A 144,179-nucleotide genomic window follows, 5' to 3' on the forward strand; every position below is an offset into this window, starting at 1 on the left:
CTTCATGATATTTTCGAGACTGCCTCAACCTGTATGCTGTAATGCCAGGTACAGCACCTTTCGCCTTTCCACCTCTTTTCCGTTGTGTGAGATGGAATGACTGTGTGAGTCAACCCGAGTGAGATGCGAATGAGTGATTGTCATTTTATAGCTTTACTTCTCACCATGCGACAACATTTATAGTTCTTTTGTCCACATTTATTTCTTTTAATATTTGTAAGGGCGTTTAAAACGTCGTAGTTGAGTGCCGTAACTATAAACACACACACTCTTTTCAGCAAGCCCTCCTATATATAATTTCATCTATACTGGTCGACAGAATGAAAATATTCGTTTAATTTTGAGTAGAATACATCTATTCACATGACAGAAATATAAATTGCTAGAGTATATTACACAATTTTTCATATTGTGCAGAGTAAGTGCAAATTTTCTGGGTACTCAAGATGAATTTCTAGAATATAGCTCACATTTTATTTGTCAGATTGAGTCATTACATCAAAACCCTCGACTATCATTCATGTAAACGCAGAGTGTGATGGGTTTTGTATCATGGCCTAGCTGCACTGACCATTAACATTGAGGTATATAAGACTCATCCTCATTTTTATCATAGTCAGCCATGAACAAGTTGTTTGCTCCTTATTTCCTATGTTGAGCCAATACAGTTTGTTTAGTGCTGCATCAGAGATGGTATTGTTCATTGCTCACACGGAAATGCTGTTGCTTGGAGTAGGTATATGGCTGATTAAGATGAAAATCACGATGTGTCGTATATTATATACTTTCAAGCGTTATCTCTCTAAAACTGTGCTGAGTGTGGAGCAAATGGAACTGCAGATTTACTTCTAAAGTGAGGCGAAGTACAAGTAAAGCCAATAGAGTATAAGGCAAAGGGCTTTCAAATACGGCAATTAAATGTCATGTGTAAATGTACAATCGACCTCAACCTCTTCTAAAAACGAAGAAGAAGGCAGTGGTTGTAGAATGTGTGAACAAAAGGCAGATACACCAATAACCACAGTAGATAACTTTGAAAATAGAAGCTAAACGCATGTTGTGTAAAATTCTCTTTAATTAATTGCAGTGAGTTTAAGACGGCCAAAGTACTAATAACTGATGATAGGAGTGGGCGAGCGGTTCTAGGCGCTACAGTCTGGAACTGCGCGAGCACTACGGTCACAGGTTCGAATTCTGCCTCCGGCATGGATGTGTGTGATGTCCTTAGGTTAGTTAGGTTTAAGTAGTTCTAAGTTCTAGGAGACTGATGACCTCAGCAGTTAAGTCCCATAGTGCTCAGAGCCATTTGAACCATCTGAACTGATGATAAATAAAATTATTTTCATATTTTGAACCACTTATAGGGGACGCGGTGAAGTAGAGAGAGGAGTGGGAGTTAAGGTTGGTGCAGTTAAAATAAGGTACAGGAATGTGCATGCATACTCCTAGTCTTTTAGGTAATGCGACAATATATGAGGATACAAACCACCAGTTTAGTATTGGGTAGAAGTGTGTGTGTGTGCGTGGGAGAGAGGGGAGGGGGATGTAAAATATCGTAGAGGGAGACCAAGAGATGGATACTGTAAGCAGATTCAGAAGGATGTAGGTTGCTATAGTTACTCGGAGACGAAGAGCCTTGCACAGGATGGGGTAGCCTGGAAAGCTGCATCAATCCAGTGTACATCTACACAGATCCTCCGCAGGCCTTCATAAGGTGCGTGGTGGAGGGTACCCTGCACCACTTGTAGTCGTTTCCTTTCCTGCTGCACTCTCAAACAAAGCGAGAGAAAAACGACTGTCTGTATGCCTCCGTACGAGTCCCAATTTCTCGAATCTTTTCTTCGTGGTCCTCACGCGGAATGTATGTTGGCGGCAGTGGAATCGTTCGGCAGTCAGCTTCAAATATGTTAATGGGAATTTTCTCAACTGGATTTCTCGAAAAGAACTTCGCCTTCCCTGCACTGATTCCCATTTGAGTTCCCGAAGTGCCTCTGTAACACACTCATTTTTCGAGACAATTGGTAAGAAATCTAGCAGCCCGCCTCTGAATTGCTTCGACATCTTCCTTCAATCCGACCTGTTACGGATCCCAAACACTCAAGGAGTACTCAAAAATAGATCGCACCACTGTCCTAAATGTCATCTCCTTTACAGGTGAACCACTCCTTCCTAAAATTCTCCCTATAAACCGAAGTCGACCATTCGCCTTCCCTACCACAGTTCTCACGTGGTGGTTCCAATTCATATCGCTTTGGAACGTTACGTCCAGATATGTAAACGATTTGACTGTGTCACGAAGGACACTAGTAACACTATAACCGAAAATTACAGGCTTGTTCTTCCAACTCATCAGCATTAACTTTTTTTTTTCATTTTTCCATATTTAGAGCCAGCTGCCGTTCATCACAGCAGCTAGAAATTTTGTGTAAGTCGTCTTGTATCTTCCTACAGTCAATCAACTTCGACACCTAACCGTACACCACAGTGTCGTCAGCTAACAAACGTAGATTGATGCCCACACTGTCTGACAAATCGTTTATTTGTATAGAGACCAACAGCAGTCCTATCTCATTGCCCTGGGGCACTCCAGACGATACTCACGTCTCTGATGAACAATTGCCGTCGAGGACAACATTCTGGGTTCTATTACTTAAGACGTCTTCGAGCTAGTCACATATCTGTGAACGTATATCATATGCTCGTACCTTCGTTAACAGCCTGACCACAACAACAACATAAAGATCCACGAGCATGGGCCAACTGTATGTTTATTTTAATGTACACTTTGTCGAGTAGAAAGCTTACTTTTTTTAAATTTCGGGATTTTGTTTTTGTTATTATGTTTTCCTCTGTATTTTCTGAAGATCCAGTCGTAAATAAATAGAGAGTGTTTACAATGGAATATAGGGGTTTTAACGCTTTATAATATTTACTACATTAAACTTACAGGAATAAATGATATGTCAAATGAAAGAGCAACCCAAACAGTTGCGCCAAGAACCTTATAAATGTTCAATGTGAACACCATTTATCACACGGCACACTCAAGTCATCACTGCACCCAAGCTCTGGATAGGCCGCAAGGGACCCAATGACAGGGCTTGCTTTGCATGGCCTCCACGTCCACCCGACCTAACGCCGTGCGATTTTTTCCCTTGGGGCTTCGTCAAGGATCGTCTGTACGTGCCTCCGTTACCAGCAGACCTCCCTGAATTAAGAAACCGGATTGAAGCAGCTGTTGCTACAATCACTGAAGGCACACTTATCGACGTTTGGGACGAACTCGGCTATAGACTTGATGTGTGCCGAGTGACAAATGGTGCTCACATTGAACATTTATAAGGTTTTTGGTAAAACTATTTGAGTTGCTCTTTCATTTGACATATCACTTATAACAGTAAGTTTAATATAACAGATATTATAAACCGCAAAAACTTCAATATTCATTTAAAAACACCCTATATTGTGTAACTGCACCAGGTGGAAATAAAACATCACTTCTTACGGCAGAAAAAAATAGGGCATTTCAGTTCTTTTTTGAGTCATCTTCTGTCCCCTTCATCGACACCAAGTAAGAGCGGTCGGCTCTCCATTCTTCTGGGCTGGGCAAGTTGGAGAGTTCGTACGGGGAGAGGGGGGGGGGGGGGGAGCAGGATTAGTAGATTTTTTCTTGACCTTCTCTGGACGCTCATTTCGCTGGACGGAGTCTAAAGGACACCGTCCTTATCACCAACAGAATTTGACTGCGCAGTTCACTGGGACGCTCGCCGTTCCGGTGAAACCGTCTGCCGGATGAAGACCTGAAACAAAAAGTGTAGTGGCGGAGGCGCTTCTGCCAGCTGAGAACGCGGAATTCGAAACGTGACGGAGGAGTTTGCGAGCGTGAATTTCTTTTCGTGAAGAGTGGAACTTGCCACGGTAGTGGCATCAATTTACTGTGATGACGCTGCACCGAAATGCAGACTCCGTGTCTGACAGAGCGGGGCAACTCCAGCAGTTACCACACACAACTGACTGCACCGCTGCTCATGTATGCGGAAATCAGGGCTGAATAGAAAGTCCTCTTCGTTTCCGCCTATTCTCTCACCGTCTGGCACATCACAGTTCACTACGGATGGCTCCTCGTGATCCCAATTGAGTGGTGCCTCACAATTTTGTTACGCGTGTTTCATATCATGTCGACCCCTTGAACATTCAAAGTTAATGAAGGAACCTACAGGAGATAAGGAAAATATTGTGAAGATTGGTACTAATGGGATGGTTGTGTTTGACAGTCAACAACACAGGTAAGGCACGTATAACTCTGGACTGTGCATGTTCAGTAGGGACTAGGCATCAGTGCAGGTTGTTTACGAATAATGCAAACTTCGTACTTGCATTCAGAGGCCGAGGTCGACGAGCAGTAAAAGACCTAATTGAGTTCCAAAGAGGGCAGATTGTGGGGGTCCGATTAGCTGGAGCATCAGTAACCAAGACAGATAACTTATTTAATGTTTCCCCAGAGCAACTGTTTCAACTGTCATGACAGCCTACAAAAAACATGGAAAGACACCGTCATGTAAACGTAGTCGTAGGCGCAAATCAAAATTGAATGACAGAGATCGTCTTACGCTAACACGAATTGTGTCAAAACAACACTATGGCGGCTAAAGTGACAGCAGAGCTGAATAGCCATCTTCGAGATCTGGCTATCGACACTGTCCACCGAGAACTCCATAGAGCAAATATTCATGGTAGAGCTGCTATACTGAAACTATTAGTGATGACAACCATCGCAAATAAATGTAAAACATGCTGCCAGGAGCAGCCTGGATGGCTGATCAATGGAACCACGTTATATGGTTGACGAGTCAACGTTTTCGTTATTTCCATCATTGGGCCGAGTTTACGTCTGGAGAATGCCAAAAGAAGTCTGCACTCCTGATTGCTTGATTCCAGCGGTTAAGCATGGAGGTGGAAGTGTGATGGTGTGAGCAGCCTTATCATGGTATTCTGCTGGTCCCATCATTACTCTCAAAGGCCGTGTTAAAGTCAATGACTATGTGAACATTTTAGGTGATTCAGGTGCAACCGATGATTCAGATGTTGTTGCCCAACGATCATGCCATATTTAAGGACAATAATGCACCCATTCACACAGCCAGGACAGCACAATCGTGGTATAAGGAGCGTGCAAGTGAATTGCAGTATCTTCCCTGGCCAGCAGAGTCCCAAACTTGAACATTATCGAACCTTTGTGGGCGGTATTGGAGCGCAGACTCGAAGGCAAATCTACGTCTCCCTCGTCACAACAGGAGTTATAAAATGGTTCAAATAGCTCTGAGCACTATGGGACTTAACATCTAAGGTCATCGGTCCCCTAGAACTTAGAACTACTTAAACCTAACTAACCTAAGGACATCACTCACATCCATGTCCGAGGCAGGATGCGAACCTGCGACCGTAGCAGCAGCGCAGTTCCGGAGTAAAGCGCCCAGAACCGCTCAGCCACAACGGCCGGCACAGGAGTTATAAGAGGTTCTGATTGAAGAGCGGCATAACATTCCACCAGAGATTATATAATCGTTATATTTAAGTATTTCAAGAAGAACCACAGTGAGCCGTGCATGGCTCATGTTCCCGCCATCATGTATTTTACATCCTGTTTTTAACTTACTTCCACCTCGTTAATTTAAATTACTACTGTCACTGAGTTGCTGCTTTGCCTGACCGGGAGCGGTGTTAGCAGCGCGTATCGACATATCCGCTCTTAGTTTTTTTGAATGACTGATTTTACTTCCCGGTTGTTGTCTGTCGTAGGGGAGTTCGTCGTCAGTTCACGTCGGGAGTACGTGGTGATTAGGTCGCAGTTCGGGTTACGAGTTCGTGTCTGCCAGTCAGTTGGAACGCGTCTGGAGCTCAGTCCCGACCTGCCTGTCGGGGAGTTGCAATTCGGCACTTGGGCAGTCGGGTTGCAGCAGCAGTGAGGTCTGCGTTGACACGGCTCGCCCGACCATTGCCGCCATGCATCACTTGAGCCGAGCCACGGTCTTGGTGGAACGTCGGTCGGTCGTCCTATCGGACTATGCGTTTTGGATCGCCGATCGTTCTTGAGTCGGCTGTGTGTGTGCATCGACTCCCGAAATGCTTTGTGCATGCTTTGTTACTGTTAGGTATCGTTCAGGTCTTCGTGTAAGTGTTTGTCAGGTTGTGTGTGTAGTTGGCGTGATTTCCTTGACAAGTTATTTTAAATGTTGTCGGCGTACTGCCTCTGAGAGATCTGTTGTCTCTTCGGGCGACGTGTAACTGGTTCTCTGAGCGCTACTGGGCCCCTTAGCATCTTGTGGACTTGGGTCGGTCCTCTCCTTGCGCAGGGATGTCGTTTAGCCAGTGGCCGTGTTTCCCCTGCATGGCTGGGTCCGAGCCAGTATTTCCGCCGTTGTGTGTCTGGAAGTGAGTCGGAGACGCACCAGCAGTGCAGTCACGACGGAGCAACAGTCGTTGACGGATCAGCAGGCAGTCGGTCGGTTGGTGCGGACGATCGCTGCGAGCTTCGTGGCTCACCGACCCAGGACGTCTAAATTGAATATAGTTTTGACAGCTAATACATCATTGTGGATTATCACATTTGTAACACTGCCGGTTTGAGTTCTCATGTGCTGATTGATGGCAAGTAAGTCGTTGTGTCGGTCGGTCCGTGGCTGTCCCCTGGTCGGGTTCCGACGGATCAAGTGTAGTTGGGCTCACCACCTGTCTCCCGCCGGCCGGAGTGGCCGTGCGGTTCTAGGCGCTGCAGTCTGGAGCCGAGCTACCGCTACGGTCTCAGGTTCGAATCCTGCCTCGGACATGGATGTGTGTGATGTCCGTAGGTTAGTTAGGTTTAATTAGTTCTAAGTTCTAGGCGACTGATGACCTCAGAAGTTAAGTCGCATAGTGCTCAGAGCTATTTGAACCGTTTTTGAACCTGTCTCACCTAAGTGAACGAGGGTAGACCTACCTCCCTGGAGGCCTTCTGAGTGCCACCGGTGTTTTATTATCTGTTGTCAGCTATTTAAATTTTAGGCTTATGGTTATTCGTTTGTTTTCTTAAAATTTTGCAAAATAAATGTTTAAATTTATCTTTCAAGCTTAAACACTGCGACCTTCATCCTTTAAAAGATTATGGTAATATATTTTGAAATTTTGAATTTTAATTGTGGCCCTCAGCCATTGTTATTGCACCTTGCATACGCTGCTTCTTTAATTTATTTTATTGCTATCTTAATTGGATTTTTATCTTGTTGGTTTTAAGATTTCTTCTTGTTAAATATGCTGACCTTCTGCCTTTAAACGTCTATGGTGATATATACTATAATATTTTGGAAATTAATCGTGGTCCTCAGCCATTTGTATTGCACCTTGTGTATGTTGTTTTTGAATTATTTTATTGCTATCTTAATTGGATTTTTATCTTGTTAAGATTTCTTATTGGAGGCCTTCAACCGTGAAAGTGTTGGTAAATTACTATAAAAGACAATTAGAAAAGGAAACTGCGCAGAAGGATTACAGATTATGGACTGAGAGTAAACCAAGGAAAGGCGAAAATAATGGGGCGTAGCAAAAATGGCATTAGCGATAAACTTAACATCAAAATTTAGAACCACGATATAGACGAAGTTAAGGAACTCTACTGCCTTGGCAGCAAAATAACACTTGACGGATGAACCAAGGAGGGCATAAAAAGCGGGTCAGAACAAGTAAGGAGGCCATTCCTGGCCGAGAGAAAGCTACTGTTATCAAACATCGCTCTTAAAGCCCGGTTGTTATTCAAAACGGTGCACAATTAGATTTTTTTGCAAGTGAGTTTTTTTAAAGGTGTATGTGTCTAGAATGTTTGGACGAACATGTTTTTTAATCCATGTTACGAAAGTTTCTACAGCCCATTGTCCTAGGCAATGTCACGACCAACGTGGGACGCTCTCAGCCGTGAGACGTGAGGCTGAAGTAGAAAACTTGTCGTGCTGCGACCGACGCTCACAAAATTGATTTACATTGCAGTATGCTCGCAAAAATATTCGGCGTAAAATCTGACGAGCAACGTGTGCAGGCTGCCGAACGTAGAATGTCAAGCTCACCCATATCAGCTTTTCTCGCCAAGAAGAACGAAAGAACAAGGGAATTGCTCTCCAGGAACAATTTGAGATAGAGAGAGAGTTGATATACGGTTCTGGAATCGTAGGCTAAACATAAGTAACGAATTTTTTTTTTTCTGGGTTAAATTTTTGTCAAAATTAGTCAAAACATGGTTCGCCATGTTGGATTAGCCACTTTGAATTGTGAAAATCTAACTCCGCATTCGTATTCAGCGACACTGAAAATATAAAACAAAACGTAATTTACGCAAATTGATCTAATAATACATATAAAAGTTTTCGCTAGGTAAACAAGTTTCTATCGAGAAACGACTTTTAAAAACTGCATACAGAATAAAATAAACTTCCACTTTTAGCCTCGGGAAGCAAACATTTTTCTTGGGAGTTTATACCTATTCTATTTGAAATTTGTTACTAATAACTATTTTTTGTAAACAGTCAAACGAACCCCCAAAAATCAAACTCGAAATTCGAGTTAGCACTATATCGTTTAATTTAAGGTTATTTCGTCGTCGTTAGGCATAAGTTCCCACAAATTTAACGTAGTATCGACCGATGTTACCCATTTTTTATTTCAGACATCTTCTTGATAGGCTAATACTGCACGCAGCCTGAGTAATTGAAACTCACCGTTCCTTGATAAATCATAATTACGGGTGCCATTTTGTTTTTTCTTTTCGTGTTGAAAAGTATGATCAATCATAATCCCCAAACAGCTTCAAAAAAAATTCCAAACTTTGCTTATTTATCGCTTATTTAAATGAGAACCTGGCCTGAATTTGAGGACAAGAATACTCAGAATGTACATTTGGGGCACAGCACTGGTTGGAAGTGAATCGTGGACTGCGGTAAAATCTGAAAAGAGGAGATATCAAGCTGAAGCAGGATGTTGAAAACTAGATGGACTGATAGGGAATTAGGAGGTTTTCCGCAGAAACGGTGAATAAAGCTACATAAGGAAAACACAAGAATGGACGTGATGGAAGACATGTGTTAAGACATAGGAAATAACTTTCATGGTACGAGAAAGAGCTTTAAATGGTAAAAAATGGAGGGGAAGGCAGAGTGGAATACATCAGCAAATGATTGAGGACGTAGAGGGCAAGTGCTACTCTGAGGTGAAGAGGATTACACAAGAGAGGAATTCATGACGAGCGATATAGAACCTGTCACAAGATCGATAAAGCAAAAAAAGTCTTACATATGGAAAAGATCAGTTTATGGAACCTTCGGATGCTCATACTGTCTATTAACAAGTTTCGCCGTATTTTACGAAGTAGCATTTTTTTCTTCGAAAAATGGCCTTCAAAATTCAGGCGTCTCCTGTGCTCGAAATGAATATCAAAATATCCAGTGTTTGATTTAAAATTTCCGCCAGTCTTAAAAATGTCCATATATTCGATGCCACGGGAAACCTGTCTCTATCTGGAAACATTGGATTCAACTGGCAGCAGCATTACATCGATGCAACGAACGTGAGTTGCAGGGATTCACACGCTTGCCATCACAAACTCAGAACACAGTCTAGCCTACGATGTTTCATTGCAGTCTACGGTGTCAGTAAACTTGAAATAAAAGCGGTTTGTGTTCTCGGTAACAGTACAGTATTATCATTAGTGGCTAATTTCGTAACAGAAAACAATAAAAGATATTCACAAGATGCGAGCTATAAATCGAAAGTAACAACATGTGCAAAAGAACAAGGAAACAGAGCAGGTGAGCAGTATTTCGGCCCTCCACCAACAGAAAAGACTATTCACGACTTGTGAGCTAGTAAAGAAGAACTGAAAAAAAAGAGGAAGAGTAAATGTGCAAAAAGCTGACTGAATGCAAAATGGCCAAAACCAGACGATGACGTACTAAAAAGTATTCAAGGACACCGTCAAAAGGCATTGGGATTAACACAAAAAATGATTCACGTAAACCCTGCAATGGAATTTAATCCACTTTAAGAGTGGAATCGTTTGGTGCTACAGATCATGCGAACCAAAATCAAAGTATGTCAGAAAATTCCACAAGAATATGAAGAGAATGTATGATCTTTCCGTCGCTTTATTATTCAATATCGAAAAAAAAAACAGTGTGGAACTAAGCCAGATATGAATGTGGACGAAACCAATCTTTCATTTGAGGTGCCGTGTAACAAAACTGTTGGCATGAAAGGCGCTAAAACTGTAACTACACTGTTGTCCTTTCATGTTGTACTGACGGTACTAAACTTAATCCAATGATCATTTTCAAGCGCAAAATAGTTCCAAAATCTTCTGAAATACAGCCAGGTGTCGTTGCTCACATACATGACAAGTGTTGGATGGACGAGGCTGGTATGAAGTTATAGATTAACAGGGTGTGGAAGACAAGAGAAAGTATTTTATTGAAGAAGAGTTCTCTTCTTGTACTGGACTAGTTTAGCACTCCTTTGAAAAAATCTTTCAAAGAGAAATTGAGGCAGGGAAATACAGAGCTTGCTGTTCTGCTGGGAGGACTTACTTCACAATTGCAACCTCTTTATGTCTCGATAAACAAATCATTTAAAGTGTAATGAGAGAGGAATGGAACAAATGGATGATGGATGAAAGGCAAAAAGGAATCTGCGCCGAATAAAACAGTCGTGGTCTAGAGTGAGAGAAGACATTACTGTTAAATCTTTCAAAAATTGCGGCATCAGTAACGCTATCGACGGCTTGAAGGCCTATCTTAAATATGAAGAGGACAATGATGACGATCAAGAGAAAGAAAAAGAAGAAATTTCAGATGATGATTTTCGGGGATTTTAAAGGTCAGTTCGGTTTTATAAAGTAGAATTTTCTTTTTGGTCTGACTTTGCAGACTAATAATAAAAATGGTAAAAATGTTATTTCTTTCAAAACATTGCTGAAAAATTAAGCTACGTCTTACTGCCCTTAAAATACGGTATTATCTGTAATTAGTCTGTCTTCAGAAATAGACTAGGGGGACGCGGACTCCACCGACAAATTTCGTAGATTGTAGAGAGACATTCGATCTTTCTGAGTATTTTAGTGTAAAGAGCATAGTCTCTGGAAACCTATTCCAGAGTAATTGCATTTCTTATTATTTCTTACCCCACTTTATCATTTTATCTTGTATCACACAACATTTCATATATCGACGGCATGTGAAGTGTGTCTTGTGCCTTGTCTGGAAACAAATCTGCTCCATCCTCTCGCATCACTTGCCGTTTGCAAGGGTAATGTCTACTTTAGTCTTCGCTCTCAAGCTTGTGTTCAGTAATACCTGGTTCAGCTTCGGGTTTGGTTCTCTGAGATTGTTAATTGTACGTTAACGGTGACACAAAGCAGTACTGATACGTTTAATGACGAATCATTCACGATGTGGACCTCGCGTGTGGTTTTACTGAATGCAGTTCTAGAACGGAAGAACAAGGTTATGGTGAGCACTTCTCGCAGCGATGGCAACCATATGACACTTCGTTTTCAACAGTAGATAGGTCTTTGAAGTTGTACTTTTCAGTGATAGCACATTACAGGCGTTTTCACTGGTTTAAAGGTATTTTGAAACAAAAAGTAACTGGGTTAAGAAACCAAGTAAATCATAATTTACACTACAAGTAACGAACTAATTTAGTACGATCATAAAACAATTTTAAACGGTCTGAAGATATATGTAATATGCCTGGTACAAATTGTCATCTAATTATTCATTATAGGCTGCACTTTCTGATATGTTAAACCACCTTACGAATGGTAAACTGGGAGTATGGGTGTTCTGCTGTATTATACTTTCGGTGCAGAAATGTTTCTTCCTCTCCGAAATTACGATGGTAGGCCAGAAAAACAACTACATTTACGTTTTATTATTTTGATTCTTTCAAACTTGTAGTAGCATTTAGTTCCATTTCGTAGTTACCTGATAGTCAACTCCATGCGTTCTAATGTTTGAATACTCTTTCACTAATATATTTAGCATGTTACTTAAAAACCGTCTTGATTGCAAATTTTTATTTTTTATTCATATGACCGGTTTCGGTTCATTCAGAACCATCTTCAGATCTGATATTTCAGTTACAGGAGTAACCCATCCAAATCCAGCAGTTTTCACATGCTACGTAGCCTGTGAAAACTGCTGGATTTGGATGGGTTACTCCTGTAACTGAAATATCAGATCTGAAGATGGTTCTGAATGAACCGAAACCGGTCATATGAATAAAAAATACAAAATAAAAAAAACTGCAATCAAGACGGTTTTTAAGTAACATTATAAAATCACGGATTGCTGTTGTCCCATAACACATTATGTCTGTTTTTGCAAAATATATTTAGCGACACATTAAATGACTTTAAAATTATATTGAAAACAAGAATGTGTAACGTTCTATGTACACTTGCATATCAAAAAGTTGAAAATAAATATTTTCAAAAAATTGTTATTCAGAGTTTTTCTGGGTTTCTTCGAGCTCATTATTTGGCAGAATACTAGAAACTAATTAAAGAAGTGCGACTGGTACAACAGGGTAAGTACTTACTTATACAAGGGCAGCAACAAAGCTCATTGACCGATATTTGTCCTAACCGATCAGAAAAGAGGGCAGATGATGCGCAGATTTTGGTACAGTTTTTAGTTCATGTATTTAGGTGATGAACAGTGCGTTAGAGGACAGTAGAAAGCGAACATTATTCTCTGACTTCTACAACTTTTGATGAGTGTTTTGCTAAGAGAATACGGAAAGAAAAAAAGGAATAAAAGTGAGATAGTGTTAATACTTTCATCCTTCTTCACCTCCTCTGCGTTACTGCAGATGACGTGTTACTGAACACGTTTGCACTGTGCATGCAGTACACGTGAGGTGCCTAGTTGTTTCCACTGCCCTGTGTGGAATACATAAGTTCTTGTACACTTCACTAACCTGCTGTCTTCATGATGATGATGTCCACAGCGCAGAAAACAGCACGCACGTCGTGGAATCTTTTTCTTGAGGCTGAAATTAAGTTCGCAAGGAACTGCTGCTAGGAATAAACTATAACTCATTTGGGATGCCACTCGCGTTTTTATGGATATAGACACGAGAAACTATTCTTGATCACAACGTATTGAACATATCTTTCCACAGTCATTATATCTGCCTAAAATAACATGAAATACATACTGCCACAGACAACATGTCTTTTTACTGGAACCGTCAGAACTGGAGGATAAAATTCCATGAATCAAATACTACTATTGCAGACAACATGTCTATACCTAGAGACGGTCGGAACTGTAGTAAATAAAATTGCATGAAACAAATACTGCTATAACAGACAACATGTCTGTCTCCTGGAACGGTCAGAACTGGAGAGCCGGACTGCCTAAGACACTTCGCGTGCCAAGCCAGAAAGGCGTGACCCGAACCCCACCGAAGTGCATAGGCAGTGATATCGTCAGTCTTTTGTTTTAGTAATACTTTGATTTTAATAATTTTGAAATGACTGATTGATAGCTGGCTGTTGAGAGATGTGTATTTTTAAAAATTAAGTAATTTGGATGACAGATTTAATTAATAATAGCAACTAAAGTTTAACGTTTTGGCGCCTACCGCCGAACACAGCAGCCAATCACAGAGCAGCAGCATCATGCAGGCGGTCTTTCTCACGGGAATGGTAGCGAAACTAACATCTGTCTCCGATACCTCATCCCACATTGCGTCATCTTTGTGCTTCTTTCATCTCCACTGCCCTGGGAATAGCTTCCTGGAGCCTAATATGATGCCTGAATAAGCCAGAAATATTACAAGCATTGGAAATTATCCTGATACACATTTAAGGAACTCGAAATAAAAATAATCAGTAAATCCGTCAAACACTGCCCTGCTAAACAGTCATTGTTCATAGGAGTCAATAATCACTGCGTTGTCTAATAAGTTCTCACTCGGAATTAACTAATAATTACTGTCACAAAAGTCACGAATTAAACCCGCGAGTAAAGAAAACGAACTGCGTAAAATACAAGCAAATATTTCAGAATGTTAGTTATCGGACTGTGGCACACTGCTCACGAGAAGAGAGACAGGTGTTGCTCCCTTTGCTCTCAGCTGAAGACTGCCTCAACTCAGATGTGCTACATCAGTACGTAGTTTCGCCTATGTTTTACATTATCGATTATTGTCGGCAATCAACTCCAACAATATATTTCATAAACCTCAAAATTTCGAACTTTTTAATTAGTGAGTTAACAAATGCTGCAACTCAAATCGAACATAAAAAGCATATCAACAAAGTATAATGCCAATGTTCAGAATATGACAGCAACTTTTACATATTTTGTGACTGAAGTGAGCAATGGTGTAAAGCTTTAACAATAATTACTTCGGAAGATAATTAGTTTCAGACAATTTAGGTACCTTACGGAACAACTGTAGATACGTACTTTCAAAATGATAGGCGTAACGTGCCAAAATATGTTTCGTACCTCGTACTAATTATGTAAGGTCGTAGTTTATGAATCTTTTCAGTTATCGATATTTACTAATTTAAAAAAAATCCAAGTTAACAAATTAGATCACTGCAACTATATGAGCAAGTAGTATGTAATGAGCAATGAAATGTAATGGGACTAAGCTTATTTATGAAACTGAAATTACTATGCATTCATTTAGAAAAAGAGTATACTGGAAGTCAGAAAAACAGAACAGATGAGATTGGATACTCAACTTGCTTCATCCCAAGCTCCATAGAGTCTTCAATGATGGACAAAGTATTAGCAGCAGTGGAAGGGTTAAAGATACAGACGAAAGTTCTCATCCCTAATTTTGACAACGAATAGCTAATTAATACCGATCAAACAGGCTGCCAGTACCAATCGACGCACAGTAGATCCCTTGCGGAACAAGGATCCTAAACCGATTTGAACAAGATTAGTCACTATACAGTACACTACAACTGCGTCAGCAAAGACACCACGTGTTCTTATGTATGCAAAACCACCCGTGAAATTTGGTCCGGTTATTAAAAAAAGAGTTGCCGGCTTGATTCATAAATTAAAGAAGGTAATTGCGTCCTGCACGAAATCAGGAATGTGCACAAAAGTGCTACAAGAAGAATTTTTAAAACCTGTCATTCTACTGTCCGTGGGATAATAAAAATTTCTTTACGTTATTGATTAGTGGGGACGGTAGATTGATAACTTAAAGGTCATATCTATGCATATAAAAGCAACGACGTATCTGCACGTTAAAAACTATCCCACCCAAATGTAGACCACTTCGCCAATTCTGTGATCATTACTTTTACAGGCAGGTTAAAATTTTCACGAAAACGTTTTAAGTGCCACCGACTTGCTAAAGACTAATAGAGAAATTTTTTCGAGTATAGATCCCATAAAAATACGTTATTTAAGCCTGGATAATTTAGTGAACCTGTCTGTTACAGGAATGATCAAAATGTGTGGTTCGAGTCGGTTTCAGTTTTAACGCTTCTGAAAAATCCGTGTGTCTGCAGTGCAGTAACTTTCACTAAATGTGCGTGGCCCTCTAATAATTAATGTTTCGGTTTATTATATGACTAATACTATCCGGATTTCTGTTCTAGCATTACAAGCGATGCAAGCTGTAGCGAGTGAGACGATACTGTGATCTATTGTGTAACACATGTAGCACATATTTGAAGAGAGTTTGCTGTAGTGATTGATTTATTAATGAAATTACTACTGCGAAAAGGAGTATGTCTGATAATTTTGCATGACTGTTATACTATTTAATGAAATACTGTACGATGAGATTAAAAAAATAGAAAATAGGTACGCAGGCAGCTTTGAACCCTTGCAGCCAGCAGGGTAGTTCTGAGCCTTAGCCCGTGCACTACACTTGCTCGTTCGACAGACATAGGAGGTATTCATGAAATTCCGACATCGATTTTCTCGGTACGTAGGCGTCATCGAATGAAAAGCAGCTAGCGACGTACTCGGCACAGGTTCCCCAAAAATATACCTAAGGCTCATCCATGATTAGCAGATAGATCCCCTTATAAGTTTAGCAGTGGTATCTACCCAACGGTGGTAACATTAAGAGTGCAACGGGAATTCCACTGTTAAATGCAGAGGAGAGAGCAGATAGGTGGAAAGAATACATTGAAAGCCTTTGTGGGGGCGAAGATTTGTCTGATGTGATAGAAGAAGAAACAGGAGTCGATTTAGAAGAGATAGGGGATCCAGTATTAGAATCGGAATTTAAAAGAGCTTTGGAGGACTTACGGTCAAATAAGGTAGAAGGGATAGATAACATTCCATCAGAATTTTTAAAATCATTAGGGGAAGTGGCAACAAAACGACTATTCACGTTGGTGTGTAGAATATATTAGTCTGGCGACATACCATCTGACTTTCGGAAAAGCATCATCCACACCATTCCGAAGACGGCAAGAGCTGACAAGTGCGAGAATTATCGCACAATAAGCTTAACAGCTCATGCATCGAAGCTACTTACAAGAATAATATACAGAAGAATGGAAAAGAAAATTGAGAATGCGATAGGTGACGATCAGTTTGGCTTTAGGAAAAGTAAAGGCACGAGAGAGGCAATTCTGACGTTTCGGCTAATAATGGAAGCAAGGCTAAAGAAAAATGAAGACACGTTCATAGGATTTGTCGACCTGGAAAAAGCGTTCGACAATATAAAATGGTGCAAGCTCTTCGAGATACTGAAAAAAGTAGAGGTAAGCTATAGGGAGAGACGGGTCATATACAATATGTACAACAACCAAGTGGGAATAATAAGAGTGGACGATCAAGAACGAAGTGCTCGTATTAAGAAGGGTGTAAGACAAGGCTGTAGCCTTTCGCCCCTGCTCTTCAATCTGTACATCGAGGAAGCAATGATGGAAATAAAAGAAAGGTTCAGGAGTGGAATTAAAATATAAGGTGAAAGGATATCAGTGATACGATTCGCTGATAACATTGCTATCCTGAGTGAAAGTGAAGAAGAATTAAATGATCTGCTGAACGGAATGGACAGTCTAATGAGTGCACAGTATGGTTTGAGAGTAAATCGGAGAAAGACGAAGGTAATGAGAAGTAGTAGAAATGAGAACAGCGAGAAACTTAACATCAGGATTGATGGTCACGAAGTCAATGAAGTTAAGGAATTCTACTACCTAGGCAGTAAAATAACCAATGACGGACCGAGCAAGGAAGACATCAAAAGCAGACTCGCTATGGCAAAAAAGGCTTTCTGGCCAAGAGAAGTCTACTAATATCAAATACCGGCCTTAATTTGAGGAAGAAATTCCCGAGGATGTACGTCTGGAGTACAGCATTGTATGGTAGTGAAACATGGACTGTGGGAAAACCGGAACAGAAGAGAATCGAAGCATTTGAGATGTGGTGCTATAGACGAATGTTGAAAATTAGGTGGACTGATAAGGTAAGGAATGAGGAGGTTCTACGCAGAATCGGAGAGGAAAGGAATATGTGGAAAACACTGATAAGGAAAAGGGACAGGACGATAGGACATCTGCTAAGACATGAGGGAATGACTTCCATGGTACTAGAGGGAACTGTAGAGGGCAAAAACTGTAGAGGAAGACAGAGATTGGAATACGTCAAGCAAATAATTGAGGATGTAGGTTGCAAGTGCTTATCTGAGATGAAGAGGTTAGCTCAGGAAAGGAATTCGTGGCGGGCCGCATCAAACCAGTCAGTAGAGTCAGTAGACTGATGACCAAAAAAAAAAAAAATCTACCCAGAAAGTCATTGATTCTATATGGATACTGCCAGCTAAAATATTCAGTTTGAGTGGCCTGGATGCTAATTTAATAAACATTTTTATTTGTACCAATAACGGCACATTAGAAAACCTTACTTATTGCTTAGTACAAACTTTGTGACAGTGCAGTGATTTTTATGTTTGAAATACAGCACGTCATTTAGCTAACGAACATAGTCTTAATGTGTAGAACTAACTGAAACACATTAACAGTCAAAAAATGCAATTGGGGAGCATGCAATTAGTTTATTTCAGCTTTCCTTGATTCACAAGGGGACCATGTCCAATCCGACGGTCAGCGAGTACAAACCTCAGGAGCAGACTTTTTTATTTTTCTTACACTGCAATAAAATGAAATAGGCGAGAAAAGGAAAGAGAGAGATAAATATGTGATTGCAAATAAATTTAAAGGAAGGTATCGTAAGGAGTACACGAGAATTTCTTGTATAATATTAGACACTTTTATTTTAGAGATGCTGACTTACGCATGCTGGCGTGATATTCATCGACAAAACAGAGGAAGCAGTAATTTTCTCTGCATCTTGCACGCATTATGAACGCTGAATTTTTACTATTACATAGCTGTCTTAAAGTTTCAATAGAAAAAGAAACTTGGTTTAAAATAATAAAAGGTCATGTCTCACCGCACAATTTGGCAGTAAGGATTATGCGAAAGACTTCCTCCTCTTCTAGCAGTAATTCATGGTAGGTCAATTTAGCAACGAAGGGTACCTAGCGACTGGACAAAAAACACAGATCATTCCCGTTTTTAAGAAGGGCCGTAGGACAGATGCACACAACTATAGATCTCTATCGTTGACGTCAATCTGTTGCAGGATTATGGAATATGTTTTACGCTCAAGGATTACGTTCTTGGGGAAGGAAAACCTCCTCTATAAAAATTAACATGGATTGCGTAAAGAGAGATTTTGTGAAACTCAGCTCGCTCTGTTCCTCCATGAGATTCGCAGCGCCGTAGACAATGGCGCTCAACTTGATACTGTGTTCTTTGACTTCAGGAAGGCATTGGACACCCTCCCACACTGCCGTTTTGTGGAACAAATACGAGCTTATCGATTTCTGCGACTGATTCAAGACTTGCAGACAGAACTAAGCACGTCGCTCCTAACGGAACAAAAACTACAGATGTAAAGCTAATTTCCTGTGCACCCCTTGGAAGTGTGATAGGATCGCTACTGTTTACAATATACACAAATGATCTAGTAGAAAGCATCATATGCTCTCTAAGACTCTCCGCAGATGATGCTGTTGTCTGTAACATAGTAGAAACACGGAAAGATAGTAATGATTTGCAAAATGACCTCCAGAGAATGGATGAATGGCGCAGGCACTAGCAGTTGACCCTGCATGTAAATAAATGTAACATATTGCGCATACATGGGAAAAGAAATCCACATCTGTACAGCTACACAACTGACGACAAACCGCTGGAAACTGTGAGTACCGTAAAATATCTAGGAGTAACTATCCAGAGCGACTTTAAGTGGAATAACTAGTACATGAAACAAATAGTGGGAAAAGCATATCCAGAATCAGTCATAGGAAGAATCTTAAGGACATGTAAGCCACCAATGCAGGGGGTGACTAATAAGGCGCTTGTTCAACATATTCTTGAGTGTTGTTGATCTGTCTGGAACACCTACCAGACAGGAGACAGGACTGATAGAAGAGATAGAGAAGATCCAACGAACAGCGCCACGTTTCGTCACAGGATAGTTTAGTCGGTACGAGAGCTTTATAGAGAAGCCCAAGAAACGAGTTGTGCTTCACGGAACGATTTACTATTGAAATTTCGAGAGAGGACTTTCCGGAAGAGTCAGACAAGATATTACTTCCCCCGTCACATATGTCTCGCGTAAGACCATGAGGAGAAAATTCGAGAAATTAGATCCAATACAGAGGCTTGCCGACAATCATTCTATCCACGCGCTGTTCGCTAGTGGAACAAGGTTGGAGGGCTCACTTAGTGGTAAGAGAAGGTACCCTCCACCATACACCATTCGGTGGCTTGCGGAGTATGATGTTCATTTAGATGAAACTACGAATAAGGCATAATTTCCCCAAATACTGGCCCTACCTGAGGGTGTAATATGGAACGTATTTTATGCAGCCTTTACGGGATGTGTTTTCTTTTTCTCTGTCAGCGAGATGAGAGCAGTCATGAAGCTTTTTGATTAACTTCTTTGCCTGACAATAAGAACAGACATCGCCGACGTTGCACTAGCGGAGTGCGTTTGGGGAGAATCACTTTAATACTACACGCTTGCAGTCCATGTTGAAAAACTCGTAGTGTTATTGTGGTTTTGTTTGCCTCCACGAGTCAATTAATAGAAGAAATTTGTTATCCTCCACGTACAGCTTCATCTCAATTAACAGAAGAAATTTGTTATCCTGCACGTATAGCTTCATCACATTAGTCAAAAAATTCTTGTATAAGGCTGCGGTAAGTTTCCCAGATTTTTATGAAGTAATGACGATATTCCTTTATTTTTCTATGTACTCATCCACCGTTCTTTGACTCCTCGCTTCAAATGAGCACTAGAAATCTGTTGTTCGCGTGCAGCTGCCATAGGCTGCCCGAAGATCAAAATGAAACTAACTGAGTACGAAATCCTGTACGCTCTAACTACAATCTCTTCTTGGAACGTCATTTACAGAGTCCTCGTGAACTATGGAAGAACAATCGTTTCCAGGAAATTTTTTTGGAATCCTAAATTTGCCTTTGCCTTTCCTTTCAATGCTTTGTATGAAAATATTAAAAAGTAATATAATTTGAGAGTTATATACGTTTATTTGCAGCGTAAGTAGTGTAAAAATGGGTAAAAATGGAAGAGGCAAATGCATTCGACTCTACGACCCTCGGTTTACCTTTCTGTACACTTTCCGTTACGCCAGTCGCTGCAGGGATTCTACATTCACGTAATAGCTGATGCTTCGTTCGGCCCTCGCCAGAAATACAATTTTTCTTTTGAACGCTTGGTCATCTAGAGCTCCCAATACCGTCACTTTCGTTTCTGGTCAAGTCTTCCACATGCCACAAATCTGAAAGAAATAGGTGATAACTATTATACGCTGTTCCCTTGCAAATATCGAGCCAGGTGGCGCAGTGGTTGGTGCAATAAACTCGCATCCCTGAAGGCGACGGTTCAAACCCGCGTCCGGCTATTCTGATTTATTTTTTCCGTAGTTTCTGTAAATTGCGTAAGATAAATGCCGGAGTATTTCCTTTGACAAGGGCGTGGCCCAATTCCTTCCCATCCTTTCCTAATTCGAGATTGTGCTCCGTCTCTAATGACCTCGTTGTCGACATGACTTTAAACACAAATCACATCTTCCTCCCCCTTGTAAGCTGCATTGTATCTCGCTCCATACCAGGCGCCATCGCAGGTAAACCACGTTCACATGTACAAACAATGAGGCTCCTATTTACCTCCAATAAGTAAGACATGGTTCGAATAAAAGTTCTTCGTGTCATTATTTCAGCTTTACAATTTCTGTTCACGCAGATCACACGCAATACTCGCGGAAGTCACTCCTTGCAATGCCCTAGAGTAATGAATGCGTGGAGTACGCCTTACTGACAAATTTGGGCGGAAGCAAGAGCTGTCCAGGGTTGTCATTCCAGCTAGTTATCGCCGAACAGTACATCAGATCCTGACTGTACGCCACTTATGAATATTATTAGACTAGACGTTCTCATGGCTAATGAAGTTTTCTCAGTTCCTTGACTTCGACTCTGAATATAGGTATGGTGTATTACACAACTGGCAGCGTTTCCAGCTGTTTACAACTATTTTTCATGCTTAGAGTGTCTGTATCCCTTTACCACAGACTGGGTACCGTACTTGCTTTAGTTCCCAAATTTAACTGTAACGGTACTCCAGCTATCCAAACTGTCGCCTTTCAAAGCACCTGTAAGATGTCGTCAGTATTGTACAACTGACATACTCGCGAAGCCTTCCAAGCAAAGGCTACTGTGCCCGTCACATAATCGGCACAGACTGATGGGAACAAACATTTTGCAAGGAATTATGGTGGCAACGTGGTAAGGAAAGGCTGAATTTAAGTGACAAGTGGTGCTCACTATAGACATAGAAAGCGACAGCAGAATTATTTCATGCCATACGACACGAATTCCTAGGAGCAATTTAAAGTCAGCGACAACAAGCGGAGCCAGAATGACAAAGAACAGAAGCAATGGAGTGCGCTTCCGGGATGTTTAACTTTCGTAGGATGACTGTGTATTATATGTAACAAAGAACACCACAAAGTTGCGTGGAATTTGCATATTTATTGTGGAAAGGAATATAAAAAAGAAAGCGTTTAATTTGTATTACTCTGAGAGTGAGCTTCATGACGAAGCTCCTTCTTCTCATGTATAAATCACGTCATTTTTCAGCAGCAAAGATCCCTCTTGTGAAATATTACCATACTCCAACCACGATTCAGCAATTAAGATTTTTATTTTAATGGCCTGTTCGACTGCGTCTCTTATCACAGCCGTCGTAAGTAAACAACGTAGGAGAATCTTGCGTGTCACTTGCAAATCGAGGCAACTTTACTCTGCATGTTATATTTCTGAGGTTGACACAATGAGAAACCAGCGAAATATACGCCCAGACACGTACATTAAGCCGTCTAAAAATCAACACCCCAACACCCAAGCTGACCGGTAAATCACGTGGCAAAGTTGTATCGGTTGATTTCGGGCTTATAAGAACTACAGAATGCAGAAGCTTGCTTCAAACTGTCAGATACCAGGAAATCAGCTTTCGCAAGACTGGGATCTATAGCATCGGTTGACCCACAAGATTAAATTCAGGGTGTCATCTTTTCTAGTGAAACACTGATTAGGCATTAACCATAGCCGATTATTGTAAAAATGTTTTGTTTGAGAATGATGCAAAGTCAGGAATCGGAAGTTGGCTTATATACGACATGTGTGTTAGAGCTTGTTGATAAACGAAAAACAGTTTTTCCTCTCTCTCTCCGTCGGAAGATATTGGATGTTGCGGATTTGAATCGCTTCCCTTATCCAGATAATGTATCTGAGGATCGGGTAGTTGGTGCTTACATCAGCAACATGTAAATTTGATAACAATACACGCAGCAACTTTGAAGTTTTCTAAGCTCCATTAATACCGCAGGGTAAGATCGATTTTTTGACAGGTAGAGTGGTTCTGTGAAAGGAATAAATTGGCTTTAGTTACCAGAACGAGCCCTACCGCTATCGACTTGGACGTCGTTTTGCAGTCGGACTGGCTCACGTTCCCAAAGACAAAACAGAGTTGGAATACTTTGTAAGCGGCTCTTTTAGCTCAATACTGGAGTACCACAGGTACCCCAAACACATCATATTAAACTACCAGTCTTATTTGCAACAGGAGCACCAGAACCTTCCGTGAGTATTTCCAGAAGTCTTTAATATCACCTCTTGGTTTGCATTGACAAAGAACACAGCTCGGATATCAGTCAGTAACGACTACACTCTTGGAATGCAGGTGGTATTTAATGGACCAAGACAATTATCAAAATGCCGAAGAAGGGACATCTTTTATTTTAAGTTTTTTTTCATTTTGAAGATGAAGAAAATTAATTTCCAGACTTAAGGTTAAATAATGAAGAAGAACAGGAGAAACGCGGAAAAAGCACATTGAAAAATGCGTCCTGAGTAGCAAAAAGAAAAAGAAAAAAAGTGTAGTGCTCACCTACCACGTGAGTGGCATAGTTTCGTTTCCCACCTGACGCTAATTTTTGAACAAAGATCCATGTTCTGCGAACATTTGGGTGAAGCTAATTAACACATAACTGTTATTTTTATGAAAAACGCACGTCTTCTCAATTCTACTACCATATCACACACAAAAGTCCAGTTTTCATTGCAGACTTAAATTCTTAAATTCTGATCTTTTATAACAGATTGTTAATAAACATCGTTTAGATTAAAAAGCGCATTACAGATCAGTTTTTTCATCTATATGCATTTTATTCTTCACGGAAATGCTTGTTGAACTTACGCCCTTCTCTAAAAATGTGTATCAGTTGGGAAATGAACTTAGGTCGCCCACATAGTAGGTAAACACTCTACCACAGGTTGTCGACACCATCGAAAAATATACTTTACCTTCTGCTGTTAAAGAAACTTGGAGAATTTTAAAAACGATTTTCAAGAGAATTTTTGAGAGATTCATCTAACTGCTTTTAGCGAGTTGTATTTGAGTTCGAAATTTCACGTGCCATAAACATATAAAAATTACAAAAATACGATTAGCGTGTGATCTCCTTGTAATTTCACTAATGAACACGGCGTACAACACGTATGAATACTTAAGATTTGCTTCATTGTCATGTTACAGTTGTAAGTAAATGTGTTAGGAAGTATGGAAGTGATTAAAGTAAGGAAATATTGGATTGTTCACCAGGTTCAGCTATCTTAATTATAGTTTCATATTTAATAGACAGTTATGGAAAACTGTCCTGTGAACTCAGTACTTTTCTTCAATATTGTTACGAGCTCATTAACCAGAATTGACAAATGTATATTTACATCAGTTTTACATTAAATAGGAAAAAAGAATCAAATCGAGGTGTGATATGTTTCCAGAAATGTCATCAGACAGCCTAGCGACGTAGAAGAATGTGAATTTAATATGGTGGTAATTTTTTTCCCAGTTATGTTCAGAAATTAATCCCTTTCCACCTCTAAGCACATTGCCAAGGATGACATGGATTCATGGCTTTCGGTCTTGCTAATCTGACTGGTGACCGTCCCGAAAACAACACTTATTTCATTCACACAAGTGCCTTGCAGAAGAAGCCAAAGCTATTTGTATAATGTGTAAGCTAGGATTAGTGAAATAATGTTTTCAATCGATTTGCAATGGAGAAAATAACGGTACTGTGCTTCGTAATTAATTGGAGATATTGTGTTTGACCAATGCTACACGTTAGGTCTCTAGCACTGTTTAATACGTCCCGAATCATAAAGTACTCTTTTGTCATGTTAGCAAACTGTTATTGTTATAATCGTCTCATATTCGTCTTTCAATGCTCACATCCGTCTTTCTCTGCTCTTCTTAGAGGCATCCTTTTTAGACGATACATTACAATTCATAAATAAACATATAATAAAAACCTTGCTCTGGTACACTGATTTCCTTTTGGTGGCAGTCACGAATAATAATGAGAAATTGTATTGTTAATATCTATATCCAGCCTTGCTAATTCAGTAATATGAAACGTCCACTTATAAAAATTGTCCAAGACTGTGCTCAAACTGACACACAATATTTTTGGCGTAACACAGTCTGACTTTCAGTAATCCCTACAAAAGAATGGCCTTGACTATCATTAATCTATACGTTTCACAAATCACTTACCACACAAAAATCTTCTTGACTCGAACTACTGCAATACAGTGAACGCCACTAATGCCAGCTAAATAAAAGATTCAAACTACTGAAGGCAATAACTACTGATAGGCATAGTTAGCAAATGAAAGATTTTGATAGAGAACAAACAATGTATTTACCTTAATAGTGTTCAATAATGATTATATATATAGCAGTTCATGAGATCCATTCTTACAAATGTACTGTTTCTGATGGACACAAGTCCACATCATCCGTTCTCAAAAATGCGCCATCTCACTTCCCCATATCCACCACTGCTGGCGGTTCACCTCCAACTGCGCAACGCTACGCACTGTTAACATCCAGATGACCAACACTACAATATCCAACAACAATGCAAACCAGCCACAGACCGCACACAGCACAGCCAGTGATTTTCATACAGAGCGCTATGTGGCGTTACCAATAAAAAAACTACACAGCCTACTTACATAACCCCCATGCTCCCCACAAAAAAACTTTACAAATTGTTTTGGGCAGTGGCCAAAACAGATTTGAAAAAAAATTTTCATAATTACAATAACAAAGAAATCAAATTCACACACTTATTGATACAATGTTGGTCAAAAGCTAAAATTTTCTCACAGCCCATAAAGACAGTCCTGATCATTCATCACAGTAAAACTGCAGTGTTTCTTTTTTTTTTAAGTCTGAGCAGTAAAAGAAAATGCACATGGAAGTAGTGTATTTCCATGCAGTCTTGAACAAGTAGTGTTGTCCTCCCAACGCAAAGACAGTGTTGACTCTTGACATGCAGACAGGTAATGGGCCACAACAGAGCAAACTCACAGCAGAGTCAGTCCTAGTTCAAGAATATTGGTAGGTAGGTCATCACAGAGCAGACCTACTGTAGTCCTGGTAGAGAGTATGGTATTGGTGGGCCATCAGAGGTGCAGACCCACTGCAGTCCTTGTAGAAATAATGGTATTGGTGGGTCATCAAATGTGCAGACCCACTGCAGTCCTTGAAGAAATAATGGTATTGGTGGGTCATCAAATGTGCAGACCCACTGTAGTCCTTGTAGAGACGGCCCACAGCCGTCTGTTGCGACTGTGCAGGTGCACAATCACCATCGAAGAGTCTTGCAGAGAATATAGCAAGTCCATAAACCACCACTTGTGCACTCACAAAGTTTTTGGAATTGTCCTTGCTGTTAATCAGTTCCTTGCTGAACCATCAACACATCTGGGAGCACTAACAGTCCTCTTTTTTCACATATTGTGCATATACTATGGCCAACAGAAACGTGTGCAGTGAAATGTAACTTACAAGTTACTTAATTTGATGAACTGGTGTCAATTACAATTTTATAACATAAGAATACAATAACAAAGGTACAAAATATGTCATTAAAGAACATAATAATAGAGATAACATTTGTAGTAACACGGGCTTTACAAAAGAATCGAACTAACATATACATTAGTGTTACAGGAATTATGACATAAGTAAATACATAAAAGATCAAACTAACTTTTGAAACATCAACTTCACACATGAGCGTTAAAACAAAACAGAATAAATAATGTCTAAACATCTTTACAAAGGAAATAACATATTATTAATGCAAATTATATTTGAGGATAACAGTATTCCTCATCATACTGAATGTAGCTTAGTATTAGAAGAGAAAAAAAATTCTATGTAACACTACACAGAGACAGGAAGAAAACAAATACCAAGGGTACACAAACACATAGTGGGATAACAAAAGAAGGACAGGGTTTGTTTTCAGTGTAACATTTGGTACTGCAGTCCAACCCAAAACTTCATTCCATAGATCGTCCCTCTTATTTCGATATTTGCTCCAGCAAAAAAAAAAAAAAAAAAAAAAAAAAAAAAAAAAAAAAAAAAAAAATCCTGTCCAAGCATGCTTTCTGTATTCTGTTCACATCCTCTTTCAAAAATAGTTTTTCTCCACTGTACACTACTTTTTTGGCCAAACCATTTTCTTATAGCTTCTCAATGCATTCCTTCAAATTCATCATAGTTAGTTTCTTATATAGTCAACCCCCTCTTAAGCTAACTTAAATCTACTGAGCTCAGATGCTAAACAAAGGGATGACGCAATGCAGCAGCACAAAACAATTAACACAAACAGCAATGACAAATGCAAATTGGCAAAGCAAGCAGCAGTAAATGTAATAACTTATATCTAAACATGACAAACCCACAAGCAGAAAAAATAGTACACTAAAGACAAAAACGCAGATAAGGGAAATGAATATTCACATCTTAATATCTATATAATTAAAGTGGTGCACCACAAAAACTTATTCTATAAAAAATTACTGAGTAGTTGAAAATCAAATTATGTATGCTGTTACTGTTATTAATCTCTTCTTATTGTTCTTTCCATTCCAAGTGCTCCGTTTTCGAAGAATGTGGATCATAAAATTATTATTTAATAGATCTGTTGACAGAAAGTTTTCACATTATCAAATGCATTTAATTTATATCATGAAACCAATGCTGTAACACAGCTGGAAACCAGATATCAAATGAAATAAGCGACTATCTAAAGTGAAGCATAAAAATATAATTCAATAGTCATGTGGCATTTCGTAAGTTAGTAGAAATTCTCTCAGCTCTCGTAGAAAGACACTTGTCATAATCAGGTGTGCAGATGTAAGAATATTTCCCATCAGTTCATAAGCATTTCAGTAAGTAGCACAAAGCACATTCTACACAGTATAATCATATGTTTCCAAGTTTGAGCGTGTCGTATTTGCGATGCTTTCTACAAAGAAATGTCAATAGCGAGGATAAAGGCCTCTTTTTTTTCTCCACCTGTGCCTCTGAAAGGCACACACTAATGGCTTTTTTCCAGGCGACTGTCACGCAGCTGAGTGCCCACGACGCAATACGTGAAGGCGGTCACTTAACTTCCTTACCGAAATATTTACGGCAGCAGTGACGGTCTCATGTAAAAATTTCACAGGTCGAGAATTTGCGTTACAAATGTGCAGAAACAAAATCCTATCAATATAGCAGAGTACAAAAAATTTACGGCGGCATTGTGATACATTCACGCATATACACACATTTCATAACTCTTAAAGTACGACTCTCAGTTTATTGATCATAAACATACCTCAACAGCATAATACACATCGTCATCGCAATAATAACATCATAACAGATCAATCACATCTCAGAATCGTCGCAGCTTCTTTCAATTATTTTAAGACCTTCAAAAAAGTCATCTACCTCAAACGTACTTCAAAAATCATGATACCTTACCAAATACATCATTCTAAGCTCTCATAGGATCACAAAGGTTCTGAAAAAATATGAACAGTTCACAAAGTACAGACAAAATACAATTTCGTAAGTATGAAGTTATCGAACTGTGTAATCGCGTAAACATGTGTCAGTGACGTAATAAAAAAATGTTTGTTCCTCTCAGTTAAATGATCAGATAGCTGTGTAATTCTGTGTTACAGAAATATGGTACCGATGTGTAAAGTTGTATAAGCAAATACCATATTAGCTAGGGATCCTTGTGCTTGCCAAAGACATGGTACACAGAGTAAGCGTGTACCCCCTGAGGATTAATGTAATTATACTCTCAGGTGTTACAGATTACAGCAATGGAATGGAATGTCTCACCGAAAACTTTCTTTGTAATTCAAAAATCTAGAAAAATAAATGGTTTAAGTACAAAATTAATCACTGAAATGCGTATCCTGTAGTGTTAAATGTGCATCTTGCTGTAAGATATTTCTGTGGAACTGTCGTAGTTATCATCCTCTGTAAGCAAAGTTCTGCTGAAGTCAATGTACTTACCTCATCATGAACGAAAGTGAAATGCTTTGCGTATAGATATCCTAGTTATTACATACCTTACCATGATCAAGAAAGTATTATAATGTAACGTATTGTTGTGCTACGAAATTGGCTGTCTCATTGTAGCTATACCACAAAAGTTACTACTAAAACATGTTTTACTTTTTAGAATAATACAGAAGATTGTGCAGATATTAAACAGATACGGCGCCAAAGCAATAATATAAATTGTGTCACTCATTAGTAGCGTCATGATATAATCGTGTAGCTGTCAAATAAACTAACCTCTGTGTCATCTGATATCTCTCAGAAAGTACTTTAAATCCAGAATGTATTTTCAAGTAAACCAAAATGTTGCATTAAAATCTCATTAGCAGTACCGGTGCATGTTCTAAGTGTGTGAGCATTATGGTCTTTACGTAATCTTGCAACTAACAAGCAAGAATGTACACACACAATAACACTGTGTCGTCTGTTCACTATAACAATGCATTCGTAATTTCTGTTTAAATAAGTTCTTTTGGTTCTTGACTGGATATTTAACTTCAGACATTGTTGCATGTTAACAGTTTCTTAGTCTGACAAAGCATACTAGTAACGTGAAGTGGTAAGTTGTATGGCAAATACAAAGTTAAAAAGCAGATTATCTCTCAATAAACGGTTTTACATGCGAAATGTGGTGCAATCCTCTCCCTAGTACGCAGAGTTTCAACTTCAAAGCAATTATCATGTGCCATACGTCGGATTCCGTAAGGTCCATTGTAAATTTGAAAGAATTTGTGACTCAAGTGTTTCTTCTTAGGTGACAATGAATGAGCTTTAATGAGAACTTTCTGACCAATATATAATTTCTTTGCATTTGCTTTACCATGTAGTTTTCTCCTTTTGTCTGCTGCAGAATCTGTATTTTTAATATTCAAATCAATTATGTCTTTGTGTCGAAGTTTACGTGTATTCGGAAAAGGTACAAGCTCTCAGATTCTGTTCGGTGGTTCTTCATTCTTCAGTACAAGGATAGGTGGTAAAGCAGTGGAGTCATGAGTTATTTCATTCAGCACGTTTTGAAATAAGTGTAATTATCTGTCCCAATGCTGATGCTTTCTGTGACAATAAAGTCTGCAAAGCTTATTGATTTCTTTCATAATCCGTTCAGGCGGGTTACAATGTGGTGAGTACAATGAAATAAAAGCAGGTCTGATTTTATGATTCCGGAGCATACGTAACCAAACAGCAGATCTGAATTGCGGTCCGTTATCTGAAATGACTTTACTAGCGTATCCAACTTCATGTAAGAAATTTTTAACAAAGGCGTTGGATACAGACCGTCCAGTAGCTTTACGTAACGGAGTGAAAGAAACAAATTTTGAAGAAAGTTCAACAGCGACTAGAACGTACGAAAATCCATTGGCTGTTCTGACAAGGGGTCCCAAGAGATCGACAGCAGCAAATTCTTTTAATTTAGAAGGAATGATAGGAAACAACGGAGCACGATGTGAGATAGTAGATGGTTTCGCCTTTTGACAAAGTTTACAAACAGACAAGACTCTTCGAATTCTCGTTTCCATATTGTTAAAATAACAAGTTGTTCGAAGAATATGATAACATTGTCATGGATCAAAATGTGCGTAGCTGAAATGAATGTACCAAATGAGCTTATTAACAAAATCGTCTGGAATGCAAAGTACCCATAGCTTGTCATCAACAGTGCAGCGTTTGAAGAGTATGTTGTTTCTAACCAGATAACAATGCCGAATCTGAGTGTGCGTCTTTTTATGCTATTTACTTTTGATGTCTTTCCAAATCGGATCTTTATCTTGTTCTTGAGCAGTGTCCTTTAAAGATGTGGTGATGAGGATTTCAAAGGCGACTTTCCGAATGTAAAGAATACTGAAATTTTTCTCGAGGTTGCCTTCTGTGTTACTTTTCTCCAGCCCAGCTGGTGCGCGTGACAGTGCGTCCGCAACAATGTTCTCTTTGCCGGGAATGTAGACTATTGTGAAGTGGAATTCTTGCAGAAACAGTGCCCAAAGTTTTAACGTGTAATGATTTAATTTTGAAGACATAAGAAATTGTAAATCACGATGATCACTGTATACTTTTACGTGCTTGCCAGGATGAAAGAAACGGTATTTGTTATATGCCCAACCGATAGCTAAAGCTTCTAATTCAGTAACGGAATAATTTTTTTCAGATTTTGTTAGCACTCGGCTAGCAAAAGCAATGGTTTTCTGAACAGTAGTGTCATTTTCTATGGCTTCTTGAAATAAATGGGCACCAAGACCGACTTTAGAAGAATCCGTGCTAAGGCAGAAATCTTGTGACAGATCTGGATGAGCTAGTATTGGCGCGTTAAGTAGCGATTCTTTCAAAGAATTGAATTCCAACTGTGCTTGTTCGTCCCAGTTCCAAATAGTATTTCTTCCAGTGAGAGAACAAAGTTTTGGTGCAACTAGAATTTGCATATTCTGAAAACGACGGTAAAAAATTTCGAGACCTAGAAAACTGCGGACTTGTTATTTTGTGGATGGAATCGGAATGGCTCTGATTGCTTCTAACTTTTCAGGATCCGGCTGAATGCCTTCAGAAGAAATAAAATGTCCCAAAAACCTCACCTTTGACCTAATGAATTCAGGCTTTTCCAAGTTAACTGTGATTCCAGATTCTGCAAAAATACGTAACAAACTGTTGAGGATGCGATTATGTTGTTCCCATGAGGCTTCTGCTATTAGAATATCATCCACATATAAGCTGATGTAACGTTTCGTGAAATCCGGTAATATGGAATTTAGTCCGCGAATGAACGCTGCCAAAGAAATGTTCAAACCAAAAGGAAGTTTCCGAAATTTATAACAAACGCCGAAACAAAGAAAAGCTGCATATTTTCTACATTCTGGATGAAGTTCGATCTGATAAAAGCTGGATCTGAGATCAATAGAAGACAACACTATTACACCATTAAAATTTTGAAGAAGTTCTTCCATCGTTTGCAGCCTGTCTGTTTCAGGAATAATGACAGTATTGATTTGTCTCGAATCTAAGACAAGTCTGATCGATCAGTTTTTCTTCTCAGCAACATGTAATGGTTTGTTGTATGATCTTACTGCAGGCTCAATAATGCCCTCGTCAAGCATAGGTTGTATTTCTGTTCTAACACGGAATTACGTATGGTCTAACACAAAATTTAGTATGCTCACGAACACGAAATTGGTATTTCAGCATCGTGAAAGTTTAAGATTACTTTGTATTCATTCAAAAAGTCTACTCCTAATATAATTTCCGTCGACAATAATGGAACATTAAGAAAGTTCGTAGAAAAGCTATGGCTTTGACAAAGGAATTCTACGTTGTTTTGTTGGCGTACATCTACACTTTTTCCAACGATCGCACCTTGTAATTTAATCTTACGTAAAGGAAGTGTGGGGCAATCGTTTGAGTTGTTGCATTTGCTAAAGGCTATTTCACTAATTAATTAAATGGGAGTGCCAGAGTCAAGTACTGCCGTAGATTTTACGTGATTTACTGTAATGTGAATCACAGGATATGTAATGTTGTTATGTTTTACGTCGTGTTCCTGAAGTAAGATATCCCTAATTGCTTCCATTTTTACGTAATTACTAGCTACGGCAGGTGCGTCGTCAGTTTCATAAGAATGTTTTGTGGCTGTGAGCGGTAGGAGTCATTGCCTATTGTGTCTTTGTTGGCGCGCGTCGTTATTGAGATTTGGAGACCTAACTTCCACAAATTCACATTGTCGAGAGGGCCCTGCTCTGTTTGAATCCCGACAGTTCTGATGCAGTTCAGGTCGGTCGTTACGATCATATCGTCTGTCGTCATATTCCATAGTTTCTTTCTTGTCGGTCACATGGTGGAGAATTTCTCCCTGAATTATAACTGCGCGCTAGACCGTTGTGTCTATAGTTATTCTGTCTCCATTGATAATAATTATTTTGGTTCCCATATTGTCTGTTTCTCTGATTGTCTTTGTGATAGTCACTACCGCGCAGAGGTGATCTTTCCCTGTAATTATAACTACTCGGCAACGGTTGTCATATAAGTGATGTCTGTTTTGGTCTTGTCGTGTCCAGTTATTATTTCTTTAATCACGGAATTGCGACGGATGTGACCTGTAATTGCTTTGTTCCTGTTTTCGCGTTCCGCGATTGTCAGTGACAATTTCTAATTCTTGTAAGAGTCCCTGAAAAGCTTCAATGCCGTCTTTGCAACGTCCTGCCAAAATAATATGTCGTAAATGTTCAGGTAATTTGATTAACCAAATGCGGATGAGTTCTGAGGGGCTGTATGGGTTTGACAGGTACTGATTCTTGTGCAAACATGTCTTTAAAATATTTCACAAGACTGGAAAATTCAAATTGTTCGAAATGTTTCATCATTATGATGCTATGTTTTACTCGGTCCTGTGTAGCTTGAAACCAATTTGCTGAGAGGAAGGCATGATAAAATTCTCCTTCGCTGTGGCAATCGTGAATGACCGATCGCGTTCTTACAGCTGGTTCATTCTCTAAATAGCCACACATAAATTCTAATCTGTGGTCTAATAGCCAGTTGGGTGGGGGGGGGGGGGGGATGAGAGAATTGTTGAAGCCACGCTTTTGGATGAATGTCCTTGGTAAATTCTTAAATGTTTTGAATTTGCGTGCAGTAATGAACAGCTTACAGTCAAAATCATCGTGTCGGCGAGTCGCATGTGGGTCATTGTTGCGTCGTTTCGGTGGTTCCATTTCGAAATTCGGTGCACCTTGCCAATTTCTTTCATAATTTCCGAAATGCGCTGGGTTATTATTTAGTGGCTGTTAAGTATTCCTATGTCCCTCTTCCCGTTTTGGATTGCGAGTGTCCTCTAAAATATGTAATTCTTGTATTACCTGTTTCAACTGATCTTGTACTTCCCGGATTTCTCTTTGGTGTTGCGTATTAATTTGATTCTGATTTTGTTTGAACTTTCTAATTTGTTCTCACTCTTCTGTGACATTAAACTTTACCGGTTTTGTGTCATTCAGATTATCATCTACCTTCGTAGATAAATTATTTAGCTGATCCGAAAGTTCAACTACTTTCTCTGATAATGAACTAATTTCCTCCATGTGTCTTTCTGAATCAATTTTCTGAGTATCTACTGTGTCCTTTAACTTTTCCTGAGTTTTTGCAAGTTACGTAACCGAATCGGGAGATGCAACTGAGTCAATTTTAGCTTGCAAGGTGTCGTGATTTTCATGAACAATAGTTTGCAGCACCTTTATGGCTGCTTCGTGATTCTGTAATGCATTTTCATGACACGAGAAAATACATTGGAAATGTTCACCAATTTGTGTTTTTACGTCATTATAGACTTTTTGACATTTCGCTTCGGTTTTATGTAACTCAGTAGTTAAATCTTCACGTGTTTGTTAGAGCGTGGTGTATAACTCCCGAAGATTTTGTTCCATTGTGTCTAACTTTTGAAGCTTTTGCTGTGTTTGTCTCTGATTTTGTTCCATTGTGTCTATCTTTTGAAGATTTTGTTCCATTGTGTCTAACTGTTGCTGTGTTTGTCTATGATTTTGTTTCATTTGCTGCGATAATTGCAATAATAATGTATTTGTGTCTAGAACCTGTTCATCTATGCTTTTCGCCAGTGCATTTGCACCGGCAACGTTCACATTTTGACGAGCAGAAAATGTGTCATGACTTATTTGAGAAAACGGTGAGGATCCAAAACCTGAGTCTAGAGTATTTGCAATATTGTGTTCTGTCATTTCCGATTCCTGAGGCGAGCTGTTGCGGACCGATCGATCGATAATGCTTTCCTGTTCACCACTAGTTTCACTGTCTACACCATTATTTGCCGCCCGCTCCATTTACCTATGCACAATTACCAAATTACTAGTTTGAACATTACTTAATTCATTACGCGTTGGCGCTAACACGTCATTTCTCAGTTTACTTTGGAGCCTAGTATTACGTTTTTCACACGCCATTATTGTCACAATATTTCACACGACAACACAGAAAATCACAATTTGAAGAGCAAAATAGTAAAACACATTAACATAGCACTGAAAATAATATGTAGTTAATTGCAAGAGCAGCTGCAAAATACTTGGCCCAAATCTACATGCATGCCACTAGTTTTTTACTGTACAACAACAAAAAACTACAACTACAAAGGAAATTCTCTCTATCTACATCTACATCTACATGACTACTCTGCAATTCACATTTAAGTGCTTGGCAGAGGGTTCATCGAACCACAATCATACTATCTCTTTACTATTCCACTCCCGAACAGCGAGCGGAAAAAACGAACACCTAAACCTTTCTGTTCGAGCACTGATTTCTCTTATTTTATTTTGATGATCATTCCTACCTATGTAGGTTGGGCTCAACAAAATATTTTCGCATTCGGAAGAGAAAGTTGATGACTGAAGTTTCGTAAAAAGGTCTCGCCGCGACGAAAAACGTCTATGTTGTAATGACTTCCATCCCAACTCGTTTATCATCTCTGCCACACTCTGTCCCCTATAACGTGATAATACAAAACGAGCTGCCCTTTTTTGCACCCTTTCGATGTCCTCCGTCAATCCCACCTGGTAAGGATCCCACACCGCACAGCAATATTCTAACAGAGGACGAACGAGTGTAGTGTAAGCTGTCTCTTTAGTGGACTTGTTGCATCTTCTAAGTGTCCTGCCAATGAAACGCAACCTTTGGCTCGCCTTCCCGACAATATTATCTATGTGGTCCTTCCAACTGAAGTTGTTCGTAATTTTAACACCCAGGTACTTGGTTGAATTGACAGCCTTGAGAATTGTACTATTTATCGAGTAATCGAATTCCAACGGATTTCTTTTGGAACTCATGTGGATCATCTCACACTTTTCGTTATTTAGCGTCAACTGCCACCTGACACACCATACATCAATCTTTTCTAAATCGCTTTGCAACTGATACTGGTCTTCGGATGACCTTACTAGACGGTAAATTACAGCATCATCTGCGAACAATCTAAGAGAACTGCTCAGATTGTCACCCAGGTCATTTATATAGATCAGGAACAGCAAAGGTCCCAGGACGCTTCCCTGGGGAACACCTGATATCACTTCAGTTTTACTCCATGATTTGCCGTCTATTACTACGAACTGCGACCTTCCTGACAGGAAATCACGAATCCAGTCGCGCAACTGAGACGATACCCCATAGCTATAATTACGTACTAGCAGTAAACAATATCTACACTAATTACACAAACTACAAGAAAAAATCAGAAGATACCAGTGAGGTATCCTCGGCTAAGGGTCGACATATGAAACGTCCCCTTAGAAAAATTGTACTTGACTGTGCTTAAACTGACACACAATATTTTTGGCGCAAGGTAATCTGACTTTCAGTAATCCCTGCAAAAGAATGGCCCTGACTAACATTAACCTATACATTTCACAAATCACTTGCCTCACAAAAATCTTCGTTACTCAAACTACTGCAATACAGCGAGAGCCACTACTGCCAGCTAAATAAAAGATTCAAACTACTGAAGGCAATAACTACTGATAGGCATAGTTAGCAAATGAAAGATTTTGATAGAGAACAATCAATGTATTTACCTTAATAGTGTTCAAAAATAATATATATATATAAGTTCATGAGATCCATTCTTGCAAATGTACTGTTTCTGATGGACACACGTCCAGATCATCCGTGCTCAAAAATGCACCTTCTCACTTCCCCACATCCACCACTGGTGGCGGTTCAGCTTCAACTGCGCAACGCTACGCGCTGTTAACATCCAGCTGCCCAACACTACACTAGCCAACAACAATGCAAACCAGCCACAGACTGCACACAGCACAGCCAGTGATTTTCATACAGAGTGCTACGTGGCGTTACCAATAAAAAAACCTACACAGCCTACTTACATCTTTATGCTGTAAATAAACTATTTCCGGTTTATCCAACAGAATTTTATTTCTTTCTTAAACAAACGTGTTTTATCTGCTTATTTTCACTGGAGTGCAAAGGAAGAAATTTTTTTCGTAGCTACAAATACTTTGTTTATAATTATTTGGTTTCACACGCAATTTTTCCCCCCAAAACTTTCCGATTATCTCATTATTTTGCTTAGTTATAAGTAAAATACATATAATGAGAAGTTTATTATATCCCTCTAATACTTTCTTCTGTTAGAGCGTCTGGTGTGTGTCGCAGGAAGAATGATCATTATTTGTGTATATGACAGGAACGATCATTCGAAGCAAAAAAAGCCGGGTAAATTTTGGTTCCTAAAACGCATACCTAAAGGGGAGTGAGGAATTCTTCATTTTAGATACTGTGTAACAGATTTCCTCTACTGAAAGAAGTACTCATAGCTCTTAAAAGATGTTTACTTTACGTTCTTCGTCCCTGTCACATCCCTATATATTGACAAATCCTCCTGTGACACCCTGCATCTATATATTTTTATTTTATTTTCTCGAGAGAGATGGCACATAATTAAATTACTACACTCGCATTCGGAAGGAGATCGGTTCAAATACATGTCATGTCATCCGGAATTCGGTTTTCCGTGGTTCCTATACCTCGCTTAAATCAAGTTCCTGTGTGAGACCTCTGAAACGGCCGACATTCTTTCCTACCCCCCTACCCCCTTCCAGCAATATGAGCTAGTTTTGCGTTTCTAAAGAACTTGTTGACGGGATGTTAAACCCTAAACTTCCTTCATTCTCATCTACTTCTCAACTTAGTTTTAGTCTGTGTAAACCGTGCATTAACGGAGATATTATTCTTCTGTTGGGTCTGATAGAAACAAGAGGTTAACCTCTAAGTGCTTCCCTGCAACTCTACATATTGCTGAGGTTTCAGTCAGTAGACTGTTCTGATACAGCTGTCCATTCTATTATATGGTCTACGAGCTTTTCATCTCTGCGCAACTATTACAGCCTGTATCCGTTGGGATCTGCTTACTTTATTCAAGCCTTGGTCTGCCTCTACAATCCCCACTACCACTCTTCCTTCCATTACCAAACTGAAGATTTCCTTGTTGCCTTAGGATGTGACGTATTAATAGACGCCTTCTTTTACTCAAGGTTGTACACTTGGAAGAGACCTGGAGACACCAGAACGTTCTAGTTTGATTGTATATTAGTTCGACAGAGTTTTCGGAAACAGATTTTAAACTGTAACACATTTCCCGGAGCAGAAGTAAACTCTGATCACAATTTTTTGATTATGAACTGTAGATTAAAACTGAAGAAATTTGCAAGAAAGTAGGAAATTAAAGAAATGGGACCTGGATAAGTTCAGAGAACCAGAGGTTGTTGAGCCTTTCAGAAGGTACATGAGGCACGGTTGACTAGAGCAGGCGAAAGGTATACAGTAGAAGACGAATGGATAACTATAAGAAGTGGAGTACTGAAGGCAGCACAGGATCAAATAAGTAAAGAGACAGGGCCACGTAGAAACCCATGGATAAAACAGGAAATACTGAATTTAAGTGATGAAAGAAGAAATTATAAAAATGCAATAAATGAAGCCGGCGGATGGAATACAAACATCTAAAAATGTGATTGCCAGGAAATGCAAAATCTCTAAACAGCAATGACTAGAGAACAAATTTAAAGAGCGAGAACAATACACTGCAAAGGGAAGGATGGAAATGGAAATGAGCGTTTGGCGTCATTGGCCGGGAGGCCACTTTGGGGCAAGTCCGGCCGCCTTGGTGAAGGTCTCATTACATTAGACGCCATATTGGGCGTACTGCACGCCGGATGGGGATGAAATGATGATGAAGACAACACAACACCCAGTCCCTGAGCGGAAAAAATCCGCGACACAGCTGGTTATCGAACCCGGGCCCGTAGGACGGCAATCCGTCACGCTGGCCACCCAGCTATCGGGGGGACAAGGGGAAGAATAGACAACGCCTAGATCAAACTTAAAAAAGATCTTTGGAGAAAAGGGAAGCAACCTTAAGAATAGTAAGAGCCAACCAGTTCTATATAGACGGTCAATGCAAGGGAGATGAATTTGAGGGCAAACTTATAGAAATGGAAGAAGACGTAGATTAAGAAGCGGTGAAGACACAATATTGCGAGAAGAACAGACAGAACACTGAAAGTACTTGGTGGAAATAAAGTCCTGGGAGTAGACGATTCCGTCATAACTACTCTTACCCCTGTGAGAGCCAGTCATGACAAAACTTTTCCATCTGAGGTGGTGTGGCCTCAGATTTTAAGAAGCATATAATAGTTCTAGTTCCAAAGAAAGCAGGTGCTGACAGGTGTGAATATTACTGAACTATCAGTTTAATAAATCACGATTGCGAAATATTAACACAAATTCTTTACAGACGAATACAAAAAGTGGTAGAAGGCGACCTCGGGTAGGATCAGTTTGGATTCCTGAGAAATGTAGGAACAGGCGACGCAATACTAACCCTACGACTTATCCTAGAAGATAGGTTAAGGGAAGGCAAACATATGTTTATATTATTAGTGGACTTAGCGAAAACTTTTGACAATACTGACTGGAATAATCTCTTCCAGTTTCTGAAGGGAGAGAAAGTATATTATTTTACAGTTCGTACAGAAATCAAACGGCAGTTATAAAAGTCGAGAGGCATGAAAGGGAAGCAATGGTTGAGAAGGGAGTGAGACAGCGTTGTTGCCTACTCCCGATGTTATTCAATCTGTATAATGAGCAAGCAGTAAAGAAAGCAAAAGAAAAATTTGGAGTAGAAATTAAAATCCGCGGAGAAGGAATAAAAACTTTGAGGTTTGCCAACGACATTGTAATTCTGTCAGAGACAGCAAAGGGCCTGGAAGAGCAGCTGAGCGGAATGGTTCAAATGGCTCTGAGCACTATGGAACTTAAGTGCTGAGGTCATCAGTCCCTTAGAACTACTTAAACCTAACTAACCTAAAGACATCACATACATACCGGAGGCAGGATTCGAACCTGCGACCGTAGCATTCACGTGGTTCCGGACTGAAGCGCCTAGAACCGCACGGCCACCACGGCCGGCTGAGTGGAACTGACATCGTCTTGAAAGGAGGATATAAGATGTACATCAAAAAAGGAAGACGAGCATGATGGAATGTAGTCTAATTAAATCAGCTGATGCTTACAGAATTAGATTAGGAAATGAGAGAAAGAAGTGGGAGGAAAATGACTAGCGACGTTCGAAGTAGAGAGGATATAAAATGTAGACTGGCTCTGGCAAGAAAAGCGTTTCTGAAGCAGAGATATTTGTTAACAACGAGTATAGATTTAAGTTTTAGGAAGTCTTTTCTGAAAAGTATTTGCATAGAATGTAACCATATAAGGAAGTAAAACATGGACGATAAACAGGGCAGAAAAGAAGATAACAGAATGTTTCGAAATGTGGTGCTACAGAATAATGCTGAAGATTAGATGGGTAGATCGCGTAACTAATGAGGAGGTACTGAACAGAATTGGAGAGAAGAGGAGTTTGTGGCACAAGACGACTAGAAAAAGAGATCGCTTGATAATACACGTTCTGAGGCATCTAGGGATCACCAATTTAGCATTGGAGGAAAGCGTGAGGTGTAAAAATCGTAGAGGGAGACCATGAGATGAATACACTAAGCAGATTCAAAAGAATGTACCATGCAGTAGTTATTTGGAGACGAAGAGGCTTGCACAGGATAGAGTAACATGGACACCTGCATCAAACCAGTCTCCGGACTGAAGACCAAAACAACAACATTCTTTTTCCTTCGTGAACCGGTCTATTTGTGTATAGTGTTTATATCTGCATGCAACTGATCAATTTTTTGCTGGAATTTATCAGTTAAAAGAAGGATATCACCCGTCTGCCTTATTTTTTTATTTAGAAGATAAACAACAATGATAAATATATGAAACATTTGCTCTGTAACTTTGTTAGCTGACTGAGACATAGAGGGAGGTGCTTACAAAAATATGAAAGACTTATCGCTTTTCGTGCTCACTTTGTGGAGAGCGAAGCCAGCGACCGACTTTGTGTATGACTGGCCGATGAAGCAGCTCGTCGTCGTTCTATCGGTGCGTAAGAAAATGAGCACAGGGCTTGGGACGGGAGACGGTGCCTTTGGCATCTCAAGCGTGGCTGTTACTGCCTGTTGCAGGTAATTTCCGGGAAGCGGGAAGACTTTGCGCCTCGCTTTTGGAGGACTCTCGGCTGAAGGCGCCGATATTATGGGCCGGTAGTGGGTGGGGGAGGTGTGGTGGGGGAGGAGGGAAGGTTGCTACCGTCGGCTCAGCGCTACGATGCAGCGTCTCGCATGATATATATTCCCCTGGCGCCAGTTATTGCGTGGGAGGAGCGGGAGCAGCGAGACGAGGAAAAAGTGTCCTCTAACGAAGCAATAAATTAGCGTCGTCGCAGCCTAGGAATAAGTTTCTTGGCGGAGCCTTGTGTGATCACCGCTTGCCGTCCCGAGGACGGCCGTTAATGTCCGAAACTCAAGCTGTCTGCGGGGCTTAACTTTCGCCGGCTAATTATTAATTAATTAATTACGGTGTCCGGGTGACTGCTCCTTTTGAAGCGTCCCGCAGCGACGCTAAAGGCGCGGCGGCGGCGTCAGCGACACGGCAGGTGCTGCGCTGGGCGGAATTACATTCGCGTCGCCTGTAAGCCTGTAGACAGGTAGGCGGGCGCCTAAGCTGCTGAACCGCCTCGCCGTGGAACACACTGACGAGGAGACCACAACCCTTGAAGTTACGCCTACCTACGCAGCTGCGCAGATCTAGGAAAGGCCGATGATATTGAAGAACTGCTCTGCCTCTTCATGGCGGAATTGCGTCCGTAGTATCTCAAAAGTGGGAGCGTGCTTGATAACCTCTGCTCGAACATTGATTCCTACTGCCAATTAAAATTACACTACTGGACATTAAAATTGCTACACCACGAAGTTGACGTGCTACAGACGCGAAATTTAACCGACTGAAGAAGATGCTGTGATATGCAGATGATTAGCTTTTCAGAGCGACACCTACAACGTGCTGACATAAGGAAAGTTTCCAACCGATTTCTCATACACAAACAGCACTTGATCGGCGTTGCCTGGTGAAACGTTGTTACCGGCCGGTGAGGCCGAGCGGTTCTAGGCGCATCAATCTGGAACCGCGCGACCGCTACGTTCGCAGGTTCGAATCCTGCCTCGGGCGTGGATGTGTATGACGTCCTTAGGTTAGTTAGGTTTAAGTAGTTCTAAGTTCTAGGGGACAGATGACCGAAGATGTTAAGTCTCATAGTGCTCACAGCCATTTCAAGCATTTTTGAAGTCCTCTGCAGAAATATTGAGCCATGCTGCCTCTTTAGCCTTCCATAATTGCGGAGGTGTTGCCGGTGCAGAATTTTGTGCACCAACTGACCACCAAGTTGTGTCCCGTAAATGTTCGATGGGATTCACGTCGGTAGATATGGGAGGCCAAATCGTTCGTTAGAAATGTCAAGAATGTTTCTCTGGCCAATCGCGAACGATTCTGGCTCGTTGACATGGCGCATTGTCTTCCATAAAAAATCCTTTGTTGCTGGGGAAATTAAGCCAGCGAATGGTTACAAATGGACTTCAAGTAGCCGAACATAACCATTTCCATCAATAATCGCTTCACTTCTACCAGAGGACTCAGTCCATTCCACGTAAATAGAGTTCACAATTTGCAGTGTGCCTTGTTGAGAACTGCGCCACACTCGTAGCCTACCATTAGCTTTTACCAGTCCGCCCTACCGTAACCGAGTGGTCAGCGCGACAGAACGTCAATCCTATGGGCCCTGGTGCGATTCCCGGCTGGGTAAGAGATTTTCTCCGCTCAGGGACTGGACGTTGTCTCAGTAATCATCATTTCATTCCCATCGTCACGCAAGTCGCCGAAATGGCGTCAAATCGAAAGTCTAGCCGACGGGAGGCCCTAGTCACACGACATTACACACAACTCTTACTTACCAACTGAAATCTGGACTCTTCTGACCAGGCTACGGTTTGCCGTCGTCTAGGTTCAACCGCCATGGTCACAAGCCCAGGAGGGGCGCTGCAGGCGTTATCGTGCTGTTGGCAGAGGCACTCGCTTCGGCCATAACCCATTAACGCCAAATTTCGCCGTACTGTCATAATGGATAAATTCGTCGCATGTCCTACATTGATTTCTGAGATTAATTCACGCAATGTTGCTTGTCTGTTGGCACTGACAACTTCTACGCAAATGCCGCTGCTCTTGGGCGTTGTCCGTGGCGAGAGGTAATACCTGAAATTTGGTATTCTTGGCAAACTCTTTCCATTGTGGATCTCGGAATATTGAATTCCCTAACGATTTCAGAATGGAGCGTCCCATTCGTCTAGTCCCATCTACCATTCCACGTTCAGCCTCTCGTTTCCCGTCGTTCGGCCATAATCACTTCAGGAAACCTTTCCACGTGAACCACCCAAGTACAAATGATAGCCCCGGCAGTGCACTGCCCATTTATACCTTGTGTATGCGATACGATCGCCATCTGTGTATGTGCATATCGATATCTCGTGACTTTCGTCATCACAGAGTATATTCTGCTATTGACTGAGTTTTGTTAAAAATGGGGACTTGCTTCACAACTTCTCCTCGAAGTGATACCAAAGCATCGTATTCCTTTCCCTACTGGCAACTGAAATTAGTTGCAGTCTTTCCGCCCAGTCATACTTTATGTTACTACATACACAAGGTGTAAATGATGTTTGCAACTTACCATGCTTGTATAAGGGAAGTAGGGGCGAATAATATACTGCAGGTTACCTGCGCTCTATTAAACCGTGAAACAACCTCTAATTCGCCTATAAAAACCACCAAAGCTACTGCGTGTGAGGGTTAAAGATTTTCCATGAGTTTATAAGCAATAACTCTGATGGATGTAATGGACTGGAGGGAAAATCGCGCACTGTAGCGGCATACAGTGATGTGACAAAGTCATGGGATACCTCCCAATATAGTGTCACCTGGCCCCTACCACTCGACTCTCAAACGTCAGTAACAAAGTAATTTTAATCGGAGAATAATCTACATCTACATGACTACTCTGCAATTCACATTTAAGTGCTTGGCAGAGGGTTCATCGAACCACAATCATACTATTTCTCTACTATTCCACTCCCGAACAGCGAGCGGGAAATACGAACACCTAAACCTTTCTGTTCAAGCTCTGATTTCTCTTATTTTATTTTGATGATCATTCCTACCTATGTAGGTTGGCCTCAACAAAATATTTTTGCATTCGGAAGAGAAAGTTGGTGACTGAAATTTCGTAAAAAGGTCTCGCCGCGACGAAAAACGTCTATGTTGTAATGACTTCCATCCCAACTCGTTTATCATATCTGCCACACTCTCTCCCCTATAACGTGATAATACAAAACGAGCTGCCCTTTTTTGCACCCTTTCGATGTCCTCCGTCAATCCCACCTGGTAAGGATCCCACATCGCGCAGCAATATTCTAACAGAGGACGAACGAGTGTAGTGTAAGCTGTCTCTTTAGTGGACTTGTTGCATCTTCTAAGTGTCCTGCCAATGAAACGCAACCTTTGGCTCGCCTTCCCGACAATATTATTTATGTGGTCCTTCCAACTGAAGTTGTTCGTAATTTTAACACCCAAGTACCTAGTTGAATTGACAGCCTTGAGAATTGTACTATTTATCGAGTAATCGAATTCCAACGGATTTCTTTTGGAACTCATGTGGATCATCTCACACTTTTCGTTATTTAGCGTCAACTGCCACCTGACACACCATGCAGCAATCTTTTCTAAATCGCATAATGAGATGAAACTAAACAGAACCGAGACGAGAGAAAAGTAAAAAAAGGGAGCGGTTAACAGGACACATCCTGATGGAAGAAGGAATAATGGACTTGGTGAGGAAGGGAAGAATGGGGCGTAAATGACTGTGGTGGGAGATCAAGGCATTAGTACAATGGCTCTGAGCACTATGCGACTTAACTTCTGAGGTCACCAGTCGCCTAGAACTTAGAACTACTTGCACCTAACTAACCTAAGGGCTTCACAAACATCCATGCCCGAGGCAGGATTCGAACCTGCAACCGTAGCGGTCGCGCTGTTCCAGACTGTAGCGCCTAGAACCGCTCGGCCACCTCGGCTGGCCAGCTACGAAGAAACACATCCTCAAAACACGACCCGCAACCTGCACTCGTGTATCTTCTTGTGTATCTCAATCAAGAATTCAAAGTAAACTATTGCTTTATGGACACTGCACGAATATCGTTCCCTCTATTGGGCTTTGAAAGAAGTAAAGGCAATATACTTTACCATTACTGTGTAATGCCAACCACACTCTTAATTAACAGTCGGTAAATCACGTGTATGTAAATGCCCACTGCCCTCAAACTTCACCTCTACCGGTAAAAATTAAGCTATAGTCTCTACGTAGAAGCAGTGAGGATAAAAAAAATGCTTCTTGGCTATATGGCAATAGAACCTAATCATTAAAATAACTGAGCTTGTACGGCATACATTACAAGCAGATTTTGTCAGAGGAACCATGCCAGCAGTTACTTTCTCGGAAATAAGAAAATGTCTGTCAAAGCTGGTCAGAGCCTTGTTGGCGAAAGCCATCGAAGGTGTAGGACTGTTGATATTTTTAAAAATATAAGAAATCTGATAAATCATTATTTTAAAAAATGTCATTATCAGCCACCGACGTAACAAAAAAATTATCGATATATTGATGCATCGCGGGGTAATATCGACGTACTGGCCTATAAAAAATATCGGCTGCACATTGTAATTTTACAGCTTTTTATTTGAGGATTAATTTATTATCAGATAGTCTGTACATCAACAAGCTCGCAGACTGCTTATCCCCCTTAGAACAAGAATTGAAACTAGAACGCTTCATGTTCGCACTTGGCCGAGCGACGATCACCTCAGCATTTCCCGTCACACGTCTCTGTCCAGTGCAATGACCAATCTTCACATTTAGATTCTTTTCATCATTTTCAGCAACTGTTTTTGAAGAAGACCTATGCGAAGAAATAACACGCTAGTTACGTTAAAATTTGTTTCTTAACGCAACTGGTGTGCTATTTCTTCACATTGGAATCTGGGTATTCAATTCACCCCCCTCCCCTATTCCCCGCCCAGTGCAATCGGACTTCTTTGTGTAGTAAGATCCTACACACAGTAAAAGTAAAATTATGTTCTACTACAATTTCAAAATAACAGTTTCAAATATTTACCGAAAATTGCGAAAAACATAATATGAAATAAAAATATCAGCACTCGATTATTCAATTTCGGTTCAGATATATCGGTAGATCGGAAAAATAAATACGGCCGATACATGCCGACGTTTCGGAGATGTTATCAATACATCGATATACCGATTTCTAGCAGCCCTAGTCCAGTGTCACACAGCCTGACTAGCTAATGTTTACAATCGTAAATCGCGTTTGAACGATATGCCGCGTGAGCTCGTGAAGAGAGTTCCATTCAGGTGCTCTCGGGCGCACTAATTGGACGGGTAGCGATGCGGGGAAGACAGCCAATTACGCAAGTCGGTCAAGGTCGAAAGCTTTCCTGCAGGACGGCACTGCTGCAGCTGTTCGCTGCGGGCTGCGTTTTCTCTCCCGCGTGACAGTCAAGGTTAGTTTCTGTGTGCCGGTGCGGCTGCACTCCAGTTTTCCCTGACTGCCAACTTTCGCTGTTGGTAAATAGAACTACCGTCTACAGTTCCCTACCATAATGTTAACAGTCAAATAAAAGGAGATGGTTCGTAAATTACAGTCACGCGGAAACTGTGTGAGAGACGACACCAATATATCGAAGGTTAGATATACAGGGTGAAAAGTATTTAAACCGACAAACTCTGGGAGGATGTAGGGGAGATCAAAACAAATACTTTTTCTTAATGTAATTTTTTCCTATGAGGAGTATTTAAACCGGTAGAGGAAGTTTTCTCTGGCGGCAAATTACTTAAACCAACAAACACTTTTCCATCTTTTTTATGACCAAGAGACAACACATTAACACAACCCAATTTCAATTACAGTAGATTTTCAAAAATGCCTCCATTGACACGTAAACAAAAGTTACACCGTCGGATCATGTTCTGACACGGGCAATAATCCCAGGAGTATCCTGAATTGTTCCTGCTGCTGCTACAATCCGGGCAACCAGATCCTGTTCTGGTGCAACAGGAGTTGCGTAAACAAGGTTGCGCATCTCTCCCCACACGAAAAAGTCCAGAGGGGACATATCTGTGGATCGAGCAGGTCATGGTACAGGACCACCTCTGCCAGTCCACATTTCTGGGAACCGTCGGTCCAGGAATCGATGCACGCAATGACTGAAATATGCCGGCACCCAGTCATGTTGGAACCACATTCGTTGCTTGTAGGGAGCGGGACGTCTTCCAGCAATTCTGGCAATGCTCTGGCGAGAAAATTGTAATAGTGCCTGCTATTTAATGCCCTAAGTAGCAGATACGGCCCAATTAAACAGTCCCCAACAACACCGACCCACACATTAACGAAGAATCGCACTTGATGAGCGCTTGTAACTGTGGCATGTGGGTTATCCTCACTCCAAAGATGTGAATTGTGCATGTTGGAGACTCCATCACGTCCGAACGTTGCTTCATCGGTAAACAACACAAAGAATGGAAATGTTGGATGCATTTCACACTGTTCCAGGTACCACTGCGAACACTGTGTTCTGGATGGATAATCAATTGGTTCCAGGCTGTGCACACGCTGTAAGTAAAATGGACGTAACAATTGCTCTCGAAGGACTGTTCTTACATTCGTCTGAATCGTCCCCATGTTACGTGCAATTGCACGAGTGCTGATTGAAGGATCCCGCTCCACATGCTGCAAGACAGCTACCTAAAATTGCAGCGTTCTTACCGTGCGACAGCGTCCCTGTCCAGGTTATCTGCTAAATGACCGGGTCTCATGCAGACATTGGTAAACAGCAGCCAAGGTCGTATGATGCGGGATAGGGCGATTAGAATATTGATGTTGATACTGCTGCAAGAACAGCTAAAGAATGGCTCTAAAAATGTTCTGCACCTACCAAGCGCTGGTTAGCGTCCCCTCCAGAAACACCAGCCGTCCGCGGTGGTCTAGCGGTTCAGGCGCTCAGTCCGGAACCGCGGGACTGCTACGGTCGCAGGTTCGAATCCTGCCTCGGGCATGGATGTGTGTGATGTCCTTAGGTTAGTTAGGTTTAAATAGTTCTAAGTTCTAGGGGACTGATGACCACAGATGTGAAGTCCCATAGTGCTCAGAGCCATTTGAACCATTTGAACCAGAAACACCAAAGGTGAAAAACAAAAAAAAACTAAAAAGTGTATGAAGTCTTATGGGACATAACTGCTAAGGTCACCAGTCCCTAGATTACACATTACGTAACCTAAATTATCCTAAGGACAAACACACACACCCATGCCCGAGGGAGGACTCGAACCTCCGCCGGGACAGGTGAAAGACAATTTTAGCTTATCGCACCCCAGACCATAACGCCTGAAATGGGGCCAGTGTGTCTAGGACGAATGCACTCTATGAGATAGCGCTCACCAGGTTTACATCGTACGCGCAAATGACCACTACTTGCGTGCAAGCAGAATCTGCTTTCATCACCCAAAATCACGGTGTGCCATTCCATCCTCCAGGTCATAATCAGTTCACAACAGTTCGTGTTGCCACGTGTGGGCTCACAAGCCATGGTATGTGTGCTGTGGCAGTTGTACGATCCACCAGTGCTGACCATATACTACGACGACCCTGGCGGGCGCCGGCCGCAGTGGTCGAGTGGTTCTAGGCGCCTCAGTCTGAAACCGCGAGACGGCTACGGTCGCAGTTGCGATGCATCGGGCATGGATGTGTGTGATGTTCTTAGGTTAGTTAGGTTTAAGTAGTTCTAAGTTCTGTGGGACTGATGACCTCAGATGTGAAGTCCCATAGTGCTCAGAGACATTTGAACCATTAGAACCCAGGTGGGAATATACGCTGCGTGAACGTCCAGAACCTCGTCTACATGTGTGACAACGTTCACGTGACCACTGATGCCAGCATCGTTGCACAACTGACACAGCACGTCCAACTTGTGCGGCAGTTCTCCGAAAGGACCTTCCCGCCACTCAGAAGGTCACAATTTGACGCCTTTCAAACTCACTCACTTGTCTGTAAGAAGCACGAATTTGTCGCCATGGCATGGTCGCCTGCTTGCTTCACACGTTTGCCCCACTCTGAGTCTTCTGGCCGTGAGGATTCCCTGTTAAAGGATGGACACAGATGGCGCTCTCGCGGCTTGGGCACTACACTACTGGTGGACGGCTTTGAAACCACTGTCATCACATATACTGCCATTTGCCCTAATTGGATCAAAATAGGCATTATCAGCACACCTAATGTCCTCTAGGCGGCATATACCGTCATCAGATTAAATCAGACATCTTCTTTCCAGGTTTACTAATTTTTTTCCCCTACAGTATAGCTATTTGTAGAAACAACTTCTATATTGGTGTAGTCGTAATATTCAGACAGAAGACTGGCTTCATGCAACTGTCCACCCTAGTTTATCCGGTGCAACCCGCTTCATCTCTGCATAACTACTGCGATAGACACCCACTTGAGCCTTCTTACTGCAGTCAAGTTTGAAACTAATGTCTTTACTATTGGGAAGGAGCTCCTGGGCCCCGGCACGAATCTGCCCGGCGGACTTGTGTCAAGGTCCGGTGAGCCGGCCAGTCTGTGGATGGTTTTTAGGCGGTTTTCCATCTGCCTGGGCGAGTGTGAGCTGGTTCCCCTTATTCCGCCTCAGCTACGAGTCGGCGATTCTTGCGCAAACAAGTCCTTCACGAACGAGTACACCATCGTTACTGTACCACACAAACATAGCGGTCACACTTGTCTGATGTGAGACGTTCCCTGCGGGGGGGGGGGGGGGGGGGGGGGGGGGTGAGGGGGGGGATCCACCGGGGGCCGAACCGCACAATAACCCTGAAAGAGTGGTTCGGTGTGTGGGGGTGAAGTGGACTGCGGTAGTCGTCTTGCATTTGTGGACGACCGTGTCTGCAGCGGGGACGGAGCTTCTCCGGCGATCCTATGCTCCCGGTTAACGTACAATACAACACAATGCCTTTACTTATTTTTATCTTTTAAACACTGACCTACAGAATTTTCCCTAAGAAAGACAACTCAGTCTTGACCTATTCATTTAATACCCACAATATACCATCCCAACGTAATCTGACTTCTATACAGTGACAGCTTGACTTCCAATAATTAACACAAAAGAATGGCTCTGAATTGCAAGAAATCCTAACGATGATAAAGGTCCAAAAAATATGAAACTAAATAAATATGAAACTACCTCCAAATCTGTTAATTGCCTAAATTCATTTCAAACACGAAAATTAAGACCTTTTTTTTTAAGTCACTTACCACACAGAAAATCTTCATGACACGAACTGAAACAATTACAGCAAGCAGCAACTCCAGCCAGCTAAATAAAAAAGATTCTAACTACTATAGACTGTAACTACTAGAAGGCATATGGTTAGCAAAAGAAAGATTTTGTTGAAGAGCAAACAATGTATACAGAAAATTTTACCTTATTCATGTCACAGTTCTAAAAATTACATAGTTGTCAATAATTCCACAAGCCAAACATTACCAATAACATCCACCTTCATTTTATATTTCCTTGCGCCTCACTTTAAAATGCATGTCCTACCAGCACAGAGTCTCCACTAAGAAAAAGCATGTCCATACAAAACTTCCTGGCAGATTAAAACTGTGTGCCGGACCGAAACTCGAACTGGGGACCTTTGCCTTTTACGGGCAAGTGCTCTACCAATTTTTTTTAAGCTCATTTTCTTCGCTTTCGTTCGTTGTATCTGTTCTGGGCGGACGTCGTAAGACACCCGTTTAAGTTCGATTAATTCAGTTTTCTTTTGTTACAGGGGGCAGCTAACCCTCTGACCGAACACGCTGATCTACCTTGCCGACAATCAACTGAACTGCTCAATCACGACTCACGACCCATCCTCATTGCTTCAATTCTACCAGTACCTCGTCTCCTACCTTTCAAACTTCGCAGAAGGCAAATTCACAGAAGGCAAAAGTCCCGACTTCGAGTCTCGGTCCGGCACAAAGTTTTCATCTGCCAGGAAGTTTCATATCAGCGCAGACTCCCCTGCAGAGTGAAAATCTCATTCTGGAAACATCCCCCAGGCTGTGGCTAAGCCATGTCTCTGCAATATCCTTTCTTCCAGAGGTGCTAGTTCTCTTCTGGAAGAAGAGCGTCTGTGAAGTTTGGAAGGTAGGAGACGAGGTACTGGCAGAATTGAAACTGTGAGGATGGATCGAGAGTCGTGCTTGGGTAGCTCAGTTGGTAGAGCACTTGCCCGTGAAATGTAAAGGTCCCGAGCTCGAGTCTCGGCCCGGGGATCCAGTTTTAATCTGGCAGGTAGTTTCATACCAGCGCACACTCCGCTGCAGAGTCAAGACCTCATTCTGACATGTCCATACACTTCTCTATCTACTCGCTAACTGCTGGTCCGTCCAATCGCAGAATCTCTTGCTAAGGGCGCAGAGCGCTGTCAGCGATGTTAACACAGTCTATAGCGCTGCCAACATACAAACAGGCTACTTACAAGTTTTGGTCTCCCTCTACAATTTTAATATCTCACACTTCCTCCATTACCAAACTGACGATTCTTTGACTCCATGGGATGTGCACTATGAGCAGATCCCTTGTTTTATGCTAGTTGTATGTCGTAAATGTTTCTCCGCAGTTCAGTATCACTTTATTATTATCCGATGGAATCTACGTATCTACTTTTCAGTATTCTTCGTTAGCACCATATTTCGAAAACTTCTATTATCTTCTTGTCTGTACTTTTATCTTCCATGTTTTACCTCCTTAGAAGACTACAATCCAAACAAATATTTTGAGAAGAGACACCCTAAACCACAAGTTATACTAAATGTTCAAAATACTGCTCTTTTCCCAAAAATGCTTTCCTTGCTATTACAATTCTGCATTTTTATGTCTTATCTTTTCTGACCACGATATTTTGTGACCAAAACAGTACCTACTGATCTCCTAATCCTATTACTTCAGCAACGCTTGACTTAATTCGACTATGCTATATTCTAGTTTTAGTTTGTTCATATTCATCTGAAAATCACTTTTCAAAACATTATCCATTCCATTGAACTGCTGTGTCAAATTGTTTGCCATCTCTGTTAGTATTACAGTACCACTGACGAACTTTTTTTTCCTTCTCCCTGAACGTTACTTCTCTTCAAAAATTCTTCTTCGATTTCTTTTAATGCTTGCTCTTTGTACGGGTTGAGTAACATGACATGTAGTCTACAACATAAACTCAATCTCTTCTCTACTAGTGTAATCCTTTCGTGTGCTTAGATTCCTATAACTGGGGTTTGGTTTCTATATAAGCTATACACATGTGCGACAAAATGGACATTGTAACAACATTTGGTTAGTGTTTAACGTTGCCAATTTACATAATAAACAAAGAGTTTTACTTTAGAATTTTATTTAACTAGTGGGACTTAGCTAAAAACAAGAACGAGTATGAGTAATGAGTGTCGCACACTGAACATTTCAGAGTGATTCAAATATGGCTCGATAGTAAGCCGAAACCGGTAATCAGTAAAGACAACTTTCAATCTTGGAATAGGATATTTACCCACACATGTTTTATATGAATTTGTATTTAAGTTTTCTTTCAAATTACTCCCTTCCCTGTTCAGGCGAGGTTGTGCTACTTGCACCTATCAGTCAACATACGATCACCTGATGCGAAACGCGCTCCTTGCCTTTAGAATTATGAATTTCGTACTGCAACTAATATTACAACTATTATCAGTTACAGTAAATGATACAGATCACGTACCGTGCATGACTTTTTGGCAGGAAAGATACGTGTTCGTGTTGACGCACCACGCAGATTCGCTATTTATACAACAAAATGTTTATTGCATGCCGTGTATTTATAATTTCTTATGACATACTGGATACACATTCAAAGGTCAATGCACGGAACTATAAGCCAAATTGTAGCACATACTTTCATGCTTGGTGAGATACCAGCTACGATTCCTCAGATACACGTAAATTTTTTTCTCTGTGCCCATTAAAATTCGTTGTTCGAAGTAAGCGTTATCTGTCTAGTTAATATTCAACAGTATTTACTAGTTTCTTTCGCTGTCTAAATGTCGCATATGAGAGGATTTTTTTTTAATTCGGAGTATTAACTTAGCAGGAACCATACAACTTTAAACCTTAGTCTCCATTCTTTTTTTTCCTTCCAACAAACTTTTGTCAATAAAAGGCTTGTCACATGTTAGTGAAGATATTTTCATTCTATCGAATTTCTCATTATTATTCACCAAATGCGTACAAGGCAAAAGATTATTTTTTTTTTTTTTTTGTAACCATCGTTCCGATTATCCAGTACATTTGTAACAGTTTCAAACTTTCAAGACTGCATTAAATCAAAGACATACTACATTGGACTGCAATTAGAAAAGTACTGCCAGATTTATGTGTCTGCTAATATACTAACAATTCTTACTCTGAGAATTTCTCATAGAAAAGCTTCTTCATAAGAATGGATGTTGCAATTGCAGAATATAGTGTCAAGATAGATAATGGTGAGAACCACAGTAAGATGGGACTGATAATAGCAAAAAAGCTATGAGAAAAATAAGATGACGCAAGGAATCTGAGCCATCTGGTGGTCTTTATCGGACATGACGAAGGATGTTTCGCCAGAGATACACTTAAGGCGTAAAAACATCTCTATACGAACCCGTGTATACATATTCAGTTACGAAAAATCGCAACTGTGCACTGATTATTAGCACACAAGGCTCACGTGGAAATTTGATAATTTAAGAAATTCTTGCTTTGGAAGTGGCCGTTGAAATACCCATTCATTCCACTATTCACCCATAACTTGCATATAACGCTGACGATATTCTGATATCCTTAATGAGAGAACTGTTAGTTAAATATTACACAGAATGTTGAAATCAAAACCTCGACTACGATTTGACTGATTGACTGCATATTGCTGTGCTTACGACGATCTGTGGTACTGTAAGCTTCCTATGTAATTTTTCTATATATGAAATGCTGAATATTCTTTTTTACAAAAAGCTCCTCCTCGTGTAACGCGTGCTTTAGATATCGTATTCAGCATATGAGCAAACTGACAATTGGTTGGCCCTATGATGCACATGTGAACAGTGTCGTGAAATAAAACTTAAGTATTAATGAGATACTGAATTTGAAATAACAAAAATTAATCTAATTAAATGACTGAAGAAAATAATTATGTCCTGAGTTAAAACCATCTAAATTAAACTCAACACCGAAGAACGTTAGAAAGTTATGTAACATGAAATGAAAAATCTGAGTTGAAATATCCACAAATTAAAATACTGCTTAACACATGAAAATTCTGACGACGTGCTGTTTGCTCACAAGGATCAAAGTGATATCTCCCTTGAATGAAAAGTAACTTACGTCTTGACCAGCACGCTATCTTGTGTCTGTGTACTGACGTTCTCGTAAGGAAATTGAAATAAGCAAACGCAGAAGGTAAAGAAAAATAATCTAATCTAAATTTTTGCCTTGCGTGTCAGAAAGAATATGAGCTGCGTGCGACGTATGATGTCACGCACACACGACAAAATATTTTAAACTTTACTAAGAATGATGGAGAAGGGTTTTACGGTAAAGAAAAGCGTCCTTGAAAAATTAAACTCTGATTATTGTCAGAAAAGACTGGGCAACAGAAGAAAACCAACAATCACGAAATCTTCTCGTCACAACAATTACAGACATTTCAACCAATTACGGAATTTGTGACATAAGGAAAACAAATATCAAATCATGAATATTATTAGTTATCTAAAGGACAAAGATTTCCTTCAACTGAGAGTTCTCACAAACAAATATTTCATTCTTTCCCGTGCAAGGGTTACCTTGAAATATTCCTCCAAAAGTCTTTTCCATCAATGCAATCAATAAAATAGCTTTATAAACAACTTTTCATCTCCATAATAAAGTATTCCAGATAGTTACTCCCAGATTCACAAATATCATATCTCCTCCTCTGTAACTCAACCGCTACTACTACGCCTCTAATACGAATGTCCCACCTTTGCACAACTGACTTGCGACCAAGTGCACCATAGATTACATTAAACACCGGTGTCGTGTCCCGACAGGGAGCGAGAAGGGCACGTTGTAGTTACAAGGGCTTACCACCATCGATTCAATCGATGGACGAAATTGGCGTAGGCAGCTTGCAGAACTCCACCCTGTAAAGAATCTACAAACTAATGAGGGTGTTGAAGGACACAGAACTCGGTGTACAGCACAAGGAAGCGCAGGTCTAATCAAACTCAGGCTAATAAAGTTCTTTGGATATTCACTTCTGGCACTACTGACTTCATTCTATTCAGTGCACAACGTTACGATATACTGCTTCACGTAACTGTCAGCTTCCTTCTGTCTTCTTAGTATTATCTCGATCCCGACGTGACTCTAAATATTCTAAGTCCTCAGCCTGGAGATGCCCGGCAGAGGGGTAGCGTCCCAGACGACTACCAACTGTGCAATCCTTTGGGTTGCGTCGGGTCCCCTTTTTACAACGCTCGTCGAGTTTCTAGAACATTTCCTTTTATGCACATCGCCAACGAGGGGTGTGCATTACCTATCATATGTGGTAAACTCACGAGCCACTTGTATCACTGTCACGAGATGCTGTCCGGCACCTTGATCACGAGCTGGCTGGCCAGAGGTTGTTACCACGTGAACGTAGCCTGTGTACCGACCGTCGCCAGTCTCTCGCTGTTTGAATACTCGATTGCACCAATTCTTCCGTAGTCTTCCCAAGCAGAGCCTCGCTTATAACTTTGAATTTAATGCTGCATTTCATATCTTAATAGTGGATTTCGCGACACCCGTGCAGCGCGTCCCAGATCAATAAAGGTGAATTATTAGCAATGATAGAAAACATACGAAAACTTGACCTTTTATTTTGTACACGAGGCGCCATTGAGAAAGGTATGTTAAACATCCATGCATAATGGGTACCTGCATTTCTACTCCATTTGTCATCTACAGCTACGTCATCTTGCTGCAGTCGCTCCACTTTTAAACTGCACTTAAAGAAAATCAGAGAAGAAGAACGTCTGAAAAAAGAAACGCCAGAGGAGGTGCATCCCGCAGGGTTTCGAACTGGCTCAACTTGTTTTCACTCGCGCCGCTCTTGCTGTTAAGTGGTCAGTTTGTGACACGTCGTAATTCAAGTAGGTCGCGAACGAGGCTAATGTTTCAACAGGCAATGTATTCAACCTGCTGACTAGCAGACGCGCTAACAGCGCTTGCAAACGTACATCTGTTACCTTTCGATAGCAATGAAATATTCAAAAATTGTGACCAAGAAAATCTATTTTCACTTCGCCCAGATTCCTGCCAACAAGACTGAATTTTGAGGTTTTAAAGTTTGAAATACATACGATTGCAACCAGTTTTTCATTTCATGTGGTGCTACCACGGGTTTTGTGTTACACTACCGAGAACACTATATACCCTGACATTCGTGAACAAGGTATGGGAGGGGCGATGCTGCATTACATTATAACTTTATTTACACTTGATAACTGGAGCACTAGAAATGCATTAAATGGTTGCAAAGCAGACCGGCAGATACTCAAAAAAATGGCGTTGAGTACTATGGGACTTAACATCTTCGGCCAGCAGTCCCCTAGAACTTAGAACTACTTAAACCTAACTACCCTAAGGACATCACACACATTCATGCCCTAGGCTCGATTCGAACCTGCGACCGTAGCGGTAGCCCGGTTACAGACTGAAGCGTCTAGAACCGCTCGGCCACACCCGCCGGCTGCAGATACTTAGAGCACATATATATTACTGTAGTTTTAAGTTACACGTGAGGTGAACTTGGGTACAACGGTAATGACGGAAAGTCAAAAAACAGTATATGTGGTATCCGTCCGTATCGGAGCATTAAATCGCGCAAGAAGTGTAATGCATAGTCACAATACTGACATAGAAATATTCAATGTACTCATTTATTATAAAATTATTACTTGAAAAGTCCTTGCATGGCTACAGCAGGAATCACAAAAAGTTAAGAAAAATTACATTCAGGAAAGATCCGTATCAGAGCATTAGAACAAGGACATCTATAAGTATTACTAATGTATCTTGCTGCGTTTTTCTGTATGAATGTGAAGGCTAATCTCGTAATTCACGTAGGGATTTTGGTCCACTTTTAATTATTATTCTGATTCACGAGGAACGCTGTCTATGCAGTCTATTAAAACTACGTGAGACAAGTCGTCCGGCTGTAGATATTTAGTGCTTCCCGTTCAAAGCGGCTAGTGCAAATTACATATCATATAAAACAGAAGCCGACCAAGCTCAGTGCTAATAACCAGAGCTCATGCTACATGCCCTATCAATCTAAATAATAAAAAAAAGTAAAAAAATGTGGTGTCAACCGCCTTCATTATTTCGACATCAGTTATACGACTTGAATAGAAGAATCCTTTAACCTAGTACCCTTCACTGATCATTTGTGTCTCCCTCATTTATAAAATATGGCCCTAATCATTCTCATTATAACGTACAAGCAATGCCAAAACATTCAGCTTACTGAGTTTAGAAAAATATCACTGAAGAAATATTAGATCTGAATATGGAGACAACAAAATGAACAATGTGAATCCGTTTTCTGCGTGATACTTGTCCGCTCACAGTTCTTCACGGTGGGTGATGCAGATTCTACTGGGCGCGTAAACGAATACCAAGTAACATTTTCACATTTTTCCTTGGAGCTTACAGTAGAAGCCAGAATGAAAGATTACCTTAGTACCGCTTTGAGTTCCAGCATCAAAGAATTTAGCTCAACAGTGATTTACTTTCCACAACCTCAGAGGGGATGAAATCTGTCGAGTTTCAGTTTGTATATGGCGGAACGATGCGAGACATGATAAAAGGAGGAAAAATGAAATAGAGCCCTGAAGTCGGCGGCGACGTTAATCAGGGAAGATTTCGCTACAGTTCACAAATTTTGAGTTACAGTCGCCAAGACTGAGCAGATTTCTTTTTCAGAATTTTGTACAAAAACTGGTTACCCTCATTTTCTTTTAGTTTGGAGTGCTAGAAGCATACAGTTGTCATAAACTGGGGACAATCCTGAATAAAACCCGAAAACATAATGGAAGTAATATGATAGCTGAACATTAGAGGCGCATAATACCACTAAGTCGAAACTGTGGCATGCTAGACGCATACGATTGTCATAGTCAACCATTTACCATGAATGGTTTTACACTTGTTTCCGTACTGATGCTTTGAGCGCACTGTTGTTTATGAAATTTTTGGTGCGTCAGTGAACAGCGTTTTAAACAGATTTGTCATGGACTGTTTGAGTGCCTTTGCACAATGATCTAAAACAATTCTTCAAGGACTATCGGTAATATTTTGTGATAACCTTAAATTTCAGACAGGGCACGATATTCTTAGAATTCTAGTAGCTAGATTTCTGTATGAATTCTCGCAGTCGAATCTGACACCAATAGCGTTACGGTAGCTATCAGCTTTGCGATCTGATATAAAAACACCCGTGGTTTAGGGGATAGTCAGCGGATTAGCCGCAGTATGTAATTAAAAAAACTGAATTAATGAGGCGACGATGAACTTGAACAAGCGACATCAGACGTCCGCCCCGAAAAGAAGACAGAACGAACAATAACGAATATATATATATATATATATATATATATATATATATATATATATATATATATATATATATATATATATATATATTTTTTTTAAAGGGTGGGTAGCGATTTTGATTCATAATCAAAACGTTTACGGCCCGGGTTAGAATCCCGCCACTGCTTAAATTTTGCTTTATAATCAGCATTGGCGGCCAAAGACTTCCGGCAATAGAAGTCAACCTCATTCTGTCAACGACCTTGTAAAAGGGTGCGGAGGAGCGGACAGAGGTTCAGGGCATCCTCTAGTCTTTGGAGTGGTAAATATCCCTAAAGGAGGAAGAATCAGCGATGATCAACGGCGTGAAGATGCACAAGGCAATGGAAACCACTGCATTAAAGTCACGTAACGTGTATCCACAGGACATGTACCCTGTAACTGAAGAAGTGTCATGATGATCTCTCCATTGCCAAAAGATTCCGGAATAGTCCCCCATTCAGATCTCCGGGATGGGACTGCCAAGGGGGAGGTTACCATGAGAAAAAGATTGAAGAATAAATGAAAAGATAACAATCTCTGGGTCGAGGCGTGGAATGTCAGAAGCTTGAACGTGATAGGTACACTAGAAAATCTGAAAAGGGAAATGCAAAGGCTCAATCTAGATATAGTAGGGGGTCAGTGAAGTGAAGTGGAAAGAAGGCAATAATTTCTGGTCAGTTGAGTATAAGGTAATAACAACATCAGCAAAAAATGGTATAACGGCAGTAGGATTCGTTATGAATAGGATGGTAGGGCAGAGAGTGTGTCACTGTGAACAGTTCAGTGACAGCGTTGTTCGTATCAGAAACGACAGCAAACGTACACCGACAACCATCAGGTATACATGCCAAATCGCAAGCTGAAGATGAAGAGGCAGAGAAAGTGTATAAGGATATTGAAAGGGTAATACAGAATGTAAAGGGATATGAAAATCTAATAGTCATGGCAGACTGGAATGCAGTTGTAGGGAAAGGAGTAAAAGAAAAGGTTACAGGATAATACGGTCCTGGGACAAGGGAGAGAAGAAAGACTAATTGCCTTCTGGGAAGTTTCAGTTAGTAACAGCGAATACTCTGTTCAAGAATCATAAGACGAGGAAGTATACTTGGAAAAGGCCAGGTGATACGGGAGGATTTCAGTTAGATTACATCATAGTCAGACAGAGATTCCGGAATCACATACTGGATTGTAAGGCTTTCGAGGGAGCAGACACAGACTCAGATCACAATACAGTAGTTATGAAGAGTAGGCTGAAGTATAAGACGTTAGTCAGGAAGAATCAATACGTCCTTCTCAGATAAGAAAGCTAACTATCCACAGTCAGGGTAGGCACTTCTTGCAAGACACACTTCTCGTGCATTACTCCTCTCCATTGGGGCTCTTGTTTGACCTGCACACTAACACGCCATTCAAAATCAACCAAGTTATAATATGTACACGACACTTACTGTTCGTAAATAACTTGATTGCTGTGCTTCATACTTCTGAACTGGCGATATTGGAAGACTTCAGGCTGTTAATGCTTTGTGTTAGACAGCAGCCTAATAGTAATGCTAATAATAAAATAACAATAATAATAACTATTATTATTACTATGTACAGCACTACAGTGGGCTCTACGTAGTTACTGCTGTGTCGTGCCGTCAATTAATTCTTTTCCCTGTCTCGAAGCGAGAAATGAAGCAGTTTCTGGACTACTGCTAGTACTATCTGCCACTTGGAGATTACATTTTCCAGAGATATTTACTATTTGTTACATATATGCCCCACTTTTGTCATCAGCAATGTACGGTACAAAGCACAACCTTTGTGTGTAGTCGGTGGACTATATGAGGAATCTGTAACATCCATTGCATTAATGCTACGAACTGAGAAAAATCTTCTAAAATACCAAACAAAAAATAGTACTATGGTACTATATTTGGAAGGACGCCAAGTGTTTTCCGAGTAGAAGTGTGTCGGAGACTTCGGTTGGGATGAAGCAGCAATGAGGTCCGGCAGCGCAAGGACATGCCGGGACCGCAGGCGGGATAGAGGGGCTGTAGTTGCGAGGGCCACAACCTCGTTCTCCACCAGACCCAGGACGTTTGAGTTGAGTGAAAACACCAGTATTTTGAGATCACGCCGTTTGTTCATGCGTTGCTGCTTGCAGGGTCACTGAGTCGAAGAGCAACTAGTGGAGTGTTTGAAGATGGCGAAATTAATTAGCCGCCCTACACCTTTTATTATTAACCATTGAATTCCTTGTGTTTATTGATGAAGTGCAACCAGTGGTCTTTTTCTGTATACATCTACATCTACATGACTACTCTGCAATTCACATTTAAGTGCTTGGCAGAGGGTTCATCGAACCACAATCATACTATCTCTCTACTATTCCACTCCCGAACAGCGAGCGGGAAAAACGAACACCTAAACCTTTCTGTTCGAGCTCTGATTTCCCTTATTTTATTTTGATGATCATTCCTACCTATGTAGGTTGGGCTCAACAAACGCCCCAGTTACCTGCCCTGGAGGTTAGCGCATTTCCGCGGCAGTGTACCTTTCCTCGCCTTGCCACTGCTGTCCAGTAAGGAGTGTAGTTTCACAGCCTCCTTGATTGTGGTTCGGATATTTGTTTCTTTTGGTCTACTAAGGTCGCAGTGGTTCCTTCTGCTTCTGGATGTTCTGAACACCGGATTCTGAAGACGCAGTGCTGTCCACCGGTTCCACCTTGCCTGGGTTATTCCATCGTTTTATTGGTTATCAGACGTTAGGTAGATTTTGCAAGAGCGTTGGCCTGCGTTGAAACTGTCACTATTTTGAGTTGCCATCCGGTTAAGTGAATACAACTCTTGGCTGCCTGTCTCATCGTTTACATAGTTGAGTGCCTTTTCCAGGTCGATCCCTGGAGCACTGACTGAGGCCCACTTCTCTCTTGATTAGTCAGATTGTGATGATTGTCAATAACGCCTTCAGCCACGAATGCAATTTGTCTTAAGAATTTATAATCAAATATTGTCTCTTAATATTATTGTCCTTTTTTGTAATATTTTAGTAAGAATTTACTATCTAGGCCTTGAAAAGGAACAAAAAAATGTTGTAATTTAATCTCAAAGATACAAGAAGAAAATTTGTTCGACTGTCATACCAGAGGAATACTCTAAAAAACTTTTTTATCATTGAGAGACACAGGACTAATTTCGAGATTCTTTTATTAGTTCTAGTATAAACTACCTTTTTTGTTCTGATGTGCTGGGGTAAAAACGTACTGCATAGTTTCGTGACTATGTGTGTGTTAAATGAAGGTGTTAAATGATGAAAAATGTGTTTTATAATTTCTGTCAAGATCAAACCTGAATCCCATACCAATGGAGTACAAATTATTCTGTTAATTCGAGAAGGCGAATTTTAGATGGAGGCGACGATCTTTACGACGGCGCTGCTCAACAATAGAGGTACGTGATTGTGCTCAATATTTTCCTGTGGTGGCCGATAAGATTAATTTCGATGTGTTTTTGCCGAGACATTCAGAAACTGCAATCTTCCTTTTCGTATAAAAATAGGAGTCCGTTTGAAAAAGAAATATTCTTAAATTTAAATACTTGCAATTCTTTTACCCAGGCCACGGGGAATTATAGAAAGTACGTGCCTCTATCCTGATTGTACGTTCACAATCTCCGAGTGTGTTACGACGTAATTATTTTTCACAAAAAAATTTTAGATAGATCTTTCTCATCAGATCGCGACCACTCGTACGCGAATGTACGTACGCTCTGAATGTGTCTAGTCAGTCGTGGGCATTGTTCTAAAGTTTTTCTGTTAATATTCTGTGGATTGCATCTCCGCAATTAATTTCTGTTTACGCCGCAAATCGCACTTTACGCGAAGCATTTATTACGCAAGTTTCGGGCTACATTTAATGTCAAAAAATTCCGAAGTACGGCTGACTAAGCAAACCGCTGTAATAATTTCATATGTCTACAACTACAATAACAAAAAACAATAAGAAAAGACAAAAACAATAACAGAGAGAGGGAACGTTACAGCCTTCAGCCGTCAAATCGTTTCTGAGTAATTACTATTGGGGCCTTCAGCCGACACATAAATTGGATTTCTGGTCAATAAAGGCTGCAGTTGTCAATAAAATTTGTCTAAAGAATTTTTAATTAGATATTGTCATAACAGTCAAAATTGATAATTCTTCCTTATTGTCAACCTTATATGCAAATAGTTCCAAATAAAGTGCAGTGATTTAAAAAAAAGAAAAAAAAAGCACTGAGCAACCAACGGTAACTGAGTAAGGCCCCGTCCACACCGAAATCTGTCTTTCCTTAAGTCCCACATTTCTAATTTAGTTTCGTGACTGAAACAGAATCAGATCGGGACTCGAACTCAGGACCTTTGCCTTTCGCGGGCACTTGCGAGCACTTGCCCGCGAAAGGCAAAGGTCCTGAGTTCGAGTCTCGGTCGGGCACACAGTTTTAATCTGCCAGGAAGTTTCATATCAGCGCACACTCCGCTGCAGAGCGAAAATCTCATTCTGGAAGAATCAGATCATTTACTTCTTACCACTCTGAAAATTTCATTGTACCCTCATTTTACCCCCATTCCGGTTGGAAACCACTGGTCTCAAAGTGTGACCGGAAAGCTGTCTGTCGAAATGTGGGAGAGGGGCGCGTGAGATCAGTCGATGTCGGCTGGCGGCGGCAGTGTACTGCGGAATGGGGAGAGCGATTATCGCGAAATCCCTGTCGACAAGGCGTGGCGTGGCAGTACAAGCAGTGCAGCGGACGGCTGCTTGTCGCCGTGTGATCTGTGCCGTGCCGGGCCGCGGCAGCCGCTTCACAGCGAACAGAGGCCGGACATGAGCTCCGAGCGGCCGCAGCGGCAGAGGCTGACAGCTGCGCCTCTGCCGGCTCGTTAACGGCAGAGCGGAGAGCGGCCGGCGCCGCAGGGCAGAGGCGCTTTGTGCGCGGCCGGCGTCAGCAGGTGGCGCCGCCGTACCTCTGCTTAGTGGCCGCGGCTGACGCGTCCGGCACTGCCTGCCGGGATGTGCGCGCACTGCGCAGAGCTCAAGCGGCGCGGACATCCCCCGCCTGCGCTCACAGCGGCCGGGGGCGGCGCCGCTGGCTCCGCTGCTGGCCACAGTCGGGGCGTAGTTTCCGTACTGGGGAAGGCTGCGGCATTTACCGACGAAAACTACGGTTTCAGTGCCCTCTAAAAAATTTACTGGCTGGGTCTCCACTCCTTTTCCGAAACATCCGCCCGAAAACGCTAAAAGCGAACTACAAGACGAGATCTACATTGCGAAGCACAAGTGCCTAAAGCCGTCGGCACACGGACCTTGGATCCGAACGTTGAGCATTGAGCGTGGCGAGTTTCTGACGTCATAGCGTGGAATAGCACGTTCGCGAGTCTTTCCGAACGTGCAGAGCAATATCTGGCATGTCAGATAATCTGAGCGTGCATCTGAGCGTTGACCAATGAGATGGCACAACGCCACCTGCGTCACACGCACGCCGTCTCCCTTTAGTATAGAGTCGTGAGGCGCCATATTGGCATTCATTTCAAGCCTATATGTATATATGCCGTTTCTGAGCACGAGCAAATTGAGAATCACTGGAAAGTCCGTTGTTAACTGTGTGATCCGTTCCAATAACATAATGAGAAACATCATATTCGTGGCAAAAGAATTATTGGAACTTGCGTATTATGAGAGTAGGCTATTTGAAGGCAGCGATACACTGAAGATCCACCCAAAACGCATTGTTCTTGCTATAATTTGTTATAATTAAATTTCAATTATTAACATATGTACGATTAAGGTTTTCAGCAATGCCTAAGATAGTATGATTAGTCAAAGGTGTACGTTGTCGCAGTAGCGGAGTAGCGTCCGCTTTTCGCTTGTTTGTTCGGGCGGTGGTACGCTGCATGCCACTTCCGCATTTTTTTTCCTAACATTAGTGTTTTTGTTGGGTTCTGGTACTTTATTATTAGTTTAATGTAAGTATATACTATAATATTTGATGTTATATAAATATAAGTTCACTCTTTTTTTGAGTGGTGACTTCGTTTGATTGGCTTAGTCTACAGCACAACAACTTGTATAAAGTTATTTTGCTCCTCTTTCTTTTGCGCTTCGTAATTCACAAGTTGCAAAGATTCTGCTACTGGGTAGGAACAGTGATCAAATAAGACTGTCCTTGGGGTTTTACTAAAATGTCGGAATGATGAAATAATGTTTATCTTATGCGGAGAAGGATTCCAAATTTGTACCGCACTGTTTGTAATGGAACTTTCATAAGCCTGTGTCCTTATTGATTGGACATGGTACTTCCATTTTCGTGGACGATGGAGAAAATGTGCGTCTTAATTGAGCTAACGAGGGAATTTTACAGGCCCCCGTTGAGTAAACAGTGTGATTTACGAACTATAAACATCCCTCAGCTGCCGCTGGACTGCGTTGCGATCGCATATACCACATTAGGGGCCCACATACCGTATGCACAAGTCGCATCGTTCCTGAGCGTTCAGCAGCACGCTGAACTTGGCACGCTCAACGTTAACGTTCGACAGCACGGTCTGTGTGCCGATGGCTTAAGGCTTTCCTCTGTAATGTGCTCAGCGACGCTTCAAACAGTGAGGTATCGACACATCCGGGAAGATTTCAGATCTCAGAAGTACATGTGAGGTATAAGATAGGTTAATGATGTCACAATGGAACCAAATACCACCGCGCCACCTTGGACGTGTCACACCTTGGGAGGTCCTCTCATCCCCTCTTACCCACCTTTCACCCCTTCTTTTGACGCCTCTGTGATGGAAGTTAGCAACGCCCAATCTTGAAATCTCGCAGTTTTCTTGTCAAACAGGAAAACAGTTCAGGCACATCGGCGCTGAGGATCGACATGAAACGGTCTCAGGGAGTGGCATAAAGGACGTCGATAAAATCGCGCCTTTCCTTGTGGAGCCGGCCGCTGTGGCCGAGCGGTTCTAGGAGCTTCAGTCCGGAACCGCGCTGCATCTACGGTCACAGGTTCCAACACCTGCCTAGGGCATGGATGTGTGTGATACCCTTAGGTTAGTTAGGTTTAAGTAGTTCTAAGTCCAGGGGACTGATGACCTCAGACATTTAGTCCCATAGTCCTTAGGGCCATTTGACCCTTGTAGAGTTGGTTCCAAAACATTACGCGGTCAGAGTTCTGGGTGCGACTTTCTTGACAACCGTTGGCACTGCTGACACCTCAACAATAATCAGAAATTTAAAAGGCAAGCCTTATCTTAAAACCTTTAGTTCGGCTGAAGCAAACAAGTTAAATTCAAATACGTTGAAGGCCGAACACTTAAAACTCCAAAACATTAATTTTTTTAAATTCCAAAGTACTTACGTGAAACAATTCTTTAATTTAGGCTGAAGGCCTTAAGAACAAACAACTGAAACTCAAACCGGCTGAAGTCCGAAGACTTAAAATTTCAAAAGCTTGAATTAAGCAAGTTACATTCAAATCGGCTGAAGAACCAGACAATGTTAACTGCAGTGACCGTACAATAACAGGGACGAATCACGAGTCGGCACACACAGCCAACCCATAAGCGATCGCCGATCAAATACATGTCGTCCGGCAAGACGACCGACCGACGACCAACCAAAGTCGTCGCCACTCCAATCATATACGTCGGCAACCGTCGGGCGAGTTCTGGCGGTCTGGACCCCCCAGCTGCAGCTGAACTTGTGCCGCGTGCCAACTCAAACACTGCCAGGTCCGAACTAACTGCTGGCACGTTCCAACTGACTGGTCGACTTACGACGACCGGGAAGTAATAGCATTCCAGCAAAGATAATACGGCAGGGCTTATATCGATAAGCACTGCTGCTGCCGCTCACGGGCAGGCAAATCAGAAACTCATTGACACAAATAATTGAAAGTAACATAACGAGGTGCTGGTACGGCAAAAACAGAAAGTTAAATAAGAGATGGCATGAACACGAGCCACGCGCGGCTCACCTTAGTTCCCAACTATTGCGACGCTTAAGTTTAAATGGTGCAAAAGCGTGGTTCCCTGCAACATCACCCTCGAGATAGACGGCTCTTCAGACAAAATGGTGTCAACACTTGCGAAAAAAAAAAGGGCACAGCCGTTAAGTTCATGTGTCGTGTAAGATGAGTTAATGATGTCACATTGGCACCAAATTTCACCCCAGTTCTGCCCATTTGCTATCGAGAAAGAGTCACACGACCGAAAGGTCACGCTCCCTTTTACCCACATTTCGTTCCGTCTGTTCCGTGATGTACAGGACAGAACCCGCGAGAAGAATACCAGGCGCCTGCAGGCAGGCTACGCTGCTGGTCTTTCGTCTCTACGTTGCTGATCTTGCGCCTGATAGCAGACCATTCGGAATTGAAGAGTGTCGAAGCGCCTGTCCACGCACCCAAATTCTCGATATTGGTGGGCGGGTGTCATCGATGGTTTTGCCGAACAAGGAGTCTTAGAGGGGTCTTTTTGCCGTTTTATTCACGAATGTGTCAATGTCGCATGCTCCTCTGTGACGCATTCTGGCCCGCGATCACGCAACAGGAGGACATAAAATAGGGGACATGAAAAAGCAAAACCATCGCTAGATGATTCAGTTCACGTTCAAATTTCCTCGAATCATTTTGAACAGTCCCCAGTTGTTACATTCCGCGCAGGAGAGAGCAAACACTGCGGTCGCTTTGCGGTCCATACGGGTACGATCACATTCGATGCGTATGCAACTCTTAGAGAGGGTGTAAGAGATCCATAATTAAAGAATTTGTTGCTAGCGCACTAGAGCTGATGTAATTTCGATGTATTGCTCACGCGCTGCTTGCGATATGTAAGCTGTAAGAGAATCTGAGACCAAAGAGCAGTGTTGACTGCAGGAAGAACTGTGTGTTAGTAGGAGTAAGTTGTTGCTAGCGAGCTGTCGTGTCTCGTGTATCGTGTTGGCTGGGCCGGTCGTGTGCAGCGATGGCGAAGCCTGAGCGTTGTAGGATAAGGTAAAAGCAGCCTCGCGCATATGTAGTATTGTTACATCAAGTCCCATGTAAATGTTTTTAAAAAATCTTTTAATAATAATTTTTCTCATAAATAGTAACTTTTGACATTAATCTCAATTTAAAGAATTCACTAATTTCTCCTATCCTTGGCCATCCAGATTATTGAAAAGAAAAATCAGTTCTTTCCTTTTATATAAGACGAATCTATCGGCCAGCATTGCACTTAGGTGCGCCAGGAAAATTTCTTATAGGAGCAGATATATACGCGTTATTCGGCGATCTAATTAAGGTAAGATTTTTCAGTTCATTCAGAATGATGTATCAGGGCCATGACGCAGCATTGCTGACGTCCAAAATTTACCAGGTTAAATTGACTGTCAATTATTGAAAGGTTATAAGTGACCCACATTTTTTTATTGACAGATTAGTCACATTTTATTACTGATACGTTACGCAATTTTCCTGTTGGTAGGTTATACTGAACGTGAACGACATAATTATATTTTTTTACTGTTGAGAGATTTAGGAATTTTTCTGTTTTGAGGTTACACTAAACTAGAATATTATTCATATTATTTTATTTTGTGGGGAGGTTACACTTGTCGACAACCGGCCAGGAATTTCTGAGAAGCAGTCAGTTATATATCTGCTCTTATTTACACCATTGTTAAAGGTAGTTTGCATCTGGCGCAACGCATTTACTAACTTGTCATTCTTTCTTTCACAGATCATCGGCAATTTATTGCTTTTTGTTGTAATTGTATTTGTTCCATTTTGCTTTGTCCTTGTTTGATTTTGTGCTTAGCTTTGATGTGTGAAAATGCCACGAAAAACTGCTAACAGTTCATCGCGATGTGCAATGAGTGAAAAAGCCAATTCGAATAATTTGAATCAGGCAATGACCAAATGGTTATTCAAAACGTGTCACATGCAGATACACCATCACACATCATAGAAAATAGAGTCGCTACTTTTGGCATGGATCGAGTTATGGCATTATTGCTACAACTTAATGAAAATCTCAAACAACAAATTAATGAATCGAACAAACAACTTAATGAAAAACTAGACAACAATTCCAAACAGTCGAATGAAAAACAAGACAACAATTACAAACAACTTATTGAAAATCTCAAACAGATTAATGAACAACATGACACTTCTACTGAACAGCTTACTGAACGGATTACAGCCGTTGCCGAGCAGTGTAATGAAACTAAAAAACAGCTACGTGAGGAAATTAAGGCTAGTGCTAGGAATAGTAGTGAAGAAATTAGATCCGTCGCACAAGAAATATGTAATACACATGCAGCCACAACCAAATTACTTAGAGATGAAATTAGTGCAGTCGCTAAACAATGTTCTGAAAACGCAACACAGTTACGTGACGAGTTTAAATTAATGTCATCAGAACTTTCACGCACACTGGATGCGAAAGGAGACACGAAATTTGAACAACAAAACAGCTAAATTGACGAACGTTTTAATCACCACCTACAAAACAATGAAACGCGTTACCGTAAATTCATACAGGAACAGAACAAAGTAAAGAAACAAGTCATGGAAACAATTACTGCACAGAGACAGGAAGATAAGCGTAAATTATTTACGAAAGCAAAAACATACGTAGACAATAACATTGCTACAGTATCAAACGAAATCAATACTATTAAACAGTTGAACACCGAATTGCATGATGAAATCTCCGATCTTAAAACAAAAACAGACACACACACAGTAGACTTTCAGACAGTGACCAACAGACTTGAACAATTAGAATTAATACAGGATCCCGATGCCATTAAAGCAGACGTTATGAAATTGAACAAAACTACCCGTAAAATCCAAAAACAAATTAATGCTTGTGACACTAAAAATTTTGATCAGGTAAAAGCACTGACTGCAAAATTTGATGAATTGGCCAGTCGTATTGACGTTATCGAAAATATCAATGACACCAAATCAGACGATACGTTACAAATTTCTTTCAGACACCCGAATTCCAGCATTTACAGCAGACAATCAGTGAGATAGGTTCGTCCAATAATACATTGCGTAGAAAAGTGTCGTCTTAACAGCAAGAAGTGGCGGAGATGAAAAATGTCTCAGCCTGTAACACGATACAGCATACGCCACTCTCCGAACATTTCTCATACTCACACAGCAAGTACAATTTAGGTAATTTACAGAGAGTACATGACTTAGATTCCGAGCAGTCACAGACAAACAGATTATCATACAATCCTGAACCTGTTCAGACATTCAGAGACGAAAATTTTGATTACAAGCACTTTCTGAGGCACTGAAAATCTTCTCGCCATTGCCTTTTGTCTAATTCCGTCTTCATGTAAGGATGCATTCCTTTGTTACCCGTAATTTTAGCAATAATAATGTTGATATCTAAGTTCGGTTAGTAGCTATTTGGTCAAAATAGCAGTACTAATGATGTATTCTGAATTTGTTTTTCGTACAGCTATTTAATAACGCTGGGAAGCGATTGGTTTCGTGACGTATCGATTTCACGCCATCAGCGCAACATCATATGCAGATCTGCGTTTGCTATAAGCCGAAGATTGATTACTGTTTCTGCGTAACGCAAATCATTTGAGTGCGTCGTCTTTCATATTATCACGGTCCACCGTCACCAAGCTATTCTGCTCCCCAATGACGTCTCTGCACCTGACACTAAAAGAAAACCCAAAAAATTCAGTTAAAGGAGCCATTCTTGGCAAAGTGGGAGGTATAATATTATTTAATAGTGAAATTCTAATTACTCATGTTCTTTAATGTGCTCCTGCTGTGGTAACTGTGATATGTACGATTAGTTTCCTGAAGACTTAGGTTTGTATCTATATATACGATTACTATCAACATTGTTATTTGCTTAGGATATCCCTTTTGGTCTAATATTTTCCATAAGATTTTTCTATCTACTTGGTCAAAGATATTCTCTAATTCTATAAATGCGACGTCTTTTTCCTTATTGAACTATTTTTGTTTCTTTATGACATGTAAATGTGAGAACATTATCAGTACAGCATCTCGCTTTACTGAAAGCATGTTGTCTTTCAGACAATAGGTTTTCAGAAACAATTTGCGGACGTTGATTTATTATCTTCGCGTAAATCGTATACGATGTGTCCACTCCAGTTAACTTTTTAAAGGCCCACATGACACCTGCAACTGTCCATGGTTTTTAGATATGGCGTATTTTCTAACACATATTGTATAAATGAAGAACTCCAAGTTTTGTTCCTTAGGAACAGGAAGATAGCGTAGAAACTAAGGTACTGCAAACAATTCAGTGACTGGGTTGTTCTCATCAGAAATGGCAGCAAACCAAAACCGGCACCAGTACAGGTATACAGAAAATACGAAGACAGAGAAAGTATATGAGTATACTGAACGAGTAATTCAGTACGTAAATGGAGATGACATTCTAATAACTATGGGGGACAGAAATGCAATTGTAGGGCAAGGAGCAGACGAAGGGTTACGGGAGGATATGGGCTTGGTAATATAAATGAGAGAGGAGAAACACTGAGTTCTGCAATGAATTTCAGCTAGCAGAAGCGAATAATCCGTGCAGCAATTACAGACGGAGGTGTACTTGGAAAAGACCCATATATCAAAAACCAAGATTCGTCATACGTTATCACTCTTACCAAAAATCATTTTCGGTAGTATTCAAAATGACTGTACAAATATTTTCAAGAGATCGTGAGAATATTCGGCACCAGTTTCGCACAGACATTTCTCATGTTAAATGGGTTATTTTAAATTCACCTTAAGCGTTCTTTGTCTGTTCGTACAGTTTCAGCAATCGACCGAATACTCAACAGACGGCCAGATCTAATCAGATTACCCACTTTTTTGATAATTTCACTCGCTTTAAGGGCGTCCTGGGCGTGAGTCATCTTCAGCGTCTTCTCGGCCAGCTAGGAAAGGCCTGAACCATCCAAAAATTAGCGTACATGATAATCATTCGTGGACATACACGTTTTTTAGTAAAAGATTGAATTCAGTTCCGGTTTTCTCAAGTATCAAGTGAAATTTCACGACAATTCATTGTTCTATTATTACGAGAGTGAGTCAAATGAAAATTTTAAATTTGTAACAACAAATCAAAATTTCGCGTGCTACAGACAGCTTTCAGAATGGCCTGTAGGGGGCAGCATAGTGCAGATGCACACATATCGTCGCAGTATCAGTATAAAGATGGCTGTCCCACTTGCGACATGCAACAGGGAAGAAAAGCGTTCTGTTATTCGGTTTTTGCGTAGTGAAGGTGTGAAACCTATTGAAATTCTTCGACGAATGAAAGTTCAGTACGGTGATGCATGTTTGTCACGGCGGCAAGTCTACGAATGGAGTAGGAAGTTTGCAAATGGTGTGACTTTAGTGGAAGGTGCTTCTCGTCCAGGTCAGGCACAACGAGTTGTAACTCCACAGAACATTGCAGCAGTTGAAGCCACAGTGAAGGAAAACTTCTGATTGACACTGAATGACATTGCAGCATGTTTACAGATTAGTCATGGGTGAGCACATTGTGCATGATGTGCTCCAGTTTCACTAAGTGTTTGCGAGACGGGTGCCACGGCAGCGGACTCTTGAAATGAGAGAACGACGTGTTGATGCTTGTGAAGAACTTATTCGGTGCTTTGAACGAGAAGGTGATGGTTTCCATTCAAGAATTGTTACTGGTGACGAAACCTGGGTTCACTTCCACCAACCAGAAACGAAGAGAGCGAGCAAGGAATGGTGACATTCCTCATCACCAGATCTTGCCCTCAGTGATTTCCATATGTTTGGACCACTCAAAGACGCTATGGGAGAAAAGAAGTTCCGTTCTGATGAAGAGGTACGGCACGCGGTGCATGAGTGGTTGCGCGGACTACCAAAATAATTTTTTTCTAAAGGAATTTATGCACTTCGTAAGCGCTGGAGGACTTGCATTGAGAGGGGGGGCGATTAGGTTGAAAAGTGATACAGCTTTGTACCACTTCTGCACAATAAATAATAGTTTAAAAAGTATTTAAGGTTTTCATTTGACTCGTCCTCGTACATTACTAACTTTTTTCCGGCAAAACTAAACAACAGCTCTCTCTCACACAAACGGAGGCCAAGGTCACACTGATTTGTCTACAGCCACCAGAGATGCCGCATTCGACTGAGAAGGCTTCACGCTTCGTAGCTATTGGTCGTTCACCGTACGTGCACGCGGTACTTTGTGAGAGTATCAGTCCCGTTATTTTACGCTAAGGTGACAAAAGTCATGGGGTGCTTTCCAGTATTGTGTCCGACCTCCTTTTGCCCGGCGTGGGGCAGCAACTCTACGTGGCATAGACTCAACAAATCGTCGGAAGTTCCGTGCAGGATTACAGAGCCATGCTGCCCGTATAGCTGACCATAATTTCGGAAGTGCTGCCGCTGCTGAATTTCATGCATGAACTGACCTCTCGATTATGTCCCATAAATGTTCAATAGGATCCATGTGTGACGATGTGGACGGCCAAATCACTCGCTCGAATTGTCCAGAGTGTTCCTCAAATCAATCGCGAACAATTGCGGCCCGTTGACATGGTTTTTGGGAATATTGAAGTCCATGAATGCAAGTAGTCTCTAAGTATCCGAACATAACCATTTCCAGCCAATGATCAGTTTAGTTGGTCCATAGGACCCAGTCCATCCCATGTAAACACCACTCACTTCATAAAGGAAATACCACCAGCTTGCACAGTGCTTTGTTGACAACTTGGGTCCATGGCTTTGTGGGGTCTACACCACACTCAGATCCTATCGTCAGCACTTACCAACTGAAATCGGCACTCATTTGACCAGGCTACCATTTTCCAGTCATTTAAGGTCCAACTGATACTGGTACGAGCCCAGGAGAGGCGCTGCAGCCGATATCGTGCAGTTGGCAAAGGCACTCGCATCGATCGTCTGTTGCCGTAGCCCCTTAACACCATACAGGGGATAGTCAAACTAAAGTAAACACATGTACTTACTTGGGTCTGACTTATTAATAAGGGCTGGACCTCCATTTGTTCATAATGTATCAGCGATTCATCTTGGAATACTGGCATATAGTGACTGTATAGTCTCCAGTGCAATTTTATGCCACTCTTCGATCAGAACCTCTTCTGACTCCTGTAGTGACGAGGGAGGCGGAAATCTGTTCCAGAAAATGGTTCAAATGGCTCTGAGCACTATGGGACATAACATCTGAGGTCATCAATTCCCTAGAACTTAGAACTACTTAAACCTAACTAACCTAAGGACTAACCTGCGACCGTAGCAGTCGCGCGGTACTGGACTGAAGCGCATAGAACCGCTCGGCCGCTGCGGCTGGCTCTGCTCCAGAGTCTGCGCTCCAATACCGCCTACAAGGGTTCGATAACTTTCAAGTCCGGGGACTTTGCTGTCCAGGGAAGGCGCTGCAGTTCATTTGCACGCTCCTTATACCACGACTGTACCGTCCTCGCATTGTGAATGGGTGCATTATCGTCCTGAAAAATGGCATCACCTTTAGGGAACAACATTTGAACCATGGGGTGCACCTAATCAACTAAAATGTTCACATAGTCGTTAGCCTATGAAAGTAATGATGGGACCAGCAGAATACCATGATATGGCTGCCCACACCATCACACTTCCACCTCCATGCTTTATCGTTGGAATCAAGCAATCAGGACTGTACGCTTCTTTTTGCGTTCTCCTGAAGTAAACCCGGCCCGAAGTTGGAAACAACGAAAATGTTGACTCGTCGGACCACATGATGTGTTTCCACTGGTCAGCCATCCAGAATTTATGTTCTTGACACCATGTTTCACGCTTCTTTCCGTTGGCTGTCGTCACTAATGGTTTCGGTATAGCAGCTCGTCCATGAATATTCGCTTTATGGAGTTTTCGGCGGACAGTATCGATAGATACGGGGTCTCGAAGATGGCTATTGAGCTCTGCAGTCCCTTTAGCCACCGCAGTATTGTTTTTTTTTGTCTGTGTTTCCATGTTTTGTGTAGGCAGTCATGACTGATAAATAGTTGCTCTTGAAACACTCAGTTAAGTTGGCTGTCTTGATAACTGACGTTCCAGCTAATCGGGTCCCCACAACCTGCCCTCTTTGAAACTCTGTTAGGTCTTTCACTGCACGTCGACCTGTGTCTCTGAATGCAAATACGAAGTCACAACCTGCACTGATGCCTAGTTCGTACTGAACATGCACAGCCCAGCACGACACGTGCCTTACTTGCGTTGTTGACCGTAAAACACAATCATTCTATTAATACCATTCTTCACATTATTTTGCCTATCCCCTGTATCTCGCCACACTATTCGATGTACGTCCCACATTGATTGTTGCGGTTATTTCAAGCAGCATTGCTCGCATGAGTACAAATGACAGTTCCTGCACTGCACTGCAGTTACATCTACAAGGAGGGAGACAGGCTAGCAGCGAAGCTGCTATTCCTGTGTGGACCACAAGAACTATTGTTTGGCCTCACGGTTAGGATTGGCCGCCTGGGGAGGGGGGGGGGGGGGGGACGCTGCGTCAAATGCGTCATAGAGTCTGCGGAAGAAACCCCCGCAGCAGATCAGGCTAACGCGTCGTCGGCCTGCGGTGGACTTGGTGTCCCAGTCCGCGTATAAGACTACTGCCAGAGTGTTCTGCAGAGGCATAGAACACCCTGGCGGACTGCCTGAAGCGACCCCGCAGCAACGGGACGCCAGCTTCCTCATGAAGGAGACTCGTGGAGTAACGAGGCGGCTTGTGGAGAGCGAGTCGCAGCGCCCGATTCTGGACACGCTGGAGCATCGCAGCGTGCGATGGAGCGGCATTCCCCCACACAACAGCGGCGTACTCGAGTACCGACCGGATGAGGACCAAATATACGATCAGGCCGTGCCGAGGGGGAGGGTGGACAAATGACAGTTCCGCCAATGCACTACCAATTTATACCTTGCATACGCGATGCTAGCGCCATCTGTATGATTTCATATCGTTATTCCATGACTTTTGTCACCTCACTGTACAGCCAAACGTCGTAAGTGATACTCTGAGTTGAAGAGCTTGGCGCACGGCATCAAGCCAAAAGACTGATGCCAAAAAAGGGTGTGGGTGGCTGGCTGTTTACTATACCCACATGAAATACAGTAGTAGTAGAAATGAGATCAATGGCATGACCACAGTTGTAGCATATGTAGGAGAAAGATGAACTAAAATACACTACTGGCCATTAAAATTGCTACACCAAGAAGAAATGCAGATGATAAACGGGTATTCATTGGACAAATATATTATACTAGAACTGACATGAGATTATATTTTCACGCAGTTTGGGTGCATAGATCCTGAGAGATCAGTACCTAAAACAACCACCTCTGGCCGTAATAACGGCCTTGATACGCCTAGGCATTGAGCCAAACAGAGCTTCGATGGCGTGCACACCTACAGCTGCCCAAACAGTTTCTGCACGATACCACAGTTCATCAAGAGTAGTGACTGCCTCATTGTGTCGAGCCAGTTGCTCGGCCACCATTGACCAGACGTTTTCAATTGGTGAGAGATCTGGAGAATGTCCTGGCCAGGGCAGCAGTCGAACATTTTCTGTATCCAGAAAGGCCGTACAGGACCTGCAACATGCAGTCGTGCATTATCCTGCTGAACTGTAGGGTTTCGCAGGGATAGAATGAAGGTTAGAGCCACGGGTCGTAACACATCTGAAATGTAACGTCCACTGTTCAAAGTGCCGTCAATGCGAACAAGAGGTGACCGAGACGTGTAACCAATGGCACCCCTACCATCGCGCCGGGTGATCCGTCAGTATGGCGATGACGAATACACGCTTCCAATGTGCGTTCACCGCGATGTCGCCAAACACGGATGCGACCATCATGACCTGGATTCATTGGAAAAAATGACGTTTTGCCATTCGTGCACCCATGTTCATAGTTTAGTACCCCATCGCAGGCACTTCTGTCTGATGCAGCGTCAAGGGTAACCGCAGCCAAGGTCTCCGAGCTGATAGTCCATGCTGCTGCGAACGTCGTCGAACTGTTCGCGCAGATGGTTGTTGTCTTGCAAATGTCCCCATGTGTTGACTCAGGGATCGAGACGCAGATGGACGTTGTCATCTCGAATGTTGGAGATACGAGGCCGTTGGGATCCAGCACGGCGTTACCCTCCTGAACCCACCGATTCCATATTCTGTTAACAGTCATTGGATCTCGACCAACGCGAGCAGCATTGTCGCGATACGATAAACCGCAATCGCGATAGGCTACAACCTGACCTTTATAAAAGTCGGAAACGTGATGGTATACTCTTTACACAAGGCATCACAAAAACGTTTCACCAGGCAAGCCGGTCAACTGCTGTTTGTGTATGAGAAATCGGTTGGAAACTTTCCTCATGTCAGCACGTTGTAGGTGTCACCCCCCTGCGCCAACCTTGTGCGAATGCTTTGAAAAGCCAATCATTTGCATATAACAGCATCTTCTTCCTGACGGTCTGTCTGTAGCACGTCATCGTGGTGTAGCAATTTTAATGGCCATTAGTGTATATAAGAAATTATAAAAGTGTCGTATTAACAATTTTGTCTGGCTCATCAAGACGTACTGGTTCAAAATGTTCAGATGTGTGTGAATTCCTAAGGGACCAAATTGCTGAGGTCATCGTTCCGTAGACTTACACACTACCTAAACTAACTTAACCTAACTTAACGATAAGGTCAATACACACAGCCATGTCCGAGGGACTCGAACCTCCGGCGGGAGGGGCAGCACGACTCGTGACACTCCTCACGGCACGTACTGGTACATTGTTATACCTAGTACAACAGATATACAGCTGCAAGCTTCAGATACTGGGAAAGAAACAAGTAACCAGAGATTTACGGGGACATTCGACGTATAACGCAGCACGGTGCGCCGCTGGCCTGCCCTGGGCAGCGGCCCCTGCTTATGCATTCGGCCCGATGCCAGGGCGCTGGTGGTCCGTGTCCGGCAGTAGCTGCGCTGTGGTGTGGTGTGGCCAGCCGGCAGACCCGTAAATCTCGCGCCAGCTGAAAATGGAGCCGGGGCGAGGGCCGGAAGACGGCGCAGTTTTTCAGCGGCGGCGGCAGGGGCAGGGGTGGCGCCAGCAATTACTGCGCCATGATTTGTGGCGCGCGCGACAACAGGTAGCTGGACACCTACAGGCCCTGCCACCTCCGGCAATTTTGTATCTACTGCCGTGCCCCGAGGCACACCCGCCTCTAGGACGGCTCTCGCTAAATCGTCGCAACGCGCTCGACCCACCCTTACACTGACTCGTTATGCCAGTGTGAAAATCCCCCGACGCTTACAACTGCGTAGGCTTCGCGTTCAGTTAACAACAAAATATCTGGGCATGTGGCCACGTCACATTGTGAAACAGCTATAATTGTTACTATCGTTTCGCCCCCATTGCAGTGGCCGTTCTCTGGGTAAACTACCATACTTTGCCGTTCAGGGTTCGTTATAATTCGCGACTACTGCACCAAATACAATTTTAAAAACGTTAGTATTACTAGTCTCCTGAGCTGGAAGATGTGAGATATATTATTGGAACTGCTTTCATGCGATGGAAAGAAAGGTGGTCTGCTATGTCATGTAGCACCTAACGTTAATCCACCCACACTTGTTACCATCCCATGTCCCCTCCTCCGAACACCTCAGCTCAATAAGTGAAGCTTGCACAGGATGAATCAGACCTCCACTTTCAGACATGGTAGTATGAACCAGCACAAGTAAAAATGTAGGGTGTACGAGGGCTCTAAAATGCATACCTAAACAGGTATGCCCCCCCATGAACCATGGACCTTGCCGTTGGTGTGGAGGCTTGCGTGCCTCAGCGATACAGATGGCCGTACCGCAGGTGCAACCACAACGGAGGGCTATCTGTTGAGAGGCCAGACAAACGTGTTGTTCCTGAAGAGGGGCAGCAGCCTTTTCAGTAGTTGCAAGGGCAACAGTCTGGATGATTGACTGATCTGGCCTTGTAACATTAACCAAAACGGCCTTGCTTTGCTGGTACTGCGAACGGCTGAAAGCAAGGGGAAACTACAGCCATAATTTTTCCTGAGGGCATGTATCTTTACTGTATGATTAAATGATGATGTCGTCCTCTTGGGTAAAATATTCCGGAGGTAAAATAGTCCCCCATTCGGATCTCCGGGCGGGGACTACTCAGGAGGACGTCGTTATCAGGAGAAAGAAAACTGGCGTTCTACGGATCGGAGCGTGGAATGCCAAATTCCTTAATCGGGCAGGTGGGTTAGAAAAAATTTAAAAAGGGAAATGGATAGGTTCAAGTTAGATATAGTGGGAATTAGTGAAGTTTGGTGGCAGAAGGAACAAGACTTTTAGTCAGGTGAATACAGGGCTATAAATACAAAATCAAATAGGGATAATGCAGGAGTAGGCTTAATAATGAATAAAAAAATAGGAGTGCGGGTAAGCTACTACAAACATCATAGTGAACGCATTACTGTGGCCAAGATAGACACAAAGCCCACGCCTACTACAGTAGTACGAGTTTACATGCCAACTAGCTCTGCAGATGATGAAGAAATTGAGGAAATGTATGATGAGATAAAAGAAATTATTCAGGTAGTGAATGGAAACGAAAATTTAATAGTCATGGGTGACTGGAATTTGTCAGTAGGAAAATGGAGAGAAGGAAACATAGTAGGTGAATATGGATTGGGGGGAAGAAATGAAAGAGGATGCCGTCTGGTAGAATTTTGCACAGAGCATAACTTAATCATAGCTAATACTTGGTTCAAGATTCATAAAAGGTGGTTGTATACATGGAAGAATTCTGGAGATACTAAAAGGTATCAGATAGATTATATAATGGTAAGACAGAGATTTAGGAACCAGGTTTTAAGTTGTAAGACATTTCCAGGGGCAGATGTGGACTCTGACCGCAATCTATTAGTTATGAACTGTAGATTAAAACTGAAGAAACTGCAAAAAGGTGCTAATTTAAGGAGATGGGACCTGGATAAACTGAAAGAACCAGAGGTTGTAGAGAGTTTCAGGGAGAGCATAAGGGAACAATTGACAGGAGTGGAGGAAAGAAATACAGCAGAAGAAGAATGGGTAGCTCTGAGGGATGAAGTAGTAAAGACAGCAGAAGATCAAGTAGGTAAAAATACGAGGGCTAATAGAAATCCGAGGGTAACAGAAGAAATATTGAATTTAATTGATGAAAGGAGAAAATATAAAAATGCAGTAAATGAAGCAGGCAAAAAGGAAAACAAACGTCTCAAAAATGAGATCGACAGGAAGTGCAAAATCGCTAAGCAGGCATGGCTAGAGGACAAATGTAAGGATGTAGAGGCATATCTCACTAGGGGTAAGATAGATACTGCCTACAGGAAAATTGAAGAGACCTTTGGAGAAAAGAGAACCACTTGTATGAATATCAAGAGCTCAGATGGAAACCCAGTTCTAAGCAAAGAAGGGAAGGCGGAATGGTGGAAGGAGTATATAGAGGGTTTATACAAGGGCGATGTACTTGAGGACAATGTTCTGAAAATGGAAGAGGGTGCAGATGAAGATGAAATGGGAGATACGATACTGCGGGAACAGTTTGACAGAGCACTGAAAGACCTGAGTCGAAACAAGGCCCCGGGAGTAGACAACATTCCATTAGAAATACTGACGGCCTTGGGAGAGCCAGTCCTGACAAAACTCTACATCTGGTGAGCAAGACGTATGAGACAGGCGAAATACCCTCAGACTTCAAGAAGAATATAATAATTCCAATCCCAAAGAAAGCAGGTGTTGACAGAAGTGAAAATTACCGAACTGTCAGTTTCAGAAGTCACAGCTGCAAAATACTAACGCGAATTCTTTACAGACGAATGGAAAAACTGGTAGATTCGGACCTCGGGGAGGATCAGTTTGGATTCCGCCGAAATGTTGGAACACGTGAGGCAATACTAACCTTATGACTTATCTCAGAAGAAAGATTAAGTATTTGTAGACTTAGAGAAAGCTTGTGAAAATATTGAGTGGAATACTCTCGTTCAAATTCTGAAGGTGACAGGGGTAAAATATAGGGAGCAAAAGGCTATTTACAATTTGTACAGAAACCAGATGGCAGTTATAAGAGTCGAGGGACATGAAAGGGAAACAGTGATTGGGAAGGGAGTGAGACAGGGTTGTAGCCTCTCCCCGATGTTATTCAATCTGTATATTGAGCAAGCAGTAAAGGAAACAAAAGAAAAATTTGGAGTAGGTATTAAAATTCATGGAGAAGAAATAAAAACTTTGAGGTTCGCCGATGACATTGTAATTCTGTCAGAGACAGCAAAGGACTTGGAATAGCAGTTGAACGGAATGGACAGTGTCTTGAAAGGAGGATATAAGATGATCGTCAACAAAAGCAAAACGAGGATAATTGAATGTAGTCAAATTAGATCGGGTGATGCTGAGGGAATTAGATTAGGAAATGAGACACTTAAAGTAGTAAATGAGTTTTGTTATTTGGGGAGCAAAATAACTGATGATGGTCGAAGTTGAGAGGATATAAAATGTAGACTGCCAATGGCAAGGAAAGAATTTCTGAAGAAGAGAAATTTGTTAACATCGAGTATTGATTTAAGTGTCAGGAAGTCATTTCTGAAAGTATTTGTACGGGGTGTAGCCATGTATGGAAGTGAAACGTGGACGATAAATAGCTTAGACAAGAAGAGAATAGAAGCTTTCGAATTGTGGTGCTACAGAAGAATGATGAAGATTAGATGGATAGATTACATAACTAACGAGGAGGTATTGAATAGAATTGTGGAGAAGAGGAGTTTGTGGCACAACTTGACAAAAAGAAGGGACCGGTTGGCAGGACACGTTTTGAGGCATCAAGGGGTCATAAATTTAGCATTGGAGGGCAGCGTGGAGGGTAAAAATCGTAGAGGGAGACCAAGAGATGAATACACTAAGCAGATTGAGAAGGATGTAGGTTGCAGTAAGTGCTGGGAGATGAAGAAGCTTGCACAGGATAGAGTAGCATGTAGAGCTGCATCAAACCAGTCTCAGGACTGACGACCACAACAACAACAAACAGGTATGAGAATTTATTCAGCTTCGTTAATGTGAACATATCTCTTGTACTCAAGAAGTGCTCATATCCCTTAAGGTACACATCTTATACCATATTTTTACTGTTCATTTATTTTTTGCGTTGGTTCGTAGTTTCTACTCCCAAAACATGAAGCTTGCACAAGATGAACCAGACCTCCACTTTCAACCATACTAGTATGAACCATCATCATCATCATCATCATGTTGTTCCTGGTGTGGGCTCCTGTAGTCATGTCCTAGTTCATGAACCACGGGCAACATATGAGTGGCCAAGTATGAACCATCACAAGAAAAAATGTGCGGTGTACGAGGGCTCTAAAATGCATACCTCAATAGGTATGAGCATTTATTCAGCTTCGCTAATGTGAACACATCTCTCGTACTCAAGAAGTGCTCCTATCCCTTAAGGTATACATCTTAGACCATATGTTTACTGCTCATTTATTTATTGCTTTGGTTCGTAGTTTCTACTCCCAAAACATGTAAAGCAAAGAACTTGCAGTAAAATAGATATGTTTCACAGCACACAGATGAAGAAGTGCTCATAGCTTTTTAGATATCCGGTTTATTGCCACTGGTTTTTATTTATTTCTATTTACTTATTTTTAATGTAGCACACCACGAGTTCCTCTCCGGTGCCAACCCCTTCATTTCAAAGTAGCGCTTGCGACCTACGACCTCAGTTATTTGCTGAATGTATTTCAATCTCTCTCTTCTTCTACAGTTTTCGTTCTCTACACCTCTCTCTAGTACGATGGCATTTATTCCCTGATTCCTTGAAAGGTGTCCTACAGATGTTTCCCTTCCTGTCAGTGTTTTCCATATTTCCCTTCCCTCGTCAGTTGTGCGGAGAACCTTCTCAATTCTTAACAGTGCAGCTAATTTTCAACATCCTTCTGTCGCACCACATCTCAAATGCTTAGATTCTCTTCTATTCCGATTTTTCGACAGTCCATGTTTCACTGCCATAAAATGATACTGCCCTCTTCATACACTTATTAAGGTCCATCAAACCAGACTATCTTACATTTCTAAAATCTAAATTTGCTTACATGCAAATTACTGTCATTTCGTTACCGTATAACACTGCCACACAAAGTAAGTAGTCGGATGGTGTTTACCAGTATATATGTGATCAGCAGTAGGATGATTGTATAATTCTGTTCATTTCGCACTGGAGCTGAATGGGAACTTTTGGGCTGTGACGAGGCCAGTTGCTTGCAGTAGCAGTGAACGAAGGTGTAGGGAGCATCCGGTCACTGCGAATTGAGAACGGAGTCAGTAGCCGCCCGTGGCTGGCGGATTTCTATTTTGATACCGAGTCTCAGCGGCCAGAGTGACGGACGCTCGCTATTTTTACAATGGCTAGAGCAATTTTCTCGCGAAAACTTCATGTTTTGGGTAGGATCGCGCCAGCGCGGCGCCACGGTTGTGCTATTATCTGAGACGTTTCGGAGAACCCTAATTATCGTATTCCCCTAGCGCCTGCCTTCAGAAAATTTTCCGCGTAAAATCATGGGGGAGGCTGCTCGACTGATACCTCAGCACATGTTTGCAATCACCGTCAGGAATTGGTTGGAAGGAATGGTAATGGCGCATGGGCTGATGGAGTATGGTATCGATAGTCTAGACGAATTTTTTGTAAAGGCATAATTGGCGAACGCTTTATTTATCGGCGACGACTGGCCAAGTTCTGGCACAGTGGTACGGTCGCTCTCTGGGCGCGTGGCGGAAGAGAATTTAAAACTGTTGCTTCCTGGCTACCGCAGGAGTATGTCACCTACTTTGCTGCCCTTACTGCAGAGTAATTTCACTGGCAGTTCACTTGTCTGGGTACCCAGACATACAGTTTCATCGCGCTCGCGCTTCGATCTTACTCCAAGACGGAGCACATTTCTATGCAGCGGAGCAGACGACGAGTAGCAGCCATCATTAGCACGCCGCATTGCCGTACTGTCAGTAATATACGCAGCTCCAGCCTGTAGTGTTTCAGTTGATTTTTCAGCCGCTCGGTATTCAATGTTTCCCAGCTGTGACATCCGTAGAACCACTTTGTCTCCTTAGGTGATATCGTGCTACTTCATCGGATTACTCACTTGTTTGTCGATTTTATACATTTCACTTGTTCGCTTTGCTCTCTCTTCTCGTAGTAGAGGAGCACACTAGATTTCTTGTAGTGTCGCTTGTACTAGGTTGTGGCCAACATCTCTATAAAGTGAGGACTGTTTACGTGTTTGGTTTACGCTAGTATTCGTGATTGCTCCTTGTACAAATTCATAGTCGATTTTGTATTCCATTTAAAGGAAATAAATGAAACTGTAAATTTTTAGGACGGCATTTATCCGTTATACAGTCACACGCACCAGAAGCCTTTCCCATTGTCATTTTTTGAGGAGAACTTTGAGCAGTTACATTAATGAATAAACTGAGAGGCTAGCCACCCAAGGTAGGATTTATATTAGGTCATATATAAGACTGAGTCTCTGATAATCCATCAAGGTAAGAGGGACTGCAGCCGGACACGTAGTACTTGTATAATGATAACGTCGTTTATTCATATTACGACATGCTACCAGTTTCAGCAGCACATGTTGTCATCTTCAGACCCCAGCATATGCATAATGCCTGTATATAATGGCAATATATGCAGGGGTCTGAAGATGATGTGTTGTCTAAACTGGTAGCATGCGCTAAAATAAATAAACGACATTAGATTCAAATACAGGCGCTGGTTTTGTTATCATTTATTAAGTATTATAAGATTGTGCAGATTCAACATAAATCCACCTGAGTGTGATTTGTATAACATCGTATTCTGCCCCTTTAAAAATAGTTCAAATGGCTCTAGCACTAAGGGGCTTAACAACTGAGGTTATAGTCCCCTAGACTTAGAACTACTTAAGCCTTACTAACCTAAGGACATCTCACACACATCCATGCCGGAGGCAGAATTCGAACCTGCGACCGTAGCAGCAGCGCAGTTCTGGACTGAAGCGCCGAGAACCACTCGGTCACAGCGGCCGGTTCTGCTCCTTTACGTGCATATCAGTTAAGGGTCCTACGATATCAAACATGCAGCTAGTTGCCAATACTAGAAGACTTCTCCTGGCTAGGAATGTCTTTTTTGCCAATGTTAGACTGCTTTTTAACGTCTTCCTTGATCCATCTATCCTTTCACCTTGAATTTTAATCCCACTCTTGAACCTTTGTTTTATTTCTGTCTTTGTTTCTTCAATGTATAGAGTGAACTAGAGGGGCGAAAGACTACCCCCTTTTTAATCCGAGCACTTCTTTATTGCTATTCGGTTCTTACTTTTCCCTCTTGGTTCTCGTACATATTATACATTCCGTCTTTTGCTACAGCTTACTCCTACCTTTCTCAAGGTTTCGAACATGCTGCACCATTTGACATCGTTGATCGCTTTTTCCACGTTGACAAATCAAAAGAATGTTTCTTGATTTTGCTTGAGTCTTCGATCCATTGTCAACTTCAGCGTCAGAACAGGCCTTCTGGTCCCCTTACCTTCACTCAACCCAAACTGATGGTTATCTAACAGATTATATATTTTCATTTCAATTCATCTGTGTATCAATCTTGTCAAAAACTTTAATGCATGAGACATTAAGCTAATTACGCGGTTATTCTCGCACTTACCTGCCGTTGCTATGTTTGGGATAGTATGGTTGACATTTTTCTGAAAGTCGGATGGTATGTCTCCATACTGACAGATTCTACTCAACAACATGAATAGTAGCATGTTTGTCCCCTCCCTCAATTATTTCAGAAATTCCGAAGGAACGTAATCTGTACCTTTTGGCTTATTTGACCGCAAGTCTTTCACAGCTGTTAAACTCTAACTGCAATATTTAACCCGTCGACTTTATCAATCACATCAGGCAAGTTCTCCTCCTCGCAGAGGATTTCGATGTACTCTTTCCTTTATCCGCTCTCTTCTCTGCACATAACACTAATTCCCACAACACTCTTAACGTCAACTCCATTTCTTTTAATTCCACCATATGTTGTTTTGACTTTTCTACACGCTGAACCATGGGCATGGATGTGTGTGATGTCCTTAGGTTAGTTAGGTTTACGTAGTTCTAAGTTCTACGGGACTGATGACCTCAGAAGTTAAGTCCCATAGTGCTCAGAGCCATTTGAACCATACACGCTAAATTAGCCCTTCCGACGACGATTTCCTCATTCACTTTCTTCACATTTTTCATAGAGCCATTTCGCCGTCCCTATCCTGTACTTAATATTTATTTCATTCTAAAGTGACTTATATTCTCGTGTTCTTGCTCTTGACGATCAACTAAAATATTGCTGCTCATACCCACAGTTTCTTCGCAGATACTTTCCTTGTGGCTATGTGTCTGTTCCACTTCTATGACTGCCGTTTCCATAGATACCTATTTCTCTTCAACTCAGCCCCCCACTCTTTGAGACTTCGAACGCGTCTCACCACTCCAGAACTCCAGATTGTAAGACACTGGAGGGCTCGTTGTCAATGAAAGGAACTGTTACGCTAACACATGCAATCTACATCTCTGTTCCGCACTTTAATTACCATATTATCAAGGCCTTAGCGACATAATTGCCTGAGCGAAAAGTTGGAGTAATGTTTCACAAATCCAATAATGAAATGTTAATGCACCTGTACGCCTGGACTGTTGCTATACGCTTCTGTATGAGAACCTTGTAGCTTCACAAACGAATCCTACATATCTTATTTGTAAAGAAATGTTTAGCAAAAACCACGAATGGTTCATCTCACTAATCGAATTGTAAGTAGGCTGTTTAGGTTTTCTTATTGGTAACGCCACGTAGCGCTCCGTATGAAAATCACTGGCTGTGCTGTGTGCTGTCAGTGGCTGGTTGGTATTGTTGTAATACTCGCCATTGTAGTGTTGGGCAGCTGGACGTTAGCAGCGCGTAGCGTTGCGCAGTTGGAGGTGAGCCGCCAGCAGTGGTGGATGTGGGAAGAGAGATTGCGGAGTCTTGAAATTTGTAAGACTGGATGTCATGAACTGCTATATATATTATGACTAAAGGTAAATAAATTGTTTGTTCTCTATCAAAATCTTTCATTTGCTAACTATGCCTATCAGTAGTTAGTGCCTTCAGTAGTTTGAATCTTTTATTTAGCTGGCAGTTAATGGCGCTCGCTGTATTGCAGTAGCTTGAGTAACGAAGATTTTTGGTGAGGTAAGTGATTTGTGAAAGATATAGGTTAATGTTAGTCAGGGCCAATCTTTTGTAGGGATTTTTGAAAGTCAGACTGCGTTGCGCTAAAAATATTGTGTGTCAGTTTAAGCACATTCGTGTATAATTGTTCAAAGAGGACGTTTCATAATGAAGGCGTTGTCAGGTTTCCCTTGAAACAGAAATCCTCTGATTACCGTAACAGCTCCATAGAGAATCATCCTATATTCCCGGCTTTGGCTCGAAATGAGCGGAACTGTTGTTTCTGTGAGACAAAAGAAAACTAAAATGAGTTAGAGTGAACAGCGAAACAAATTAGAGGAAATGTGTAAAATGGAACAAGAATTCGCAAGTGATCTTTTGGTTGGTGACTTGTTTGAGGTTTGTGTGCACATCTGGGAAGAAATCGTACTTGTCACACTTCGAACATGGTTTGTGTGAAGCGTAGTAAAAAGTAATGCCTCCGGATACTTCATGTGAAAACTCTTAAACCTTTTTAAATAAAACAAACTTTATTAACGTACTATATATTTATGTCTCAACATAGCCACTCTGGTGGCGAACACATTTCTCCCAACGGGAGAAAGGTTTGTTGAACTTTGACTTTGTTAACAGAGCCACCTCATCACCTCTGCTTGCTCCGCTTCATCACTATCAAAGTAGAGACCTCTAGGAAAACTAATAAAAGTCGGATGGGTCCTAGTCAGTACTGTAAGGAAGACGATCGATGACAGTGAACGCACGGGGTCAGATATCGCAGCGTTCGTGTGTGGTGTGGCATTGTCATGATGAAGGAGAGGGTGCTGCATTGTGGATTAATTCTTCGGATTCGCATTTTCAGTTTTCTTGGAGATTAAAGCACGTTGTTTGCACGCACTGACACAGTTACGTTACACACCGACATGTTGAATCCTGAAATTTAGAGCCCTTTAGCGACAGAGGGTTGCAAATTGCGTCAGCGAAGCGAGAAAGTTGACTCACTAATATACATGACACGTAATACTTTCATAGAGAACATAGTAAAAACTTGGGAGGTATTACTTTCAGTACGCTCTCGTACATTCCTTGCCACATGTTGCCATCCATTATCCTACTGAAGTTAAGCAATTGGAATTGCCGGAACTAGGATGGTACTTCAGACTCTGAAGCGTACCAAGTGTAAGGCATATTGTTTAGGTTGCCTTATCTACTAGTTAAGATCCCTTGCTGCTTTCTAATGTGGCTCAATCCGTCATACGATGGCTACTTCAAAAGTAGGGAACGATAAGGCGCGAAATGGAAACCACAGTGAAAATCAAAACTGTTTTATTGGCAACCGTTAGCTGCAACTTACAGCTACTTATCTCCATAGTCGCGGATCCGACTTAGACGTTTGTCGTAGCGTTGGACCAACCTTACAATACCTTCGTTATAGAAGGCAGCCGCCACTGCTTTCCGCCACTTATCTACGCTGTCCTACAGCTCGTTGTCTGTGTCAAAATCTTGTCTTCATAGCCAGCGGTTCATGTGAGCAGAGATGAAACTCAGAGGGAGACAATTACGGGTTGTATTGTGGGTAATCAAACATTTCCAATTTAAAACGATGCAGGAGCATATTCATTGCCCTTGCAGAATGCGGCTGAGAATTATTTTGAAGAAGAAAACGCACAGTTGGCTGCATAGCTTGAGGCGAAGTTTCTCACCAGGCCTTCGGACTTGGCGGGAGACACTGTTGTTCTAGGTATCTTTATGTGCCCCCTGTGTGCTCAGAACTAAAAAGAACGACGTAACGGGATCCATGGGCATACTAGAGACACTGCTCAACACATCTGTGCAAAACTTCATCGGATTTTCACTGTGGTTTCCGTTTCACCACCGATGATTCCTTACTTTCCGAATAACCCTCGTGTTTTTCATCTATACGATGGGCGGCTACACATTGTAGACTGTCATAAAACTTCGTATAGGGGAAGTAAGGTCATCCTTTTCACTATACAGTTCATCATTGGCTGCATTCATGTGACGTGAAGCTTCCGGCGATTTTTGACCTTACAGTTTTATGTTTGGCGCGGTAAGTATAGTGAAGTGACAGATATTCCATGCGGAATAATTCCACGGTGCTCGGCCTTAGGCTAGACTTTGAGAGGCTCTAGGAGAGGGAAACTATATATCAATCCTATTGAAGGCAGAGGTGCAGTAAGATAAGATCGTTTCATTTGGCAGTTACAGGGAAATTCTTGGAGACTGCTGCATAGATTTCAGTCTCATTTGCTTACGGCTACTGTGTCATTCAGAGAAAAAAGAACGTACCACACGTGCAAAACTGATCTGAAGAATTCAGTGCATTCTTTGAGTACTGGGTAACTGAGGACTGTTTCTATATCACGTTAAGCAACGTCACAACGCATATACGAACTACAATTCACTATCTTTTAGTATTTGAAGTATTGCCTTAGTGTAGCCGTAATGTTATCCTAGGAAGAGATTTACTGTAGGCATCACAAGAAAATATAGATTGTCGAAGAATGCAGCTCTACTTCATTTAACGATTGCTACCACCGAAGGAACACTTACTTCATCGTTATCAAGGAGATACGCTTTAAACAACAGACTTGACACTCAAACTGTGAAGCTCTAGTGTGGTGCAAGAAGCTGCTCATATTCATAAACGAAATTCATAATGCAAATACTATCAAAACCTCAAATGGACATGAAGAGCTCTGGGTCACTAGCTGCCATCCAAAGCCGCATATCTTACCGAAAGGTATGTGCTTGGGAATAGCTGAACTACTGCAGCAAGGTCAGTTCATAACGATCGACGTAAAGTTGTACTATACTACTATTATTGACTATCCATCGGAGCCATCACCTCTCCAGGAGTCGTACTGAGTGAGGAACAACGTCGGCGAATGCTGACAAATTTGCGTTAAAATCTGGAGAGGTGACAAGGCGCACCACATGACCCAAAATGAAACATCTTATTAGCACTCAGGTTCACATCCCGTCATATAGGGTGCCTCCAGCTGAAAATCAGATAATTCAGAACGAAGTGTAGAAGATGCCACAGCACATCATTCAACTGTCAGCAGGTCTTTCATTCACCTGAGTGACCTTCGTAGAGGGGAAGAAAGCATGGTGTTTGTGTGCTGGATAGTATAACTATTGGCAGATGGAGACTGACAAGCCTAACTGGCAAAATAATTCTTCCATAGCACTCGATGATCTCTGTGGGTTCAAAGTTATGCCGTTTCACCTGTGCAGCGCGCCAGTCATTTCTGGACGCATGATAGACAACGTGTTTCATCTACAATATTCCATTTTCACCAGCTGCGACATAGTCGCGTAGCCAGTTGCTAAAACGACTGTGTGGACGATGTGGCCTATTCTACAATTTATTTTACATTTATGTGACGATGCTGTGCTGAGTATATTTATATATTTTGACGATGCCATTACGGCCTTATTACTTTAGGACATGGTGTAGAAAAGATCTCTGGATGGTCATTACTGACTGAAACCGGTCACCGTCAAAAGAACTGATATTGTGATCAAAAGCTCGAATCAAAAACATTTATAATATTCCATGACTTTGCCAAATTTCTGTAGGAAGACTGAAGAGAAATAAGACGATTACTGGAGAAGTGGCATCATCTTCTGGTTCTACTTGTAACACTTGATTATCAGTCTGACATTCGATGTTCATGCATTTATCTGAATGGGAAAGACGTATCGTTATTCCTTTGGATTTCTTGGCTCAACGCTTTCTTATACGGTTCGATGCGTTGAGACGGCGGCTAGCTGTCTCTTGGATGCCCGACTTGCGGCGGCCGTAAACAGACTGCAGCCGAATGGTTGTGGGCGGGCGGCTGCCAAGTTGTGTTTCGCTACACGGCGCCTCTGTCTCCCCCAGTTGGCACCGCTTCCAGGATCCCCAGGGCAATGTATTTCTGCACCGAGCACTACCGTTTGTTCTTCCTGCAGACCTACTTCTCCTCGTCCGCTCTCATTTTATTGCGCTCGTGGTCAGTACGCTAGAGCGAGTAGCACCGGAGAATCTGTGGCGATACCTGAGTAACAGTCTAATACACTCTCATAGGAGTGTGGCATCAGTAAGCTTAACGAATGCCGGCAAAAAATAAACGCACTCAGCCTTTGATCACGATGGAAGGGCGTAAAGTACGACAGTTTTTCTTGATAACTATTCAGATGTTGAGGCATATTCCGTAATTTTTAATTAATTACCTCCAAACATTGACAGACATCGATGTGTGAGAAGTCCCCGTCTCCGTAGGTCATAACGTACGCTTTGTATATTGCAGTACTTACATACACTACTGGCCATTAAATTGCTACACCACGAAGACGACGTGTTACACACGCGAAATTTAATCGACAGGAAGAACATGCTGTGACATGCAAATGATCAGTATTTCAGAGCATTCACCCAAGCCTGGCGCCGTTGGCGACACCTACAACGTGCTGACACTAGGAAAGTTACCAACCGATTTCTCATACACAAACTGCAGTTGACCGTCGTTGCCTGCTGAAACGTTGTTGTGATGCCTCGTGTAAGGAGGAGAAGTACGTAACAGCACTTTTCAGACTTTGATTAAAGTCGGATTGCAGGCTATCGCAATTGCGGTTTATCGTATCGCGACATTGTTGGTCGCGTTGGTCGAGATCCAATGACTGTTAACAGAATATGGAATCGGTGGATTCAGGAGGGTAATATGGAACGCCGTGCTGGATCCCAACGCTCTCGTGTCACTCGCAGACGAGATGACAGGCATCTTATCCGCATGGCTGTAACGGATTGTGCAGCCACGTCTCGATCCCTGAGTCAACAGATGGGGACGTTTGCAAGACAATAACCATCTGCACGAACAGTTCGACAACGTTTGCAGCAGCGTGGGCTATCAGCTCGGAGACCATGGCTGCGGTTACCCTTGACGCTGCAACACAGACAAGAGCGCCTGCGATGGTGTACTCAACGACATTCCTGGGTGCACGAATGGCAAAGAGTCATTTTTTCGGATGAATCCAGGTTCTGCTTACAGCATCATGATGGTCGCATCCGTGTTTGGCGACATCGCGGTGAACGCACATTGTAAGTGACATTCGTCATCGCCATACTGGCGTATCACCCGCCGTGATGGTATAGGGTGCCATTGGTTACACGTCTCGATCACCTCTTGCTCCAATTGACGGCACTTTGAACAGTGGACGTTATATTTCAGATGTGTTGCGACCCGTGGCTCTACCCTTCATTCGATCTCTGAGAAACCCTACATTTCAGCAGGATAATGCACGACCGCATGTTGCAGGTCCTGTGCCGGCCTTTCTGGATACAGAAAACGTTCGACTGGTGCCCTGGCCAGCACAGTCTCCAGATCTCTCACCAATGGAAAACGTCCGGTCAATGGTGGCTGAACAACTGGCTCGTCACAATACGCCAGTCACTACTCTTGATAACCTGTGGTATCGTGTTGAAGCTGCATGGGCAGCTGTACCTGTACACGCCATCCAAGCTCTGTTTGACTCAACGCGCAGGCATATCAATGCCGTTATTACGGCCAGAGGTGGTTGTTATGGGTACTGATTTCTCAGGATCTACGCACCGAAATTGCGTGAAAATGTCAGTTCTAGCATAATATATTTGTCTAATGAATACCCGTTTATCATATCATTTCTTCCTGGTGTAGCAATTTTAATGGCCAGCAGTGTATTTTGTCTCATCTCAGGAGTTATTCTTGGACGTTCCACCTTACGCAAGACACTGTCTGAAATCGTTATAATAGATTTACATTTGAATTTCATCCCAAAGTAATTTACACAGGGTGAGTCAGCTACCTTACCGATCTGTTTTATGCAAACTGCCATACGTCTTTATCAGGAACGGTATCCAGACAAGCGACAGCCCAGCCACGTAATCAGTGTAATTTCCTTCTCAGCGCTTTGTGCGATTATTGACTAACGAAATGATACCGTGAAAAATATAAGGAGAACTGGCCATAAGTTACGTTTTTTTTCTGGACCAAAATATGCCACAGTTCTACCACTCCTATCCCAAGTGTCTACAATATCTCTTTGTGTAGTAAGTGAGGTAGTTATACAGATTTTGAATCTCCCTGAAAGTTTATTTCGTTTATAGTACTTAGTCATTCGCAAATAGTTACCTTATAAAGTGTGTTTCATCATCGGAAACAACGAAATTAACAGAAGATATCAAAGTGGGAAGCCGTGGAAACAACAACTTTCTGGTATGTAACGTGTGAAGTTTGATATACGATTCACGACGTTAATGTGCTAAAGTAATTTCATAAACAAACATAGTACATTAGTTCTAAGATGTCTTCGCGTACTTAACCAGTTATTCTGCGACATTCTGACAATGTGCTTCACTTCTCAAAGCGAACTGGCCAACAACATTTCTCTGTCCTGTGGCTTCCATAGAACGACATCACCCGGTGCCTAAGGATCACCCTGTATATTAATCTTTTCATTCGGTTATGTATCGGAAAGTTTTTACTTCCAAACTTTCCAAGTTGTTCGAATATTCAAACGTATGAGAACTAAATGCAGATGAAGGAAGCCGTCTATAATTTAACAGAATAGTATTTTTCTAGCATATTCCTGTTTCTTGGTTACTAAAGGACTGTGTATTTGAGAACACGTTTTCTACGTGCAGCTGCTATATCGAAATTCCCTCTTCACTAGCAGTACACGGCAGCTATAGCATTTAGCAAACTGAGAAGTCTTTCATCTGGATAAATTTTCTCTAGTGAATGTAAGGAAGCTGTTGCTGCGAAAAAATTTGATTTTTGGAAGAGACTTAAGGAGCTTACCCATAGTCATCAAAGGAGAACACACACTGATTCAGTAGAGGTGCCTTTGTACTTAACGGATTCTAACCCTCTGAAATGCAGTCTTCTAGAAGAATGGGACTACATGAATACAAGTTTTTCTAGGTTGTACAAACAGAGAAGAATTCATTTACTCATCAACTGTAATGTTTTGTGAACATCCGTTCTCGCCAATTGAGGCTGCAGCTATCTGACAGATAAATCAGCTTTCTGGTAAACACACAAAAAAGTTAAAATTTTTTGGAAACATATCCGAACATGACTTCTCTAACAAAAAATTTTGCTTGTAATAATGTCAAGTTTCTGTGGAATTAATTTACCTTCAGGATCTATACTTTTCTTTTTGTTTGAATCATTTCTCCGTTATTGCTTACATTTTTATCTGATTTTGTACTCAGATTGCTTCATATAAACCCTAGCAGGAAGGTAAAATTTTTCCGTATATTCTAAATGAGTTCTTTTGCTTTGGAAGTCTGTACAGACCAGAAGCGGTGTGTCAATCAGACAGATCGATCGTGAGCATTGGAGCAGTCATCCCACGGACACACCACAATGAAGTTATCCTCTCGCCAAAGAACCGTATCCTGCTGCATGAAGAAATCTGTAACTGCCTGCTGCTGCAGACCGTGGTCCGAGACGAATGGTCGATCCTTTAAGGCCTCTTTTAGGACCGGAGGCGTGATAATCGCATGAGGAAGGATCACCACTATAGTGCATGTGCTCGAGTGTTTCCAATTAGAGTTGGCGTAACTTCCGCGAAACACCCAAGTCGACTGGCCTCTTGTGTCGAATAGCTACCAGCATTTACCACATGCCACGAATGCCACATGAAACCCCTACCTATATGTAGGTGCTTACATACTGGCATCGGACTCGCACTACGTTGCGTATACGTTGCAGCAACGCCCTCAAACGGAAACATTTTTATCGCACCTTATACATTAAGAACAATCATTACCTTGCAATACTATCTGTTCTGAGATCTTTTAACACTGCAGCGCGTCAGCAATCGTGAATAATTTAATGATGATAAAGAATCCGCCTCGATTGCAAACAGAAACCGCATGTTGACCTAGGTTTCGGCGCGAGTAACCACGCCTTCTTTAGAAAACACACTAAAACTACAAACTGCCTAAAGAAGCATGGTCCAACATTTATCCAGAACGCCCAAAAGGGCAAAAGACTCGCATAAAATGTAAAATAAAAGGGACGTATGTACCATGTCAATAGCTGTACTTAGCTCAAACGTCAGAAGCGTGCTTCCTCACCCCAGCCAACATTCGGTGGGCCGCGGGCCCTCAGGTAAACTGCCGCATTAGGCAGTTTGTAGTTTTAGTGTGTTCCGAAGAAGGTGTGGTTATCCGCACCGAAACCTAGGTCAACATCCGGTTTCTATTTGCAGTCGAGGCGGATTCTTTATAATCACTATCTCTTTTGATGCTTAAGTTCCGATAACATAGACGTGTGTATATAGTTTTAGGTATTAGTGTCTAATTTGGTACTGGAGCGTCCTATTAAAAACAGAACATTCCCGAAGTATTCTGCAATTGGCGTATTTGTACGACGTTTCCTGCAAGTGCAAATGCAACCTATATCCTTCTGAATCTGTTTACTGGATTCACCTCTTGGTCTCCCTCTACGATACTTACCCTCCACGCTGCCCTCCAGTACTAAATTGGTGATCCCTTTATGCCTCAGAATATGCCCTACCAATCGATCCCTTCTTCTGGTCAAATTGTGATACAAATTTCTCTCCCCCCCCCCCCCCCCACCCAATTCTCTTCAATACCTCCTCATTACTTATGTAATCTATCCATCTAATCTTCATCACTCTTCTGTAGCACCACAATTCGAAAGTTTCTATTCTCTTCTTGTCTAAGCTATTTATCGTCCACGTTTCACTTCCATACATGGCTACACCCCGTACAAATACTTTCAGAAATGACTTCCTGACACTTAAATCTATACTCGATGTTAACAAATTTCTCTTCTTCAGAAATTCTTTCCTTGCCATTGCTAGTCTACATTTTATATCTTCTCTACTTCGACCATCATCAGTTAATTTGCTCCCCAAATAACAAAACTCATTTACTACTGTAAGCCTCTCATTTACTAATCTAATTCCCTCAGCATCACCCGATTTATTTCAACTACATTCCATTATCCTCGTTTTGCTTCTGTTGATGTTTATCTTATATCCTACTTTCAAGACAATGTCCATTCCGTTCAGCTGCTCTTCCAGGTCTCTTCCGATCTAATTTGACTACATTCAATTATCCTCGTTTTGCTTTTGTTGACGATCATCTTATATCCTCCTTTCAAGACACTGTCCATTCCGTTCAACTGCTATTCCAAGTCCTTTGCTGTCTCTGACAGAATTACAATGTCATCGGCAACCTCAAAGTTTTTATTTCTTCTCCATGGATTTTAATTCCTACTGCGAATTTCTCTTTTGTTTCCTTTACTGCTTGCTCATTATACAGATTGAATAACGTCGGAGACAGGCTACAACCCTGTTACTCCCTTCCCAACGCTGCTTCCCTTTCATGCCTCTCGACTCTTATAACTGCCATCTGGTTTATGTACACATTGTAAATAGCCTTTCGCTCCCTATATTTTACCCCTACCAGTTTCAGAATTTGAAAGAGAGTATTTCAGTCACCATTGTCAAAACTTTCTCTAAGTCTACAAATGCTAGAAACGTAGGTTTGCCTTTCCTTAATCCGTTTTCTAATATAAGACGTAGGGTCAGTTCTGCCTCACATGTTCCAACATTTCCACGGGATCCAAACTGATCTTCCCCGAGGTCGGCTTCTACTAGTTTTAAACTGATAGTTCGAAAATTTCACATCTGTCAACACCTGCTTTCTTTGGGATTGGAATTATTATATTCCTGTTGAAGTCTGAGGGTATTTCTCCTGTCTCATACATATTGCTCACTAGATGGTAGAGATTTGTTAGGCCTAGCTCTCCCAAAGTTGTCAGTAGTTCTAATGGAATGTTGTCTACTCTTAGGGCATTGTTTCGAATTAGATCTTTCAGTGCTCTGTCAAATTCTTCACACATTTCCTATTTCATCTTCATCTACATTCTCTTCCTATAATATTTTCCTCAAGAACATCGCCCTTGTATTGACCCTATATATATTTCTTCTACCTTTCTACTTTCCCTTCTTCGCATTATAGATTGTTGTTTAACTATAACATTTAGAAAATATGAAAATAATGCAGTAATTCCACCAACATGATCAGATGTGAATTTCTGTGTGCGCGAAGTCTTCTACGCGGCATAAATGCGATAAGTAATATTAAAATATTAAAGAATATTAATCAATGACATGTTTGCTGTTTTTTGATAATAATCAGCAGGAATTGCTGAAGGTTTTTTGTTATCAAAAATGGCAATTTTGGAATCTTGCCCCCTTATGCATAAATCTCTACAGCCGACTCTAGAGTAGCTCAGAGCTGAATGATTTTTTGTTTTTTGTTTTGTTTGATTCATGATCGGAAACGTCAGTCGTTCGTTTCACAGGACGCCGCCTACTGACACTGTTGCCAACCTCGTCGCAGAAGCAGCACCAGCAAGGCGGAAGAGTCAGTCGCCAGGGGGCGTTCCATTCCATCGCGCAGGCGTGTCGTGTTGCCCCTGCAGCCGCGTGTGTGGCCGCCGCAGCCGCCGCCGCCGCCGTCTCCGGCGTTGTTTACGACCCTCCATCACTCGCTATCGCCTCCACGTGGGCGCGTGGGCGCGCCCGCAATTTCACACCCGCTCCTCTATCTAATGACTTCCGAGCTATTAATTTTGTCGGCCCGTGTCCGTGCCGTTTGTTACCGATTTGCGGGCTCCCTGGTCGCGCCACGCCTCGAGCAGTTTCTTTTCGCCTCGCTTCGACGCGGGAAGTCACTGCACCGGAAAAAAATATATATCTATATAGATATATAAAAAGAGTCCTAAATAAACTGTCGACTGGGGATTGCTGGCCTCTGCAGAAAACCACGGTTGCAGGTGGGTGCTGTGCGTTCGCGGAGATCCCTGCACTGCCAAGCCTACACCAGAACTACGACTTGTAGCCACAATCTCTGGATATATCACCGAACAAAATATCTGCGACGTTAACCATTCGCCAAGGCGTGGATAAACCAAAAATATGTATTTGTTTCGAAGACAATACAGCGAATTGACACTATGTTACAATGTAATAATACTAATTATCAGATAGCTAAATAGCTTAAATAATTAATTTTAAGTGTTTCTGTGAAGGTATTCAACAATGAAGCAGAAGAAGTTGTTCATCAAAAAGTTTTTTAACCTGGTCTTGAACTCCATCACATTACCAGTTTTACGTTTAATATGTTGTATGCCCATGTCATATCGTGTATATCAACTTCTTGAAGTCTTGTTTTTAACTACCGTGTTATGTTAATGTGTCTAACTATTTCTTTAGAAAGAAATTTACGAAATACTGAAGGAGAGTATTGAACGTATGTATATTGCGGAGCTGTTACCAAAATACCTAATTTTTAGGGGTTCCATGGAGGTTCTATAACTAACGCTAGATGTAATTCTTCTAATGCCGTTCTGTCCTGTGAAAATACGAACACTGGAAGTCGTATTTCTCCAAAAATTATTCCCAGAACTCTTTACTGAATTGGATTTAAATCATCCATGGCAATAATCAAGCACATTACAAATGAGACGCTACCTTAACTTTAAGCAGTCGGAAAATAATTAAGGTTGCGGTATACTTATTGCCTCAAAAAGTTAATATTTTTCATTTATTTTAATTTTAAGGAGGCGATGATGTACACCTTTCAGGAAATGCTGGACGGTCATAAATGCAAGTAACTGCGTTACCCCAAATTTTTTTACACGATAAATTTCAGTCGTTAACAGATCATGATCTGGTCTAATCTGAAATCGTTGTCACTTGTGATACAACTATGAGAACCATAAATCATCAAGGTGATTTATGATACTTATGACTTGTATCCCATATGATTATAATTTCTACAGAAGATCATCTGTTAACTACCGAAAACGTTTGCGTAATAATTTATGCAGTACTGCAACTACATCTTCATGATGTATGATGATTATCCGTTGTATCACATGCGATTACGATTTAGCAGAAAAAGATCCATTGACAACTGAATCCATTAGTGTAAAAAAAATTTGGATTAATGCAATTGTATGCAGTCATCAGATGATTCAAAAAATGGCTCTTAGCCTATGGGACTTAACATCTGAGGTCATCAGTCCCATAGAAATTATAACTACTTAAACGTAACTAACCTAAGGACATCACACACATCCATACCCGAGGCAGGATTCGAACCTGCGACCGTAACGGTCGCCCGGTTCCAGACTGAAGCGCCTAGAACCACTCGGCCACTCCGGCCGGCAATCATCAGATGATTTATGATGCTTATGAGTTGCTCCATATTTCATTACAATTTCACCAGAAGATGATCTGTTAACGACTGGAACAGTTTGTCGAGTAAATTCAGAAGTAATTCAATAGTATGCAGTCATCTTGACGATGCATATAAAGGCTGAAACCCGATGTGTAATAAATGTTTGAGCAATACACCTGTATGCAATCATAAGTTTTCAATGTTTTATATTTTTACTACACTGTCTGAGAAGACTATTTTTATAACTAGCAGAAGGCAGTGGTAAGTACTAATGAGCACACCGTGTGTTCAATGGCAATTCATGTGCCTTATTTGAGATTTCCATATATTTTGTTAACTACCTTTCGTCTCGGGCGACTGATAATGGCATTTCATTCCTATACTTGTATTATCTGCAAAAAGAAGACAATGTACGTCTACTGAGACAACGGAAGGTCAATGTACAGAGGACCCCTGTGGTATGGCTTTCCTGCTTCCAGTTCTGAGTACCTCTTGTTATATGATCGACACAGTGATGACGTACACTGTATAAACTAGGAGAGGACGGATGTCTAAAGCCATCATCACAGATGCTCTTTTGTTAGTACGACCGGCAGAAATAATTGAATGTGCTGAAATTTATCAAGGGTATTTTTGCTGCTGTTTGGTGTTAGTCGACAATAGAAACCACATTGGAAAAAAACGATTTGCTGTTCAGTAAATAAATGTTAAAATATAATGTCGGTGGGATATAACCAGAATAAGTACGTCTGTACTGAAACTAATAAAAATTTCTTTTATTTCAAGTCTACAAAAATAGTTTGCATGGCTGCAAATAAATGCAAATTATGAAAACATTTCTGCCTTAAGCACAATAAAATAAGAAGATTCAATAAATTATACATTATTTTATCAAGTCAACAGCATCTGTAGCGAAATTCCGAATGTGACTACCTTAACTAAAGTACTGCATTCCTGGACTGCATCGAAAACAAATCCACAAACCCCTGGACGAAAGCGAATCTAGTGGCAGAGGTTCCAATTTCAAAAGTCTTTTCTCCAGACCGGGGATAGGCCCTTAAAATTGGCCAACCATTGTGAACTGTTCCCCATCCCCCACATTCGTTACATTTATTTCGTAGAAAACCTATAAGTTTATAAATGTCACTTATCTCATTGCCACTCATCTCAGGCAAACTTTCTGTCATAATAAGAAAACATGGAACTCTTGGCCAAATCTATATAAGCATGGTCCCCGAGACCTGTACTGTATATTTGCTCAGACTGTTTAATTCACAAATAGTAATTAAAACATCTTCTTCTAAGTAAAACTAGTTATCAGAATCGAGGTAATTTGAACTTCAGCTTTGATTGAAACACATAATCACTTCCAAAAGCTGCTCTATAAAAGTATCAGAATTAAGACAAGCAATGTTCTCATGTCGGGCTTGGAGGACTTGTTGATGATGGAGGTCATCCCCAAGAAAACCTGTCATCTTATTACAAATAAAAGGTAGTTATAATTTTTGAAACAGGTTACTAAAGTTTGAGATAAGTTTCCAACAGACAGATAAAATACAAATACACTCCTGGAAATTGAAATAAGAACACCGTGAATTCATTGTCCCAGGAAGGGGAAACTTTATTGACACATTCCTGGGGTCAGATACATCACATGATCACACTGACAGAACCACAGGCACATAGACACGGGCAACACAGCATGCACAATGTCGGCACTAGTACAGTGTATATCCACGTTTCGCAGCAATGCAGGCTGCTATTCTCCATGGAGACGATCGTAGAGATGCTGGATGTAGTCCTGTGGAACGGCTTGCCATGCCATTTCCACCTGGCGCCTCAGTTGGACCAGCGTTCGTGCTGGACGTGCAGACCGCGTGAGACGACGCTTCATCCAGTCCCAAACATGCTCAATGGGGGACAAATCCGGAGATCTTGCTGGCCGGGGAAGTTGACTTACACCTTCTAGAGCACGTTGGGTGGCACCGGATACATGCGGACGTGCATTGTCCTGTTGGAACAGCAAGTTCCCTTGCCGGTCTAGGAATGGTAGAACGATGGGTTCGATGACGATTTGGATGTACCGTGCACTATTCAGTGTTCCCTCCACGATCACCAGAGGTGTACGGCCAGTGTAGGAGATCGCTCCCCACACCATGATGCCGGGTGTTGGCCCTGTTTGCCTTGGTCGTATGCAGTCCTGATTGTGGCGCTCACCTGCACGGCACCAAACACGCATACGACCATCATTGGCACCAAGGCAGAAGCGAATCTCATCGCCGAAGACGACACGTCTCCATTCGTCCCTCCATTCAAGCCTGTCGCGACACCACTGGAGGCGGGCTGCACGATGTTGGGGCGTGAGCGGAAGACGGCCTAACGGTGTGCGGGACCGTAGCCCAGCTTCATGGAGACGGTTGCGAATGGTCCTCGCCGATACCCCAGGAGAAACAGTGTCCCTAATTTGCTGGGAAGTGGCGGTGCGGTCCCCTACGGCACTGCGTAGGATCCTACGGTTTTGGCGTGCATCCGTGCGTCGCTGCGGTCCGGTCCCAGATCGACGGGCACGTGCACCTTCCGCCGACCACTGGCGACAACATCGATGTACTGTGGAGACCTCACGTTCCACGTGTTGAGCAATTCGGCGGTACGTCCACCCGGCCTCCCGCATGCCCACTACACGCCCTCGCTCAAAGTCCGTCAACTGCACATACGGTTCACGTCCACGCTGTCGCGGCATGCTACCAGTGTTAAAGACTTCGATGGAGCTCCGTAAGCCACGGCAAACTGGCTGACACTGACGGCGGCGGTGCACCAATGCTGCGCAGCTAGCGCTATTCGACGGCCAACACCGCGGTTACTGGTGTGTCCGCTGTGCCGTGCGTGGGATCATTGCTTGTACAGCCCTCTCGCAGTGTCCGGAGCAAGTATGGTGGGTCTGACAAACCGGTGTCAATGTGTTCATTTTTCCATTTCCAGGAGTGTACTTGAACTACTCAAAAGTAGCTGATAAAGAAAATAAAAGTAAAGAAGACTGAAGGTCGTCTGTTATACAAACCTTCTGTCAGAGAACATAGATGGGAATTCACCTGCCACTACCGATGGCAGTTATGCAGTCTGCAACATCTTTAAGTTTCAAACGCAAGATTTTCGTATTCTTTCGCTAGCTACACGCAAAGAATTAATCTTACAGATCATTCTCATGGAAATTAAAAGTATCTAAATTTTATTTTTTTATTCAAGAAAACGTACAAAAGTTATCTTCAAACGCGTATTCCTTGGACAAGTCGAAAACTGTCGCCTACAGCAAAACGTACCTTAGTGTAATATCTAAATACATCAGATTTCCTACAAAAAGGTCCTGTTCATTTTTTCTGTCGACCGATAGTTTGCGCATAGTGTCTGAGAGACTATGTTTGTTTCTTGAAGGGATTTCTCGTTACATAAAACCCGAAGGGGCAGCTGATTAATCCTGTGCATTCAGTCTTCTGCCTGCTCAAGCAGCTTCATTTTTGCCTGTGAGCCACAAAGACAAATCTTGACCACCTTGCATAAACTCTGAGACTAATCAGCCACTAGTATTGTTAGTCGCAGAGATTGGTTACTAAGGGCGCATTCTCCACTTTCGTGTTTGTTGGACGTGACGAACTACTATGTTAGAGACGCTATATTGCGGTACTGCACTGGGAAAAGCGAAGCGAAGCGATATTGTCCAACGTTTTGGTGAGATGGTTGCTTCCCTGCACAGCTTTTGCTTCGTTATACATTGCATGCTTTTTTACTTTTATTAACGCGAAATACTTTTGAACTGTATTTTCATTTCAGTAATGTTATGAGGGTCATTCAATAAGTAATGCCCCACATTATTTTAAAAAGCTATTAATATACATAGACAAATGTCCGTGTTGGTGCTTCACATTTGATGTTTTTTCTATGCACGGAGAAGTTTCTGGCAGACAGCAGAGCGGTACTACAGCGTCAAAATGGCGCCTACATGCGACTCACGTTACTGCTGTTATTGAATTCTTGTGTACAGTAAAACAAAACCGTGGTGAACATCCATAAACGTTTGTGTACAGTGTATGACGATGATGTCGTTGATAGGAGTACAGTTGGGCGGTGGGTAAAGAAAGTTACAGCTTCTGAAAATGCAGAAACAGAGCTCCATTATCAGCCACGCTCTGGACGTCCTGTCACAGCCACTGCTCCATACATGCTGAATCGTGCGGATGCCATTATTCGTGCCGACCGGCGCATCACCACTCGACAGTTGTCTCTACAGTTGTCGGTCGCCATAGGAAGTGCGTCTGCAATGATCGAGACTCTCGAATATTCAAAGAGGTGCTCACGATGGGGTCCACGAATACTCACAGCGGACCAGAAGATTCAAAGAAAGGCCTCTCCATTTCAATTGTTGGAGTGTTTTGAGAGCGACAGAGAGCTGTTTCTGTCACGGATCGTTACGGGGAACGAAAGCTCGCTGCACTACTTCGCGTCGGACACAAAAAGGCGGTCCATTGAATGGCATCACCTTCATTCACCACAAAAGAGGAAATTCAAGACAACCACCTCTTGAGGAAAAGTCATGATGACAGTTTTCTGGGATTGTGATGGCTTCTCGTGGATGTGATGCCAAGAGGCATAAGTGAAGACTCTGAATAAAAAAATGGTTCAAATTGCTCTGAGCACTATGGGACTTAACATCTATGGTCATCAGTCCCCTAGAACTTAGAACTACTTAAACCTCACTAACCTAAGGACATCACACAACACCCAGTCATCACGAGACAGAGAAAATCCCTGACCCCGCCGGGAATCGAACCCGGGAACTCGGGCGTGGGAAGCGAGAACGCTACCGCACGACCACGAGCCGCGGACAACTCTGAATAAACTCAAGAACCTTTTCCGACGTGTTCGATCGGACAAGAATCCACTACAAATCTTGCTCCAACACGATAATGCACTCCCACACACAAGTCTGAGAACCCGGGAACACATCGCCAAATTGGTTTAGACATCATTGCCGCATCCACCCTACAGTCCAGACCTGGCAGGCTTCCACCTCTTTGGGCCGCTTAAAGATTCTCTGCGGGGAACACACTTTGAAGATGACGAGAGTGTCAGTCATGCAGTGAGAACATGGCTTCGCCTACAGGACAAGAGCTTTTACATGCAGGGAATACTTGCACCTCCACAACGTTGGCGTACGGCCGTAGAACGTGATGAAGACTGCGTAGAAAAATAGGACACGGACGAGACACGTTGATGTATATTGTGAGCAAATTCTAAATCTTAACAATAAAATGTTCTGAGAAAAAAATGGGGCATTACTTATTGAACGACCCTTGTACTTTCTTTGTTCGGTTTCACAAATTCTTTGGAATACATGGGAATCAATATACACTTTCTATTAATTGATCAGAGTCTGGGAGTAGCTTACTCCACTGTTTTTCTATTCACTGATATGGACGTTACTATGAACAGACGTTTGTTTCTCTGGATTTTGTAAATGTGTTTTAATGTATAGTCTCGTGGCCCGTAGAAGGGTACTTATATGTAAGACCTGCCGCCTTGTATTCTTTCCCTGCTTAATAAAACTGTTATTAACTTTTCACATAATTTGAGACTCTTAAGAAGTAACTTTCCACTCCTTTAATATATTGCAGTCCTAACATGTGTTTCTTCAGCACGTCGTATCGAATTGCATTAAATTTCATTACATTTCACGGAGAAAGTGAGTAATATACCGTCAGCAGAGAGATTGTTTTATGTTCCAATGCAGTTTCCAACAAACAAGGTAAGTGTGTTTCGCACTGGAACTGCGAGGCACAAGTCTGCAGCGGCGATGACGTCAATGTGAAAGCTCATTTCAGTTTACTAGATGTCGTAGGGTACCATGTGCAACGCCATTTGCACAGCACGAGTTTCGTCTACAAGGAGGGAATCAACAACACAGATGGGGAGTTGCTAGATGAAATTTGCTGAAGAGGTTGTGGTGACAAGTTATGTTGATTTAGTTTGTCTTAAATCCCCCTTTCACTGTTCCTGCTCACTACAGCATATAAGATGAATGCAGTCAGATTGAGGTGTCGATCACTTATGCGTCAGATTTCATTTAAAAAGGGGCATATTTCAGAACATTAAAACTGGAGTCATAATGTCTTACGAACTCTCGCTTTAAAGTTTAAAACAGTGACCGGATTTTAAGGTTGATATGAATAACGACGAATAATTTCAAGCATTTTTATGTAGTGGCCGAAACTGTCTGTTATTTTACATCAGAAACAACTCCTAGTATTGAGTGAACACAAAGTCCATTACCCTTATGTATTACACTGATGTTGAAGAATTGTTGTTTTTTATTGTTACAGGTGCTAATATAAATCTAAATGACTGCTGACGAGACCACTTACATCGTGGAGGAAATGATCGTAATGAGCACTCTGGCTTACGAACGACCCCGTTCATGACAATCAGTGAGAGATATTCAGCATGATTTCACTTTAAGTTTTCAGAAACCTTCCCTACCAAAACCAACAATTGGGTGAATGCTCGGTATCTTTACAGCTTTTCCTACCAATGGGTAAGTATTTTTCTCGGGTGAATGTGCAGTAAATCACAGCGCAGCGCAAAAGAGAGAAAATTTATTTCTGGCGAAAAGAAATGCCACATGTTTATGAAGAAGTTGAACACAACTCACCACATGTCATGATCCTAGCTGCAATGTCTGCAGCCCACTTTGAAGATACATATTGCTTTGATGCTGCTGTGAAACAAATTACGTATCTCAGCATGTTAAGTGACTGTTTTTGTTCCATATTTGCAAGACTACGGGCTGTTCGATCGCATGATTCCAGCAGGATGGAGCATGAGCCAATTATGCTATTCCCGTTAGAAAATATCTCAGTAAGTTATTTCCTGATTTTAGGATTAGATGTGGTTCTGTTTATTTGGCTGTATTTTTGGAGTGGCCATCCCAAAGTCCTAACCTGTCATCTTGCGACAGAGTTTTATCGGGCTTCATGAAACAGAAGGTTGCTTCCACACGTTAGGAGACAGTTGACGAACTGTCTTGGTTTGACGTCATTATGCCAGAAATGTTGAAGAGAATTTCACATCGCACACGGAGGAGAGTAATACTCTGTCGTGATTACGATATTGTACACATAGACACTCAGGCATAAATAACAAGCGTAAGATGAGGTTCAACAGCCGTAAAGTATTTTGTAAGACCACCAGCTGTGTATTTGTCCCATTAGCCATGTGCCGGTTTCGATTATTAATCATCATCCAATATGTAGAGTACAACAGATTAGTTAAAAGCATCCCATATTCTTTTGAAGTTGAATAATATCGAAATTATCCAGCGAAACTGTACAAACACCTCACACAATTTGCCTTGGAATACTGACAGGCATATCTCATGTCAGACAGACATCAGAGGAAAAACAATGGTTAAAATTTTCAAATGTGTGTGAGTTCTTAAGGGACCAAACTGCATAGGTGATGCGTCCCTAGACTTACACACTACTTAAGCTGACTTAAACTAACCTATGCAAAGAACAACACACATACCCATTCCCGCGGGAGGACTCGAACCTCCGGCGGGAGGGACAGCGCAGTCAGTGACAAGGCGCCTCTAACCGTGCGGCCACTCCGCTCGGCAAACAATGATTAAAATGCATGTTGTAAAATACCTCGAATATGTCCTCTGCCATAGTCCCACAGTAACACAATGCGACCATCTATGAATTTGTGGACAGGCGATATGGGATAGTGGGAATTTGTGATTGCTTTGTACTTAGAATATAATGATATGGTTTGCAAAGCAGTTTTCATATTAACCAATAGATTTGGAACAGTCTAGTGGTCTCAATATAGCTCGGATTTGTGAAAGTAGTAGTGAATTCGATCTAGTTACATCACAATTGCTGCCTCGTTAAGTCCTGCCCACATTGTATTCTTAGTGCATAGTATGATGGCACTTCGTTATAGATGAACCTTCTCCCACGTGATCTAGTACAACCTTCTCAGACTGCAAGCCGTAACCTGTGACATCTGTGTAGTTTTCTCGTAGTTTCTATCAAAGGCGATATGTTTCATCTATTTAACATTACACTTATTGTGAAACAATTTACTGTATAGTAGTTTCACATTCGAGGAACTAAATATCGCAGCACCACACATTAAATGCCTGTGTGCCGGTTTCTGCGATGACTAACGATCCGGTATTGAACACTGGTTATCAGACACCGCTATTATTGTTATTCTGCTGCGTACTTTAGGTAGGGGAAGCCTTTAAAAATTTTAGTCTTTCTAATATTGCGGCAACTGAGGTGTATATTTTCCAGCTATTTCAAATTCAAGTCATACATTGGGTTGTCACGTACAATCTATCCAATTTTCTCTACTATTTGGTTATTAATTACTGATATATTTACGATTTAGCTAAAACAGGAATTCTGATGTCACCCCACTATATAGGGCAAAGCTCCACATTGCAAGCCTCTGCCTATTTGAGATAAATATGGATAAAAATTCGTCACTGCATAGTGAAAACGCTTGAAATAACTCTTTGTCACATTGTAAGAATGGAAAAGAAGATTGAGGATCAGTTAGACGACGACCAATTTTGTTTTAAGGAAAGTAAAGCTACTAGCGAGGCACTTCTGACTTCGCAGGTGATAATGGAAGCTAGACTCAAGAAAAATTAAGATACTTTCGTATGATTTATCACCTGGAAAAAAGTTCGATAATGTAAAGTAGTGCAAGATATTCGAAATCCTGAGAAGAACGGGCCTAAGGTACAGGAAAAGAAGTATTGTATACGCTATGTCACTATGTACAAGAACCAAGAGGGGAGTAATAACACTGGAAAACCGAGAACGAAGTGCTCGATTCAAAAAAGGGCATGAAACCGAGATGTTGTCTTTTGCGCTACTGTTCAATCTATACATCGAAGAAACAATGAAGGAAATAAAAGAAAGGTTCAAGAGTGCGGCTAGAACAGAGGATGAAAGGATATCAATGACGAGATTTGCTGATGACGTTGCTGTCCTCAGTGAAAATGGAGAAGAATTGCAGGAGTTATTGAATGGCATGAACGTCCTAATGAGTACAGATACGGATTGAGGGTAAATCAAAGAAAGGAAAAAGCAATTAGAAATAGCAGAAATGAGAACCGCGAGAAATTTAACGTCAGAATTGGATATCAAGGAGTAGCAAAACAACTATTGATGAACGGAGCAAGAAGGACATAAAAGCAGACCTTTTTTTATTGTATCATCAGTCTTCTCACTGATCTGATGTGGCCGGCACGAATTCCTCTCTTGTGCCAACCTCTTCATCCCACAATAGCGCTTACAACCTACGTTCTCAAGAAGCTGCTGGATGTATTTCGATCTCTGTCTGCCTCAGCAGTTTTTGCCCTCTATGGCTCCCTCTAGTAAGATTGCAGTCAGTCCCTGATGTCTTAACACATGTCCTATCTTCCTGTCTCCTCTCCTTGTCAGAGTTTTCCACATATTCCTTTCCTCTCCGATTCTGCGCAAAACCTCCTCATTCTTTACTTTATTAGTCTACTTCATTTTCAACATTCGTCTGTACCACCACGTTTCAATTGTTTCGATTCTCTTCTGTTCCGGTTTTCCCACAGTCCATGTTTCGCTACCGTACAATGCTGTGCTCCAGACGTACGTTGTCAGAAATTTCTTCCTGAAATTAAGGCCTGTGGTTGATACTAGTAGACTTCTCTTGGCCAGGAATGCCTTTTTGGTCAATGCTAATCCCCTTTTGATATACTCCTTGCTCCGTCCGTAACAAGTTATTTTGCTGCCTAGGTTGTAGAATTCCTTAACTTCATCTACTTTGTGACCATCAGTCCTGATCTTCAGTTTCTCGCTGTTCTCATTTCTGCTACCTCTCATTCCTTTCGTCTTTCTTCGAGTTACTCTTAGTATATATTCTGTATTCATCAGATGGTTCATTAGTCTCAGCAGATCATTTAATTCTTCTTCACTTCTACTCAGGATAGCACTGTCATCAGGGAATCGTGTCATTGACATCCTTTCACCTTGAATTTTAATTTCATTCCTGAATCTTGCTTTTATTTAAATTATTGATTCGTCATTTTCCAGATTGAACATTAGGGGCAAATGACCATTCTTGTCTTACACCTTTCTTAATCCGAGCACTTCGTTCTTGTTCGTCCACTCTTATTATGCCCTCTTGGCTCTCGTACATATTGTATATTTCCCGTCTCTCCCTAAAGCTTACCCCTACTTTTCTCAGCATTTCGAACATATTGCACCATTTTACATAGTTGAACGGTTTTTTCAGCTCGACAAATCCTATGAAAGTGTCTTTACTTTTCGTCAGTCATGTTTCCATTATCAAACGCAACGTCCTAATTGCGTCTGTGGTGCCTTTACCTTTCCTATAGCCAAACTGATCGTCATTTAACATATCCTAAGTTTTCTTTTCCATTCTTCTATACAAGGTGTTACAAAAAGGTACGGCCAAACTTTCAGGAAAGATTCCTCACACACAAATAAAGAAAAGATGTTATGTGGACATGTGTCCGGAAACGCCTAATTTCCATGTTAGAGCTCATTTTAGTTTCGTCAGTATGTACTGTACTTCCTCGATTCACCAACAGTTGGCCCAATTGAAGGAAGGTAATGTTGACTTCGGTGCTTGTGTTGACATGCGACTCATTGCTCTACATTACTAGTATCAAACACAACATTATGTAGCATCAACAGGTTAGTGTTCATCACGAACGTGGTTTTGCAGTCAGCTCAATGTTTACAAATGCGGAGTTGGCAGATGCCCATTTGATGTATGGATTAGCACGGGGCAATAGCCGTGGCGCGGTACCTTTGTATCCAGACACATTTTCAGAACGAAGGTGTCCCGACAGGAAGACGTTCTAAGCAATTGATCGGCGTCTTAGGGAGCACGGAACATTCCAGTCTATGACTAGCGACTGGGGAAGGCCTAGAACGACGAGGACACTTGCAATGGACGAGGCAATTCTTCGTGCAGTTGACGATAACACTAATGTCAGCGTCAGAGAAGTTGCTGCTGTACAAGATAACGTTGACCACGTCACTGTAGGAGAGTGCTACGGGTGAACCAGTTGTTTCCGTACCATGTACAGCGTGTGCAGGCACTATCAGCAGCTGATTGGCCTCCACGGGTACACTTCTGCGAATGGTTCATCCAACAATTTGTCAATCCCCATTTCATTGCAAATGTTCTCTTTACGGATGAGGCTTCATTCCAACGTGATCAAATTGTAAATTTTCACAGTCAACATGTGTGGGCTGACGAGAATCCGCACGCAATTGTGCAATCACGTCATCAACACAGATTTTCTGTGAACGTTTGGGCAGGCATTGTTGGTGATGTCTTGATTGGGCCCCATGTTCTTCCACCTACGCTCAATGGAGCATGTTATCATGATTTCATACGGGATACTCTACCTGTGCTGCTATAACATGTGCCTTTACAAGTACGACACAACATGTGGTTCATGCACGATGGAGCTCCTTCACATTTCAGTCGAAGTGTTCGTACGCTTCTCAACAACAGATTCGGTGACCGATGGATTGGTAGAGGCGAACCAATTCCATGGTCTCCACGCTCTCCTGACCACAACCCTCTTGACGTTCATTTATGGGGGCCTTTGAAAGCTCTTGTATATGCAACCCCGGTACCAAATGTAGAGACTCTTCGTGCTCGTATTGTGGACGGGTGTGATGCAATACGCCATTCTCCAGAGCTGCATCAGCGCATCAGGGATTCCATGCGACGGAGGGTGGATGCACGTATCCTCGCTAACGGAGGACGTTTTGAACATTTCCTGTAAGTGAAACTTCCTGGCAGATTAAAACTGTGTGCCCGACCGAGACTCGAACTCGGGACCTTTGCCTTTCGCGGGCAAGTGCTCTACCAACTGAGCTACCGAAGCACGACTCACGTCCGGTACTCACAGCTTTACTTCTGCCAGTATCCGTCTCCTACCTTCCAAACTTTACAGAAGCTCTTCTGCGAACCAAGTTGTGAGTACCGGACGTGAGTCGTGCTTCGGTAGCTCAGTTGGTAGAGCACTTGCCCGCGAAAGGCAAAGGTCCCGAGTTCGAGTCTCGGTCGGGCACACAGTTTTAATCTGCCAGGAAGTTTCATATCAGCGCACACTCCGCTGCAGAGTGAAAATCTCATTCTGGAAACATCCCCCAGGCTGTGGCTAAGCCATGTCTCCGCAATATCCTTTCTTTCAGGAGTGCTAGTTCTGCAAGGTTCGCAGAAGAGCTTCTGTAAAGTTTGGAAGGTAGGAGACGGATACTGACAGAAGTAAAGCTGTGAGTACCGGACGTGAGTCGTGCTTCGGTAGCTCAGTTGGTAGAGCACTTGCCCGCGAAAGGCAAAGGTCCCGAGTTCGAGTCTCGGTCGGGCACACAGTTTTAATCTGCCAGGAAGTTTCATATCAGCGCACACTCCGCTGCAGAGTGAAAATCTCATTCTGGATTTCCTGTAAGTGTTTGAAGTCACGCTGGTACGATATGTGTGTTTCCATTCCATGATTAATGTGATTTGAAGAGAAGTAATAAAATGAGCTCTAACATGTAAAGTAAGCGTTTCCGGACACATGTCCACATAACATATTTTCTTTCTTTGTGTGTGAGGAATGTTTCCTGAAAGTTTGGCCGTACCTTTTTGTAACACCCTATATATTATTCTCGTCAGCAGCTTTGATGCGTGGGTTGTTCAGCAAAGTGTGCAATAATTTTCGCACTTGCCACCTCTTGCAGTTTTCGGAATTGTATGGATGACATTTTCTCGAAAGTCAGATTGTATACCGCAAGACCCATACATTCTACTCACAAACGTGAATTATCGTTTTATTGTCACTTCCACCAATGATTTCAGAAATTGTTTCGGAATGTCATCAATCCTTTATGCTTTATTTGATCTAAAATCCTCCAAAGCTCTCTTAAACTCTAATACTGGATCCCCTATCTCTTCTAAATCGACTCCTGTTTCCTCTTCTGTCACATCAGACAAATCAACCCCATCATAGAAGACTTCAGTGTACTCTTTCTCCCTATTGCTTTCTCCTCTGCATTTAACAGTGGAATTCAGTTTTTCATTCTTAATGTTACCAACCTTGCTTGTAATTTCACCGAAGATTATTTTCACCTACCTATATGCTGAGTCAGTCCTTCTGACAATCATTTCTTTTTCGATATCTTCACATTTTTCTTGCAGCCATTTCTTCAGTTTCCCTGCACTTTGTGTTTATTTCATTCCTCAGCGACTTGAATTCCTGTATTCCTGAATTTCCCTTAACATTTTTGCAATTATTTCTTTCACCGATCAACTGAATTATTTCTTCTGTTACCCATGGTTTCTTCGCAGTTACCTTCTTCCAACCCACGTTTTTCTTTCCTACTTCTGTGATTGTCCTTTGAAGAGATGTCCATTCCTCTTCAACTGTACTGCCTACTGTGCTATTCCTTATTGCTGTATCCATAGCCTTAGAGAACTCAAGCGTATCTCGTCATTCATTGGTACTTCCGTATCCCACTTAATCTCTTAATCTTCAGCCTCTTCTTCATCACTGCTTTCTTGTGGTGTGATTCTACATCTGTTCCTGGGTACGCCTTGAAGTCCAGTACGTGATTTCGGAATCTCTGTCTGAGCATGACGTAATCCAACTGAAATCTTGCCTTATCATCCGGCCTTTTCCAAGTATACCTCCTTGTATTGTGATTCTGGAACAGAGTAATTGCTATTATTACCTGAAACTTATTACAGAACTCGATTAGTCTTTCTCCTCTCTCATTCTTTGCCTCAAGTCCATATTCTCCTGTAACCTTTACCTCTGCTCCTTCACCTACAACTGTATCTAGATCGAGCCTTTGCATTTACTTTTCAGATTTTCTACCTTCCCTTTCAGGTTCAACATCTGTCATTCGACTCCCCGACTCGTAGAACTTTCTTCTTTCATTGGTTATTCAACATCTTTCACATGGTCATCTCCCCTTTGGCAGTCCTCTCCTGGAATCCTCTCCGGAATCTTTTGCCAACGGAGAGATCGTCATGACACTTTCTCAATTACAGGCCACATGTCCTGTGGATAGAGGTCATGTGTCTTTAATGCAGTGGTTTCTATTGCTTTCTGCATCCTCATGACGTTGATCATTTCTGGTTCTTCCGCCTTTAGGGGCACTTTCGCACCCAAATGACAAGAGAGTTCCCTGAACCTCTGTCCGCTCCTCCACTCTCTTCGACAACGCCGTTGGCAAAAATAGGGTGACTTCTTATGCCGGTAGACTCCGGCCGCCAATACTGTTTGTTAATCAAAATTAAAGTGGTGCGGGTTTCGAACCCAGGACGTAGGTAATTTTGATTATGAATCAAAGGCACCAAGACTTTTTTTTAAATCTCATTTTGTTTGTTGCATTTGTACGGGCTGGACGGCCTTTGACACGCGTTCAAGATCATCGTTGATCGGTTTACTCAGTTTTTTAGTACAGCGAGCAGCTAACCCCCTGACTGAATATCCTGAGCTAGTGCGCCGGTGACCGCTAGACCTCGGGCTAGCACTAGCAAAAGGGGCATTCCTGGCCAAGAGAAGTCTGTTAGTATCAAACACAGGCATTAATTTAAGAAAGAAATTTCTGGGAGTGGACGTTTGGAGCATAGGATTGTAGGGTAGTGAAACACAGACTGTAGGAAAACCGGAACAGAAAAAAATCGAAGCATTTGAGATGTAGTGCTACAGAAGAATGTTGAAAATTAAGTGAACAGGTAAGATAAGGAATGAGGAGGTTCTCCGCAGAATTGGCGAAGAATGGAATTTGTGGAAAACATTGACAAGAAAAAGGGACAGGATGATAGTATATGTGTTAAGGCATCATGGAACAACTTATCTGTTTGTAAAGGAAACTGTAGAGGGGAAATACTAAAAAAGAAGTCAGAGATTGGAATATGTCCAGCAAATAATTGAGAGCGTAGGGTATATCGTTTAAATTATAGGCAAGTTGCACAATACAATATTGAACTGAAATACCTCGTAAATTTGAACATAATCTTTAAAAATAATTATACAAAAATAATATATTCTACTCCATGAAATGAGGATTAGTAGGGTAACCTGAAAGAGCTCAATTACTGAGGTTAATCTGTTGCGTACCTAGTAAGCAGTGTACTTTGCTAGATTCTCTGGTTTCTTCCTTGGAGTCCCATGCTCTTCTTTTTCTGCTCATAGTTCTTCGTCAGATAAGAAGTCTCAGCTACTGCCATGATGTGAGAAGTCTAAATTTGATTCTGAAGAATAATTAATTGGCTGTTTCATCTGTTTTCTTCCTTTTTGGCATTGATGTAATGAAATCTAGCTTACGTCGTTTTGTCTTTATCGCACGCTCCTTTCTTTCTTTGGCACGTATTGCTTTCTCGGTAGTAAATTTTTTCTTTTCCCGTGCATTCCTCCTCAATTCGCTCTCTACTGTATGTCGACGTCAGAAGCACAGACTTCAGTGCTTTCTCAAAAAGTTTCCTCAAAACATTTATTTTAGACAGCGAAATTATATTTTGAGGTGGGATTATCTCACACAGTGTTTGTACAGTGTTATCTTTTGAAGGGACTGTCACTGAAGTAATGTCGTCACAGCTATTTCCACACGAAACTGAAGTTTAAATACAATATTGAAATAAAACATCAGAAAACATAAAAATAACATGTAAGTGTTAAAAAAACAGACTTACATCATTTTTCCCATCTCTGAAACGATATGTCAGGACGAATTTTCATAGAAAAGTAAGCTATAACAACACGAACATGCCACCTGGTGGCCAACTCCTTAATCGATGGCAGTCAATTCAAAAAATCGACGTGGGTTTTTACGCCGTACGGAGCTTTGCCCCCACCTACCCTAATCTGACAATGATGATTAATATTAAATATTTATTTCATTTTGCATGCCTGAAGACGCTAATAACGATTCATAGCTGTATTAAATTGTACATTTAAAACAGATGTGTATCGTCAGCAATGTATGTTTCTTCAGACCAGCAAAATAAAGAAGTATTACATGTCTAGATTGGCCGGAAACGACTATAATGACACTGGCCTCTCCATGTTGCAGGAATTGATACAGGCCTTGACGCCCTAAGGATTTCTGGGAAAGGAGCCAAACTGAAGAGCTGGACCCTAGGATTTTCTCTTTAACGACATTCACCATTTGATAAAAATACAAAATTTTTTATTACATAAATAACAAGAACCAGCAATTAACAAGAGCAAATGAAAGGTTCGATTTTAAGGGAAAAAATGGAAGCCACACAATATTATTCGATAAAACCAACAAGAAACCAGAAAAATAAACTTCGACTTTTTGCACAAGTCTCCAAAGAAGTTAAAACCAATAAATAGTATAATACTCATGAAATTATTACCTTCATGAGGGCACTAACATGAACGGCATTTACTTCCACAATTTCTTAAGCATTCAGCATTACTTCAGGAAATAAGTGTCCCTTCAAAAAAATAATTAATTAGAGATGATCCAAAGACGCCTTAAGAATGTGACTATTCAAGCCTTAAGAATAATTAACTTGGACAAACTTGAGAAAAATAAAACAAATTTTTAAAAAACTTTTGATGCCAAAATTTCTTTTTTATAAAAATTGACAGTTTGGACATCTTTCGCTGCCACACTATTACAGGACACACATCAGAATCTGACAGGATAGCAAATACAATTTTTTATATCAAATCTCAAAGCCATAGAACAAAAAGTGTACACAATAAAATTTCACAACAAACCTGTCTACGGGATCCACACATTGAGAGAGGTAGGTTCTAGAGACTGAGAACACCTTACCCCACCGGCACACAGCATTACCGACGTTGTATGTTGGCTCTGTGGAAACCAGGAAGCTGGTGGAAACGGCCGAACGGCCCGAGGGGATCCGAGCTTGATCTCGCGTTACGATCGGCCCAGCGGAACTTAAATAATAAATTAGGCAGGCGCATCTGTGATACAGAAAATCTTATTAGGTAAGATACAAATACCGAATCTTCACATAACCCGCACAGAGCACAAAAACAAGGTACTGATAATGTCAAGTAAGTCTTCGTGCTTAATATTTACTTTTAAGACTGACAAAGTCTTAAATTATCGGCCTATCTTCAATTCAGTCACCTTAGTAGCAAGTGCCGACTAACAAATATAAAGCAACAAAACTTTTTCAACAATTTTCACCCTATATTACCCAACATGTATGAATAAATACAGAAGACATTCTGTTACACTAAATTTATTAAGTTAGCTTAGTTAAATGGAATACTACAAACAACGCAGTCCCTGAGGGGCGCCCTCCATTGGTTAGTATTCAGTAAAATTTAGAATGCGGGAGAAGTCAAATACCTTACTAGCTTACAGTTTGTGATTTTCCCGCAAGCAAGCAGACAGTGAATTAACAAGACCTGGATATCTAACGGCACAACCGTACGGTGACGTATGACACACCATACACTAGCGGTTTCCGTGGACAACATTAAAGCATACTAAAATACACACGAATTCCTTTTGCAAGCAAAGCGATCAAACTCGTTCACATGCGGTCTTAAGAACGGTAGCACATCATAAACTACTGGCCATTAAAATTGCTACACCAAGAAGAAATTCAGATGATAAACGGGTATAATTTGGACAAATATATTATACTAGAACTGACATGTGATTAAATTTTCAAGCAATTTGAGTGCATAAGTCCTGAGAAATCGGTACCCACAACAACCACCTCTAGCCGTAATAACGGCCTTGATACGCCTCCGCCTGGGCATTGAGTCAAACAGAGCTTTGCAGGGATCGAATGAAGGGTAGAGCCACGGGTCGTAACACATCTGAAATGTAACGTCCACTGTTCACCCCATACCATCACGCCGGGTGATACGCCAGTATGGCGATGGCGAATACACGCTTCCAATGCGCGCTCACCGCGATGTCGCCAAACACGGATACGACCATCATGATGCTGTAAAAAGAACCTGGATTTATCCGAAAAAATGACGTTTATCCATTCGTGCACCGAGGTTCGTCGTTGAGTGCACCATTGCAGGCGCTCCTGTCTGTGATGCAGCGTCAAGGGTAACCGCAGCCATGGTCTCACAACTGATAGTCCATGCTGCTGCAAACGTCGTCGAACTGTTCGTGCAGATGGTTGTTGTCTTGAAAACGTCCCCATCTGTTGACTCAGGGATCGAGACGTGGCTGCACGATCCGTTACAGCCAAGCGGATAAGATGCCTGTCATCTCGACTGCTAGTGACACAAGACCGTTAGGATACAGCACGGCGTTCCGTATTACCCTCCAGAACCCACCGATTCCATATTCTGCTAACAGTCATTGGATCTCGAACAACGCGAGCAGCAATGTCGCGATACGATAAACCGCAATCGCGGTAGGCTACAATCCGGCCTTTATCAAAGTCGGAAACGTGGTGGTACGCATTTCTCCTCCTTACTCGAGGCATCACAACACCGTTTCACCAGGCAACGCCGGTCAACTGCTTGTTGTGTATGAGAAATCGGTTGGAAGCTTTCCTCATGTCAGCACGTTGTACGTGTCGCCACCGGCGCCAACCTTGTGTGAATGCTCTGAAAAGGTAATCATTTCCAAATCACAGCATCCTCTTCCTGTCGGTTAAATTCGTGTCTGAAGCACTTCATCTTCGTGGTGTAGCACTTTTAATGACCAGTAGTGTACATACATTGAAGAGCCAAAGAAACTGGTACACGATCCTAAAATCGTGTAGGGCCCCCGTGAGGAGGTAGCACTGCCGCAACTTGACTAATGTCTGAAGCGGTGCTGGAGGGAATTGACATCACCAATCCTGCAGGGCAGTCCATGAATCCGTACGAGTACCAGGGCTGGAGATCTCTTATGAACAGCACGTTGCAAGGTATACCAGATATGCTGAATAATGTTCATCTCTGCGGCGTCTGGTGGCCAGCGGAAGTACCTGGAGCCATTCTGTAGCAGTCTGGCCGTGTGGGCTGTCGCATTGTCCTGCTGCAATTGCCCAAGTGCGTCGTATTCCGCAATGGAGATGATTAGATGCAGGTGTCAAAACAGGATACTTACTCACGTGTCACTTGTTATAATCGTATTTAGACGCATCAGGGGTCCCCTATCACTCCAACTGCACACGCCCCACAACATTACAGAGCCTCCACGCAGGGTCCTTGGATTCATGGGATTGTCTCCATTCGCTCGATGAAATTTGAAACGAGACTCGTCCGACCAGGAAACATGCTTCCAGTTATAAACAGTCCAATGTCGGTGTTTACGGCCACAGGCGAGGCTAAAGCTTTGTGTCTTGCAGTCATCAAGGGTACACGAGTGGTCCTTCGGCTCCGAAACCCCCTATCGATGATGTTTCATAGAATGGCTCGCACGCTGATACTTATTATGGCCCAGCACTGAAATCTGCAGCGACTTGTGAAAGGGTTGCATTTCTGTCACGTTGAAAGATTCTCTTCAATCGTCGTATGTCCCGTTCTTCGGGATCTTTTTCCGGCCGCAGCGATGTCGGAGATTTGATGTATTAACGGATTTTTTATATTCACGGTACATTCGTGAAATGGTTGTACGGAAAAATCGCCACTTCATTAGCTCGGGGATGCTGTGTCCCATCGCTAGTGCGCCGACTATACACCTCGTTCAAACTCACTTAAATCTTGATAACTTGCCAGTGCAGCAGCAGTAGCCAATCTAATAACTTGTTGTCTTATATATGTGTTTCCGACGCCAGCGCGGTTTACTTCCTGTTTACATATCTCTGTATCTGAATAAGCAAACCTATGCCAATTTCTTTGGTGCTTCAGTGTATAAATATTACAATGTCTGAGAGGTCACAGATCTCTAATCGTAATGGAGAGACTATCTTTCTCACATATCACCAAAAGAGCAGGAAAAGGCGGTCACAAAGCATGGACTGACAGTGAAGGACATGTAATATCTCAGCTTCCAAAACAGTAATCTTCATTCATTTCAAGTTCGGCCCGAGACAACAAAAGTAAATGCCGAAGAAAATAAAATCTTGCTTATAGAGCGATATGCGACAAAGCCACGGCTCCAGTTTAAGGATCAATGAGGACAGCAATGCACTGCCAGCCCCAAAACAACACGGGCCATGACCGCCGAGCTGCACGCCACAATACAGACCATCATCAATTCTTACATGTCCGAAAGAACAGACACCACGCGGAATACACAGCTGTAATACAATATCTGTAAATTGAATTTGGAGAGGGGAGAAAGGAAAGGGGAGGCATAACTGATGTCACCTGCATCGTGACACTAGTGGACCGGGATTCGAACCCGGGATCTCCTGCTTAATAGGCAGGTGCGTTAGCCATCCCCCCCCCCCCTCCCCCATAGTGCCGCCTACCCGTGTAATGTCCCGATGGAGCTGACATCAGTAATCCCTTCCGTTTCCTCTCTCCCCCACCTCCACCTTCAACTTACATATTACTTCACAAACTCTCTCACCAGATCCCGTTTTCCCTCCACCGACCCAGCCTACCTACCTTCTCACGCGTCTCCACACCTCGCTCCCCGAGCGCCACGTGCCTACTTCGCATGTCCGCAGCTCGTGGTCGTGCGGTAGCGTTCTCGCGTCCCGCGCCCGGGTTCGCGGGTTCGATTCCCGGCGAGGTCAAGGATTTTCTCTACCTCGTGATGACTGGGTGTTGTGTGATGTCCTTACGTTAGTTAGGTTTAAGTAGTTCTAAGTTCTAGGGGAATGATGACCATAGATGTTAAGTCCCATAGTGCTCGCAAGGGGAAGGCCTCAGACACGGCCAACCGATTCGGCTCAAATTTGGCAGGTCGCTTGTGTACAACCTAAAACGAAGGAATCTAAGATATTTTGGGTCAATACTCCCGCATTTTTGAGAAAATCACCACTAAAGGTTATGACGAGCACTCGACTCAAAGTTGGCGGGATCGATAGATAATTGTAAATAGAGCATTTTCATCATTAGGTATGAAGTCCACAAACGCAAACTTTTCCAGAAATCTAGGAAAGAAACTTTTTACAATTGCCGCTTCTGTACCCTCGTGGTAAACGCTTTTCGCCGACAAGAGCGATAGTCGCCGGCACGGTGGTTCAGCGTGTTCGGTCAGAGGGTCGGCTGCCCACTGTAATAAAAAAATTGAGTTTATGGATCAAACAACGAACTGAAACGGGCGTCTTGCGACGTCCGCACAGAGCAGATGAAACGAACGAAAACGAACAAAATGAGATTAAAAAAAAAGAGGGTTAGCTGCCCTCTCTAATGAAAAACTGTGTTAACGGCTCAACACTGAAGTTGAACGGGTATCATGGGACATCCGCACTGAACAAGTGAATCGAACAAAACAAGAACAATAAAACAAATAGCGCAACGGCCAAGGTACCTGTCTGGGATTTGGAGAACCCGGGTTTGAATCTCGAAGGAACCTAGCGGATGTTCTTTTCGTTTGTATTTTTCCATATCTCAATTGATAGGGATACGAGGGTTAATAAGTTAAATAAATCAATAAAGAATGATAATATTAAGGTAGGCAAATATATTTCTCAAACGCCGAGAAACAGAACTGCCTGCCTCAGCCTCCGGTAATGCGTTGATAATGCATCTGTCTTGCAACTCTTTTACAAACCAAAACACAGCGTCGGTAACTTCCCTCTTGCCATCGCTGTTACAGGCTCCCAACTAGTCGAAGGGTGTACATCCTCCATTATTCAGATTATGCACGTGAATAATATGACACAACAAACAATAACTAGTTACTACGGCGTAAACAGACGATCTAATTACTACAAACTACATATAGTATTCGTCATATGTTACTTACGAAGGAACACTGTATTCATTCTCAAAACGTATTTCATTCGGCGCATTAACGATGGAAAAATCACTAGATGTATCCGCGAAGTTCGCGGCAGCCTAATGACGAAAAACAATTCTTTCCGATTGATCTCTATTGGGCTCGTGCTGGACACTTTCACTCTTCCAAGTGCAGAACTATGATATGATATGACGAATAGGCAGTCGGGACAACGTAGCTCTCCCAGCGTGCATTCTGTCCTGTTCCTCGCTGTAAACAAGTGTCGCGAGGTTGGCTATCTGTGATCTCTCGTGAGGAATTCGTAGCACTCTTACTCGGAGTTGTTTTCACGTGACAAGGCTTAAAACTTTAATTCTTTACTAACTCGCGGCGTTTGGTAAATTAATTTGCCTACCTTTTTATTATCATTCCTTATTGATTTACTTACCTTATTAAGCCTCCTATCCCTATCAACTGAGATATGGAAAAATACAAACGTAAAGAATAACATCCGCTAGGTTTCTTCGAGATTCCAACCCGTGTTTTCCGATTCCTAGCCAGTTACCTTGGCCACTGCGCTATCTGCACTGTCGGCGAAAAACGTTTACCATGTGGATACTGAAGCTGCAGTTGTAAAAGCTTCTTTCTTCGATTTCTGGAAAAGTTTGCGTTTGCGGGCCCAATGCCTGATGATGAAGAATGCTCTATTTACAATTATCTATCGATGCCTTGAATTTTGAGTCGATTGCTCGTCATAACTTTTAGCGGCGATTTTCTCAAAATTGCGGGGGTGTTGGCCCAGAATACACTCCTGGAAATGGAAAAAAGAACACATTGACACCGGTGTGTCAGACCCACCATACTTGCTCCGGACACTGCGAGAGGGCTGCACAAGCAATGATCACACGCACGGCACAGCGGACACACCAGGAACCGCGGTGTTGGCCGTCGAATGGCGCTAGCTGCGCAGCATTTGTGCACCGCCGCCGTCAGTGTCAGCCAGTTTGCCGTGGCATACGGAGCTCCATCGCAGACTTTAACACTGGTAGCATGCCGCGACAGCGTGGACGTGAACAGTATGTGCAGTTGACGGACTTTGAGCGAGGGCGTATAGTGGGCATGCGGTAGGCCGGGTGGACGTACCGCCGAATTGCTCAACACGTGGGGCGTGAGGTCTCCACAGTACATCGATGTTGTCGCCAGAGGTCGGCGGAAGGTGCACGTGCCCGTCGACCTGGGACCGGACCGCAGCGACGCACGGATGCACGCCAAGACCGTAGGATCCTACGCAGTGCCGTAGGGGACCGCACCGCCACTTCCCAGCAAATTAGGGACACTGTTGCTCCTGGGGTATCGGCGAGGACCATTCGCAACCGTGTCCATGAAGCTTGGCTACGGTCCCGCACACCGTTAGGCCGTCTTCCGCTCACACCCCAACGTCGTGCAGCCCGCCTCCAGTGGTGTCGCGACAGGCGTGAATGGAGGGACGAATGGAGACGTGTCGTCTTCATCGTTGAGAGTCGCTTCTGCCTTGGCGCCAATGATGGTCGTATGCGTGTTTGGCGCCGTGCAGGTGAGCGCCACAATCAGGACTGCATACGACCGAGGCACACAGGGCCAACACCCGCCATCATGGTGTGGGGAGCGATCTCCTACACTGGCCGTCCACCTCTGGTGATCGTCGAGGGGACACTGAATAGTGCACGGTACATCCAAACCGTCATCGAACCCACCGTTCTACCATTCCTAGACCGGCAAGGGAACTTGCTGTTCCAACAGGACAATGCACGTCCGCATGTATCCCGTGCCAGCCAACGTGCTCTAGAAGGTGTAAGTCAACTACCGTGGCCAGCAAGATCTCCGGATCTGTCCCTCATTGAGCATGTTTGGGTCTGGATGAAGCGTCGTCTCACGCGGTCTGCACGTCCATCACGAACGCTGGTCCAACTGAGTCGCCAGGTGGAAATGGCATGGCAAGCCGTTCCACAGGACTACATCCAGCAACTCTACGATCGTCTCCATGAGAGAATAGCAGCCTGCATTGCTGCGAAAGGTGGATATACACTGTACTAGTGCCGACATTGTGGATGCTCTGTTGCCTGTGTCTATGAGCCTGTGGTTCTGTCAATGTGATCATGTGATGTATCTGACCCCAGGAATGTGTCAATAAAGTTTCCCCTTCCTGGGACAATGAATTCACGGTGTTCTTATTTCAATTTCCAGGAGTGTATCTTAGAGTCCTTCGTTTTAGGCTGTACACAAGCGACCTGCCAAATTTGAGCCGAATCGGTTGGCCGTGTCTGAGGCCTTCCCCTTGCCAGAGTCATTTGAACCAACCTACCTCACCTGGATTTTGCGGCTCAGGAATCTCATAATGTGCGAGCATGAGGGGGAGTGGACAGTGTGATATACGGAAGTTTGTTTCAATCTGGGATTCCTACACGCGTAGCCGAAGTGATTAAGGCGACCGCTCACTAGAAGCCGGAAATCGGGATTCGCGTCCCCGTGTGGCACAAATTCTCATGTGTCACGAACAAAACTGTATATCTATATCTTGAACAGCTGACGTCAAGCGAGTTCAGCTGAAGTCAAATGAATTCAAAATTTGTATGTAAGTTTCGTAATAGTATTACATAAGTCGCACAAGTCGTAGTAATACGAGTATTTCGCCTTGTAAATCTTGAAGAAGGTATCTGATACTTCCCAGGGGCCATACTAGGGGGCTGCAATGATAGTTTCCTAAGAACCTGAAATTCGATCATAATTAAGAATGTCGCTATTCGCAATGTGTTGCCGTACTAATCAAAAAAATCAGCCCTCTATCACTAATGCTTCATTCTTTTAGTGAAGGTTAATACGCTATAATTTTAAGGTGAATGATTTCTGATCTGACTTTGGATATTAATAATTTTTAATGTGCCGCTAGCTGTGCGAGCCCGATCACTTTTTATGCTTCAGAAATATCGCAGTATAATTGTTTTGAAAAAAAAAATACCGATCAACTTTTGTTATTTAACTGCCAAAAATATAAATCCTTTCAATTCATACACACATCAAACAAGTTTTGCATCACTCCGGTTTCCAGAACTTCTGAACATAGATGTTCACTCTGGATATTGTTTCACAGACACAGTCTCTTTGACTGTTCAGAGATGTCACTAAACCCTCCCAAAGTTATAAACATCCACGCATAGCAGCATGTATTACATGGAAGAAGGAACAATGCTCGTGTTGTCTGTAGTTCAAACATGCCTAGACGGTCAATACCGCGGTTCGGTCGCGTCCGCATTGTTACTTTGTGCCGGGAAGGGCTCTCAACAAGGGAAGTGTGCAGGCGTCTCTGAATGAACCACAGCGATGTTGTTCGGACATGGAGGAGATACAGAGAGACAGGAACTGTCGATGACATGCCTCGCTCAGGCCTCCCAAGGGCTACTACTGCAGCTACATCCGGATTATGGCTCGGAGGAGCTCTGACGGCAACGCCACCATGTTGAATAATGCTTTTCGTGCACCCACAGGACGTCGTGTTACGACTCAAACTGTGCGCAATAGGCCGCATGATGTGTAACTTCACTCCCGACGTCCATGGTGAGGTCAATCTTTGCCACCACGACACCATGCAGCGCGGTACAGACGGGCCCAACAACATGCCGAATGGACCGCTCAGGACTGGCATCAGGTTCTCTTCACCGATTACTGTCGCATATGCCTTTAACCAGACAATCGCCGGAGACGTGTTTGGTGGCAACCCGGTCAGGCTGAACGCCTTAGACACACAGTCTAGCGAGTGCAGTAAGGTGGAGATTCCTGCTGTTTTGAGGTAGATTTATGTGGGGCCGACGTACGCTGCTGGTGGTCATGGAAGACGCCGTAACGGCTCTACGATACGTGAATGCTATCATCCGACAGATAGTGAACCATATTGGCAACATATTGGCGAGGGAACGAGGTATAACGACATCGCTCTACTAGAGTGGCCAGCATGTTCTCCAGACATGAGCCCTCTCGAACATCCCTGGGAAAGATTGAAAAGAGCTGTTTATGGACAACGAGATCCACCAACCACTCTGAGGGATCTACGGCGAATCGCAGTTGAGGAGTGGGACAATCTGGACCAATAGTCCTTTGATGAACTTATGGGTAGTATGCCACGATGAATACAGGTATGCATTATTGCAAGCGCACGTGTGACTGGGTGTTAGAAGTACCGGTGTGTACAGCCGTTTGGACCACCAACTCTGAAGGTCTCGCTGTATGGTGGTACAGGACACAGTGTGTGGTATTTATGAGCAATAAAAAGTATAGAAATGATGTTTATGTTGATCTCTATTCCAGTTTTCTGTGCAGGTTCCGAAATTCTCTGAACCGTGGTGATGCAAAACTTTTCTTGATGTGTTTATTTTAAAACTAATTCGCGTCTGACTACTCTGTATTACTGTTGTCGCTTGGCCAAATATGAATTCAACTTCTGCCACATTCAAAGAAATACTTCGACATCAAAATTACAGTGGTAGTGTAAAATATAAGTTTGTCATCCGAGCCCAGCTGTTTAGAGGGAGTGAATTTAGTTTCGTGTGACATTGATCGGATTTCTATTATTTAGTTAGTGATTAACATTTACTAATAATTTACCTCCGTTAAATTCAGATACAATATTAACTCACTTGGATTTGGAAAACTGTTCGTTTTGTTCATCAGAATTACTACTTTGGTTGGCGTGCTGTTGGCTCATAAATAAATGTCTTAATCCCCAATAATTCTCTGTTCATCTTCAACCTACAATTCCTGCTAAAAAGGAACAAAACCTAAACCGTAGCAGATTCTATACGATTCCCCTGATTTTACACCAACTACAAAAAAGACACACTTTTCCCTTTCACAGCCGATTTCTTACAACCTGTGTTCACCCCTCCCATTGATACTTTCCAAAATACGTTACAAGTTAGATGCAAACATCCACGTCAATGTCTGAAATTCGAAGGTAGCTCACCGCGTTTTAACATACAAATCCAGAATATATCACATAACTGTGGCTCTGAGCACTATGGAACTTAACATCTGTGGTCATCAGTCCCCTAGAACTTAGAACTACTTAAACTTAACTAACCTAAGGACATCACACACATCCATGCCCGAGGCAGGATTCGAACCTGCGACCGTAGCATACATAAAGCGTGATGTGCTGGCTCAGGATTAGTTCTCTCCAATAAACTCACATAGCCATTCAGATGGACAATGGATCTGTACCCTGTTTCTTTACAATCATTGCAACAATATGGGCGTTAAAATTTTGTGGTCAGTCCATATTTTTTTATATATCGGGTGACGACGTTGACTTTGTAGCGTGCCAAAAATTTGTTGCTGTAGTTATTACCACAACTCACTACCAGTTATTTCTAAGACCATGTACTGAGAGGATATAATTATTGAGACGTACTGTTCTAGTTTTATAAGTGATGGCCCATAAAATGTTGTAGGAAGCTGGGGGATGAAACGAGCTGCCACTGTTTACGGAGAAGTGGTTCCAGCGAGGCAGGGTAGCGAGTAGCAAAGAGCTGCAGCCGACCGCTGGAACTAAACCCGATGTCCGCAAATTCACAATGGATTAATTGTTAAAAGGGGCATTAGCGCTCTTCATTTATTCATTTTGATTGTTCCACACAGGCTTTACATGTTTTTGATGAGTAATTCGCTTGTGCTTGTAGCTCCATTGAGGTCAGAATAAGGAGGATGTTATTGGCAGTGAGTGTCTATTACTCCAGATACAGTCGGTTTTAATGATGAGGTCGGATAAAAGAATTTTTTGTTTGACTACCTGACAATAACGAGGTTCATAAAGTGGTTGAGGCTATTCAAATAATATTATAAGCGAAGTTCCACTAATACTTTGTTAATACCCGAACGGAGACAAAATTAGGAATCAGAATGAGATTTTCACTCTGCAGCGGAGTGTGTGCTGATATGAAACTTACTGGCAGATTAAAACTGTGTGCCCGACCGAGACTCGAACTCGGGACCTTTGCCTTTCGCGGGCAAGTGCTCTACTATCTGAGCTACCAAAACAGGACATTTCATATCAGCGCACACTCCGCTGCAGAGTGAAAATCTCATTCGGGAAACATCCCCCAGGCTGTGGCTAAGCCATGTCTCCGCAATATCCTTTCTTTCAGGAGTGCTAGTTCTGCATGGTTCTGTAAAGTTTGGACGGTAGGAGACGGATACTGGCAGAAGTAAAGCGGTGAGTACCGGGCGTGAGTTGTGCTTAGGTAGCTCAGACGGTAGAGCACTTACCCGCGAAAGGCAAAGGTCCCAAGTTCGAGTCTCGGTCGGGCACACAGTTTTAATCTGCCAGGAAGTTTCAAAATTAGGAATAATCGTAAATTTAACAGTTTGTCAATTAAGCAGTTACGTTGGAAACAGCTTAATGGTTGATTCCTGTATGGATTCAGCTTGTTCACTGTGTACTGACTATTCCGTTTTTTCGTAGGAAGTGTTTGATTATAAGATTGTAGGTAATCGGTAATGGGTTAGTTTTTGACTCCGTGTTTTTGAAATTGCCGACCTCCACAGGCCCGTCTCGAAAGGAAGTGGTTTTGGCTTGTAGTGTTCGGTCGTGAAGACTGCACTGAGTACGTAGAAACGTCTCAAGTGTTGCATATTTTTGCGAGTAAACGCCATTCACTTCGTTACGGAATTTCCAACTGGTGATACAGAACATTGCCCTAAAGTGGATAAGAATTTTTCCCTTTTGTCGTGTTGAGGATTGTATAAGAGTTCATCATCAGAGGATTATTATTAGCCCTGCTTAAGAGAGCATTGTCAAATATAAAACGACTTGTTCGATTACCGATATGTTAGTATTGCTAACTATACAAAAAACTAAAAGCTAATGATTCCTCAACATGGTTAGTGCCAGAGTGCCACAAAGAGTGAGCTAGACATACCTGTCTACACCTATATGTGCGTATGAAAGAACAGACGTTTTCTAATGTTTCTCTACTGGGTAGTGTGCCTGTCTATGTTGACTGAATTACAGCTATACTGAAGCTTCTTCAGGTTTTACGGCCACCTCTAACATTCTGGGTGGTGTCTGTTTGTTCTATATCGTGTCTCCCTACCACTTTCGCGCAACGACGCTCTGAGCGTGTTTTTTAGGAAATTGACTAGTTCGAACCTGGGAGCTGTTGCTGGTAAGGAGACGCCAGACCAAACATGACATGTAGAATTCAGAAGAGTTCAGTGAGACTACCGATGATATAACCAAATACTTAATGATCTCAGCGTCAGCTCCACTGCACTCCCTGTAAAAGAATCTTAATACTAACTAAATTTAGTGGAAGGGGTTCAAGGCTTTCCTATTTTTAGTTAGCTGGTAAAATAACGTGGAAAAAGCAGTTAAGTTTACCATTGTACATTTTATTCTACTCACAAAACATTGTTTATAAATTGCACTATTGATAAAAGGAAGTGTTTTAATACAGGGTGGTAAAAACCAACTGCGCTCAACAAAAATGTGAACGAATATTCCCTGAATGGGTTTCCAAGTTCTACAATGGATCGAAGGATGACCTATGCCATATCACATCTATAATCTAGGTTTAAATCAAGTTTCACAAAAGAGAAAACTATCAAAATGGTCTACAGTGACCCTCAATTATCTTTAATTACTTATCTAACTTGTCGTAAATTACAGTGGCTGATGCAGCATCGCGTGCGTTCATACCTTGTTGGTGTTCGTCAGGGGGCGGCGGTCGGCGCAGCAGCCATCCAGCACTCCGTCTCGGAACTAACTAACCTCTCCTAACTTCTCCTTACTACCATTAACCGAAGTTGGTTTAAAAAAAACTATCTGGCTGTGTTTTCATCTGACCTATCAGCATCTCAATGTTAACCTTAAGCTCCGCCTACAAAAATTCTGTCTATCCAATGAGAAATGTTATACTTTTCGTGGTGGGCAATGTTTTTAAAGTTTGCAACGTAACAGAGACATGAAAAAGTCTCATGCTAAAACTTGCAGCTGGTGTGGTCCTTTTAGCGTTATCGTAAGATCTATACTGTTCTTCTGGAGGGATCTATCTTTTAACATGGGCTGGGGGGTGGTCCTAACGTAACAGACACGCGAAAAAGTCTCACGCTAAAACTTGCAGCTGGCGTTGTCCTAGTGGTTAGCTGGAGACGTGGGTGTCCAGTCCGTTCCTTATCGTAGGGCCTTCTAGCTTAACACAGTTCTGCTCTTGGCTTCTGTTCTCGTTTCTCCCCTCGGAACTGCGTCTGTCTCACGGTGGAAAGGTATGACATGCATTTAGGCATTCTTGTGTTAGTCTGTGGTATTCCATTTGCTCACTCGTTACTCGTATTACTTTGGTTAATTTAATGTCACGATTTATTCGGAGCTATGTGACCTACTACTAGATTTGTTTATCATGTCAGGATTTTAATGGAAGGAGTTGTATTTGCCTAACACCTTACACATCTATAGCGTTTCCTGGTACCTAACATATAAAGGCCACAGTATCACTTAGTTAGTTACTTACTGATATGTTTTTGACCATATTGTAGTACTAACATTTAGAGTATCAGCAATTTACGAACGTAAAGGGCCTGGAACAGTTTGACGAGAAACTGAAGTTAGATGCTAATGCGAGTTAAGTTTCTGGTACAAGATATTACACAATAAAAAATAAATTGTGTCGAGGGAGGAAGGATTAGGTTTACAGTATACAGAGTCAACATTAACAAAACCGTCAAATTGCATGGACAGGTTGTTGGGTGAGAATGGAGGAAAAAGGGTCCTGTGAACAAAGGCTCAGAATTGCATCGTTGCCATGGTAGGTGGTGCTGACGAATGACATTTCCTCTGAGTACATGCCGTGTGTTCCTGTGCAGGCTGTGTGATGACCCAGTGTACTGTAAGCAGTAGAATGGTCCGGTATTCATGTCGGTAACAAGCCGCGATGGTGTTTACGCACGGCCAGCCGGATGGAAACGGTCGAGAGGCAGCACGGCTCCACCAAAACACCTACCCTCAGAGACAGAAACCTTATCATACAACATTTCAAGTTCTTTTTCGGCGTTTGTGTGATGGTGGGTTCTTTCAGACAGACGAATGGAGGCGGCGGACTGTGCGTGCACAAGATCTGGAAGACCAAGTTATACAGCACACTGAGACGAACCCTAGTACAAGCTCCTGGCAAATGCCCGACAACATGGTGAAAGCCAAAGACCGATTGTGTGTATCCTAAATAACAACAGCTACAGTGACTACGACATTCAACAAGTGCAAGGATTACCAGCAGTGGATTTCACTCTATGGGGAGGATTTCGTCTATAATTTTTGCACCAGACCATCACAATTGTGGGATTTTTGTCATAAGCCCTCTTTACCGACGAAGCGGACTTTACCAGAAGTGATGTCATTAACCTGCATAATCGTCGTCTGTGGGGTACAGAAAATCCTCAACGAATGGTTGAGGCGTCTCATCAGCATCAGTTTGGCATCAATGTGTAGGCATGGATTCTTGGAGACTGCATACTTGGATCGACGGAGGAACCCACCTGGACTTCCTGCGGAAACCTCAGCCTGAGCCGACTGACGGCAAGACTCAGCACAACCAGAAGCACCTCCGAAGATGTCCAACGTAGCTTTGGACGAAACGTCAGGGAGACCAGGTTATACAGCCATACAACCCGGAAGAATTCTCGGTAGCTTAAATATCCGGTCGTGAAAGCCTTCATTGTATGCTTGAGAATGTGCCGTTGGCAATACGATAGGTTATGTGGTTTCTGCATGACGGAGAACCACCCCACATCCGCGTTATAGTCCACCGACACCTCAACATCTTCGCCGAACGATACGATGTTTCAGTGCCTGTGCTACTCCGAGTTACGATGCAATTTTCGTTCGGGTATGCATACGTTATGCAGAAGATGGCAGTCCATATTCGCAAATACGAAAACATTTCATGTCTTTCACAGACGTTGGACAGGACCCGAAGGCCCTGTAGCATGGCCTGCTAGATCAGCTGACTTAGACCTCCTGGATTTTCCTCCTCTGGGGGCATCTGAAAAGCGTTGTGTATACTGAGCCAATTGCTGTTGTGTAGAGCCTTCAACAGCGTATTCACGCTGTTCGGACATAGGCCGGAACGTGCGAAAGAGTGCGGCAATCCATAATGCAACGTGTGAACGTGTACACTGCATCCCATGGAGGCCACTTAGAACGGCTGTTGTGCAGTGGATTCAATGCAGCCCTGTACCGTGTTCCCGGACGTTTTGTTGTCGTTACACGCACACCGACCATTTCCGGACACATGTTAGTAGGAATTATTTTCTTCCATTTACAGTCGGCAATACGAAACTGCAGTTTGCCGGTTTTATCAATGTTCACCCTGTGTAGCTGGGCTTAACCATCGCGTATCATCACAACATCCTACACGGTCTGTGGTTCATGTTTTTATTGTTGTGCATCTGTCGCCGCATCAGCTCTATCAGACAGTGGAATACACATGTAACATTACATTATAATCTCGATTAATATACACTAGAATACACAGTTTTGTAACTTACACAACTTTTCATCCCTATGTATAAAATTCTCTTGTCACAATGTTAGTTGTCATAATCCTCCGAAACGGCTCGGCTGGCCGAAGTGGCCGTACGGTACTAGGCACTGCAGTCTGAAACAGCGACACCGGTACGGTCGCAGGTTCGAATCCTGCTTCGGCCATGGATGTGTGTGATGTTCTTAGGTTAGTTAGGTTTAACTAGTTCTAAGTTCTGAGGGACTAATGACCTCAGATGTTGAGTCCCGTAGTGCTCAGAGCCATTTGAACCATTTTTTTGAAGCGCCTCGATCGATTCTTATGAAATTTTACACGTATATTCGGTAGGTCTCAGAATCGGTCGTAATCTATTTTTCCTACCCCTCAGTGATGTGGCATTACAAAATACACGCAAACCTAAATTTTCACCCTTCTACCACCAACTCCTATTTTTTAATAGCGATTTTAGTAATTTAATAATTTTCAACACCGATCGATAGCTGATGAATTATCACTTGATCAGTTATCCCCGCCAGGTGTCTACCAGTCATAGTCTTTCACTATTCGATACATAGACAATTGAAGATAACGTACCAAAAGCAACTACTCGAATATCCCTCTTTGCAAAGACGTAACTAAACCGAGAAGTTTAACTAGGTAGCACGCGTCATTCGCCAAATTGACATTTAGGCCTAGCACACACGCATCGATTTTTATCGTACAGAAATATATCGTACGATCAAATTCTTTTAATGGTACAAAGATTTTCCTATGCTTTAATCTTACAATATTTTTACGTGCGATAAAAATCGATGCATGTGCGCTTGGCCTTATTCATAATGCTGTTGTTGTTGTTGTTGTGGTCTTCAGACCTGAGACTGGTTTGATTCAGCTCTCCATGCTAATGTATCCTGTGCAAGCTTCTTCATCTCCCAGTACGTACTGGAACCTACATCCTTCTGAATCTGCTTAGTGTATTCATCTCTTGGTCTTCCTCTACGATTTTTACTCTCCACGCTGCACTCCAGTACTAAGTTGGTGACCCCTTGATGCCTCAGAACACGTCCTACCAACCGATCCCTTCTTCTAGTCAAGATGTGCCACAAACTTCGCTTCTCCGCAATCCTATTCAATACTTCCTCATTAGTTATGTGATCTACCCATCTAATCTTCATCATTCTTCTGTAGGACCACATTTCGAAAGTCTCTATTCTCTTCCTCTCCAAACTATTTTTTGTCCATGTTTCACTTCCAAACATGGCTACACCATACAAATACTTTCAGAAATGACTTCCTAACACTCAAATCTATACTCGATGTTAACAAATTTCTCTTCTCCAGAAACGCTTTCCTTGCCATTGCCAGTCTACATTTTATATCCTCTCTACTTCGACCATCATCAGTTATTTTGCTCCCCAAGTAGCAAAACTCCTTTACTACTTTAAGTGTCTCATTTCCTAATCTAATTTCCTCAGCATTACCGGACTTAATGCGACTACATTCCATTATCTTCGCTTTGCTTCTGTTGATGTTCATCTTATATCCTACTTTCAAGACACTGTCCATTCCGTTCAGCTGCTCTTCCAGGTTCTTTGCTGTCTCTGACCGAATTACAATGTCATCGGCGAACCTCACGTTTTTATTTTTCTCCATGGATTTTAATACATACTCCGAATTTTTCTTTTGTTCCCTTTACTGCTTGCTCAACATACAGATTGAATAACATCGGGGAGAGGCTACAACCCTGTCTTAATCCCTTATCAACCACTGCTTCCCTTTCATGTCCCTCGACTCTTATAACTGTCATCTGGTTTCTGTACAAATTGTAAATAACCTTTCGCTCCCTGTATTTTACCCCTGCTACCTCCAGAATCTGAAAGAGAGTATTCCAGTCAACATTGTCAAAAGCTTTCTCTAAGTCTACAAATGCTAGAAACGTAGGTTTGCCTTTCCTTAATCTTTCTTCTAATATAAGTCGTAAGGTCAGTATTGCCTCACGAGTTCCAGTGTTTCTACGGAATACAAACTGATCTTCCCCGAGGTCGGCTTCTACTAGTTTTTCCATTCGTCTGTAAAGAATTCGTGTTAGTATTTTGCAGCTGTGGCTTATTAAACTGATTGTTCGGTAATTTTCACATCTGTCCACACCTGTTTTCTTTGGGATTGGAATTATTATATTCTTTGAAGTCTGAGGGTATTTCGCTTGTTTCATACATCTTGCTCACCAGATGGTAGAGTTTTGTCAGGACTGGCTCTCCCAAGGCCGTCAGTAGTTCCAATGGAATGTTGTCTATTCCGGAAGCCTTGTTTCGACTCAGGTCTTTCAGAGCTCTATCAAACTCTTCACGCAGTATAGTATCCCCCATTTCATCTTCATCTACATCCTCTTCCATTTCCATAATATTGTCCTCAAGTACATCGCCCTTGTATAGATCCTCTATATACTCCTTCCACCTTTCTGCTTTCCCTTCTTTGCTTAGAACTGGGTTTTTATCTGAGCTCTTGATGTTCGTACAAGTGGTTCTCTTATCTCCAAAGGTCTCTTCAATTTTTCTGTAGGCAGTATCTATCTCACCCCTAGTGAGATAAGCCTCTACATCCTTACATTTGTCCTCTAGCCATCCCTGCTTAGCCATTTTGCACTTCCTGTCGATCTCATTTTTGAGACGATTGTATTCATTTTTGCCTGCTTCATTTATTGCATTTTTATATTTTCTCCTTTCATCAATTAAATTCAATATTTCTTCTGTACTCAAGGATTGCTACTAGCCCTCGTCCTTTTACCTACTTAATCCTCTGCTGCCTTCACTACTTCATCCATCAAAGCTACCCATTCTTCTTCTACTGTATTTCTTTCCCCTATTCCCGTCAATTGTTCCCTTATGCTTTCCCTGAAACTCTGTACAACCCCTGGTTCCTTCAGTTTATCCAGGTCCCATCTCCTTAATTTCCTACCCTTTTGCAGTTTCTTCAGTTTTAATCTACAGTTCATAAACAATAGATTGTGGTCAGAGTCCACATCTGCCCCTGGAATTGTCTTACAACTTAAAACCTGGTTCCTAAATCTCTGTCTTACCATTATATAATCTATCTGATACCTTTTAGTATCTCCAGGGTTCTTCCATGTATACAACCTTCTTTCATGATTCTTAAACCAAGTGTTAGCTATGATTAAATTGTGCTCTGTGCAAAATTCTGCTAGGCGGCTTCCTCTTTCATTTCTTAGCCCCAATCCATATTCACCTACTACGTTTCCTTCTCTCCCTTTTCCTACACTCGAATTCCAGTCACCCATGACTATTAAATTTTCGTCTCCCTTCACTATCTGAATAATTTCTTTTATTTCATCATACATTTCTTCAATTTCTTCGTCATCTGCAGAGCTAGTTGACATATAAACATGTACTACTGTAGTACGCGTGGGCCTCGTATCTATCTTGGCCAGAATAATGCGTTTACTATGCTGTTTGTAGTAGCATACCCGCATTCCTATTTTCCTAATCATTATTAAACCTACTCCTGCATTATCCGCATTTGATTTTGTATTTATAACCCTGTAGTCACATGGCCAGAAGTCTTGTTCCTCCTGACACCGAACTTCACTAATTCCCACTATATCTAACTTTAACCTCTCCATTTCCCTTTTTAAATTTTCTAACCTACTGTAAGTAAGCTGTTTAGGTTTTTTTTATTGGTAACGCCGCCGCCACGTAGCGCTCTGTATAAAAATCACTGGCTGTGCCGTGTGCAGTCTGTGGCTGGTTTGCATTGTTGTCTGCCATTGTAGTGTTGGGCAGCGGCAGCTGGATGCTAACAGCGCGTAGCGTTGCGCAGTTGGAGGTGAGCCGCCAGCAGTGGTGGACGTGGGGAGAGAGATGGCGGAGTTTTGTAATTTGTAAGACTGGATGTCATGAACTATCATATATTTTTTGACTATTAAGGTAAATACACTGTTTGTTCTCTATTAAAATCTTTCATTTGCTAACTACACCTATCAGTAGTTAGTGCCTTCCGTAGTTAGAATCTTTTATTTAGCTGGCAGTAGTGGTGCTCGCTGTATTGCAGTAGTTCGAGTAACGAAGATGTTTTCTGAGGTAAGTGATTTGTGAAAAGTATAGATTAATGCTAGTCAGGGCCATTCTTTCGTAGGGATTTTTTGAAGTCAGATTGCGTTGCGCTAAAGATATTGTGTGTCAGTTTAAGCACAGTCTAGTAAAAATTTTTCTAAGGGGACGTTTCATACTACCTGCCCGATTAAGGGATCTGACATTCCACGCTCCGATCCGTACAACGCCAGTTTTCTTTCTCCTGATAACGACATCCTCTTGAGTAGTCCCCGCCCGGAGATCCGAATGGGGGACTATTTTACCTCCGGAATATTTTACCCAAGGGGACGCCATCATCATTTAATCATACAGTAAAGCTGCATGCCCTCGGGAAAAATTACGGCCGTAATTTCCCCTTGCATTCAGCCGTTCGCAGTACCAGCAGAGCAAGGCCGTTTTGGTTAATCTTACAAGGCCAGATCAGTCAATCATCCAGACTGTTGCTCCTGCAACTATTGAAAAGGCTGCTGCCCCTCTTCAGGAACCACACGTTTGTCTGGCCTCTCAACAGATACCCCTCCGTTGTGGTTGTACCTACGGTACGGCTATCTGTATCGCTGAGGCACGCAAGCCTCCTCACCAACGGCAAAGTCCGTGGTTCATGGGAGGGATTCATAATGCTGGCGAACACGTTTGAACACGAAATTGCCGCTATGTTTCTATGCTCATGAAAAAGCCGTGTATCGGCTGCAATTGTTAAATCCGCGCGATCTACCATAGAAACGCTAGAACTAATAGTGGCTCATATTGCCGGACTTCCCCCTAAGCTTTTTCTCATTCCCTACCCTGTTTTCGGCCATTATTACTGTTTGTGTCACGAGCTCCCACCAACAACGGCTATTGTGTTACAAGTATACATTGTGTTACACGTGTACGTTATTGTTATAGACGAGAGATATTTTATATTACAAAACAACGTTTGCCGTGTCAGCTATAACATATAAAGATTTTCAGAGGCGGAACGAAGTTCGCCGGGTATAACTAGTAGAAAAATATATTTCATCAAACCCTCGACATTTTGTTTGATTAAAAAAGAAGAAATAATAAAAAAATTCCTAATGAGATCCTTAGAACAAGGTGGTATCTCACACAGTCATGAGATACAAACGAGCTTCACCGTGAACACATCAGAGACGATTCAGTACTGACTTACATTGTAACACCACCGCGTTGTAACTGGCAAGCAGTTGTTATTATCAAACGAAAGTTGTGTGTAAACCCTCGGCGATGATGATTATAACGGTGCAAGCAGGACAGCTATCGATATTCAGTGTTCAACAACTTGAACTCGAAAGACTTTGGCCGCCATGTCCACTGGCCGGAAAGGTTATGCGGCTCGCACGACACGATCCTGATTTTGGGGGTTTCACTCGGGGCAATTACATTACACTAACAGCTATGGGGCAAAACAGCGCCAGGAAACCGTGAGAAGGCATTGTCGCTTTGTGTACTGCAAAGAGAGAGAGTGAGTTTGCACACGGGCTCTGGATTCAAACTAGTTAATTGGGCAGCCATTAGGAAGGCTTATTACGCAGCTAATTCTGACATATTTGCATTTCCAAATTAGTTCACTGAAAGTAACTGCGGCTTACAGAGGTGCACTTTCCAGCTAATTAGGCGCTGACTCCTGGTAGATTGTGCCGAAGGGTTGAGACGTATATGAAATCATTGCAGCTTACTTTTTGGACGGAACGTGGCTACCCAAACTGAACCGCGAAGGTAGTTACGTCTTGGCTGACAACAATAACCAGTTTGTGAACCATAAGCGTTTGCAATGCTGATCCAGTAGATTCAGCTGTTTCAGCTGTCAATAATACAGTCAAAAGAACATAATGCGGTGAAACGGCTCCCTTTTGTTTCTGAAACGATGATAACGAATGCTGTCTTTGATGTTAGAACAGTGTGCTGTCTCGACACCAGCACAGCTTTGCATGGTACTCGAAACAATTTGACTGTATATTGCTAACTAGCTTAGTTCCCGCTACTTCGCTCGCGCAGACCGTATGGCCTGCAGAGATTTTTCTTTTGTTTTTATTTATTCAAATTTTTCTGTGGTTCACAAACTGCAACGCCTAAGTTTTTCACGCTAATTAAGGCATGGTTTTTCCGAATTTACTTCTGACTAAAAAGCGGTTCTGATAGCTGGAGTCCAAATCATGCCTTTTGTGCTCTTGTGGAGATATTTCCAGAGAAACTTTCATCCAGTAATAAATATCTCTTTGTATCTAACAAAGAAGAGAAATAACTACACTCCTGGAAATGGAAAAAAGAACACATTGACACCGGTGTGTCAGACCCACCATACTTGCTACGGACACTGCGAGAGGGCTGTACAAGTAATGATCACACGCACGGCACAGCGGACACACCACGAACCGCGGTGTTGGCCGTCGAATGGCGCTAGCTGCGCAGCATTTGTGCGCTGCCGCCGTCAGTGGCAGCCAGTTTGCCGTGGCATACGGAGCTCCATCGCAGTCTTTAACACTGGTAGCATGCCGCGACAACGTGGACGTGAACCGTATGTGCAGTTGACGGACTTTGAGCGAGGGCGTATAGTGGGCATGCGGGAGGCCGGGTGGACGTACCGCCGAATTGCTCAACACGTGGGGCGTGAGGTCTCCACAGTACATTGATGTTGTCGCCAGTGGTCGGCGGAAGGTGCACGTGCCCGTCGACCTGGGCCCGGACCGCAGCGACGCACTAATGCACGCCAAGACCGTAGGATCCTACGTAATGCCGTATGGGACCGCACCGCCACTTCCCAGCAAATTAGGGATACTGTTGCCCCTGGGGTATCGGCGAGGATTATTCGCAACCGTCTCCATGAAACTGGGCTACGGTCCCGCACACCGTTAGGCCGTCTTCCGCTCACGCCCCAACATCGTGCAGCCCGCCTCCAGTGGTGTCGCGACAGGCGTGAATGGAGGGACGAATGGAGACGTGTCGTCTTCAGCGATGAGAGTCGCTTCTGCCTTGGTGCCAACGATGGTCGTATGCGTGTTTGGCGCCGTGCAGGTGAGCGCCACAATCAGGACTGCATACGACCGAGGCACACAGGGCCAACACCCGGCATTATGGTGTGGGGAGCGATCTCCTATACTGGCCGTACACCTCTGGTGATCGTCGAGGGGACACTGAATACTGCACGGTACATCCAAACCGTCATCGAACCCATCGTTCTACCATTCCTAGACCGGCAAGGGAACTTGCTGTTCCAACAGGACAATGCACGTCCGCATGTATCCCGTGCCACCCAACGTGCTCTAGAAGGTGTAAGTCAACTATCCTGGCCAGCAAGATCTCCGGATCTGTCCCTCATTGAACATGTTTGGGACTGGATAAAGCGTCGTCTCACGCGGTCTGCACGTCCAGCACGAACGCTGGTCCAACTGAGGCGCCAGGTGGAAATGGCATGGCAAGCCGTTCCACAGGGCTACATCCAGCATCTCTACGATCGTCTCCATGGGAGAATAGCAGCCTGCATTGCTGCGAAAGGTGGATATACACTGTACTAGTGCCGACATTGTACATGCTCTGTTGCCTGTGTCTATGTGCCTGTGGTTCTGTCAGTGTGATCATGTGATGTATCTGACCCCAGGAATGTGTCAATAAAGTTTCCCCTTCCTGGGACAATGAATTCACGGTGTTCTTATTTCAATTTCCAGGAGTGTATTTGCACTAGCGTAGGGATTGATGTCCAGAAACACTGAAACATGTATTTGTTTATTCTTTTTATTTCTAACCGAGAAGCCTAATACCAATTGCCATAGATGTAGCCTTAATCAAATATTTTTTATATTCTGACTAAGAAACCAAATACCAGTTTTCGTAGTTCTAGCTTCAAAATTCCCTTAAGGGCGGCGTAATTTCAAAAAGTCTTTGATCCCCTATTTATCCCCTTAGGAGTGGAATTTCGGACAATTCCTTCTTAAATGATGTCTACATTATAAGATCCAAATGTCAAGTTTATGTTCTTTGCTGTTTGGGCTGGACGATGACCCCCTTAGGTGTTCAATTTCCAAAAGCAGTGAAACATGTCTTTCTTTTTTAATTTGTAACAGAGAAATCAAATTTTAATATTGTTACATTTAGGTTTAAAAATGCGGAAGCTTACGAATTTACACCTACAAATTTTTAGTTGTGAAACTGATTAGTTACGCCTGTGCAGGTAAATGTTTTAGTTGCAATAGAGAGAGTTCACCGTTTACGCATTGTTATAAAGATATTTGAATTACATCCCAAATTATTACTTTTTATTCCCCTTATTAATTTAAAAACATAATTGACATTACTGTTCGATATTTATTGAAGTGATTCTGATCGTTTCATCTGCAAACTATTTCGTAATCATACGTTTTTTTAGATAAGTTATAATTACTGTTCTGGTGACTAGCTAATTTATAATTGGATTGGCAACCGAATTTAGAAATGACTTCATTGACTAGCTGAGGTTACTCAGAATTTCGTGTTACTGTCGTTGTCTTTGTTTTATACGATTTGCACCACTTCATAACGACCATTAAACATTTGGAAATAGTTATTTGTGGAAGTAACTTGCGAAGTTTACTCATTTATTATACAGCAAATGATTGTCTTAATATTTATGGCATAATTACGCTCAAGGTCTCACTGTCATCAGCATAGCCGATTAGAGAGCTATCTCTCATCTAAAGATAGCTACTTCTTTTTCTTGCCCACAGCATTTTCTGGCCCAGTTAGAGATCGAGTCAAGCGGGTGACATTGAGCTCTGTTAGCCTAGCAGTGGGAGCCAAGGTCGTGGCGAAAGTTGGCTGTCGGTGACCCGTGCTCTCCACGGCTGGCTAACTCAGCTGCTGGGAACTCGTTAGCGTCCGTGGGAGCAGAGTCTGGCCGGGTCACGAGCGTCGAGTACTCACTTGCTGCTTACGGGTGGAGGAAAGTCACAGTGTCATCCTCTTCGTGTCTCCCGTCACTCTGCTTTGCCGGACGGCGTGTGACCTGGGCCGTGAGCGTTAACCACAAAGGTCCTTGCAGTACCTACGGTCGTTTGGGAGACAACACTTGAACGTCCACTTGCACAGCGTAATTTCTCAAAGCAGCCGCCTTAGTTAGCAGTTTTATTTTATCCTTCTCAGCCGATAACGATGTGTCTACAGCCAAGCTCTCCAAGGAACCTGAAAGCGCATGGTAAATGGTACTTCCCATTTCACCAGCTGTTATGGCTTCTTCTCATTTCGTTCATGTATGCAGTGAGGGGAAAATAACACCTTAAATGTCCCAGTGCCTGTTGTAATTAGCCTGATCTTGTTCTCGCATCAATAAGAGAGAAGCACCTAGGGTTTCTCTGGATGGTTTCCACGTGTCATCAGGCGTCTACCAGTTCAGATTTTCCAGAATCTCCTTGAAACTCTCACACAGGACAAAGATACATGTGACGATTCGCGCTTCCCTTCTTCGTAAATGTTCAATACGAACTATAACAGTTATTTGCTGTAATGTTGTAAGCACTTTCCTTTACAGACTGAGTGCACCCCAGTACTCTTGAACCAATGTCCAGCTGCTCTACCTATCACTGTGACTATGAGGTCGTTTTATATACAGCGTGCTTCATTGATAGTGACCGGGCCAAATATCTCACGAAATAAGCATCAAACGAAAAATCTACAAAGAACGAAACTCGTCCAGCTTGAAGGGGGAAACCAGACGACATTAAGGTTGGCCCGCTAGATGGCGCTGCCATAGGTCAAACAGATGTCAACTTCGTTTGTTTTTTTTTAACAGGAACCCCATTTTCATTACATATTCGTGCAGTACGTAAAGAAATATGAATGTTTTAGTTGGATCACCTCTTTCGCTTTGTGATAGATGGCGCTGTAATAGTCACAAACGTGTAAGTACGTGGTATTACGTAACATCCCGCCAGTGCGGACGGTATTTGCTTCGTAATACATTACCCGTGTTAAAATGGACCGTTTACCAATTGCGGAAAATGTAGATATCGTGTTGATGTATGACTATTGTAATCAAAATGCCCAACGGGCGTGTGCTATGTATGCTGCTCGGTATCCTGGATGTCATGATCCAAGTGTTCGGACCGTTCGCCGGATAGTTACGTTACTTAAGGAAGTAGGGAGTGTTCGGCCACATGGGAAACGTCAACCACGACCTGCAACAAATGATGATGCCCAAGTGGTGTAGGTGTTTTAGCTGCTGTCGGGGATATTCCGCAGATCAGTAGCAGACAAACTGCGCGAGAATCGGGAATCTCAAAACCGTCGGTGCTGAAAATTCTACATCAACATTGATTGCAGCCGTACCATATTTCTGTGCACCAGGAATGGCATGGCGACGACTTTGAACGTCGTGTACAGTTCTGCCACTGGGCACAAGAGAAATTACGGTACGATGACAGATTTTTTGCACGCGTTCTATTTAGCGACGATGCGTCATTTACCAACAGCTGTAACGTAAATCTGCATAATAAGCACTAATGCGCAACGGAAAATCCACGATGGCTGCGACAAGTGGAACATCAGCGACCTTGGCGGGTTAATGTATGGTGCGGCTTTATGGGAGGAAGGATAATTAATTGGCCCCATTTTATCGATGGCAATCTAAATGGTACAATGTATACTGATTTCCTACGTAGTGTTCTACCGATGTTATTGCAAGTTGTTTCACTGCATGGCAGAATGGCGATGTACTTCCTATGTGATGGAAGCTCGCTTGTGGTTGAAGCGGTATTGAACAGCATAGTTCGTGACAGGTGGATTGGTCGTCGACGCGCCATACCATGGCCCGCACCTTCACCGGATCTGACGTCCCCGGTTTTATTTCTGTGGGGAAAGTTGAAGGATATTTGCTATCGTGATCCACCGACGGCGCCTGACGACATGCGTCAGCGCATTGTCAATGCATGTGCGAACATTACGGAAGGCGAACTACTCGCTGTTGAGAGGAGTGTCGTTACACGTATTGCCAAATGCATTGAGGTTGACGGACATCATTTTGAGCATTTACTGCATTAATATGGTATTTACAGGTAATCACACTGTAACAGCATGCGTTCTCACAAATGATTAGTTCACAAAGGTAAATGTACCACGTTGGAATAACCGAATAAAATCTTCAAACGTACCTACGTTCTGTATTTTAATTTAAAACAACCTACCTGTTACCAACTGTTCGTCTAAAATTGTGAGCAATATTTTTGTGCCTATTACAGCGCCATCTATCACAATGCTAAAAAAGTGGTCCAACTAAAACATTCATATTTATTTACGTACTACACTAATATGTAATAAAAATGGAGGTTCCTATTTTAAAAAAAACGCGGTTGATATCCGTTTGAACTATAGCAACGCCATCTAGCGGGCCAACCATAGCGCCATCTGGTTTCCCCCTTCAAGCTAGACAAGTTACATTCTTTGTAGTTTTTTTCATTTGACGCTCATTTCGTGAGATATTTATCTCGGTCACGATCAATGGACCACCCTGTATATACACTCCTGGAAATGGAAAAAAGAACACATTGACATCGGTGTGTCAGACCCACCATACTTGCTCCGGACACTGCGAGAGGGCTGTACAAGCAATGATCACACGCACGGCACAGCGGACACACCAGCAACCGCGGTGTTGGCCGTCGAATGGCGCTAGCTGCGCAGCATTTGTGCACCGCCGCCGTCAGTGTCAGCCAGTTTGCTGTGGCATACGGAGCTCCATCGGAGTCTTTAACACTGGTAGCATGCCGCGACAGCGTGGACGTGAACTGTATGTGCAGTTGAGGGACTTTGAGCGAGGGCGTATAGTGGGCATGCGGGAGGCCGGGTGGACGTACCGCCGAATTGCTCAACGCGTGGGGCGTGAGGTCTCCACAGTACATCAATGTTGTCGCCAGTGGTCGGCGGAAGGTGCACGTGCCCGTCGACCTGGGACCGGACCGCAGCGACGCACGGATGCACGCCAAGACCGTAGGATCCTACGCAGTGCCGTAGGGGACCGCACCGCCACTTCCCAGAAAATTAGGGACACTGTTGCTCCTGGGGTATCGGCGAGGACCTTTCGCAACCGTCTCCATGAAGCTGGGCTACGGTCCCGCACACCGTTAGGCCGTCTTCCGCTCACGCCCCAACATCGTGCAGCCCACCTCCAGTGGTGTCGCGACAGGCGTGAATGGAGGGACGAATGGAGACGTGTCCTCTTCAGCGATCAGAGT

General features: G+C 42.4%; 3 non-coding genes across 3 annotated transcripts; 2 read left to right on the forward strand and 1 right to left on the reverse strand.

Annotated features, from left to right (window-relative positions):
- Nucleotides 1–111,344: 111,344 nt before the first annotated feature.
- Trnas-cga (transfer RNA serine (anticodon CGA)) lies at nucleotides 111,345–111,419 on the reverse strand. Its single transcript has one exon. It is a non-coding gene; the product is annotated as a tRNA-Ser (tRNA).
- A 111-nt stretch (nucleotides 111,420–111,530) lies between these two features.
- Trnas-cga (transfer RNA serine (anticodon CGA)) lies at nucleotides 111,531–111,605 on the forward strand. The gene has a single exon. It is a non-coding gene; the product is annotated as a tRNA-Ser (tRNA).
- A 225-nt stretch (nucleotides 111,606–111,830) lies between these two features.
- Nucleotides 111,831–111,905, forward strand: Trnas-cga (transfer RNA serine (anticodon CGA)). Its single transcript has one exon. It is a non-coding gene; the product is annotated as a tRNA-Ser (tRNA).
- Nucleotides 111,906–144,179: the final 32,274 nt, after the last annotated feature.

The sequence above is a fragment of the Schistocerca gregaria genome, chromosome 4 (assembly GCF_023897955.1).
Source record: "Schistocerca gregaria isolate iqSchGreg1 chromosome 4, iqSchGreg1.2, whole genome shotgun sequence".
Lineage (NCBI taxonomy): Eukaryota > Metazoa > Arthropoda > Insecta > Orthoptera > Acrididae > Schistocerca > Schistocerca gregaria.